Raw genomic sequence first — 130,498 nt, forward strand, 5'->3', positions numbered from 1 at the left:
CCCCCACCCCCACCACAGGAGTCAGCCCTGGGATGGGAGCAGGATGCCAGAGCGCTGGAGTTGCCCCTGCTGCTGGCTCAGGGCGCTCACCTAACCACCGGGGCCAACTGTGCAACACCAGGGACACCCAGCTGGCATTTCTGGCCTCAGCCTCCGAGGTCTGGTGTGTTTTACACTCGCAGTGTTCCTCAGTTAGGACTGGCACACTTCCAGGACTCAAGAGGCCGGTGGCTACGGGGTGGGACAGTGGGAACAGAGCAAAGAGGGGCCAGGACCCAGCCCTGGGCCGCTGGCACTGGAGTCCAGCAAAGGGAGCGAGGAAGAGTGGCCAGTGGTGCTCTCCAGATGGGTGTGTGGCTGTAACGATTTAAACCAGCGCCTCTCCGTCATCATCTGGGCAGTTTCGGTTTTTCCCGATGTGGGTGTTTGTACTGCACCAGGGTCAACACATGCACATACTTCTTCAGGGTGGTTCCGGGAGGCTGAACTGCTAGGTCCAATGCTGTGCGCACTTTACATTTGGGTACATGAGACAGCACTGCCCCCCAATGGCCTCACCAATCCCTTAACCCTTCCACAGTCATTAGGAGCTTGGCTACACACTGGCCCATCCTTGAGATGATAAACCTCGATAATTTTGTGCTGATCTGTTATCTCCTTGTCATTTAAACTGCCAAGTTTAATGTCTTATTAGTGGTTATTTGCCTTATTTTTTTGTCTTATTAGCGGTTATATGCATTTCTTTCTCTAAGGATGATTTGTTTATATTTTTAAACTATTTTGTTATCAAATTATCTTTTACCTTTCAATTTCTATAAAGGATTTTTATGTTCTATCTGTAATACCTACTAATCCTCTGTTAGATGTGCTGTGCTATCTCCCACAATGTATTGCTAGGTTTAGACTTGGTCAATGGTGTCTTCTGTTACACAGAAGTGTTTCCTTTTTATGAATTTCAGTCTTTGCTTTCTTGTTCTGAGGTCCGTGTCTTGTTAAAAAAGACAAGGCGGGGCGCCTGGGTGGCTCAGTCGGTTGAGCGTCCGACTTCAGCTCAGGTCATGATCTTGGGGTTCGTGGGTTCGAGCCCCACATCGGGCTCTGCGCTGACTGCTCAGAGCCTGGATCTTGCTTCAGATTCTATGTCTCCCTCTCTCTCTGCCCCTCCCATGCTTGCACTCTGTCTGTCTCCCCGAAATAAATGAACACTGTGGGAGATGTAGGAGAAAAACATTAAAGGAAGAGACTTCAAAAGGGAAAGGCTGGAGCAGGTGCAAGGCCTTAGGACACGTTTACACAGCGGCTGCAGCTTGGAAGTTCTTGAGCCATTAATTAGCATTGTCCAGGGCGGGATTCTCCTTCAGCCCAGCCCTGCCTGGAGTCAGAAAGAACAATTATCTAGAAATTCAACCTTGAAAAGCAAAACCATTAAGTTGATTACTACACTTGCTTAGCTGACTTTATGCACGTAGTCTTTAGCAATTTCCCTAATAAAAGAGGCTTCATTCTCAGTCGGGGCCTCCTTCTGAGGACCTTCACTAAACTCCATTTTGTTTGCAGACTCTTCTTTTGCGATCCTGGCCACATCCCTCCAACATCTGGCACAGCGGGCAGGGTACAGCTTGGCAAAGTCTTTGAGACTACTTTCAGTTTTATAGTCGAGAAGGACCAAAGCGGAGCGGTAGGACAGGTAAGTCCCGGCTTTGGGATAGTGAAGTATGGGAAACTCCCAGTCTCATGATCATGAAGCCTCCTCTAAATTACTTTGTACTTTATTACAAAGTTCAGGAGTAAAAGTAAAAAGGGGAACTTCTGATGAGCTCTGGTACCTGGTTAAAAAACTTTGCTATCGGTTTACCCCTTCTGGAAAAAAATCTTTTAAACCTTAAACAATGGAGATTGACTATGAAAACGCTTAGACACGCTCATCAAAATGGAGACATCATTTCCTTAAAAGTCTGGTCTTTATGCTCCTTAATTGAGATGGCTTTACAGACTTCACAGTCTGACTCAGAACAAGATGCAGGTTCACCTAAATTAAAAACTCATCAAGAAGGAGATGAGTCAGATTTTACATCCGATAGTTTTGAGGACCAGCCTCCTGCTGAGGGAATCAAGACTATAGCACCTGAGGAAAATGCTTTGCCAGAATGGCCTCTGCCACCACCCACAAATGATAATTTGGAGGCTACTGTCCCCCCTTATAATAAAGTATACCCTCCCCCTCCTTTACCTGAGGATACAAGAATTCCTACTCATATTAAACGAAAAACTGCCTGTCTGTCCAGTTACTTTCAATCCTTTTTCTAATAACCGGCCCCACATATTAGTTCCTTCCAAGGAGCACGAGGGCCCTATCATTACACCTCTGATGCGAGGGTTGATGAAGGCTAAAGAGGAAGGAGATTTAGAATTGATACAACCGGCATCGGAAATATTTCCGGTTACTCCGAACGCTTTCCCACCAAAATGCATAATATCCTAATGGAGGCTATAATGCTGAATATTCTCAGATCCCCATAAAAATCCTGACAGATCTTAAAATGGCTCGTGCCCAGTATGGCACTGACTCTCCTTATAGGCAGGCCTTACTTTCAGTGTTTGCTGACACCGAACGCTTGATCCCTAAAGATTGGGAAATGTTGGCTAGAACTGTTTTATCCTGTGCTGAATATTTACAATTTATGACTTGGTGGGAAGATCAAGCTAAGATTCAAGGGGAAGGAAACCTTCACGATAATATTCCTATCGACAAAGAACAACTTTTCGGGCAAGGAGAATATTCTCAACTAAGAGATCAATGTGGTATGAGCGATCAAGGGATACTACAACGTTGAAGTACAAAATTGTTGTAAGATGGCCCGGCCACGTATAGCCACTCCAGGCGAGGTTACCCCCTCATTTGTAGATGTTAAACAGGGAAATACTGAGCCTTATGCTGACTTTGTAGCAAGATTAAGAGATGTTTGGCTAAAACAATTCCTCAAGAGGGCCTAAGGGATTTGTTGCTTCCCATTGTGGCCTACGATAATGCTAATTCTGAATGCCAACAAGCTCTTCGTCCTGTAAGAGCAGCTGCTGGGTCCATAGCTGACTATGTGAACACATGTGCTGATATTGGTACCCCACTTTACAATATGAACCTCCTTGCCACCGCTATAAACGGGACAGGCCCTTTTAAACCTAGTATCAAATGCTTTGGTGGTGGAAAAATTGGCCCTATGAAAAAAGACTGTCGAAAAATGAAGGACAAATTTAAAAATGACAGGCATAATGATAATACCAGTACTAATAATCTACCCAAATCAATACCTCCCACTGCTTTATGCCCTCGTTGTAAAAAAGGATATCATCGGGCCAATCGGTGCCGTTCCAAATATCACAAAGATGGGCATCCTCTTCCATCTCCTGATACTGATCAAAATCAGGAAAACTTCTCCCCAGGCCTAGCTCAGGGCCCAACAAACAAAATGAGCCTTTATCAGCAATGTGTCTCAACATCGCACCCGACAGTTTGTGGCTTTAGTGGTAACTGCTGTACTTGGGATTGTAGCTATTACAGCTACAGCAGCAACAGCCGGTTTTGCACTGCATCAGACTGTACAAACCACCCACTTTGTACAAAACTGGCGTCAAGATTCAGAAAGGCTGTGAAACAGCCAACGGCTGATTGATAGCCGAAGAGAGCCAATTATCTCACTTGCAACAAGCTGTTCTTTTTCTAGATCAATTGATTAGTTTACAACAACAGGTAAATCTTCAAGGTGATTGGAACATAACCACCTTTTGTGTCACCCCCCACGTATATAATCAGTCTAAGATATCATGGGACCTGATGCGTCGACACCTTCTTACTCAAGGCAACACCTCTGCTGATACAGCTCATTTGCAAAAGTACATCTATGAAACATTCAAAAATAAACTTGAGATGATTTCTGGTGCTCCTTCTCTGAGATAACTAATCGAATCTTGGAATTGAATCCAACGCATTATATAAAACCCTTAAGCTTTTATGCGATTGGTATTTTTATATTAATCTTTGTCTTATTACTTTGCACATACCTAGTCTGGAGAAGAGGACAGCAAGGAAGCCGAGACTATGCCTCACGAGCCTCCCGTCTTTGCCCTCCAGCTTCACCAAAGGAAAGAAAAAGGGGGAGATGTGGGAAGTGCGGGAGAAAAGCATCAAAGGAAAGGGCTTCAAAAGTGAATGGCTGGAGAAGGTGCAAGGCCTTAGGACATGTTTACACAGCTGAACACGGCTGAGGCTCTGAGGCTGCCTAGAGACATTAACGTTGTCTAGCTGGATCCTCCTTCACACCTGACCCTTCCTAGTGTTATAGAAACCAATTAACTCGAAATTCAACCTTGAAGAGCAAAACCATTAAGTTGATTACTACACTTGCTTAGCTGACTTATGCAGTCTTTAGCAATTATCCTAATAAAAGAGGCTTCAGTCTGGAGCCCAGGCCTCATTCCAACTCCTGTATGAGAACCTTCACTTAATTGCATTTTGCTTGCGGACTCTTCTTTTGCGACTCCGGCCAGACTCCTTCCAACAAAACATTAAAAAAAAATTTTTTTAAGAGCGTTTCCCCAAAGCTTTATCAAAAGATGTTCACTGCATCATTACTTAGGATAGGAAAAGGAAAGGGGAGAGGGAGGGAGAGGGGGAGGGGAGGGGAGGGAAGAAAATTGCTACAAACAGCTTAAGTGTTCAGGAAAGGTACCAATTCAGTAGATTATGATACAGCTGTGAAGTAATCTACAAAGTAGTTTTTAAAAACTGTGTGCATAAAGTGTTTGTAACATTGCAAATGCTTGGAATAAGGTTAAATGAGAAATACCCTCAGTAAACTTGTATCTTAAGCAGGACCTAAATCACCTCGGCTAAGCCCTGGAGTGCAGGCCATTCCTACTGTTCTCTTCCATGGGTCCCTTATCCAGTGACCTTTCCAGCTGACCACAGCTGGGCTATGGGCAGAAAGCTGCCCAGGGAAAGCCAGTTTATCTACAGAATGGCCAGCAGGGAAGACAGTGATGAGAACTGAATCATGCAGAACTTTCCTTGGCGGAATTGAGGAGCAGAGAGAAAAGAGCAGTTGGACACAGGGGAGAGGTTGAAAGGGCGTTGAGTCCCCAATGCCATGAAGCGGTGCATCAGTTGTCTATCGTGGTATAACACACCATCCCCAAACTTGGTGTCTTAAAACAGCAATAAAAATTTACCTTGTTCACACACGAAAAAAAAATGTTTCCATCCAAAATTGGAAAAATGTTTTCTCACATTTCCTACTAATATTTTTCCTTTTCTTTTTTTTTTTTTTTTCATGTTTAGTGCTTTGTTCCTTCTGGAATTTATGCATGGTGTGAGGTAGGTGTCTAGTATCTGTCGGGTAGGTGATCGTTTTCCCACTGATCCGTAATGTTGACGGCACCCCGCTCGCACACTCTGTCATATTTCTCTTCTGTAAGGGAATGGCTTGGCTCTGGCCACCGTGCAGGTACACCCCTAGGCCACGAGGCCACGTGTGGAACCACAGCTAACCTGAGCCTGGCAGATAGACTTTGTGCTCCTCCGGAACTGAGGACGGATGAGTGAGGACCTGCTCAGAGGCCACTCCCCGCTCTCTTCTCCATCTGCCTGGGAGGTGGTCAGGAGGGTTTCCCCCAGTCTCTGGTTCTGAGACGTGAGGCTTTCTGCCCATGTCCCTCAGGTGTGGCTGCTGTCTAGCTAGCATGGCCCGCAGGGGAGATGCCATGACTTGAGGTGCAGACACCTGTTCCCTTTAGTTTGGATGTTGTCCTTTCTAGTGCACAGGACAAGAATGGGGAGTGGCATCTTGGGGTGCTTTTTTCTGTGCCAGTAACAAATTGTCTGAATGTAAAAGTGGCTCTGGGGACCCTGCCTGATGTGGCCTCAGCTCTGTCAGTCCGCCCACCTGGCGATCCGTCTGTGGTCTGTGGTCACAACATCCCGGCAGAGGAAGGGTTAAGTCTCTGGTGCTGGTTGCCCTTGGGCAGAGAGCAGCCCTTTGTCCTTACCTGATCTGTGTGTCTAGAACAGAAACAGTGTTGCGGTTTCCTACCCCTTGCAGGCATTTTGAATACTTCTTGAGAAACGAAGTGGGGAGTTGGCTAATTAATATATGATCCAAGCCAGGCACACCAGTGTGACCCTAGGACCCGCCCAAAAGAAACAATTGATAGAAGCCTACACTCCGACGTTTCTGGGACCTCAGGCTCCTGGCGCCCACTCCTCCCTGAGAGAGTACTCCCGGGTGGCCACTCCTCCCCGGCGCCCAATCCTCCCCTGAGAGAGTCCTCCCGGGCGCCCGCTCCTTCCCAGGAGAGTCCTCCCAGGAGCATACTCCTCCCCGAGAGAATCCTCCCTGGGAGAGTCCTCCCCGGCACCCACTCCTCCCTGGGAGAGTCCTCCCTGGCGCACTATCCTCCCCAAGAAAGTCCTCCCCGCGGGCAATCCTCCCGGAAGAGTCCTCCCAGGCGCCCGCTCCTCCCCGGTTTCCCTTTTGCTGCCCCCAGACCTCTATCCTCCCGTCTCACTCGCCCTAACACAGGTCATCATGCTCCCCGCACGAGGCTTTCCTGGCTGCTGTAACTTTAATCTCTCGACGTCCGGTAGGGCAAGTATCCCTTTGCCCTACATTTCACAGCCCTTTCAAATTGAGCACAAACCTTCGAATCTACTCATGCTACATCATAAAACAATGCGCTGAGTTTGTGGATCCGGGGACTCATTTTAGAGAGGAGACATCTCTGTCCCCAAGGGGAGGCTCCTCGTTCGGAAACACAGCGGGCTCCAGGTCCACTCTGTGCCCTTCAGGAGGTTGTTTTCCTCATCAGATCTCACCCATTTCCTGCTAGATTTATTGCAAAAGAAAAGCGATGTATTTATTAGAAGGGTAATTATTTCACTACTACCTGTTAAAGCGTGTGCTATGCACAAAGCACTGCTGTGTTCATTGTGCCATCTGGGGAAACGACCTGGGGACAGCAGGCAGGGCTGACATCATTGCCACTTTCAAATGAAGTCACTGAGGCTGGGGAGGTTGAGGGATGGGGTGCAAAGGGGCAGGACCTGCCCGCTTGTTCGCAGGCTCCTGCTGCTCTCTGTCACACGCACACGCACACAGACATGCACACACATTTCTCTTCCAAGCTCAACCGTAAGTTTGCTTAGAACCTGCTCTGGGCTCTCGGACTTTCTACAAACGCCAGGCCTTCTCCTGAGGGTCTCAGTCATGGGCTTTGTTCTGATTGGACGGCCTACCCCTGGAAGGCCTGCACTGATTGGCTGAGGCCTGGGTCACGTGGCCATCTGCAAGCCAATTGCTGAGGAAACACGGATGGACTTGTATTGATTGGCTGGGCGCCCACGTGTCACAGTGGAAGGGCTGGGGGGCGGTTCAGAGGGGGCTGGGGCGTGCTCAGCGTGGGTGGAGGGCTGAGAGGCAGTCAGAGGGGGACTCAGGGGGAGGAGTTGCTCCCTGGGGGTGGGGGGCTGGGGGACACGCTAATGGGGGTTCAGGGGAGGGGGTGCTCAACGGGGGGGGGGCGGGGAGAGCTTGTGGGAGCACTCAGAGGGTTGCTCAGGAAGGAGGCGAGCTGGGGGGCTCAAGGGTGCCCAGCGGGAGCAGGGAGGGTGGTTAGCAGTGGGGGCAGCGGGGGGGGGGGGGGGGGGGAGCCAAGAGCCAGGTCTGGTGAGGAGGGCTGGGCCTGGTAGTCAGGAGGGGCTCAGGGGGACTGTGGGACAGGGCTTGGAGTCTTGGTGCACCACCCAAAAGGGGGTTCTAGGAGTTCAGTGAGGGACTCACATGGGGCCTCTGGAGGGCTAAATGGAATGGGGCTTCAGTGGGGGCCGGGGCTAGAGGGTGGGGTTCAGGAGGGACTCAGCGGGGAGGTGGGCCGGGATAGGGTCTCAGGGGCCCCTCAGGAGGTTGGGGTCAGCATCAACCTCACCCCAGCTTTCAGATTCTACCTCATGACGTTTCCTTTGTGATGACTCCCATTCTGCTTTTTGCACTTGGGAGTCCTGCAGACCAGGCTGCTGTGGGGCCCACACTCCCCTCTTGCAGGGCTCCCCCTCCACCTCTCCTTATTACAGATTTTCTTCTACATTCCACACAGGGAGGCCTCACGGTGGTCAGGGCGCCATCCTCAGGAGGTCAAGCCCCCAGCCTAAATGGCCATGTGTCCAGCGTGGGCTACACACCCATTCCTGGCCCCTGAGCTGGGGAGGGGTGTCTCCAGGTACAAATAGAGCTCCTGGGAAGCCCCTGCAAGGGGGGCAGTTCTAAGGGCGCCTGTCCCCCTCCTGATACAGAGGGGGCACCTTTCACGTGAGTTAGTCTCCCACTTAGAAGAGTAAAAAGGAGGGGGACAGTGGGCTTGCATCTGCTGTCTCTCAAGTGCTACTGGCTCAAAATGGTCGTCAGTTGGCACATTTAGGAGTGACACACCCTGAAGGCCATAGGCGGCCTGATCACACCTGTGGCCCCTTCAGGGCTCCTTTCCTGTGTGGGCTGCAGAGGCTCACCTTACATGCACAGTGAAGACAGCCTGGACAAGGCGGTCCGGAGGCCAAGGCTGCTGCCTGGCCAGGATCATGCGCCTGGCTGGCTTTTATCCAGCTTCGTGGGGGTTCCACTGTGCAGCTAAACCGGGTAACTTATGGGAAGGTGGGTGGGCACCTGCCTGCCCAGCAGGAACTCAGGCCCTGGCCTCTTGCCATGGGCACATTGCTCCAGTTCTGTTTGCAGGGAGCTCTTCCTCTAGGGCCCAGTGCATGAGGGAGAGTCTGGACTTCAGAGAGCTTTACTCCCTGCAGGTGCTCAGGGACATCAGCACCCCTTCCCTGTATCTATCCCCGAGGTTTTAGATTTACAGAGCAGTACAAAGAATTCCTGGATACCTTCATCCTGACTCCTTAAATTTACCTTGTGTGCTTTACCCTTCATATATATATATATATATATATATATATATACACTAAACCTTTCAAGACTAAAGTGCAGACACGATGTCCCTTTACCCTAAGGACTTGTGTGTATTTCCCCCAAACCAAGAATTCTCTTACACAACCACAATGATCAAAATCAGGGAATTAAAACAGATATAATAGTATTCTCCAATCTAATGACCTCACTCAGATTTCAGCCTGGCAAATCTCTGCATCCTACAGTCTGCAGGATGCCTTGAACCCATGATAGTCACTCCTGTTTGTCATAAGTGATAACAATACACATAACCATCAAGGTTGTCACTCGTTAAACATCTGTGGCTAGAGTTTGGCATATAAACCTCGCCATTCCCAGCAACATACCTATGGAAAGGGATATGTTCCCAGTTTTACAAATGAAAACAAGAGAGAGACTCAGAGAGGTTAAGGGTTTGGTGGCAGAGCCGGGCTGAATCCAAGTTGGGTGACAGCTGGGGTTGACGCAGTGGAAGGTCGGCTTGCTTTTCAGTGAGACAGATGATGAGGTTGGGGGGCTTGGGAGCCAGGCTTCCTGGGGGGAGAGGGGCTGGGCTGTGTTTGTTGTGTGTTTAGTGTTGACATGTGCCTAGAGATTTCCTTAACCCAAGTCATTCTGTGTCTGCAAGGCGATAGTAACGTCTTCCTCTGTTTCGTGAGGATAGAACAAGGGAGTGCACGGAGAGCACTTGGTATGAGGCCAGCTGTGGGACACCTGCTGTTATGTGTCAAGTGAATACATGTAAGCCTGTGCCAACCAAAAACTGTCCTCCTGGTCCTTTTGAACAACTTTCAGCGTCAAAGAAAAGGGGAGCCAGGGTTTTCTTCAGAAACAGCTGTCACTGTGCCCCCTAGAGGACCACAGTGTCAGCACAGCATCTTGAGACTGTCGTGTGCCCGCATCAGCGGGTGACTGGCCTGGTGTTGGCCAATGTCTGTCCTTGGCATTTTGTACCCAGACGGGGGGATGGGGAAGAGCCCCTTCCACGATCTGCATAGGGAAGAGAGCCAGTGAGGAAGGTGCTGAGTGAGGGGCAGGTGGTGAGACCTTCCTTTAGACACAGAGACAGCCTTCTCCACTGCTTGCCAGGGCACATTTGCCAATGGCTGGAGACATTTGGGGTTGCCAAGTGATGGGTGGAGTGCTACCGATCTCTAGTGGGTCCGAGGCCTGACATGCTACCTACGCTGCACAGGATGGCCCCTGACACCTAGGAAAAGCCCCCAGCATCCAACCACAACATGAATACTGCTGAGCATGTGTAGAGTGATGCTGTCGCTTTGTCACAAGTGCCGTCTCTGTCCCATCATCTCAGACCCAGCTGCTTGTAGCGTAGCGATAATGTAAGTTTGCCATCAGCTTCCAAAGACCAAGGGCCTTTTAGGTGGCCTGCAAGATGCTGATTACAAAATACCATTTAATAAACAAGAAACTGGCCGATGTGGCACCCTCGTGGAACCGCGCCTCACCCATCCCCACCCATCCACAAAGCGTTATGTCGACAACTCAAGCAAAACGAGGTCTTCTAAGTCACTGCACCACACTGCTCCCTAAGCGTGGGGCGGATTTTCTGCTGTTTTGACGTTTCCTCTCTGTCAACGGTCTGCGGCCTATATCAGTGCCCAGACAGAGAGTGGGCAGGCCCGAGGAGCATGTAGCCCTGCAGGTTTGTGGTGACGGGTCCTGTGTGACCAGGGGCAGGAGGAAAACGTGGCAAGGACGTGTTCAGAACCAATCCTCTGAAATGAGAGGCGTGCCTTCACATCCCTGCAGGAGCCTCGAGAAGAAAAGTTTTCTGCCCTTCACTCGAAAGGAGGTTGGATTTACACACTGACAGGAAGGCAGTCCTCCCGTAAATCACAGTCCTTTCTAGGGTCCACAGAGCACTGGCTGCGGGTGCCGTTCCCAGGAGCTGCCCAGGAAGGCTCAGCACAGTCTGGGAGGGAGGGAGAGAGGGCCTGTGTATGGGAGGACTCAGGACACCCAGGACTGAAAGGCCAAGCTGGAGGGGGCACGACACTTCATGAGAGAAGGGGAGGCCCACGAGGGACAGGGCGGCCCGGGAGGGGACGGGGCACGCCCACAGGGAGGGGACGGGGCACGCCCACAGGGAGAGGGCAGGAAACCCCCACAGGGAGAGGGTGGCCCTACACACGCCGGAGGGGGCGGGGCAGAAGTTCTGCGCTTGCGCCTGGCCCGCACCGCCTGCCTGCACCCTCATCCCTCAGCCTTCGTGTTTCCGTCCGTGCTTATCTGCATCCGGGGCACGAAATCCCTCCGCCGGGACTGGGGCGGCGGCACCCGACCGGAACCGGAAGCGAACCCTGCGCCAGGCGGGGAAGCCGGCGTCGGACCCGTCAGCAGCCGGCGGCGGTCGTCGGGGGCGGCGGCCGCGCTGCTCGGTGCGAGCCGGTCCCGCGGCCGGGCGGGCGGTCCGAGGGCGCGGCGCCATGAAGCTGTACAGCCTCAGCGTCCTGTACAAAGGCGAGCCCAAGGCGGTGCTGCTCAAAGCCGCGTACGACGTGTCCTCCTTCAGCTTCTTCCAGAGGTCCAGGTGAGCGGCCCGGGCGGGGAGGCCAAGGGGGCGGGGTGGGGGGGGGCGGGGAGAGGGGTGGGGGAGGACGGGGGGGGGGAGGCCCGGAGGGCGGGGGTGGGCGGCTGGCCCCGGCCTCCTTGGGAGGAGCGCGACGATGGCCTCTTCCTCGGTCTGGGGACTGTGCCTTCGAGGAATCATCTTCGTTTCGCTGGATAAAAGACTTATGCTATTCTTGAACATTATTCCCGTACTCGCTGTTTTACGTATTCTTGTTGTTATAAAATTATCAGGGGCCTTGGAAAAAGTGCAGATTCCCAGGTTCACACCCAGACGTCCCGAACTAGAGGGTTGGGGCCCAGAGGTCTGTATTCCAACCTAGGCAGCTTGGGCGCCACACCTTGGGAGCCGCTTAGGCTATCTGATGGGCTTTCCCAGCGATTCCGTGGGAAGGTTATTGGTATAATCTGCGTACTCCGTTTTGCCAACGGAGTCACTGAGGCCACGAGAAACCAGCCAGGACTCACTGTGTGCTACTTCCAGTGGAGCCCTGTTGGGGCCAAAGGGTCTGTGCTGAGGATTTGGAAGGAAGCGTGGGATGTGTAGGCCTATAGGCTTCTCCTGTTTCTGGACGCTTTAGTAGCAGGAAACTGTGCTGAAGACACAGCAGACACTTGCGGCCCATCGTGGGCGGGCTGGGTGACTCAGGCACAGAAGGGGAAAGACCCTCCAGGGTCCGTGTCTGTGGCCACACGGTCCCCGGGGCTAGTGGACGCTGTTGTCTGGACTCAGAATTCAACAGTTCCTGTTCCTGATGAGAGGGCTTTGCTGGCAGAATCTAAAACCGTTTCTGTTGTTGTTTTGTAAAATGTTCGGCTTGTTTTGGGTCCTTAGTGAAGCACCTTCTTGATACTCCGTTTCCTTTACCGTGGTCTCCATTCTCTGCTTGTCTGTGATGTTCGGTGCCGGCTTCGCCAAGTGGTTCCTTTTCTTTCTCCCGGCCCTTGTCTACGGAGGGTCCTCAGAGATTTCAGTGTGGGACTGTGACCTCACTGGTGAGGGCTCCCGGACCGGTTTCTGGTGGCGAGCACAGCTGTGGCACTCTAGGCACATCCTCTTAAGGCAGTGGATGATCTAGCTTTTTCCCATCCTTCCTGCCTCACGATGACCAGACCCCAGGTTGTGAAACCTTCAGATGGTTCCCCTGTTTTTCTGCCTCTGTGTGCAGACTTTTGCGAGAGTGTAACTTCTCCTCTGTCTGGTGACAGTCCTGCTATGAGCTCTGTCTCTGGTTGGTTTTATTGCAAGGACTTCCTTGTTTGGAGACGTCTTTTCTGTGGGATTGTTTCCATCCTATCACTCTCTCAGGGTGATGGAGCAAGTGCTGCTGTGCGCCAGGCATGGTGCTGTGCACTCGTGTGACCATCATAGCGAATCTGGATTTCCTAGTTGAGGCACAGTGCCGCAGGTAACTTGCTTGGAGGTCACACATCTCGCACATGGTGGAGCTGGGGTCCCAGCCGAGGACGTCCACCGCAGGGTCGGAGATCCTCACGCCACATGGCCCCCTGCATGGCAGTCCCAGTCACAGGCTTCCTGTTGGCCCCTGTCCCTCTGGCTGCACTGTTGTCACCTGTGATTCTTCCATTCCGGCCACATCTCTCTGTCCGACGGCCCTGGTACAAATCATTTCCTGGTCTCGGCCAAGCCGTTGTCTCTGAGTAGCCTGGATGACGTACCTTGGATGAGCCAGCGCACCCTAGGCCGGGTTCTGTGCCCTCGGCTGCATCCACGGCGTGTGTGCATCCTGCCTCAGTGTCTGGCGTGTGCGGCAGCCCACCTGGTTGCGTGTCTGCTGCCTCCTGCTTCTCCCTGTGTCCGAGGGCCTCTGCTGACCACAGCGTCAGCATCCTGGAAGCCTGCAGTAGGTGCCCCAGAGGTCTGGAAGTGGGTTGTCTGGCGCGCTAGGAGCAGCAGGTGTGGTGTGAACGGTCGGGGCAATTAGTAACAAAACCACGTTTATCGCTTGTAGCCGAGGCCCGGAAGGCAACGAGTGAAGTCAAGAAACACTAGCTTCTTAGTGTCCAAGCTCGGAGGTCACCTTCCGTTGTGCCGGTGACAAGGTGACAGGAGTAGGTAATCTGTGTTATGTTTCTTAGTGTTCAGGAGTTCATGACCTTCACAAGTCAGCTGATCGTGGAGCGCTCGGCCAAGGGCAGCAGAGCTTCAGTCAAAGAACAAGGTAAGAGGACCGCCCCCTCCCTGGTGTGCACCCCATCACGCCTCAGGCAGCCCGTGGCTCTCTGCACACTGCCGGCCTGCCCCTCTTCCCTCCTCTTCCTTCTGCTTGCACACGATGCTGAGCCCACTGCTGCCATCTGAGCCGCCCAAGTCAGTGTGCCCCTGTAGCTCACACCTGCTTCAGGTGAGGGTCTGACTCTTGGAGCTGTACGCGGCCTTCCTGAATCCTTCTCTTTCCCTCCAGAGCTGGACACATCTCAAAAAAGGATTTGCAACCAGCCCTGTTGAGGTAATACCGTGTCCTGTGCTCCTTAGGTTTTGGAACAGGAATCCGAAAACTCATCCTGTTTTTCTCTCGGCCAGTATTTTTACTTGTTCACAATTCAGGTTTCCCATGAGAGTCTTCAGGCTTTTATCGTAGAGGCATATGTTGTACAGACCGATAAGGAAAGACAGACATGTCGTATAGACACATCACGTGAACCTCACTGGGCGGAGACGCCCGTTCGCACGGTGCTGCCCTGGTCTTGTGACCTGGAGGCCCGGTCACCGTCCTGGTGGTGCGTCTGTTCTGCATGAGATCCTGGTACCCTTCACGACGCAGGAGTGAAATTGGATCGTGAACATGGAAATAGTCTGGTTTCCTCAGGCCATGTCTGCCTTCCCAGGTTTCTTAGAGATGTTCCATCTGCACTGGTCCAGCGTCTCCAGTTCTGCGGATGCATGCATTTCGGTTCGCGTTTGAACCTTTCTTATATGGGAGTGCAGACAAAGCCTGGAGAGTGTCGGTGATGGTCCTGTCCCCCACCCCGCTCTCCTTTATCTCTGCCCTTTCTTGATTGCGGAGCTCACGATCTCTCCTTCTCCCCTTTCGTTGTTTTTGTTTGTTTGTGCCAGGGTCTGGTGCTTGAGCGTCTTAAGGACAAGAAGCTTCTTATTTGTCAGCTGTTGCCCTCACATCCCTTTTACTGCGGGGTGTGGTTAGCTGCATCGTCTTTGAATCCTTTGTAAAATGACAAAAATTCATATCCTAGTTAATGAATGTTTTGCAGAAGCTCTCGTACAGACTGTACCTTTGGATAACTTGATGGCTTTGGCACAGGAATCCATAGGCAGCTGGGACTCATGTTTTTGTAGATGGACCTTCTCTCCACTGTCCTTCCCTCTCCTCTCCCTCCCTTACGCCCTCCAGTCCAGCACAGAACACAACAGGCCAGGATTCCCGTAACGAGGAACCTGAGGCCCCGAGAGGTGATTTCCTGATTCGGGGACACTTTTATAGGAATGTTTAAATTTTTTTTATATTTATTTTTGAGAGAGAGCAAGAGAGCGCATGCACGAGTGTGGGAGGGGCAGAGAGAGAGGGAGACACAGGGTCCGAAGCAGGCTCCAGGCTCTGAGCTGTCAGCACAGAGCCCAACAGGGGGATTGAACCCACAAACCGCGAGATTATGACCTGAACTGAAGTCATATGCTTAACTGACTGAGCCACCCAGGTGCCTCTCTTTTTTTTTTTTTTTTTTTAAGTTTATTTATTTTAAGAGCAAGAGGGAGAGCAGGGGATAGGCAGAGGGAGACACAGAATCTGAAGCAGTCTCCAGGCTCTAAGCTGTCAGCACACAGCCGGACGTGGGGCTCAAACCCACAAGCTGTGAGATCATGACCTGAGCCGAAGTCTGACACTCAATTGACTGAGCACCCCAGGCAAGCGCATTGGGATTTTTTTTAAGAAATTGGAGGCTATTTGTCTCTTCCGGTGTCTCTTCAGCTTGGAAACAGAATGGAGCCTGAGACATGCAGTTCCCTGAGTTGCAGGCAGGCCTGATCTAGAGCTCAGGATGGAACTTAGAAACACACCTGGGACCGTGTTGCCTGGGATGTTTTCTGCTCCCCTGGCTTTGCACACTGGGCCCCTGGGCCTTGGCTCGTCCTAAAGCAGACATTGGGTCACACTGGTGGCAGAGCTCCGTTATGCACTGTTCGTGCAAGCTTCATTGATCCAGAAGGCAAGGGCTCAGCATTGTGATGCTTTGATGATCAGGGCTGAAAACGTCTAAGGGCCTCAAGTCACCACATGCGTGTCTGACTTCTCCTCAGAATATCTGTGCCACGTCTACGTGCGAAACGACAGCCTTGCAGGGGTGGTCATTGCTGACAGTGAATATCCGTCCCGGGTGGCCTTTACCTTGCTGGAGAAGGTGAGTTTGCAGTGTGGCTGGACTGGGCTCGGATCGACAAGTGGGGTCAGTGCCCCAGTTACAGGGGATGAAGTAGTGTGTCCCAAATCCACCCATTTTCAGCCGTTTTTTCTTGACCCTAAACCAAGAGACAGTCTGGCATCCCTTCCCAGTTCTTTCCCTGGCACTGATTTCTGCCTGTCATCCCTCCTGTGTCTGGGCTTATGTCCCCAAGTGCCACCTTGACTCACCCTGTCTGCCTCAGCATCACAGCCTACTCCTGGGATGGGCTCTAGGGCCAGCTCTGGCTGTGTTCTTGCCCCTCCCAGTCCTCTGGCCACTCTCTTCCTGCCTCTGCCCTCAGCAATGGTGATCGTGGCTCCTCTGAACCACACTGGACTCTGTGCCCTGCTCTGTGGCTGCCTCCCCTCCGTCAGGCTGTCCCTGCACACAGTGGGCCCTCCCACCTCCGTGCTTCTGCCCATGCTGCAGTGATGGGCGCTCCTTCCCCACATGGGTCCAGCATCTGTGTGTTCATCAGTCCTTTAAGCAACACTTACCGTAAACCCCTGTTTACGGGCTCTGGCCCCTAGCCTCCCACAGTACAGTGCACTTACAAGCCTGTGAAATCTGGTGGTCACTTAAATCGGAAGGATCCAGTTCCCTTTTGAAGAACTGTTTTGGAAAATGAGAGGGCCAGTACCTTTTCTTCTAGAATTTTATGGCTGCGTCAAAGCAGAAATCTTTAGTTTAAAATTCAGATGCTTTTATTCTCCAGATGAAGTTCATCTCAGGCTGGGTACAGTTTGTATTTAATTACCAGAATACTTATAATTCGAGCTTCAATGTGCCCCTGGCCACTAGCTGTCCTCCTCTTCCCTCCTCCCAGGCCTGCCAGCCTCTCTTGGGTGAGGCTGTCCATTGAAGCCCTGTAGCTGTGGCGGTGCTGATGCACTCTTCTGTCTTGCAGGTACTAGACGAATTCTCCAAGCAGGTGGACAGGATAGAGTGGCCAGTCGGATCCCCTGCTACAATTCACTACACGGCCCTAGATGGCCACCTCAGTCGATACCAGGTAGGGTGTCTAATCGCCCCGAGGAGAGGCCGTGTGGCACAGGAAGGCCGGCAGCCCTGATGGCCGTGGCTGTAGGTGACTCCAGGCAGCCTTGGTGTCGACATCCCTCTGAAACATCCAGGGGCCCACGTTAAGACCTGGAACCTGAGCCCCGCAGCAGGCTTCCATATCTGTGTCCTGTGTTTAAGCAGCCTGAGGGGTTTTAACTTGGGAAAGTGTTTCTAGCTCAGTTGGGTTGAGCTTTGTTTCCAAATGGTCCTGATGTTATTCTTGGCTCTTCCCCTAGAACCCCCGAGAAGCTGACCCCATGAGTAAGGTGCAGGCTGAGCTGGATGAGACCAAAATCATTCTGGTAAGCAGAGCGGGGGCCAGCATGTCCCAAAGCTGGGGGCAGAAAGCCTGGTGGCCACTGTGCACACCATCAAGGCTTGTTGGGAGTCCTAGTCCAAGCGCTTTCCTTTCTTTTTTTTTTTTTTCTCCTAATATTTATTTTTGAGAGGGGGAGAGAGAGAGACAGGTAGAGCACAAGTGGGGGAGGGGCAGAAAGAGAGGGAGACACAGCATCCGAAGCAGGATCCAGGCTCCGAGCTGTTAGCACGGAGCCTGATATGAGGCTCAAACCCACGAACCGCGAGATCATGACCTGAGCTGAAGTCTGACGCTTCACCAACTGAGCCTCCCAGGTGCCTCCCCAAGCTCTTTTCTGAAGGGGGTGTTTGCCCACCTCTCCCCGTGCGTCCAAGGCCTCGAAGCCAGACTGGCTTAGGCAAGGCCAGGCCTAGTCCTCCTGCCTGTTGTGAGGGGTCCATGTGGAGCACCAGTGTGGTCCCCCACCCCCCCCCCCCAGCGCTCCCCTCTGGCAGTTACTGGTTGTGATGGCCTGAGTTCTGTGGCTCTCCTTCCCTGTGCTGGTGCCTTCAGTACTTTGTCTCCAAGCCCAGCGGGTGCCTCCCTTACGGGGTGTGGGCTGTGGGGACAGCTGCTGGTGCTGACTAAAGACAGATGTAGGGTCGTCAGGCCCCAGCCAGGAGACCAGGAATTTGCATCCTGCCTGAGACCTCCTGGTTTATAACCTTAGCTTCAGCTTCTCCCGGCACTTTTTTTGTTTGTCTGTTTGTTTTTTTAAGCTTTGATCTGTCTTCGGCTCTTGAGGCATCTGTTTTCACTTCAAGTTTGGTCTTGTGGCCTCTGCCTCACACCTGGTCCCTCGCTTCCTGCCTGCCACCAGTCTGTCCAGCAGACGGTGACCATCGCTATGTCACCCCCTGCTCATAGCTCCTCAGTGGGTCTCAGGACAGCTGTGGGGCCACCTGTAGGCTCCCTGGCACGGCCCCACCATCTCATGGCCTTCCTTTCCTGCCTGGCACCCCTGCAGGTGCCCCTGTGCACAGGCCTCCAGGATGCCACCGCGTGGTCACTACTTGTTCGTGTGTCTCCTTGACTAGCATGTGAGCTGTCATGACTGGGGGCTTTTCCCTCGTCCTTATCTCTATACCCCTGACCCCAGTGCAGCGCCATGCTTAGGCCACCAATGCCCAGCGGCTCATGATCCCTGACTGAGTGGATGCAAAGCCCAGAAAAGGTACCCGGGGAAAACCCTGCCCAGACATAAAACTCCTGCCAACACCAGCTCAGCTTTCGTGCACACAGCTGTCCCCTGGGGCTGGACTCGGGTCTGGGCAGGACCCAAGTGTTCGGGACCACGCTTCAAGTAATGTGGTTCTGAGGCTCGGGAAGGAAAGCAAGACATGGCAGTCTTGAGGTGTGTGCATCCTGTACCGCCTGCTCCCCCACGGCTTCTAACCGAGCCCCGGCCCTATCCTGGCTACAAAAATCAGGTCTCTGGTCCTGCCATTCTTCCCTTCCGTGTCTTCATCTGGTTAACTTCCGTGGTGAGAACCTAAGCTGTTCAGCTGCACGTAGAGATGAAGCACATCGTTGCTTATTCTTGGGTCTGTGTGTTTCATGCTCGTGTGCCTGGGTTCCTGCCGCTCCTGTTGAAGAGGTCTCCGGGGGCCCTGTGGTCGCTCCAGCAATGGCCATCCGGGCTGGAAGCGAGCCGGCCACTTCCTGGTGGCCCCAGGGCAGGGGGCTCTTGTGAGGGCCTTGTTCCTTCACCCCGAGGTCAGGTCTGTGGGTGCGGCCGCTCCCTGAGTGCTCACACGTAAACACAGGTCCCTTCAGGAAGGTGAGGCACAGTCTGTCTGGTGGGAATACATGTGTGTGAGGGCGGGTGTAAGTGACTTCTGGAGCATGCTTGTCTCAGCCTGTGCTGTAGGCACCTTGTGGGACAGTCACTAGGTCCTGTTCCATCCGCAAGTCTGGGACACGGCTGACGCATGGTAGGGAGGAGCCCAAGGGAGACGCACTCCCCGTGGTTGAGCTTCAGGAGGGACTCACGTCCACCTGCTCTATGAACATCAGAGTGTTCTCTTCTCTGACCCTGCAGCACAACACCATGGAGTCTCTGCTGGAGCGGGGGGAGAAACTAGATGACCTGGTGTCCAAGTCTGAAGTGCTGGGGACACAGTCTAAAGCCTTCTATAAAACGGTGAGCACCGGCCCTGGCTCTGGGCACCCCTCCCTCGGGCTCTATACCGCATGAGCCTTCGGGACGTTCAGTGACACGTGGGGAGAGCACAGGAGGTGGCCGAGGCCTGGCAGCAGCGGCAGGCAGGCTCATCAGGCTCCGCAGGAGGGTGGGTCTGCTCAGCTCCTGGTCCCGCCACTCGCGGAGCATATCGGTGCTCAGTCTTCCCAAAGAGGCTCTTTTGCCTCCATTGTCTCCCTGCAACAGAGGTGCTTTGCTGTCTGGACGGCGGTGGGGCTGAGTTTACACATGGGCTTTCCTATGAGCTTGGGAGGGGCCTGGCCTGTGGAGTCTGGGGGCAAGAGAGGGGATCTATCCGGTCCTCTGAAGACATTCTCGGTACCATCTCCACACGTGTTGTCCGATAGCACCTGGGGACGCAGACTGGGCCAAAGTCAGACACTCAGGCTGCCTCACACGGCCTTGCTCTCCCTCCCCCTCACCAACGGAGGCCCGCCTCTCTGAGGTGCCCCCAGGTCCTCCAGCTGGCTCAGCAGTCAGATTCCTGGAGCCCCACGGGGCCCCCCCGCCGCGTGTGCCCTGGTGGGGCTGCTGGCGGCCTCCATCCTCTCCAGCTCCTGTTTGTTTCTTTTAAGGCCCGGAAGCAGAACTCATGCTGTGCAGTAATGTGACAGCAGCGCGCAGAGGCCCCTGGGCCAAACGCCAGTCATTCGCATCAGAACCACAGTCCCTGGAGAAGCAGAGCCACCACGGGAAGACTCTGCACCCCTGGAGCCCTTGGCAGGGACCGAGGGGTCGCAGAACGGCCTGGGGGTGGGGAACATTCAAATTTACATGCCTGGTGATTTTTGGAAAGATGGTTTGAGGCCCCCAGGGATGTATTACTGGGCCAGATGAAACCATAAACTCTTGAGTGACTCACACGGATGCTGACGGGCTCGTCTCTCACCCCTGGGAAGACCCATGGGCCCCTGACCTGGGCGAGGCCCCCAGCAGGTCGGAGCCAACCTTGTCGGGCCTTAGTCTGCCTTTGGGTTGTATCTGTGGCCGGATTGTTTTAACTCTGTAGTAAGCCGAGGGGAGGCCTGACTGCAGGGCTGGGGGCACAGACCTGGGGCTCGGATCTTGGGAAACCCACTGTGGGTGGGTGTGAGGGGTCGGGCAAGCAGGGTGTAGGCCAGTGCTTTGGGCCAAGGTCCACGGTGGGAGGTGACGGTCACCAGGCTTCACGGATTCTGGGGTACCTTTGCACTTCTGCTGAATTGACCTTTTGCTGAGGGCACTGCCTATCCATCACAATGCACGGAAATGCCTGTGGGGGCGCAGGGCATGGGGGGTCATCTGCCCTGAACTTCAGATGGGCTCTGACCACCAGGTCACAGCAGTATGTGTGGTCTCTTAACCCGTGTCCCTTTGCCTCGCTGGCAACAAGACTGTCCCAGCAACCACCTGGGGCCTGTGTGCCTTAGCAAGTGGCCTTTCCTGTGGCTGCTGTTCCTGGGCACCAACACCAGGTACCGGCCATCCGGAGCCTCCCAATGCCCCATGGGTGTGGTCTGAGCCAGCACCTCCCCAGCCTGACCCCCGCAGGAGCACTGCCTGAGAGCCCCCCCCATCCAGAGGCACAAGCCCCCGCTGTGAGACCTGCCAGCCCACTCAGGCCCTGCTGCCTCCCCCTGTCCTAAGTACTTCCAGAGGATGCCAGCTCACGATGCACCCTTGGGACCCACTCCCCACAAAGCCCTTCCTGGGGTGGTGTCAAACAAGATCCCGTCCCAGGGGGTCCTTCCCTGAGCTGGTTCTTGCCCTACCCAGGAGGTCCCACCCACTGCCCTGGCAGCAAGTGCCAGCCCCTGAGTTCCCTTGCTTGGGCTAGAAGGTGGGACTTCGTGGCTTCTTGACGACCCTGCCCTAATGGGTGTACCTGCCAGCTGCCCTTTTGGCTCTGGGCACTGCGTCAGCCTCTAACATAGCCTGCCCTGTGCAACCCTGAGCGAGGTGCCAACCCACCCGCTGACTGGTGCCCAGGGTGCTCTGACTTCCCCTTAAGGACAGCGTGGTGTCTGACACCTCCAGCTTTGGAGGTGGCTGAGGAGGAGGGGGTGGGGGTGGGTGGGGCCGGCTCACACCTGTGCAGGCGAAGAGCACTTGGCAAAGAGTGTATTTTATAGTAACTGCTGCCTAACTGTTCTGTTTGAAAGGTTCTTATCTGGATAAACTTGTCTTCTGAAATTCCACGATAGTCCTCTGCTTTGTTCAAGCCTCAGGGGCCCCTTTCCTCGGGAAGCCAGGTGCAGGGTCCTGGGGCAGTTCCTGTCCTTAACCCCCAGGCCTAAGCTGTAACTCCCTTCACCTAGACCTGTCTAGTAGGAGACAGGGGAGGGGGGCCTGGAGCAGAGGCTAGCCCTGCCGGGACTCCTGGATTAGGGGGACTGGCCTGGGGGGTTGCCCTGCAGCCACAGCCAGGGCCACACACGTGGAAAGTCCTCAGGAGCTGGAGGCGGGCTCTGCAGGCGTGGGGGGCGTCTGGTTCCTCCCTGGGCACTTGTGGGCCCAGGAGCCTCAAGTCTGGTCCCAGGTTAGGGAATGACCTCAGTGGCTGGTGGTTAGAGGGTCTGAGGATTGTGCAGCCTTGTTTCATTGGTGGCCCTGAGCCTTGCCTTCAATCTCACTTGTGATTGTGGAAATGAGAAGTGGCCTTGGGTTTTGGGGCTGGACTGAGGGCATCAGCTTCTGCTTGCAGGACCTGCTGGGTCACAGGGTCTCCCTGAGGCCCAAGGAGCCTTGACCAAAGCAGGTACCATTTAAAAGTGATGAACCTAAGACTGTCTCACTGACCTCGCTTTGTAGTTCCCTGCCCACCCCATACAGGGCGCCCAGCCTGCTGGTCCTGCTCCGCACCCCAGGGCTCAGGGTCCTCAGGGCTGGGCGGGGCCGTGTGAGTGCCCCCAGGGAGGCCTGGCCTGGAAAGCCTCCTCGGATTACAGCTGATAGGTGAGTGGAGCCCTAGATACCGAGTCGGGGACTGACTGCCGCTCGCTCCGGGGCCGTGTCCTAGATTCTCTGAGCCCCACTCTTGGAGCCTCTGTGTGTTCTCTGGCACAAACCTTCCTCCTGAGAACACCTGCCGGGCACCAGCAGCTGAAGTCAAGGGCCTCCTGTCCTAGTGGGCAGGTCTGGGGTAGCCAGAGGGGACCCCCTGGGGCGTCCTTCTTACCAGAAGACACACGAGTGGGGAATGTTTGGTTTCCAGAATTGTGAGGCCCACATTTCTGTCCCAGAAAAGCATGAGGCATACAGTACAGACAGGCATTGGCAGGGCCTGGAGACATGGTGTGGAGGGGGGACTGCCCACGTTCGTTTGAGGGTGCACGTGGGCTCCAGCAGGCTGCGCGGGGTCTGTCTGGGAGGGCAGAGGGCCAGGAGGCCTGCAGCAGAACCAGTGGAGCACAGACCACAGCAGCCCCAGCCTGCCTGAGCCCAAGCGCATGTGGCCACGCGCTGCTCAGGTGTCCTCAGGCCATGTGGCCATGTGGTCACGAATTCAGACAGCCCTGGGGCCATGTGGTCCTGCTGCCTTGTGCTCAATGCTTACTCAGCCAGCACGGGCCGAGGGCGGGCGTTCCTGGGGGAGGCCCCACGTGGCTTTGCATCCTCACACCACAGGGGAATGGTGGGCAGCTGGTGACGTGTCCCTCCTGAGTGACAGGCCGCGGTCACAGATGATGGGGTAGAGCCCGCCAAGAGGAGCGGGAGTCGGGGGAGGGCACAGGGAAAGGGAAGGAGGGCCCTGGGATAAAGCCCCCAGCTGCAAGTGAAGCCATTGGTCCTGTTTTTCTTTTATTTGCAGTTTCCCGAGACAGAACAAAATAATGATTTTTTTACACTTACAAGGCTCAGAAAGAAAAGACAATGAAACTCAGCAAAAGAGAGAAGAGGAAGGGCCGGCCGGCACTGCGGGCAGCCGGCCCTCCACAGAGCGGGCCGGCCGACGCCACCACACCTCGGACACCTAGCTAGAGGAGCAGGTGTGGCTTGCTCGAAAGGGGTCATGCAAAAGAACTATCCCCCAGAAAAAAATCCCCAAATTATCCCAGACAGGCAGCTCCGTGGAGATGACAGGTGAAGGGAGAAGGGAGGAGGCCCCCAGAGGGGAGGATGGCCGGGCCCCACGCTGTCCACGGCGAGCACTGCCGCTGCCTGAGGCCCAGGGAGCCCGGTGGATGTTTACCCTGTGTCCATGGGTGGGGACAGCTGTCCTGAGCACAGCCGTGGACGGGCAGGTGAGTGTCCATTCTGAGTGTCGCTCCCCACTCTGTGCCCCTCCCTTGGCTTGATTTGTGGGGGAAGATAAAGAAAACCCTTGTTGAAAATGTGAATTAAGGGGGTAGGTGTTGGGGCGCCAGGTCCTGCGTCTCTTCCATCACAGCCCCTGACCCGGCCAGCTGCCCCGGGACCCCGGTACTGCCACCTTACCACGCAGCCCGAGCCCGAGCTGCACCTCAGTGCCCACCAGCACGAGGGGCACCTCAAGATAGGCCCAGCCCGTGCTCTCCTCATCCCTGGGTCCCCATCACACACACAGCATCCTCCCTCAAGAGGCCTGGCCGGGGGTTCACCGTGCCCTGCCCCTTGGGCCCAGGGCGGCCCTCCCTCCCTCTCTCCCTCCCTCGGCTCCAGACCCAGACTCCAAAAGCACTGCCTGGAAACATCTGCCTGGACCAGTCTCGGCCTGGGAGCCCAGAGAGCCATGCACCTGCCTTCTGACCCCTCTCCCCTTCCTGCCTCTTGACCAAGTCCAGAGCCCCTCGTGGACGTGCCAGCAGGGGGAAGGTCGGCAGAGGAAGAGGTGACCCTGAATGGGAGGGAGGCCAGCCCAGGGGCTCCCCTCCCAACAGGGCTGCAGCCAACAGTGTCCTCTCCACAAGTCTGCCAGGCGTGAGGTCTGACATTAAGGGGTGCTTCCCCCCCACCAAACCTCCTTGGCCCTGGAGGAACCAGAACTGGAGCCTTGGGCCTGAGGGGGCTTCTTGGATGGCTTGTCGGGCGCCCGGGGGCCGGCCCGGCCTCTGCACTGCTCATCCATGCTGGGGGCATGAGAGGAAAGGAGGGGGACAGCCGTGCTCAGGTTCCCTGGGCCCCAGGTGGCCGACACTCCTGACAGCAGCCATGCACGGCAGGGAATGCAGACACCTGGGGAGGGGCGTCACCTAACACACACCGTTCCTCGGCCTGGCCCCTGTGGACACGTTCACTGCCCCATGGTCCCCAGGGGCCAGGAGCGGACAGACACATGGAGCGTGGGTGGGGGGGTGCCCGTCGGTCCGAAGCCCCACAAATGCCAGTGATTTTTACAGCTTTTTCCTTTTTTTTTTTTTCCCGTTTCATCCAACATCAATTGTTTCTGTGGTTGTTGTCGTCTTGTTGTTAAAAAGAAATCACATCCGGTCTTGGTTTTCTGCAGACACAGGCACCAGGGGAGGAACGAGGCAGACACAAACATGCGACAGGCAGGCCACCTTGGCGGCCGGGCTCCAAACACCGAGTCTGTCCCGCGACGCCGGCCGCGGCTCTGAAAGGGGGCGAGAGTGGGTGGTCAGCCCTGCCCCCGGGGGGGCATGCCCCCCCCCTCGCCCGCAAGGCCAACGCCAGGGACACCCACCTTCACTGCAGCGGGGCCACGGGCGCGCCCGAGCAGTGGAAGTGCACGTTCTGCCACTTGCCGTCACGGCGATGCCACACGCGTGTCTCCTCGGACTGGCTGGTGCGGGGCCGGCCCTGCCCGTCGATGTACTGCGTGAGGCGGATGTAGGCGATGCATGCAGCGTCCTCCCCGATGACGTGCACGTGCGGGTTCAGTATGGTCGTGTGGATGGGCTTGCTGTTCTTGGCGAGCACTATGGCAGGGGGCGGGGACGGGGGGGTGCCGCTGGGCTCGGCGCCCTGTGCGCCCCGCCCACCTCCCGTATCTGCCCCACCCGCATCCCTACCACAACGCCCCGCCCAAGGCCTTGTTTCCGCCCGCGCCCCGCCCACCGCCCATCTCCGCCCGTCTCCTGTATCTGCCCCGCCCACCGCTCGACCCCCTCGCTCACGGTTCTCGAAGTAGAATCTGTGGAAATCCATCCCTTCCACCAGATTGCCCAGGGCTTCAGGCTCGAACGAGGTCAGGCCTGGGTCACAGATTTTCCTGGGGGGCAGACCCAGGTGAGGAGGGGCCCCGGCCACGCCCCGCCCCTCCCTCTCGCCGCGGGGAAACCCACCCCCCCCCCCAGCCCAGACGCCCGGCTCACGCGTAGGCTTCGAAGTCCCCGCTGTTGACCGCTTCGATGAGCTGCTCCGTGATCTTGATGACCTCCTGCTTCCGCGCTGCGGGGACACAGCCGCCCAGTGACCGAGGGCCGCCCCAAGCAGCCCCGCTGCGGGCCTAGAGAAGGGCGTCTCCAGAGCCCACCTGCCTCTCCTCCCCGGAAGGGACCCAAATCCGTCCAGATCGGGCCACGCCCTCCGAGGCCCCCAGTGCCCTCCCCTCCCCCCCCCCACCCCCCCACCGTTTCCAAGTCCAGCTATGCTGTGTCACATACAGCATCTCCAGGCGACAGACGTACTCCCTCGGAGGGACCACGTGTCTGGAGGCCAAGGGGAAGCCAAGCCTGCCATAACCCACCCTGTGGTACCCCCCATTCCTGGGCCGCATCCGCTGGGCCCTCTGCAGCTGCGGCACTGGGTCCTGCGACCCGGCTCCTGCCACCTGGATGTGGCTCACCAGCCCTGCTCCAACCCGTCACATCTTTAGGAATGTCCACTAAAGGACGAGGCCAGGAAGACCTGGGGGCTGCAGGGTGAGGATTATGAGCAAAAGCCAGGGCATAGGGCCATGCGGGTCCAGTAGGGAAGTCGAGTCTGTGGGTCTCTTCCTGACGGCCCGCTGGCCTCCACCTGTTCCATCCTGGCCAAGGTGAGGGCCCCCCCCACTGTCCCCCCCACATTTCCCATCCAGCCAGCGCCCCCCATGCCAGAGCTCTGCCTGCTTGGCCTCTGGCCTGGCCCCCAGGGTCCCCTCCGTCTCTTTAACTACAACTTATTTTCATGCAAACTATTATAAACATATGGAAGAAGTGGACAATAATATAGCCGCACACCCTGCTGATTCAAACCAGCACAACTTTCAAGACAGCTGGGAAATAAAACCTTACAGGTATACTTGTGAGTGACTGTGTTTCCCTAAATTTTGTTCTTCACCCCCTTCCCCAGAGACCGCCTGTCCTGACGCAGGTGCTTAACACCCTCCATGCAGATACACACCGGAATACACACGCCGTGAGCACGTGTGCACAAACATCACGGTGCTCTCTTAAAGCAACAGCGTGCTGATGGTAAACCTCGGATGCAGCAAATGCACTGAAGGCCGGGCCCCCTCCCCACAGGCTCCCTCCCAGCTCTCTGCCCCTGGAGGGGGGCGTCTGTCTGCAGGTCTCTACTCTTCAGCGAGTAGTACCCCTGGGAACAGCACACGGGTGAGCTGACCTGCGGGCCAAGGTCCCAGCGCACAGACTGCAGGGTCTAGAAGGGTGAACGTGGTATCCTGAAGCATGTGCCCACAGCCCTGGAGTGAGACTGCCCATTCTCCCTGCCACCAGCACCCACAGATGCCCACCTGGAGGGTGGACGAGCTTAGGTGGGCCTTGAGTGCTGCACAGGTTCTGGACTGTGAAGACACGAGGACCTCCATGATACCTGAGGTGTTGGGTGCACGTGTGGGCTTGTGTGTCGTGAGAGGGAGGGCACGTGTGCACATACGTCACATATGTGCGTGTTCGCATGTATAGGTTCATACGTGTGCTGCCTTGCAAGTTTTTCCTACCTTGACAAACCTTCACTCCAGGCCCAGCTGACTTCTGCTAAGGTCCCATTTCCACCAAACTCTGTGCCTGGGGTCCAGGAAGGTGGGCTGCAGGCTCATTACCCTAAGGCCTCATGTCCACCCGTGTCCACCAGCAAAGCTCTGTCCTACACACGCCACTCCCTGTTCTCAGTCTTGGGCTCCCTGGGCAGGGCAACATCGGACATTCGGGGTCCCTCTGCATCACCTGGCTTCCCTCTACTTGGGCGTTTCTGCTGCAGGGATGCTATCCACCCTCCCAGGTTCCCGTCACCTTAATGGAGATGGCTTCCCACTGAGGCCCCAGAGCTGGGCACCCTCTGCCTGTGTGAGGATGGCGGCGCCTGCGTGTCCGGACACCCGACACCCGCTAGCCTCCCTCCCCCACAGAGAGCACCCCACAGAGCCCGCAGCCAACAGCCCTGCCGCTGGGGCTGAGCAACAGTTCCTCTGTCTCATTCCCAGGGCACTCTGATTTACAGTCACTCCATGCTACAGCAAGTCAACCTGATCTCCCACTTAACGAAAGAGTATTGGGTGTTTTTAAACAAACTATAATAAAAAAAATGAGAATCCACAACAGGGAAAGTATTAAGTAAACAGGAGAGAGTCGGGGCACGGCACAAATTGTGGAGCCTGGTGTATGGGAAACAGCTGCCAACCCATTCTGCAGACAGGGAAGGCGAGACTGCCGAGGGGCTGCTGCCCAGACCCAACCCTGGCCCGTGGTGCGTGCTGCATGAGGGGCTCCCCGGAGGAAAAGCCTCTGAGCAGAGCACAGTCTGACCGTCAGCAGGCGACTCTGGAGATGGGGCTGTGGTGTGTGGGCAAGGGTCTGGCTTGGGAGGGGTGCCAGAGGTGAACAGGAGCCCCACACTCCCTCTGGCTCTCCTCAGGCAAACTCGCAGGCCAGGGAGGCCAGGCTGCTGGCAGAGGGTCTGGGGGGGCCCCAGTGACTCCAGACTGGCCCTAATCCACGTACCCTGGCATCTGCAGAGGTACCAGGAGCGCCAGCCACACCAGGCAGGCAGCTGCACAGGATCAGCCTGGATTGGGTGTAATCCCTGATTATAGAGAACAGGGCCTGGGCCAGTGGGTACCGACCCCATTTACATAGGAACACAGCTGGCAGGCACATTCCAGGGAAGGAGGGGACCCAAGACCCACAGCGGGACGGCCCCTGTAGCCTAGGCCCTCGTGCTGGGAGAGGCAGACAGTGGTCCCAGAGTTGGAGATGCGGGCACCGCATCAGAACCTTGAGAGCCAGATCTCAGCCCACACAGTCCCTTCTTTGGGCCCATGTGACTCCCGTCCTTCACCTGCAGCCCACCCAATACTCAAAAGAGCCAGCGTGCTGAGGACAGGGGGAAGGGCACATCTAGGAGCTAGGAGCCTGGGGGCACCTGCCCTCAATCCCCCTAGCGCTCACCCCTCCCCCACCAGTCCTGCCACACCAGTGGCTGCAGGCCCCTGGCACCCCTCCCTTTGGCTCTGCTCCAGGCCCCTTCCTGTAGTCCCCACCTCTGTAGTTTAGTTCAAGACAGACCCCCAAGGTCAGCCTGCCGTGCTCAGACCCACAGCACGTCCTGTCCTCAGAGCCCCCAACCCGGTCTGCTGTGCAGACTCCGAAAGCAGGTGGGTTGGGGTACTGTGGCAGGCACCCCCACCCCTACCCTGTGTGCACCTCTCCACAAACCCAAGCCTCAGCTTCTGTGATCCAAGGCCGGGCAGGCCCAGGGAGTGCACAAATGGGGAGTTCTGACCCCTCCCCAGGCTCTGCTGCGCACCTACCACAGCCCTGCCCCCTCCCTCACAAGACCCCTGGCCAAGCAGGCCCGCAGAGACCTGCACCTGCCCTCGCCCCTCTGGCAAGTACAGAGAGCTCCCTAGGAGAGCCACTGCTGCCCAAAGGCTGCCCCTGTGCCCCCCGACACTGCTTTGCTTGGCTCCCCCTCCTCCCTACCCTGGCCCTCAGGCCTGGGCTGGGGGTGGGGGAGGTGGGGGGGTGGGATGGGTGGGGTGGGGGCACAGGATCTGCCAGCACTCACCCAGACACTCCCCAGCCATGCCCGGCCCCTGGCCCGCAGCCTCTCATCCGACAGCACCTCCCTGCATGTCAGTCCCTGGGCAGGTTGGGGGGGGCTGTGGCCCTGGGCTGTCATCCACCCCTGTAAGCGATCCTCACGGCAGTCGGCGGACGGGCTGGAACAGTCGGCCCCTCCCTTCCTGCCTGGGGGGGGCAGCCCAGTGCAAACCCCCCCCCCCAGCAACTGACACTGCGTCACACGGGCCACAGATCACAGGCGCGAGCCTCTAGTCCACCCCGACTGTTTCTGATTCTTTCCTTCACGACCGCCCATCTGCAACCACAAACTTGGTTTCTGAGGCCAAATGCCACCTTCATGGGGAACTCCCTGTGCCCCACTTTCTGCCCCCACAAGCTGGCTGCTCCCCAGAGTGAGGGGGCAGCACACCACAGCTGGGTGTCTTGACACCCCTGTGAGCCCCCAGTTGCAGCCAGGGGGCCACTCAAGGTGCTACTTACACGGGGTGGGCGGGGGGCCTGGGAGAGCCGAAGATGGGCAGGATGGGGGGCCCTGGACTTCCAGAGCCCCTGAGCCCCTCTTCACTGTGTTCAGGATGTCAGAGAGCCTGGGGGCTGGGGTGGAACAGACCAGACGTGAACAGGGAGCAGGTGGGGAGCATGCAGGACAGAAAACTATGGGCTAATGAGCCAAGCCAGAGAGAATAGGAGACAAAGTGGGACGTAGAGGGGGCATTGGGAACGTAGGGGGACAGAAGGGGGAATGTGGAGGAACACAGGGGGATGTCGAGGGATGTGAGGGGTACTGGGGGGTGTAGGGGGATGTGGGAGGACAAGGACGGACATGGGAGGACAGGGAGGGTGAAAGTGGACAGGGGGAGGCTCCAGTAATGCCTGGCAAATGCACCTGTCTGCCCATGGCAGGGCGGTTGCTGTGGGCAGAGGAGGGTGCCCTCCAGGGAGGACAGAGGAAGCAGCCCAGCGTGTGGAGAACCCAGTGGAGAACCCACGCGGGCAGGAAGCCCAGGCCTTTTCCTTCTCAGTCCACAAGCCTGTGAGCTGGAGGAGCTTCTGCAATAGCTCCTTGTCCCTAGACTCCCTGGGGCCCGCTGGGTGCTCAGGGCAGGGGGCGCCATGAGGTCACAGTGACTGGGAAGGTCAGGCAGGCGATCCAAGGAAGGCAGGAAGCACAGTGGGACCCCAGAGGGCCCTGCCCAGAGCTCAGGAGACCCTCTGGGGCTGGACCGCAGTGCGGGAGGGAGGAAGGCTGGGAGCTGCTGGCGGAGTTAGTGCCAGACGCCCAGACAGGCCCGGACAGTTAGCCTCCGGCAACCTGGCGGGGGCAGCCGAGGCCGTGCATGGTGGGTGCAGGGGCTGCTGAGCAGCAGGGACAGCAGGCCTGGGAACACTACTTACACAGAGTGGGCAGGGGGCCTTCAGCTTCCAGGGCCCCCGAGCCCCTCCTCGTGGAGCTCAGGATGTCAGGGACCCTGAGGGCTGGCGTGGACAGGAGGCAAAGCGTGAGGTGGGGCAGAGAAAGCAAGGCCCTGCTCTCTCCCGCCCTGGGACCGGTCTCAGCAGCAAGAAGCTGCTGGGCAGAGACCAGAGTGGGGCCTTAGCCCACATGGAGGGCCGGCTGAAGGGGCAGAGGCAGCCAGAGGGGACCCAGGAGGAGCACTGCTCCAGAGAGACAGGGCCTGCAGCAGGGGCCTCCTGATGCAGAGACAGCAGGGAGCTAACAGGAGGTGGAGATGAGTTGGGGGTGTGTTGTTTCTGAGCTCCCCGAGCCCCTCCTCGTGGAGCTGCTCCTCACTGTCAGGAACCCTGGGGACGGGGGCAGACCTGTCAGGAACCCTGGGGGCTGGGGCAGACCGGTGAGATGAAACTGGAGACAGGTGGGGACACACAGGAAAGAGAGGACAGGGAATGGGACGAGGACCCCGGTGGGGTCAGGCTGAAAAGGCCCAGACACAGCTCACAGCGGCCCCAACACCAGGTGGTGGGGTCCAGAGGCAGTGGGGAGGCAGGAGGCGGGGCTCCAGGAGTGCTGGGAGGTGTCCAGACCGATGACCTTCAGTGTGCGGGAGTCTGCCCTGTTTCCTGGGGCTGTGGGGGTCTGGGCTGGGAGGAGGCTGGCCAGGCCAGGCTCTGCCAGATCCTCCTGCAGGCTTGGGCCATCCAGGCCCCCACATGGCCAGACAGAACGGCAGGCCAGAGTGTCAGGGAGGCCTCCGTGCTGACGGTTTAGGCCTGTGTCTGTCTGTCTGGAGAAAACACACAAACAGCCACTCTCCCTTCATCCAAGGGCCTATGCTCCCCTCTGTTTTCGGGTGTCACTGCATCCCCCAAACTGATAGAATGGCCGGCCATCAGGCCCTGGGGCAGCCCTGAGGGGTGTGTGAGCATGTGGCTGAGAGGATTAGGTGGTCTGGCGTGGCTGGGACGCCACATCCCCTCCCTGGGGATGCTGACAAGGTGGAGAGCAGAAGAGGGGTGCCTGGGCACACAGGGAGGGCGCTCTGCCGCCCTCTGAGGCCCAGGCATGGTCACTGGCCTTGCACAGAGTGGAAGCCCAACCCACCCACACAAGTGGTGGAAATATCCAAAACCCAGAATAAGCCCCCTTGTTGGTTATCTACTTATCAACTACCAGCTAAGCAAGATCACAAATATAAGGGAATTTAACAGAAGTTGAGCAAATTCAGCTCTCAAGGTGTTCCCCACAGGAACCGGTCCTCCGCAGGGTGGGAGGCCCCTTGCTGGTCAGGGCGCCAGGGCCGGAGACTGCCCCGGGGCCGGCCCATCTGCCAGCACGCCCTGGTCAGGCTCCCGCCGACACACCAGCTCGCAGACGCCCCGCCCCCACGGCTCACCCACCAGCCACCTCGCGGGCGCCCCGCCCCCAATGGCCCACCCACCAGCCAGCGCCTCGCAGACGCTCCACCCCCTTGCCGGCGCCCCGCCCCCCTCGGCCCACCCACCAGCCCACGCCTCGCAGATGCCCCGCCCTTCGCAGACGTCCCGCCCCCCACGGCCCACCCACCAGCACAGCAGAATGTGTGCGACACTCGTACCTTTTGTGTCTTCGTCCTCTATGGTGGTGTGGGTGCTGTCCGACGACTCCTGGGGACACACAGGGACGCAGGAGGTCAGGACGTGGCCTCCACGGGCCCTGGAGGTGCCCTCCCAAGGCTGCGGGGCCCCAACCCAGAATCCCCAGGGGCAGGGCAGGAGCTTCGTGCCGGCCCCCAGGGGTCACCCATCCCCTGGGCTCAGGAAGACTGAGCCTTCTCCCGACAGCACACGCCTGGTAGAAAGACCCTGTGCTCAGGGTAGAAAGACTCTCTTTAATAAGCCAGGAAGATGGGCCCTTTAAAACTCCACAATACTGGTGAAGAAGAAAGGTACCCACAGCCTGTGCATTTTGGCAGACAGGGTGGGAAGCTGCCAGAAGGCCCTCAAGAGCCTTGGCCCGGCCCAGGCCGAATGGAGCTGCACCCACACCTCCTTCCCCAGGAGGGGGCCGCCTGCCCCTTAGGCCTCGACTGTCCAGCATCACTCCTCAGGTGGCCTTAGAGGGCAGCCGGGCAGCCCCACACCTGGGGGCTTGCCGCCCTTCAGATAAGAAACCAGGTGCTGTTCACCTGTTGCGCGGTTCCCAAGACGCTGGCTTGCTCCTCAGAAAGAACCATCTTAACGGAGTTCTGGAGGGCCCCCTCTGGCCCCCTGACTGAACACACTGCTCTGGGCCCTGCCCAGAAGTGGGGGGTCTGCAGCCTGGAGGACCAGACGGTTGTCTAGAGCCCCTTTGCAGGGAGAACAGGAGCCTCTCACCCCAGACACAGGGTCCAGGGACACCGGTCCACAGTGACAAGGCAGGAGTGCACCCAGGCCCTTCCCAGCACCTGGAGTCTGGCTTGGTCCCCCTGATCCCGGCCCACAGCCAGCGTGTGGGGGGGCCCTTTGGGGAACCCAGGCCTGGGTATGTGCATGTGGGGGTGAGGGGTGTGGTCCTAGAAACAGCTCAGCCACCCACGTCCCTCCCGCCACCCTAGAGCCAGCCCCTTCTCTGGCCCGGGCAGGCGAGGTGCCTATGCAGCAGAGATGATGTCAGAGCGGGAGCAGAGAGGAGGCAGGCTGCCTCAGCAGGAAGCACAGGGGGCACAGAGGTGAGCAATGGGGGAAGCCAGGGGCGTCTGAGCTACTCCCTCCCCCAACTGCCCCTTCTCCCCTGGGACCTGCGTCTGAGACCACCCTGCGCTCCTGGCCCCTGGCTGCCCGGCAGACAACATGAGACGTAGACCTTGCTCTGGGCCTTGGGCAGCCCCAGACTTGTGGGGCTCACTGTACACCTGCCCCCCTACTCTCAGCACAAGTGCCCCCCAGGGGTCACCGTCCCAGACATGCCCCCTGCTGGCCTGCCTCCTGCCCAAGCACAGGCTCCTAAGGGGGGGCGGGGTGCGGCAGTACCTTGATCCCGTCCACAGGGTTATGAATGACGGTGGTTTGAGGCTCCTACAGAAGAAGGAAGCAGAGGAAGGAAAGAGGGAAGTGAGCAGGGCAGGAGGGGGTAGGGGAGGAGGGCAGCGGAGCCAGGATGGCAGGAGGCGGAGCGGGCTGGGGAGGCCAGGGTGGGCCCAGAGGTGGGCAGAGAGCAAGCGTGTATGCCCACAGAGTGTGGGAGACAGCATGGGGGCCCCGGGCAGGAAAACAGGTCCTCCCCTCCCTTGGCTGCCCCGGCATGGTGGGGGCACGGTTTTGAGGATGTCATGGGGGTGGAGTGGCACATGGGATGGACAAGGTCTGAGACGGGGCTGGCTGTGTGGGACCCTCCCCTCCTGGACTGAGGCTGCCCCCACGTGTGAGATGGCCATCTGGCAAACCCAGCCTTCCTGTGGGCATGTGGGGCTGGCTCCCAGAGGTGGGCCTGTGGCCCATGGAAACACCACACGTGCTCTGAGAAAACTCAACCTGTGCGCCAGCAAGCCCCAACAGGCCACCATGAGCACACAGCTCCACCACAGCACCCCTGCTCCACCAGCTGGGGCGTCCCCTGGGCAGGATCCCCCAGGCAAGGGCCAGAGCCAGAACCCCCGGGCTTCTCCCTCCGGGCAGCCACAGGCCAGCACAGCCATGGACGTGCATCTCCCTGGCCGCTGGGGGACTTGTGGGCCATGGCCTCTGATGGGAAGGTACCCCGACTGGATCTCCACCAGGGAGACTGCCAAGGGCTCCTGTCTCCCTCAGATCACTGGGTGGGCTCCGAGGCCATGACCAGCCTCACCCATTCTTTCCCAAAGCCCCCAGGTCCTGGACGGCGCACCCATGCAGCACCTGGGAGGTGTCTTCCCGGCAGGCCACGCCCCTGCAGTGTCTGCCTGGGCACTCTGGATGGGCCTGCCGAGGGCGGAGGATCAGAAGTGCCCTCCACCCTGGGCCTCGCCTCACTGGCCGCCTGAAGGCCTCTCATTGCTGACTCAGAGTCCACCCAGGCGGGAGGCTGGGCCAGTCCCTGGCACCTGAGGGAGGCTCCCGAGCACAACCCCAGGACTGCCTGAAAGGGGCTCAGCCCTCATTTCACACCGAAGAGGCAAAGGGGGCTGGAGGACCAGGCGTCCACCAGAGACAGGGCAGGGCTGGACCCCACCTTCACCCCAGGCCTCTGGACAGGTGGCCACCACATGGCCGGGGTGCGAGAGGGCCGGAAGCAGGGGGCTGAGGGGCTCAGTACCAGGGCGGCTGGAGGGAGTGTCCCCTTAGGGCTGGTCACAGCTGCACTGTTTTTGGTGCTGTTCGTCTGGGGCTGTGGAGAGAGGGAGAGGAGGTTAGAGGGACAAGGGGAAACTGCCTAGCTTAGAGGGAGGCCCTGCAGGGCGGTGGGGTAGGGCCAAGCGGCAGGGTCAGGGCTCCCCCCAGGGCCTAGCGCACTCACCTTCACCGCGTCTGCTTTCTTGTTGAGTAAGCTCTTGGCTGCTGCATGAGGACAAAACAGGCAACATGAGCAAAGGGCCTGGGGCCAACACCACCCAGCCCTCAGTGTGAGGTGACCTCAGGGACCGGCCAGGCTCTGGGGGCCCCCAAGAGCAAGTGGGCAGGTGAGTGACCCAAGGTCCTGAGGCAGAGTGGCTTCTGTGGCCAGCAGGGACAAAGCAGGCCTGTGGGCCATCCTGGAGAGGCCCACCCAACACCCTCATCCCCAGGACAGGTTCCTTCCCCAGGCCATGCACCATGACCCTGCAGGACACAGAGATCCCCCCACCCACCAGGGCCCCACCCCAGGTAGGAACACAGGACAGGGCACCAGGGTGGGGTGGGGACATCTGTTTGCCCTTCTCTGTGTTCTTGGGCAGGGGTGGTGAGCTGTAACTGGCCACCCAAGCAGGGAGGGGCTCGTCCCAACCCCAGGGGCCTGCCTGCTCTCAGCCTCCTGGCCCCTTCTCAGCCAACAGGACTCAGGACCCTGGCTGTGCCCCCAGCCCCCGGCTGAGAGCACCCAAGGGGCTGCCTCATTCTTCGTGAACCAGTCCTGGCCTTGCTCTGGCAACATCGGCGCCAACATGGGCCTCTCCGTCCACGCCTGAGGGCCCTGGGCTCTGAGTGGGTTCAGCAGGATGATACCCTTGGGGGAGGGTCCCAGGATCCCACCACCTGTAGGATGCTGGGCAGGTGGCCTGTGTTACCCCACTTGACCCCACAGAGATTGGGGCAGACTAGCCCTCACCTCACTCTCTTCTGTGCGAGCCCACCCTGCCCACATCTGCGCTCTCCTGAGTGGTTAGTTTTGATGGTGGAACCTCGGAACACAGGAAGTCAACTTACCTCACAGGAAGGGAAAGGTGAGGACAGAGTAGTGAGGAAAAGAAAAAAAACAGGATTCGTATGGTCAGGTCAGGGTCCGGAGTGCGGCCCAGGACTCAGCCTGGTCCTGCCCACCCCACCCACGCTCCCCGAGGGCAGACGCCGGAGGGGTAAGGTCCAGGGTGGTCAAGACCCCCGCCCCCCTCCCCCCCAGCCAGCCCTGAAGCAGAGCCGCCAGCTCAGTGGGACCAGGGTGGTCCCCAGTGGGCCTGGCCCAGGACCCCTCGCTGCCAGGAATGTCCCCGGAGGAACACCCACTCGGGGCTGTGACATCAGACCCTGTGAACGCTTGGGCCCAGAGAAATGCAGTGGTTCTCAAAGTGGGGTCTCCACGCTAGCAGCATCAGAACCACCCAGGTCCACCCCAGACCTCTGGGGGAGGGGGGAGGTGGGTGTGGTATCCGTTCAGTTGTCATCTGTCGTGGAGGATCCTAACTCTGCTTCACTTTGAGAACCACCGTCAGGTCCCCAGTGCAGCAGCCAAGGGGGAATCCCAGGCCTTGGGCCACTGCCTGCTAACCACCTTCCTCTCTGCAGTCACCCATCGCTGCCCTCTGGGCTCTGGGCAGGGACACAGGTGACTGCTGGGCCAGGGGGCGCTGTGGGGCTGTTGGAGAGCCACCCTGGGTGCAGTGTCTGTTCCCGGCCCTCCCCCCACAACCATCCTTTCCTCCCCCAGGATCCAGGGAGCAGCATTGCACCACAGAGCCTGCCTCCTGGCCCAGCTCCGTGTCCGGTGGTCCTCATTCTGTGAGAGGTGTCTTGGGGTCCCAGTAAGTGAAGGGACAACAGGCCACCCCTTTCGTTGCCCCCCAGGCCTGCCTGCTCTGCGTCTCAGCCTCCCGATCCTGGGGAAGCTGGATCAGAACTGTGTCCTGATGCCCTGCCAGCCGAGACCCAAGAACGTCCCAGCACCAAAAATGCCACCTTCTCGGAGCCACTTCCTGCGGCAGGGATTGGGGAGGGGTGGGCCAGCCCTGCACACGGAGCCCTGGCTCCTGACCTAGCGATCAGCATGGCCCCCTTGACCCACACTGACCTCAGCAGTCCGCTCCCTTGGCCCCCCACCCCCACCCCGGCGTCCAGTGCGCAGGCAGAGCCCAACTCCTCTGAAGTGGGAGTCATGCGGGGACCCCTCCTCCTGGGCCCACCAGCTGGGGGCGGGTCTCCTCCAGGGGCCAGGAGAGGAAGGCCCCCAGCCCCTCTGAAGGCGCGCGCATCAAGGCAGGTGAGCAGGCAGGCAAGCTGACCCCGCACCCAAAGTTAAGCCGGGCCCTGCGGCACCCTGTGGGCTCGGCATCAGAGCGGTGCAGCCCAGGGCTGGCTCGGCGCCCTGAGGAGATGCGGTCGGCACTGCCCCCCACCACCACCCCCCCCCCCGCCCCGAAGCCAGGCCCTGGGTGGAGGCAGATGGAGACCCTGGGACAGACCTGGGTCTTACGAGGGTACTCCTCTCAGTCCCTGACTCAATCAAATCCCAGACTGTGCTACTCGACACGGCAACACCCATCCGGGGACTCAGACGGCTCCACCAGGGCCCGGGCTCCGGAAAGCCCGACAGCAGACACCAATCCTCTCACCCAGTTCCCATACCCTGCCCCCAGGAGCCACCTCTAACCAGCATCTGCGAGTGTGGGCGCAGCATGGACTGGAGCTATGCCCTCCCTGGAAGCAGCTCCTGGAAGAGTTCATGGCTCCACCCAGATTGGTTCCAGGTCCTCGTCAACCCCCGTTTACACTGGCACTCGAAAGCACAGGCTGTTCCATCTGTGCCACGGGGGCCTGAACTGGCGCCCCAGAGCCCTGATAGATACACAGAGACCTTCTGGCCCACCCACCGGGGGTCCTCAGGCCAGGCCACGGTTGCCCCCTCCTGCTCCCTTCTTGAGGAAGGCCAAGACACTCCCATGAGCCTCAGCGTCTGTCTCTACAAAGACCCCCAGGGCTCCTCTGGCCCAGGTGCTATGTCCCCCAGGGGGCCGCCCCCATGGAGGGGCAACAGCCTTGAAGCTGAGACCCCCCCAGCCCAGTGCCACTGGCTGAGCTGGGCTGACCTAGCAGGGGGGCCCTCAGCCCACAGGGCGGGCCCAGCCTCTGCCCCGTCTGCACACCAGTCACCCGGGACAGCCATGCTGGGCTCCGTCCTCATGCATTGACCGCACCCGGGACACAGCGGCCCTCGGCGCCCAGGGCACTGCACATGCACACGGCCTCATGCGGTGCACATCCACTGCTGGCAGGCGGGCTGCAGGCAAGGGCCCTCGGCAGAGAGCAGCCAGAGGTCTCACTCGCTGTGGCTGGACAGCAGCTCTTCCCCAGGAGCGCCTAGGTTCCCTGCTCCCCGCTCTCCTCCCCTCACCGGCTCTAGAAAGGCTCTGGACATTAAGCCAAAGACATCCTTCTGGGTAGGGCCTCGCCTGCTGGACAGGTCTGCTGCGCTCACAGGAGGGGCACGGACCCTCCTTCCCCAGGGCGGCCTTCCCCTGAGCATCCCATGGGGTGGTGGCTGGGAAGAGGGGCCCTCCAGCTGGGCAGGTGGGGCTGCACACCCGGCGGGGGGATCTTGAGGCAAGAGCTGGGGTGGACGGGGTGGGGGATGAGGCCTCCACCCCGCCCCAAGGCAAAGCACAAGGCAATGGCAGGACGCCAGGCCCCGCAGCTCCATCCGGGGAGTCCTAGGATCGGCCCTCAGCTGGCTCCGTGCACCCTAACCCTGCCCACCCCCGGTTCACGCTGCTCCAGCAGCAGGTCCTGGGGTCTGCCAGCCCTTGGGGCTCTGGCTAAGGTCACAGCTGGGTGGTCGGGGCTGGCCGGAGCGGGTGACAGGGCTCGCGTGGGGCAGGGTCTCTGCCTCAGTGCCTTTTTCCCTGGGGCCCCCCATTCAGGGTTCGGACCCAGCAGCAACCCTGAGGTTTCTTATGGGCAGTCAAGGTCACTGGGAACGGGGGTCTTGACAGACAAGTGGGGAGAGAGATCAGAGAGCAAAGGGCTCTGACCAGAGGGGTCTCCTGACCCCCAGACTCAGGGGCCAGGACCAAGATTCAATGAAATGAGTGTGGGCGGAGGCACGGCTTAGGGGTCACCTAGCCCGGCCCCTCCTTTAGCAGGTGGGGTCCGAGACCCTCCTTGTGGGACCTGTGCACAGCGGGAGCGGGGGCTCCCGGGGCCTCTGGGGTGGCCCTGGAGGCCCAGCCGGCAGCTGCGTGCAGCGAGGGGGCTGCGTGCCGACAGGCGGGACCCTGGTCAAGAACATCTACCTTGTTCCACCAGCCCCATGGTGGTGCCGGAGGCCGCGGTGGACATTGTGGCTGGAGCGGTGGTCTGTCTGCCCACTGTTAGCACCGGGTTAGAGACGAGGGAGGGGCGGACACAGACGGGGCGGGCAGGGGAAGGGAGGGGGAGAGACAAAGGAAGCAGAAGAAGATTAGAGTCCACGGTTGGGTGGCGAATGGCTCCAGAGTCCCGTTCACAGGAGAGTGGGAACAGGACCCAGACCAAGTGACAGTTGGAAAGCGTCTGCCTCCTTTCTCCTTAGAAAACCCCCGCGGGGGCTTCTCGCACCCACTGGGCGGGTGTGCGCACAGGACAGGTCCTATTAGTGTTGGTGTGACAGCATGCCCCCCCTTCCCTGCAGCAAAAGTAACAGGATAGGGTGCTGAATACAAACGGACAAGAACGGACCCCAGACGCTCCCGCACCCGACGACGCGGGCGACAGACAACCACAGGACAGCCAGAGGGTGACCTGCCCCTCAGGGAGACGCTGTGCCCAGCGGGCCTGCCGGGGCCCCTGGCCTTGGGGTCGCTGACAGACCCCCTAGAGCAGCCGCACGCTCCCAGCCCCACCCACCCTCAGTGCCCCAGGTGGGCGGCCGCCAGCATGTCCAAAGCTCAGCAGGGAGGTCCCGGGCTCTCCTCTCCCCTCCCACACACAGAACGGGTGCTCAGAGGGTCAGGACAACAACGAGGCCACAGAGGTGCCGACCAACACCCGGACAGACACACAGAGCTGTGGCCCAGGTGGCAGGCAGCTCAGACACTGGGGCGTCAGGCGAGGACACAGAGACCCAACACGCAGGGACGGGGCCGAGTGGGGGTGTCGCCCATGGAGCCCAGGCCTCGCTGCCCTCAGAGGACAGAAGGCCAGGCTGCTGAGCAGTGGAGGAGAAGGGCCATTGGGGTGAGAGGGGTGGGCCGTGGACCACAGGCCGTTGGTGAGCCTTCTCTTCGGGGCGAAGACTGTTCTCACCTGAGAAATTTCTCGTGGCCAGCATAGTGGTGAGGATGGCACCCTGGGGAGAGACATATAGCTGAGACCAGGAATCCCAGCCCCGACCTCAGGCTCTGGGTGCCCGGGCAGAATCAGGGTCACAGCCTTGTAGACACAAGACTACAAAAGTGCCAGCTGCATGGCCAGGCCTCCTTCTTGCAGAGCTGAGACAGCGGCTGCCCACTGACCACAGCCCTCCTGCCTGCAGTAGTGCTCCGGGGAGACCCACGAGGGGCTGGCCTCCCACAGGTCAGCCCCCTGCCACCTCCCCCCGACCCCCAGGCACCAGCTAGGGTGCTCTCCTCACCAAACCCACTAGGGTCTGCGGCTGGCTGCTGGCTCACATGAAAGCAAGCAGCAGAGACCAGGTGCACAGCATGTCCTAGGGGGCACGTGGCCCACGGGCAGACTCTGTGCACCTCCAGTGTCACTGTCATGTGGGGGCTGAGTCCACCTGGCACGTCTGGTCTGGGGTGGTGCTAAGGTCACTGGGACCCCTGTGCCTCCCCTTACCAAGCCAGCCAGGACCCCTCTGGCCTCTCTGAGCCTGGGGCTGCACCCCCGGGGGGGGGGTGGGGTCAGCAGGCAGGGGCCGGGGGGACTGGGCCGGGTCTCACCTTGAGCTTTCTTCGGGCATTGAACTTCTTCAGGCACTCCACAGTCTCCTGCCTGTGCATCATAGAGGCCACAGTGGAGCGTTGCTGTGGAAAGAGGGATGTTAGCTTTGCACCTGAGGCGACTCGAAATGGGGATCAGGGAGAGGGACAACAGGGCCGTGGCACCTACAGGGGCCAGCAGGAGACCATCCATCCCAGCTGCTGCCTGGCCCCAGTGCATCACCCCTTACAGCCTGCCTGCCCCCACCTCATCCTCACCCTGCTGGCACCCCAGACGGCTGTGTCCCCGACCCACTGCCCCCTGGCTTGTCCCTTGTCAGCCTCCACGCCCTGTTCCCTTACATGAGGGACGGGGCCTCTCTACCCCCAGAGCCCCGTCCTCCCAGAGACTGAGGCCTGTGCTGTGCCCAGCAGACCAGGGGGCCCGTCAGAGGTAAGGAGCGGGGTCAACGCGCTGGGGACACTTACGCAGACCCACGGGTGCTTCAGCGCCTCGTGTGCGGTAATGCGCTTGGCGGGGTTGATGGTCAGCATCTGGTTGATGAGGTTTTTGGCTTCAGGAGTGACCGTGTCCCACTCGGGGGATGGAAACTAGAAAGAAAGCAACACGTGGGAGAGCCTGAAGCCCCCACCCCAGGCAAAAGCCCGAATTCTCCGAGGTATCTCATCCAGGTCATGATTCTGGGGAGCAGGTGGTCCTGCCCATTCCCTGTCCCCCGCCCCGACAAGACGGGGTCCCAGCACTCACATCGTAGGCCCCCGCCTTGATCTGCTGGTACAGCTTGTGCTGGTCCTCGTCCCAGAAGGGCGGGTAGCCCACAAGCAGGATGTACAGGATCACCCCTGCGCAAAGCAGAGCGCCGGCCTCAGGCTGCCGCCTGGCCCTCAGCCCCTTACCATGGAGCCCTCGCCCTCTCCCAACCACCGCCCAGCCCCACCCAGCCCCCGCCCCCACGCAGCCCCGCCCTCAGCCCCTTCCCCTGCAGGCCCCAGCACCGCCCCCACCAGCAGGTAGCCCCGCCCCCAGCCCCTACACCTAACACCCGACCACGCAGCCCCGCCCCCAGCCCCTAGCCCCGCAGTCCCTTCCCCGCCCCCATATAGCCCCGCCCCCAGATCCTACCTCCAGCCCCCCAGCACCCAGCCCCTACCCCTACAGGCCCCCGACCTAGCCCCCAGCCCCCACGACCACGCAGCCCCGCCCCCAGCCCCCAACCACCACACAGCCCCGCCCCCAGACCCCCGCTGCCCCTACCCCCGACCCCACCACCACGAAGCCCCGCCCCCAGTGCCTACTCCCAGGCCCAAACCACCAAGTCCTTGCCCCCACCCCCTATCCCTGCAGTCCCCAGCCCCTGCCTTCGCCCCCGAAGCCCCTGCCCCCCAGCGCCCACCACCACGCAGTCCCACCCCCAGCCCCTTCCCCCACCCCAAAGCCCCCGCCCCACCCTCGAAGTCCCTGACCCCAGCCCCTACCCTCAGTCTCCACCCCCGCAGACCTCCAACCTCAGGCCCCCACTCACTAGGTCCCCCACCCCCGCAGCTTCCCGGAACCCCTCAGCCCCCACTGGTGCCTCACCCCCAGCCCCCCACTAGGCAGCCCCACCCCCACCCCACACTCCCCAGACCCCACAACCCCTACCTGAGCCCCGCACCCAGCAGAGCCCATCCCTGTGCCCTTGGAACACAAGTGCAGTGACACGCCAGTCAGGGCACACTGCTCTCCCCACCAGGGGACAGGGGGTCAGAGGCCCAGCTCCTGCACTTAACAGCTGCGGTGTCCTTGGCCTTGGCTGCGATGGGGACCCTGCCCAGAGCCAGTGAGCCACATGAGGGCACTGGGGTCCTCAAGTGCCCCCCCCACCCCTGAAGTGTCACCTCAGGTGCTCAGCTCTGCAGGGGATCCTCAGGCAGCCCTGCCAGAGTGGCCTGCACAGCCCCCTACCCCTCCAGCACCCTGCCATCCTTGCACTCAGGCCTCTCACTGGGGAGGTGGGCTTCTGTGAGTGGGGAGGGGCCCCCTGGCTGGGGGCAGCCCAGGGGCGGGTCTGGCACAGCCCAAGTGGCATAGGCCCATGACTTCCTCCCCGAGGCCCCACCCACACACACGGAGGCCTCACCGCACGCCCAGATGTCCACCGGCTTGCCATATGCTTCCTTGCGCAGGACCTCTGGGGACAGGTAGCCTGGCGTGCCAGCGAACCCTGCAGACAAGGAGGAGAAGTGTGAGGGCTGAGGTGGCAGCTGACCCCCACCCCACCTCCACCCCCACCCCAGCCCACCAGGACACTCACCAAACCACGCCTGCTGGTCCCCCTGCACCTCGATGGCCAGGCCGAAGTCCGCCAGCTTCACTGCAGCCCCTTTGCACTTGCTGGCCAGGAGCAGGTTCTCAGGCTGCAGGGAAGGCGACGAGCCAGTGGGCGTGTGGTTACACCCGGGGCGTCACGGAGGGAGCGGTTTGCAGGCTGCCCTGTGGGGGCCACCCCGGGCGTGGCTGACACCCTGTGACCTTCCCGGGGACAGAGGGGAGTGGGCTCACACCCAGGGAGACGACTGTACTAAAGGCACCCTACAAGTCCTAGCAGGCAGCATCCCCACCCCATGCCCCCACCTGGGCGCTGAGACACGGTGGGGGGCTGCCTGAGGATGGTGACCCCAGAGGGCACGGAGGAGGACCACGGGCCCCATAGCCCGGGCACCTCGGAACATCAGCCCACCAAGTCCCTCTGGCTTGGCTGTCCCACTCCCCGCCTGCCTGGCCTCAAGGAGCAGCAGCCTTGCTCAAGCTGAAATGACATTCGTCCCCATCCCACAAGAGTACCAAGGGGGCTGCCGTCCTTGACTGGGGACATGTGGCCCGAGGGCCCAACAGGGTCCCTGTACACTGAGTCCTGTACACAGGGCCCCTCCCATCCTGGCCCGGCCACCTCCCGCGGTGGTAGCCTCTGGACTTCCCCATCGGTGACCAGGCCAGGGGCTCCTGGGGCCCTCAGCCCCCTCACCAGGCCACCCTCCCAAAAGGCAGGCCCACTGAGACCACACTGCCATTTCAGGGTAAACACCACCCACCCAACTGTGTCAACTCTGCTTGTAACCCTGACGTGTTAGATCGTGGTAAGAGGCCCTTGGAACCCATGAAGGATGCTGCCCTGTGGCAGGAACCAGGGACCCTCTGGGCTCCATCCCTACAGAAGACACATGACAGGGACATGTGGCCCTGCCCACCCAGCACAGCCTGGAGGCCCCTGAACACCTTCATTTTGCCCACGTGAGCCGGGTAGGAGACCCCCCCCCCACCTCCTCCTGCACCCACATGAAGCAGTCTGAAAGAGCAGGGGCACAGCTGTGGCCGGCCAGGGGGGTTGACCTGAATTCCACAGATCAGAGAGAACAAAACCGCACTCCCGAGAAGCAAGACTTAAGTGAGCTTGGTCTCAGGGAAGGGCTGGGGATCCTGGGAAAAGAGGGGATGCAGCAGAGCCCCGCCCCCTGCAGCCCCTGTGCGCTCTCCTCCCTCCCTTCTCCCCGCCTTGGCTGAGAGCAAACCCACCATGGCAGGGCCTCTGGGGCTCTGTCCCAGTCAGGAGACCAGGAGGCAGGGCCCTCTCCAGAGGAGGGCACTCAGCCCTTCACACGTGGCGGGAGGCTGAAGGGTGCTGTTTGCCCCCAGGGTCACAGCTGGGCTGTGGGGAGCATTACCGTGGCCCCAAAGATAGCTATGAATCATGAACAAGGTGGGGATGCATGCCTCCAAGGGATGCTGCTTCCCACAAAATATGGTGACAGAGGGGAGACTCATGACAAGGCAGGCCAGCAGCGCAGGCACAGAGGGCCACAGGACCATGTGGGACATGCAGAGAGGGGGTCCTGAGCCTGCTCCTGGCGGGACCTCGTCCCCAGAGCAGCGCCGCAAAGATCACACACACACACACACACACACACACACACACCTGGTAGCCCAAGGAAGGTGTGACCCCGTTCAGTGTGAGCACACATCCCATGGGAAGGCTGGTCTCAAAGGCCACCTGGGGACTCTCTGCAGGAATGACAGGCCCACTCCCACCCCCACCCCAGAGAAAAAGCCAACAGGAACACAGCTTGGACAGACTAGGAGGCAGGGGAGGGGGAGGGGGAGGAGGAGGGCTGCTGTTCCTCCTGAATCCATGCTGTGCCCTGCAGGTGACAAACCAGTTTGCCTAGAGCTGAGCCTGGGGCAGCAGAGACTTGCAGCCTGGGCTGGACATTGGCAGAGAGCAGGGAGGCCGGCCCCTCACCCCCTGCTCCCTTGGCATCAGCCCTACCTGTGTGCCCCACGCCAGGTCTGAGCCTCACCTGGAGCCCAGAAAGAAACACCCCAAGTAGACATAGGCTGATTTTTGACACCTGCCCTCTCTCAATCCTGGAGCCTGGAGGGGTCTGGAGGGACGTGTGCAGACACACGCATGCATGCACACATACACACACCTTTGTGCTCACACATGCATGCACACACACACACCTTCATGCACACACACCTCACACATGCATACGCACACACGCCTTCACGCACACACACATGCCTTCATGCACACACATGCATGACACACACACTTCACACATACCTTCATGCACACACACGTATGCACGCACATGCATGACACACCTTCAGGCACACACCTCACACTCATGCACACACACACCTTCATGCACACACACCATCACACGGACACGCATGCACACACATGTGTGCAAACACACGTACATGTGAGCACACGTTTCTCCTGCCTTTGTGCACACATACTCACATACCCACACAAGTACACACATGCACACCTGCACATGTTCTCACACACATCTGCTCATGCACACACATACGTGCACATGTCCCCACACACACATCATTTCCTGGCATGCTCACTGCTCCTCCGGGGTCTCCTTTTGCAAGACATGCAGGTACAGACAACAGACACCTGGCACAGAGCAGGGTGGGGGACTCACCTTGAGGTCCCTGTGGACGACCCCCATTTGGTGGCAATGGAGAACCGCCTCCAGGATCTGCTGGATGCAGTGACTGTGGCAAACAGCAGGGTAATTAGTGAGAGTGGCCTGAGGGGTGGGCAGGTGTGCATGGCACTGGGGTGGGGTCCCCTGCCTGGCCGGCTCACAGGGAAGCAGGGAATCGAGATGTTGCCTGCCATATAAGAGAGGAGACGCCAGCCAGAAGGGGGCCTCTGGGGCTCCTGCCTCACCCCCACAGGTCGGCACAAGGCATGGCCAGGCCCCCTTCACCCCTCGCCCTGCCTTCTCCTCTGACCAGGCTCACGGAAGGGACACTCAGAGGAAACATCCCTGTTCTGGGGGCACCTCCCCAGGCGCAGGCCAACCGAGCCTGACCCTGAGCCAGTGGCCCCTGAGAGGGAGGCCAGGGCTGAGCCCACACCCTGTCGGGCAGGCTTGCAGGGGGAGAGGAGGAGAGGGCCTCACTCTGTCCCGGGCGGTGCCAACACTGCGGCCAGTTGTTCAGGTGTTGGAGCAGGTGCTGTTCCAACAGCCCTGAACATCCACACGGCTGCTGGTGGCTCAACTCCGTAGCAGCCTGGGGGGGACGGAAGCTCTCCTGGCACAGAGGCAGCCCCAGCTCTGCCCGGAACCCCGAGCCAGGGAGCAGTCTGGGAGGACTGGCTGGAGGGAGAGGTCAGGGCTGTTCTCAGGCACCTTGGACACCTGTGCGTCAGCAACACCGCTGCACACCAGCCCCAGGGGACCCTGCCCCCCTGCCTCTGTGCACACAGCGCCTTGAGACCTGGGCCTGCCTGCTACCCCCAGATAGCCCCAGGTGTCCGGACAGTTTCCAGCTGCCCCCAGAGCCAGGCACAGGCCACCGGGAGCCTACCGCCCAGGGTCTCAGTCACAGCCCCTCTGGGTGGGGGTGAGTGAGGGATGCAGATTGCCTCAGAACGCCTCCTGCCACGGCTGGACCCTGACTGAGGGTCAGCTGGAAGGGTCAGCTCTGTTTTCCTGACAGCAAACTCAGAGACGGGGCAAGGGACCAGATCTGCTCTTCAAATAGCTCTGGCCACCTCTGGAAACCATCCGCCAGCTGCATAAAAAAGGAAACTTGGGTGTCCTCCTTGCAGAAGCCAGGCCCTTGGACCCCCGATGGTGACAGGTTCCTGAGCTTTGTGGGGGTCAGAAGAAGCCGGGGCCAAAGCTGTGGGCCACAGCCCCCCTCCCATGTCCTGACTCTCCTGCCCTTGTGTCCTGGGGCCTCTTGTCCCTATGTCCTGATACTCCTGTCCCCGTGGCCTGGCCTAACTCACTCCCAGAAACTGCCTCCTTGTTCTTGTGACTCACAAAGCCCTCATCTGCCTGGAGCAGTCCCCTGTGACCCTCATCCCTGTCCTGGTGGCACCAGGCCCACATCCAGCCACCACCAGACCCTGTTACTGCAGCCATGGGCTCAGCCCCCATGGGCTGACCTCCCACTGCAAGCTCATCCAGGAGACCTAATCTGCTGGCCAGAGCTTGGCCATGAGGTCTGGGAAGCTCTCCTGGGCCCCTCTTCTGAGGTTAAGGCACGCCACCAGCACTTGCCACTGAGGCCACCTAGCCAGGGCCCAGGCAGGGGAGGACTCTGCCAGCCTCCAGAGACCTGCCACCCGGAACGTGTGTGCACGGCGCTCGGCCGCAGGCCCCCAGACTCCCACATGCTGCAGCACCCACTCGGGGTGAGGGAGGCCCCTGCTAGACTGGCCCCATCCTGTGCTGCTGCAGCTCGGCCTTGGCTGTGCGTCTGTGTGCCCAGCTGTGTGCCCTGCCCTCCCCCAGTGCCCCAGCTGAACTTACAGCCCACAGCAGGTGTTTCCTGGGCCCCTGGCTGCTCCTGCAAGCCCTGGGTGACCTGGCTTCAAGCTCAGACCTCTGGGATCACTGCTTGTCTCGCTTGGGGTCTGGCCCATCTTCCACTTTCACCCTCGAGACCCTTCCTGGATCTGACCCTGGACAACACCCTATGGACTCCCCCATGCTGGTCACCCCCCTGCAGCCACACGGCGGCTGCGTCCTCTGTGTGAGTGTCTCTGCACTAAACTGTGGCCTCTGTGACAGTAGAGGCGTGGCCCTTTCCTCTGCACTGTGTCCCTCGCCCCATCCAGCAGAAGACATTCCGAAAACATCTGTTGGAACCACGGGTCCATCTGCCATAGGACAGATGGATGATGTTGGCTCGGAGGGGGTAGGCTCACCCCCTGCCCTCCTCCTCATCCCCTCTTGGGGATGCAGGGCCCAAACCGTCGCCAGAGATGTGAGACCACAGCGCCTGAGCTGGCACAGTGTTTGTGTCCCCCCAGGACCATCACGGGTCTGACTTGGCCATGTGGCTGAAATCAAGGCCTACAACTCAGGACAGACCCTGCTCCAGGGGCTTCATGGCCACCCTGATGGAGAAATGGAAGGGCAGGGGTCCTGGGTGCTCAGGAACCAGCTGGCTAAGCACACCGCGTCCCCGAGAGAAAGCTGTGTGGGGCCTCCCCGCCCGTGCGGCCGTGCCAGCCAGTGTCCAGGACCAACGTGGGAGCTGCCTCCACGGCCTGCAGACACCCGTTCTGGGCAACCCTGCCCTCTCAGGGTTTCCGGGGACCACACACCGGCCACCTCACCACTCCCAGCTGAGACCATGGCCGTGGCGGACATGAGGTCACCTGGCCAGTCACGAGGTCCTGTCTGCCTCCTGCCTCGGCTCACATTGTACCATCTTCCTCAGAGGGCTTTTCTGTGGTCAGAGCTGTTCTCAAGTGCATTCCAGATGCTGGCGGAGTCCTGGCCGCTATATTCTCAGGGTCCGGGCTCTGAGATCACCCCAGCTGTGCCCTTGCCACGCCCCTCCCCCTTGGGAGCCAGAGTCCCAGGGGCTCTCATACATCTCCCAGGAGCCACACAGCTTTTTAGGGTTTTAAAAGCAGGGTTCTAAATGTTCTGAACTTTGCTCTCCCTGCTCTGAAGAGACCCTTCAGTCCCCCACAAACCACCAAGTCAAGATCTGACTTCCTCCCCGAGACCAGTCTCTGGCCTTCTGGATTAGCAACTCCTCCCGGGCTCCCGCCTCCTGCAGAGACTGGACACATTACAAGCCCCCGGGGACGCTGGGCTGTGAGCAGCTCGGCCCTGGAGGCCCCCGGAAGGGCTGCCAGTTAACTTGCTCGGGGCCAGAGCTCCATGCCCACCCCATGCGGCTGGCGTCTTGGGTCCCCGGCCCCTTTCGGTGGCGGGTCCCCCGAGAAAGGCAGTCGACACCGCCGCCCTCCCAGGACGGGAGCTTGCCTCAATCACGTCTGCCACAGTTCCTGACGATGCCCACGGGTGGCCACCACGTGGACGTCCACGCCAGACTCTGCCAGGCCCTCCTGCCCGAAAACAAAGCAGCAGCACAAAGGTCAGGCGCGGGACACCCCAGGTCAGTGCAGGGCCGGTGCTCCCAGGAGAAGAGGCAGCTGAAGGCGTGTGGATTTTATCAGTGGGGCCAGCCGGAGGCACTCCCCAAGTGTCCCCTGCCCCCCTCGTCCCCTCATCATAGTTGGGCTATGAGCAAGGCAGGCTTTGTGAGAGACACCTGGGCACCTGTGGGTGGGGTCTCTTCTGGGCCGGTTCCAAGGGGCCCCGACACAGCGGAGCCCTCCACAACAGCATCCCCAAGAACACCTGCCCTCCGATGGGGCAGGAGAGGTCCACAGGAGTTGAGGGGTGGGGCTGATGGCTGGAGGAGGTGTTGGAGACGAGGCCAAGAGGCAGGCAGAAGGGGCAGGTAGGTAAGGGAGGAGGTCTGAGGCCACAGGTGTTGGGGGGCCTGAGGTATGGGGTATGGGGAGTGCAACCTGGGGTATGGAGTGTGGGGCCTGAGGTGTGGGGTATATACTGGGATGTGGGGTGTGGGGCATGGGGTCAGGGCCTGGGGTATATGCTGGGATGTGGGGTGTGGGGCCTGGGGTGGGGGTCCTGGGGTGTATGCATAAAGTGTGGGGCGTGGGATGTGTGCACAGGGCATGTGCATGTGCATGGGGTGGAGACATGGGTGGGCACAGGGCACGGGAGGAGGGCACAGTGGGCAGGCTAGAGGGATCCAGGGGCCCCGAGCCAAGATATGGCTGCAGGCCATATCACCCCTCGGCCACGACTGTCCACTGCGGAATGCAGGCGGGGCCAGGCCCCAGGCAGTAGTGGGTGCTGAGGCCAGTGAAGGCATACGACCTCCCTGGGAAAGCCAGGCGGCACTGGAGGCAGAACTGGAAGGCAGTCCTCCTTGACCTTGCGCTGCCCCGGGGGGTGGGGGGGTGAGACCTGGTCTGGGGACAGCCTGCTGGGACCCTTCTGTCCTGGCCCCAGAGCCCCTCCCGCCCTGGCAGATGCCAGGACAATTGGGCCAGCAGGCAGACACCCACACTTGGGAATTTCCTGCCCGAGCTGCTCTGAGGACAGGAGCACGGCTCCACTTCCTGCTTTTCTCGAAAGAGGGAAACGAGGGCTGCGTCTTCCTGCTCCTGAAGGGGATGGGCAACTCCCAGGCCCCCGGGCTCCTCAAGGAGCCTCCAGAAAGTGGCCTGTGCCCTGCCCTCTGCCCCTGGGCAGTCTGGCCGGAGGGGAAGCCCAGCCCAACTCTGGCTGTGACTGTGCCAGACCACCTGCCTGCAGCCCCTGGGGTTTTGGGGGGACCCGCTCGCACCTTCTCACCAAGCCCGGGCAAGGTCGCCCATGGGTGCACAAGCAAGTCACAAAAAGCTACTTTTAAAAATAACATTCATTTTCTTGAATAGAAAAGTAATACATGTTCATCAAAGAAATTTTTAGGAACAGACAACACAAAAAATAAAAAATAAAAAATAAAAATCATCCATAGTTAAGTCCACGGCCTGGAGATGGGCACCGTCCCCCTTTATCTCTGTCAAGTGAGTGTCTCCTGACCCTGGCAAGCAGGGTGGGCGAGTGGCAGGGGAGCAGCCTCAGCACTCTTCAAGCTGAGATGCACAGTCAGGGTTCAGGGGGCATGCGGCCACCAGCATGGGCCACAGCAGGTCACAAGGGGGGTGGGGGGGGTGGCGCAGCCTTGCAGGGAGGAGGGCCCTGCGGTCCCCAGCCACGTGCCCAGATCACGGGGCCCCTCACCTGCTGTGCAGGCTGACCCCAGCAGGAAGGGCTGCCAGGGGCTACACGGAGGCTTCACGGGGAAGGAGCCAAAGTCCTTCCGTCCCTCCACACGGGGCCCTGGCTTGCTGCCTACCGCCCCTCGAAGGAGAGCCTGCAGATGTGTCCCGGAGGCTCGATCCTCCCCTGCTTCCCTTCCTGTCTGCGCCCCGGGGAGGACGGCACAGAAAGGGCTTCCTGCCTTGTCTTTGGAGAAGCGTTTGGAAACTGCCCAGCTCCTGGAGGAAGGCCTGCTGGGTGCCAGCCGTGGGCCACGGGCAGGGAGGGCATCCCGGGGAGGCCAGGAGGGGCCACCATCACACGCTGCCGTCCACTCTCTCCCTTCCAGCCACCCAGGGAAAGCACCCACTCTGTGGGCCCGCTCCTACCCCAGGAGATCTGGACTCCAGCCACGCCTCTGCTCTGCGGGAGGACACACCGACTGCCCCCTGCTCTTGGAACCTGCTCAGCCCGCCTGGTGAGGCAGGGCTGGCAAGAGAAGAGGGTAGGGGGAGTGAGGGCTGCACACTCACCTGGCATCCGCCTCGCTGTAGTACTCTCTGGCCACGATGTCCTCGAAGAGCTCCCCACCTGTCACCCTGCAGGCAGAGCACACACAGGTCAGTCTGGAGACCCACTCACCCTCATCACTTCCATCGCTGTCACAGCCACTGATGTCAACTCCTCTGGCTTGTCCTCCTCCTCCCCCTCCACCTCCACCTTGTCCTCTTCCTCCTCCTTCCCCCTCCTCCTCCTTCACCTCATCCTCCTTCTCTTCCTCCCCCCTCCTCCTCCCCCTGCCCACTCATCCTCTTCCTCCTCCTCCCCCTCCTCCTCCTCTTCCATCTCCTCACTATCCCCCTCCCCCACACTCCCCTCCATCCTCCTCCTCCTCCTGCCCGTCCCCCACTTCCTCCTTCTCGTCCTTCTCCTCTTCCTCCCTCCTAGGAGGATTCCACTATCACCACTTCCACCTTCACCCTATTGTCACCTAGGACTGACAGCTTACCGAGTCCTTATACGTGGCAGGATTTGACATTCGCAGCCCTGCTCCAGGACACAGCACAATCATGCTCAGAAAACCGAGTCTCAGATATCTAAGTGATGCTCGCATAGCGGGCAGCACAGGAGTTTGAGCCAGGCCTCTGCAATATTCCCTGGGCTTTGTGACTCTAATTCCAGGCCTGAAGAGATCTGGCTCGTTCCTCACGTCCCCCAGAACCAGAGATGTGTCTCTTCACAGAGCAAGGGGCCAGAAGAGACTGTGTGTGGACCTGGCCTCCCTGGTGGGTGAGACCACAAGGTGTTCAAAGTCTGTCTAGGAAGAGAGTGGGATTTCTGCCCACACAGCCACTGTCTGCATTTCCCTGCTCAGCGACTGTCCCTCAGGCCCTACCATTGGGATGAATACCCAGACAGCAGCCACTGCCTGCAGGGCCTCTGGGAACCCAGAAAGATGCCAGACAACCTGGGGTCTCTTGGGCTGGAAAACATGGTGTGGGCAGAAAGGTAACGACAATGGGGTGAGGGACACACACACAGGGAGCAGGGAGGAGCCATCCCTGGGTTCGCCCGAGCCCCTCACCCGGCTCAGCAGGCTCTGAGTCCCTCAAAGGACTCTGCCCAGGCTTCCCACCCTCTGCAGCCACACCGGCCCTGGGGGCTGTGGGCTCTCCATCCGCATTTCTGCTCTCATCGGGGCTCGTCATTGTGCCCAGTGCTCAGGGCTGTGGCCTGTGGCAGGGGCACTGCTGGAGGGGTGACCCTGTCATGGCTGGGCTCTCCTTTAACAGTGGAGAAAAATGAAAACAGGACATGCTGGGTGTTAGCATGCCCCCACTCCAGCTAGACGCCTGCCTCGAGAGCCCACTGGCCACTCCAACGACTCCGGGAGTGGGAGCATTTAGGGTCCCACTCTGCCACCAGGAGAGCCTGAGACTCAGAACCGGTGACCACCTAAGGGAGGCAGAACCCCGAGAACCCAGGAGAAGCGACCTTGTTATCTCTCCACACACACGGCTCACAGGTCAGGCTCTGCTGACCCAGAGTCTAAACACAGAGCAAAGGCAAGAAAGCCACCAGGTACCAGCCAGGACCCAGCAGGAACACAAGGAGCCACCCTAGGGAGCCTCACCCAGGGCTGGGGACAGGCCCTCTGAGTCCCTGTGTCCACTGGAGCCTATCTGTGCTGATGGGCACCTGGGGCCACGTGTTCCAGGGCCACAGGGCAGGGAGCTGGTGGCTGGGGGGGGGGGGGGGGGGGAGGGGTGGCGTCTCACGCTGTCCAGAAAGGACCTGATCCAGAGGCCGGCATCCCCTCCTGTCCTCCCTTTCTGCAGCTGGATAATGTGGCTGATTCTGAGCTGTCCCCAAGGCCTTGGTGACATTCCCAGGGTGGGAGTGGGGAGACCTGTCAACTCCTGAATCCGTACGGCCTCCAAACTTGGGGCCTCCTGAAGGTGATGCCGACACAGGCTCGAAGTGCTTCCCCAATTCTGGCACCACGGACCTGTCGAGGGTCTGCGGTGTGATGGGGGGGTTGTGGTGGGTGCTGGCAGGGCCTGCCCCTATTCTTCCCTGCTCCCGCCCCGCCGGCCCCAGAAACAGCTGCCTGAGGCCCAGGGGCATCCTGGGTGCCCCAGAGCAGGGGCTTCAGCAGGGTCAGGAACCACTGCAGGCTTGCAGACCACAGAGGTCTGTGGGGCAGGCATGTGGGGCCCAGGCCCTTCCCCTACCCCATCCCCCTACAAACACCAGCCAAGTGCTTCTTGCTGGCCTCCCGTCGTGTGGGCCAAGAGATAAGAACCTCTAACATGTGCATGTGCATGCACACACATGCAGTTACATACACACGCACATGCACACACATGGATGCCGTGCCCTATTCTCTCTCTCCTTATCTGCTCCTGAATCACACCCACCCACCCGTCTGCCACCAGGGCCTGGGCAAGGCCACCCCCCAGCCCCATGGCCTCTACATTCCCTGCAAAAGAGGCAGGTGAAGCCGGCTGGGTCTGGGGCACACCGGGGTGACAGCAAGCCTGCCCCCTCTGCAGGGGTCACAGGACAGACTTCTGGGACACAGCCTCAGCCTGGCAGTGGCAGCTGTGTCCCCAGCCAGTGCTGGCCACCGGGGGGCACTGAGAGGTAACCAAGCCCCTGCAGGGACAGGAGGACCCAGAGGAGGCTGAGAGCTCTCAGGCCCATCTGTCCTTTGAGGGAGGAGCAGCTCTCTGTGTGGAGGCACCCTGGCCATGCGGCGGTCCAGAGGCCACTAGGGGCCGCCCACAGCCTATGGCCCCTGCCCACCCAGGGCCCTGGTCCCCAGACACAATGACTCACAGACGCTAAATATAGCTGCACGGTGGGAGCTGTCAGGGATGAGGATGAGCTCACCGCTCCTAAATGCAGCAGGAAGCGAGAGGCAGCCAGAGCCCCAGAAGCCTCCCCTCTCGACCACTGGGCACGCACACACGTGCACACATGGGCTCACGGCTGCTGCACGCCCCAAGGAGGACCCAGCAGGCAGACGCCCCCTTGCGGGACCCAATGGTGCAAACAGGAGGCAGGGATGCTGGCGGGAAGGGAGGGGCCCGGGGGTCGGGGCCTGTCCTCCAGGGGCTGGGGAGGCCTCGGATCCCACCCCAGGAGCAGCCGTGGGGTGCCCCCCCCCGCCCCCAGCTGGCACTTACAGATCAAAGACCAGGTAGTGGAACCCCTCTTCAGAGATGCTGTCGTGGAGACGCACTGTTGGGGCAGAAGAGGCCATGAGGGGCTCACCCAGCCTGGGACCCGCCCTTGCCACTGAGCCCCCCTCCACACCTGCCCAGACCCACCTCCCTCATGGAGGAAGCCCACCCGTCCTGACAAGGGCCTGGATTCCCCACAGCCTGAGGCTGGGGCGCCCCCAGGTGGGCAGGCTACAGGGCAGAGCCCAAGGGCATCCACGGGGCCACTAGGTGTCTGCTGCCCCCTTTCCCCTGCCAGAGGGAGACTGAGGCCCCTCTCAGCAACCCCCCACTCCTGCCTAGAGTGCACACAGTAGCAGAAGGGGTGGGGCCACAGGGTGGAGGCTCCCTGGACCGGGCCCTGGAAAGGAGCCATTCACAGGGGAGGTGCACAGTGGGGCCCCATCGCCAGCCTCTCGGGACAAGCTTGGGGAGCCCCGCCAGGCATCACTGGCCAAAGCTCAGGCCCCGGATTCAGGCCTACCCCTCCTGCCTGGTCTGCCCCGTGTGCTCCCGGCCCGAGTGCTCCCGAGCCCGGGGTGTGCTGGCCAGAGGGCCCACTAGCGTTTGACGGGCGAGCCAGAGAGTGGACAGCAAGTTAGTGCTTCTCGGCCCAGGCGTCAACCACTCTGTCCTCTCTGTCCAGCTGGAGCTGCACAAGCACTGAACAGCACACATTTCTGGGAATGGCTCATTGTGGACACGGCCCCTCACATGCCAGCTTCTGCCTCTGTGCTCCGGGAGCCTGCCTCGTGCAGACGCCACTCTCGGTGGGTGCGCCAGCCTGGGAGATGCTGCACAGAGAAGTTCAACTACCAGCTGGGAGACACACAGCTCCCGAGAGGTACACACAGCTCCCAGCAGTACAGGGACTGGGGCGTGGAACCCCGGGAGCTGCTCTCCTCTCCTGGCAGGGCAGGCCAGTGGTGCTCAAAGAGTGGGCGGGGCGCCTGGGTGGCGCAGTCGGTTAAGCGTCCGACTTCAGCCAGGTCATGATCTCGCGGTTCGTGAGTTCGAGCCCCGCGTCAGGCTCTGGGCTGATGGCTCGGAGCCTGGAGCCTGTTTCCGATTCTGTGTCTCCCTCTCTCTCTGCCCCTCCCCTGTTCATGCTCTGTCTCTCTCTGTCCCAAAAATAAATAAACGTTGAAAAAAAAAATTAAAAAAAAAAAAATAATAAAATTAAAAAAAAAAAGAGTGGGGCACAGCACCTTCCCCCAGGTCGCAGCCCCTCCCTCACGCCCCTGCTGCTGCCCTAGTTCCTGACAGCCTGCAGGCCTCCTCTCTCCTTGGTTCCAATCCTCCCAGGGCCTGGCTAGGCCGTGTCTCTGTGCCAGGAAGCCCGAGCCGGCCGCGGCGGTGCTGACAGGGGCCAAAGCCCAGCACCAAGAGTGGACTCCGGCCCAAGCAGTCAGGGTGTCCAGGCCCTGGGGAGGGGACCACACGCTGGCTCGGGGAGGGGGGGGGGCGCGGCTGCCCTCCATTTCAGGCTCTGTGTCTCCGCTCGAGGTCCAGCATCCAGCCTTCTCCCCTCCGTCCTCACCATACTCATGAAGCCAGGTCCTCCAGGGCCCATGGCCTCCGCCTGCTGCCTGGGCTCAGTCACCCTTCCCAGGGACTACGGGGAGGCCTCGGGCCTCCACTACGGGGAGGTCCCTGCTGACCTCCCTCCCGCCCACACAGCAGCCCAGGACCCACTCCACCAGCCTGCCCTGCTTCTCCGCAACACACAGCAGAGCACCCTCCTCCCCAGACTCACTGCACCCTCCTCCCCAGACCCTCCTGTGAAAAAGGCGGGGTGAACAAGAGCTCACCTATTCCTGGCGTGGACTCAGCAAGGGGCCTCCTGAGCAGCCGCCTCTGCCCCCCACCACCCCCACTAAGCTCCAAGCGGAGAGAGAGGCCTGGGGGCCCCTGAAGGCAGCGCCCACTGAGGGACATTCCTGGGGTCCTTCTTGTCCTTCCCTGGGGGGGGGCAGGGGTCCATAAAGCTGGGTGCTGCCCCCCAGTGCCGCTGAGAGGGGGGTCCCGCCTCCTTGCCCGGGAGACACTGGAGGGGCTCCGTGTGGAGTGCAGACTGTGTGCACATGGACACTCTTTTTTTAAAAACATTTTTAATGTGCAAAAATATTTTAATGGTTTAGAAAAATCAGACTGACTTGTGACAGAACTAAGTAAAGAGAGAACCGTCACTGAATCCTCTTAAAAACAGCAGGTAAACAACACTGAGCAGGGTGCACGGCGACAAGAAAGTCGACGGCATCTAGAAACTGTGCTTGGACATGGAGGGCCGGGGGGATGCACCCAGGATGCTCCCCTCGCTGGGGCCCGGCACCTCCAGACCAGGGGACTCTCAGGGGGTCCCGCCACCCTCCCAGGCAGGCTCTGGACCCCCTCCCTAGACCCCTGTGCTGTCTGAGGTGGGAAGGCCCAGCCCAGATGTGTAACATCATGAGCTGCGGGCCCCAGGATTCGGACCCTGGAAACCTATCTCCTCCCCCCTGTCCAGGCAGGGAGCCCCCACAGCGCACTGTCCTCCATGGCCCCCACCTGCCCAGATTAGGGGTGAACCACCCAGCAAAGGAACTCAGTTCTAACCCCAGAAACCAGGCCCGAGGAGAGAGGGTCAATGTGCAGAGGGGAGGCTCTCTCCCTTCAGCCTTCCCCCAGCCTCCCCAAAGCCCCCAGCTCCACAAAGAAGGGCCTCAACACTGCACCTGCTCTCCACCTGACTCATCCCAGGGCCTGCTGGGCACTCCCCACTTTACAGATGGGGAAATTGAGGCTCCTTCCCTCTCCTTCCCTCCCCTGTCCTCCCCACACCCTGGACACGACTGCTCCCTGAGTAAGCGGGCACAGGAAGGGGAGCCCCTCTCAGAGCCCCTGCCCTGCACCTGGCTTCCTCTCCCAGGGGCCAGGGGCACTTCTGTCTAGGGTGGGGCTGGGCAGACCCAGGCCAGGGAGCAAGGTGCTCCCCTCACCTCCCCCTGGAAGTCTGTCCCACTACCCCTCAGAGGGCCTCTCCCCAGTCTCAGCCATGCATCTACCTATTCTGGAATGTTCCATCTGCACCCCAGTGTCAGCCCTCCATCAGCCTGTTCTGGAATGTTCCAGATGAACCTGTCTCAGCCTTAACTCCCTGTGTTCTGGAATGTTCCCACGGCAGCCAGTCTCACCCTGTGTCTGTTCTGGAATGTTCCCTCTGCACGCATCTCAGCCCGGCCTCCCCAGTTTCTGGAATGTTCTAGCTTAACCTGTCCTGTCTCAGCCCGGCCTCCCCCATGTTCTGGAATGTTCCCTCTGCACCATGGGCTCAGCTCTGACTCCTCCATGTTCTGGAATGTTCCCTCTGCACAGTTCTGCCCTGTGTTCTGGAATAAAGCTGCTACGAGGACTTCCGGGACTGATCAGGAACAACATGGGGCATCTAGGCAGGGCAGGGCGACATCTTGTGAAGTGTCTCAGAACACCAAACGGAAGAACACCTGGGTCTTCCCTTCTTAAGAGGGGATTCGTGGAAATTGCTCAGAGTGGCGACCTGCCCTCAGCTGGTGCTCAGAGGATGCAGGGGAGGCGCTGGCAAGGAAGGGGTGTGGGTAGAGTTGGCAGGGTGGTGCTATCTACCAGGAGAACGAGGACAGAGGGAGAGAAGTGCCTGGCATCTGGCCCAGGTACACAGAGGACAACAGCTGGGGTGGTGGGAGATTGGGCTGAAGCCCACCACTCGCCCAAACATCCCCTACCCTCTGTCAGTGAGGACTGGGCTGGGGTCCCTGTGGACGCCTGCGTCACAATCACTTGACAGGCTGGTGAAAGTCCCCATTCCTGGGCCGCCCCAGGCCTGAGTCAGGCTTCCTCGTGGCGGGGCGGGACCCTGCATGCCAGTGGGTCCAACACACTCACCTTGAGAATCTGGAAGTAAAAGCACACGGGCCCAGGCCCAGGGCTGCAGGAGCCCACGGGCACAGGGGCACAGGGGCTGCCCGGGAAGTGGGGGGATTTGCCTCCCCACCCCTCCCACTGGTCCGGGCCGGCTGGAGAGACCCAACACCCTGCAGAGCCACAACCAGTGGTGGAGGGCCCCCAGGACCAGCCCTAAGGCCTGGCGAGGCTTCTTGGGGCCTCTTGGGCCTCCACAAGGCTGAGGGCCTGGTCTGGGGATGGTTCCCAAACTGGCTGCCCCTCACTACCTGCTGTTCTTACAGAGTCCTGGGCCCCGTCCTGGAACAACTGAACCAGAATCATGGCAGGAGGGGCCCAGGACTCCACCCTGACAAGCTCCCAGGTGTCCCTGAGGTGGCACACCCAGAGTCCCCTCCGTGCCTCCTGGCTGTATCCCAGAGGGAGCTCCAACTCCCTAAAGGGCCAGACTTGGGAAAGGACAGGCAGGTGCACACACATCCCTGCTCCACAGAGCAGCAAGCAGAGGCCACACTCGAGCCACGCTGGTGAGGGAGTGGTGGTCGAGTGGCCGGCTGACTCCAGGGTCTGTGGCCCCTACAGCCATACCACTCACGGGGGACGTGATCTGGGCTTGCAGGGCAAAGGGCATCCGTTCCCCCAGGCTCCCGGGGCTCTGCACCCCTGCCGGGATCAACGCCCCAGGTCACAGCACCAGAGACCGGCAGGGGTCGGCAGCGGTTCTCCAGAACCAGACCTTGGACCTCGGGCCAGGACTGCGCCTGCTATGGTCTCAGAGATGTTTGGCTTCCCAATGTTTTTCTTTTTAATCAGGCTGCCTTGTGGCTCTCCTGAAGCCACAGAATGTTCTCACCAGAATCACACACAACTCAGGGTTACAGAGCGAGGGGAGGGGACCTGTCCACGCAGAGCTCCTGCAAGGGGCTGCCCCGAACCCCCAGAATCTGACGTTTCCAGGGGCCTCAGGGTAGGACACGTCTATAGAGAAGGAAAAGGGGACCTTCTGGTGACTCTGCAAGTCCGATCGTTGGGGGAGGAAGGCTGCTGGCTGGAGGAGCAGAGAGGGGGGTCCCGGCCCCTCAGGGGGCTGCTCACCAATGTTGGAATGCTTCAGAAGGCGGCAGATTCGAGCCTCTCTCTCCAGCTTCTGGTGATCTGGGGACAGAAAGCAACATGGTATATAACCTTGTGCCCCAGCAGCCTATGCCCGGCACTGCAGAGACGGCCGGGTGCCGGACACACTCTCGGCGGCGAGGACATGCCACCGCCTTCTGCCCGCAGAGCTGACGTGTCAGGTTGTGCCCCTGTCCCCGCAGGGGTCCTGTGGCAGCGCTGGGGCAGGAAGAGGCTGCCAGGTGTTTCCAGCTCGAGGCTGTGGGCGGAGGCGGGAGCCCCAGATGGTTCAGGAAGAGAAGCACGGAACTGAGGGCACCAATTTCATCCTTCACTTGTTTGTCCTAATTCCAAACTCTGCGGAGCCTCCACTAAAGTCCAGTGTGCTCTTCAGCGGCGGCCGTGGGGCTGGCAGGGCGACACTGTCCACCGTTGGGGTCAGCGTGGGCCTCGGCAGGATTTCGGGGACCATCTGGGGCTGCACAGATCCCCAGAACACAGGCCCGGGACTGTGATGGCCAAGGTGTGTTGACGCTGCCATGGCAGCTGAGTCCAGGCCCAGGGGGAGCTCGCCATGGGCAAGAAGCAGCCAGAACGAGCCCCTGGGAGCTCTCCCTGCCCACCCCCCCAACTCACAGCCAGGGCTTCAATTCCAGAGGCTGCCCCTCTAAGGACTAGGCAGTTCATCAGAAATGTTCTATTTCAGGGCGCCTGGGATTCAGTCCATTGAGCATCTGACTCTTGGTTTCGGCTCAGGTCACAATCCCAGGGTGGTGTGATCAAACTATGAGTCAGGCTCCACACTGAACGTGGAGCCTGCTTAAGATTCTCTCTCTCTCTCTCTCTGCCCCTCTCCCTCAATTGTGCGTGCTCTCTCTCTAAAATAAAAATAAAGTTAAAAATAAAAATATAAAAGGGCGCCTGGGCGGCTCAGTCGGTTAAGCATCTGACTTCGGCTCAGGTCAGGATCTCGCGGTTCATGGGTTCGAGTCCCACATCGTGCTCTGTGCTGACAGCTTGGAGCCTGGGGCCTGCTTCGGATTCTGTGTCTCCCCCTCTCTCTGCCCCTCCCCTGCCTGCGCCCTGTCTCCCTCTCAAAAATAAACATTAAAAAAATAAAAATAAAATAAAATAGAAAAGAAATGTTCTATTTCAGACAGACGTTACCAGAAAAAATTTTAAAGTTAATGGAGATTTCAATAGCAAAATACTGGAAAAACCCATGTTTCCATTGTCTAGAGAATGCAGCATTAATGTTGCTACAGTCATACAACACACATCAACATGTGCACACCACCCCAACACCAGGCTGAGTGAAAAAGCCACTTATAAAAGAAGACCCACAATGCACTTTTATTCACCGAGGTCAACATGCACAGGTCACTGGGCACACATGCGTGGCCTAACCGTCAAGAAAGGCAAGGGATTTCCAAGTTCAGGATGGTAGCTGTCTCAGTGTGGGACATGACTGGGGAGGGGGGCCGGGGGGACCAGGGGTCCTGACCCCCCACTCCAGCCCTGTACATGCTGAGCCCCTCAGAGCAAGAGTCTGGGGAGCACACGACCATGCCAGACAACTGCCTGATTCACCAGGACTCCAGGCAGCACCCGCCTGCAGGGCGCAGTTAACGGGCTAAGTACACAGGGTCCTTGGAGGCAGGAAGGCCACTGTGCAGGCCTCCTCAGACCTGCCAGGCCCCGGGCCATGCGACAGTGGGGAGCCGGGAGGGGCAGGACAGTCCTGAATGCGGACACACCTGCAAACACGCAAGTGTCTTTCCTGAGCGGGACGGTCATGCCCGCAGACAGACACCTCTGGCAACAACTCAGGTCCAGCCGGCCCTCCCCTCTCCCAGCACTCAAGCCTCCAGAGATGCTAACACCGTCCTGCCCTGCCCACCCGGCACCCACCTGCCCGGCCGGGCGCCCAGCCCTGGGACGACGCTGGAGGAACCACAGGGACAGACCCTGCCCCCCACTCCCTCCCTCATGTCCACACCCAGTGAGCCCTGGCGGGAGCTGAGCACCTACCCACAGACAGCGGGCACTGGAAGCAGTCCAGGCATCACCACTGGGGGGATGAATCAAACATGCTTGTAACAGAACACACGCAGCATGGATTCCACTCCCCAGTCTGTGTGCGGCTCAAAATGAGGCAGCGATAACAGAACTGGGGCTGGGGCTCCCTGGACCTGAGGCCCACCTCTGGAGGGCAGCGGGGAAGGGGCTGTGGCCACAGCCAGGAGCTTGCTCCCCCTCAGGCCAGTGGGAGGGCTGACGGGGGCTAGGGGGGCATCATAGCTTTGTGTTGTCTTTCATAGGGTTTTCTTTTTCTTTTTCTTTTTTTTCATTTTGTTTTTTTACATTTATTTATTTTTGAGAGACAGAGAGACAGAGCACAAGTGAAGAGGGGCAGAGAGAGAAGGAGACAGAATCCAAAACAGGCTACAGGCAGGCTCTGAGCTGTCAGCAGAGAGCCCGACGCGGGGCTCGAACTCACAAACCGTGAGATCATGACCTGAGCCGAAGTTGGACGCTCAACTAACTGAGCCACCCAGGTGCCTCTCTTTTTCTTTTTTTTAAGTGTATTTTATTTTGAGAAAAACAGAGCATGAGCGAGGGAGGGGGACACAGTGAGGGAGAAAGAGTCCCAAGCCGGCTCCACACTGTCAGCAGAGCCTGACATAGGGCTTGAACTCATGAATGTGAGATCACGACCTGAGCCCAAACCAAGAGTTGGACGCTTAACTGACTGTGCCCCTAGATGCCCCTATAGGATTTTCTCTTGTTACTATGCTGAACATTTTTCAAACCTAGAGAAAAGCTGCAAACAGTGAAGTCCTCAGAAAATGCACATTTGTATAATTGGTCCTTCCGTGTGCACACGCTTACTTTTTCTGAGGGTTTGACAGAAGCCACATTAGGCATCCTTTTACCAGGGGACACAAGATGTGCACTGTGTATGTGTAAGAGCAAGAACGTCGTGCTGCATAATCTCGGCGCACGCACCCCGTGCACACCCCATGCAGCAGGTCGAACGCCGGTGCAGACCTCGGATCTAACCTACAGTCCACATCCTGGTTTTGCCAACTGTCCCAGTAATGTTTGAGATAACCTCACCTCCCAAATGTGGATGCAGCTCAGAAGCCAGTCCACGTGTGGGTGGGCCAGAGCAAAGCTCGGGGCAGAGAGAGCTCGGGAGGGTTAGGGTGGTGGGAGCTGGGGCAGTTCCCTCTGGAAAAAAATGCCAGATTTGGGTCAGACATAAAAATCAGGAGGAAAATGCAGGTGGGAACCCACCTGTGGGAAGTAGGTAACTCAGAGGCTGCATTTCATTACTGAAAGCTGTCTCCAAGGGCAAAGCTCCATCCACGAGACGGACTGGCTCCCGGGCGCATCTGGGCAGATAAATTATTTGTGTGGCCAGGAGAGGAAGCTTGCCTGCCCGGGCCCACATGCCAGCAGTCCACCCCATGGCCACAGCAGGTGTCCGACCCTCCTGGCTGGCCCCCTTCAGGATCAGGTCAGCAACACGGGGCCAGGAGAGGCCTGATGCCACGCCAGTGACAACACGCGATGCAGGAGAGCCCCAGTGAGCATGCCACATCCAGTCAGTAACAGCACGGCCCCCCAGGAGGCAGAATTACGGGCTTATAGTCTCCCCGACGTCGACAACGATCTTGTTACTTTCATAATTAGGCAAAATATTGTTTTTATAAAAGGGTTTGATCCTGTTTCCAACGGGCACAAAGCCACTAATGCAATGAGGGCACATCGTGAAAACCGGCCATGGAGACACCCACCCTGAAGTGAATGGACCGTCCAGGACAGGCAGGCAGCCGTGGGAGAAAAGCCAACCCCCTAACCCTGCCCACGGCCCTTGATTTCTTCCCACAATGTTGGGAAAGTTGTTTCTTACCTTCCAGATGAATGTCCTAAACCCCATCTTGGACATGGGGACGTGAGTCAAATTTAAGCCAGTCAGGTTCACCAGAAGCCCAGCCCGGCTCTAAACCGTCAGCTAGAGCCTTGAAGGACACCTGCAGGCCATCCCTCCTGCAGGCAGCAGGGTGTAGGATGGGCCAGCCACCCTGAACCAGCCCTGAGATGCCCTGCCCAGGGCCCTGCCCCCCTCCTGACCATGCTCACCGCAGGGACTTCCTGGCCGGGCAGACAGCAAGCTACCCCAGGAGGGGCTCACTAGGCACCGGCCAGGGCTGTGGGGCCTGCAGCATCTGAGTGACCAGGCCAGCCTTGAGACCAGGCACAAAGCTCGACAGGGTCCCCCCAGGGCTGTGGCCAGGTGTCCTGAGTGTCCAGGGCACCCGGAGTTGCCCTGAGGCCTAGCACCTGCTGCTTGGAGCCCCACTGCCTCGGCCACAGAGGTTAACATTTTGTTATGGAATGACGGCGCATGTCACAGAACAAACACAGTACCCATTGTGCAGCTTGTGGGTTGAAAGAACCCCAGGAATCCGCCCCACTGACACCCCACGCATCCGGCCCATGGAGTCAGTCTTCCATGTCAGACTCGCCTGAATCAACCCCATGCATGCACCTCCAGGAACTGCACTTTGAGGTCATGTTCCAGGGGAGGGTCTGGGGGTGACTTCTAAACAGGATGGGGACAGAAGGGGGGGCATAGAGTGAGGGAATAGGCCAAGCTCCCCCAGCTTCTGGGAACCCCAGTCCCTCTGCCCTTTTCCCACCTGAGGACCCAAGGCCAGCTCTGACTGCATCCTGGGGACACACCCAGCTCCCGGGTCACAGGGAGCAGGTGCAGCAGTGCCATGAGCCCTGGGGACAGAGGAGGCCCTGATGCCGCGTGCGAGAGTCTCGAGGGGGACCCCACACCAGAGGGAGGTTCTGGAGGAATGTGCGTTCATGGGGCAAGATGCGATTCTCACAGCTTCTGACGCGGAACCCTGCAGGGGACTCCTGGGCTCAGCCATCTCACCTTGTAACCGCTCGCACGTCCTACACGGAGACAAGCCCAAGTGCGTGCGGGCCAGTCCTGGAGCGTTTGCTCCCGTGAGGAGGGCACTGGGCTGCGATGGCAGAGGAGGAGCACCCCAGCGATGAAGCACAGCGTTCCTTCACGTCCACGGGAGAGCGAGTCACACAGAGCAAAGCCAAACTGACACACTGACTGGGCAGTCGTCCCCTGCTGCCGGCTGCCCAAAATCCAACGATACGGATGCCAGCCCCCTGGCTGATTCCACCGCGCCCTGTGTGCCAGGCCCGTGCTGCCCCTGTGGTGCCCCCAAGCTGGGGGGCTGGGGGCCAGGAAGGGGGGGGCTGCAGCGGAGCCCTGCACACCCCACGCGGGGACAGCAGATCCCAGACCCCAGCAGCCCCCGGGAGCGAGGAAGAGGCAGGGGCTGCTCAGGGCAGTCACTGGGCCCTGCCGGGGACCCACCACCATGAGGGAGATGGACAGGGGCCCCAGGGGCAAGAAGAGACAGGCGCCTGCCACACAGCCACACTCGGGCACTGCCTGCGCCACATACACGACGGGCCTTCACCGTTTCACAACAGCACCCCGAGGAATGGCAATGGGGGACTGAAGCCAGCTCCCCACCCACCACACGGCCCTGGCCATGGCACACACCAAGGACCCCAAGTGGGGACTCCCCATGACAGGGTCCCCCAGGAGGGATCTCCCCAGGTGGGGTCTTCTCCCCCAGGCAGGGGTCCCCCCAAGGTGGGGGCACCCCAAGCTGAGTCAGGAGGCTGAGGGTAGTGGGAGGGTGCTCCCATAGTGGGAGAGGACATTCGTGGGCCCCGCAGTGTGAGCGGCAGTCAGGGTCCAGGAAACAGGTGCACAGAGACACTCAGTGTCCCCAAGGCCAGGACTCGACTCCAGGCTGGGGGCTCCTCAAGGCCCCCTCAGGGACGCAGCCCCCCAGCCCTGACACCATCCACCATACTTCCCACCCCCGCCCCATCCCCACCTGCTCCCTGGCTGTGGGTGACTCAGAGCAGAGATGGGGGCGCAAGGAGAAGGAGGACAGGAGGGACGTGGGTGGGCGCCTGGCCCCTCGCCAGCTGCCAGGAGCAGCAGCAGAGCTGTGGCGGGCAGAAGGACACCCTCGAGGCAGTGGAGCGGGTGGAGGAGGGATGGAGGGGGAAACGGGCCCACCTGGCGGGAGGAGCTGCCAGCAGCCTCCCCAGGCTTGGCCCGGGACGGATGAGGCCACCACTTGGGAAGTAGGGAACAGCTGCCAGTCGTACTGGATGGAACATGAAATCCCACAGGGAAAGTCTACACAGCCCGGCAGGCAGCGGGGGCTCGGAGGGCGGCTGCTGGACCCCCAAGGACTCCTGGGACAGGACAGGCAGGCTGTGTTCACTAGGGAGCCCCGCCAGCACAGGGGTCCATTGGCCTCCTTGGCCCCCCTCCCCCCGCCTGGAGGATGGCCTGGGGACACAGGGACAGCAGGGCCAGGAGGCTGGGACACGTCTGGCTGAGGTCATAGGCCACGGCAGCTGCTGCCCAGGATGCCCCACCAAATCCAGCAGCTCCTGGACAGAGCTTGTGGGGATCTGTGTCAAGGTCAGGCCCCTGCCTCAGGGTCACCATCCACTTCTGCATGGACACAGGAAGGTCCACCGAGGTCCCAGGAAAGGAAAATGGCCCGCCCTTGGGCTGTAGAGTGTGGGAGTGTGTGTGTGGTCTGGCCCCAGAGGGAGACACGGAACAGTGCTGGGTGGGGCACACATAGGGGTGGGCAAAGTCACGGGGCTGCCTTGTTGGCTGGGGGCCATGCACCAGCCAGAGACAGAGCCCCCGGGAGGATGCTGGGTGCTGACTACCTCAGGTGACTTGGGGGGAGCCACAGCCTTTGGTGGGGGGAGCAGCTCCCTGGTCGCACCCTGCACCCAGCCTGGGACTCCGCAGGGCCTGGGGCTGCTCAGTCTTCTGCTCCCTCCAGGGCAAACCAGCAATGAACCCAGACCAGTATCACCAAGCTGGGGGACTGCCTGTGTGCCAGCCTCTGGTGGCCACGGGGATGCTGGACCTGGGGCCCTGAACCAGGCCAGGCCTCGCTCTGAGCCCGTTTCCTACGTGTGAAAAGGGTGGGGAGGTCCCAAGAGAGGCCTCGACAGAGAGGAGACCCCAGCCCACAGCCCCCACTTCCACCCCTCCCCCATCGTGCCCTGCAGAGCTGGGCACCTGGGCTGTTTTTCCCACTTCCCTCCTCCCGCCCCACCAAAGGAGACATCCTGGCAGGTGTCCCCGTTCTCCTAGCCGGTGGCTTCTGTTCTTGGGAGGCAGGAAGAATGTGTGCCCCAGGGGACTGGCTGCACTAGGCCCTGGGATACCTTTGGGAGGCTCCTCCCCTTCACTGCCACCCATCTCCACACCTGTACTATCACACCGCAACAGGGAGCTTTCTAGAACCTCAGGAGGCCCACAGATACCCACATCACACATCACTCTGCACACAGGCCAAACAGTGTTCCAAACATCAACCCTGGAACTCTCGTGTCCTAAGTTCTCAAGGTCGCGCGCACCGCGGCCAGGGAAACTGGGCCGGCAACCCAGTGGCTCTGAGCCTCTGTCCTGGGCATTCACACCTCCAGAGTCCCTGGGAGGGCTGGGTGGCCTGGGGAAGGATGTGTCATGGAAGATGGGTGAGTTCTGAGCACCTGCTGACACTGGTGTCTCCGACCTCGGCCTCGTCCCGGGAACAACATCCCATCGGCTATCGGGAGGACACTGCTTTCCAGGATTCAAAGTCGGGGCTTCCACAGCTTGGGCCTGCTGATGGGACTCATGGGGCTGGGACACATGAACAAGGCAGCCAAACCCAAGAGGCCTCGCAGGGTCCTGCTGGTCCCCCCCAGATTAGCACCTGCTGTCTGCTCTGCACAGACCCCTGACTCTGCCGGGGGCTTCCCACAAGGTAGGGCTGCTACAGTTGCCCCAACTTTCAGATGGGGTGTGGAGCACAGGGAGGCTGGGGGTCCAGCTGGGCTGCACGGGGTGGGGGGCTGGAGCCTGAGCCCGAGTGGGGGCAGCAGCAGCGGAGGGCCCCCCACCTCGTGGTGTTTCTCGTGATGGTGCTGCCACCATGGCCGGGTGCCGGCAGAGTGACAGAGATGAAGAAAGCTCCCATCGCAGACTTCTGTGCGTGTTTTGTTTTAAAACGGCAACTGGGCACCCAGCAATTAGTATGCCAACATCAGGCAGCTGCCCCACCCCGCCAGGGCGTCCACGCCATCCTGCAGCTGCCACGGGGACAAAGACAAGCCACCGGGCCCCACCCACACGGCAGCACTAAGGCCTCTGAGCTGTTTGCAGGCCACGTGGGTCCGTGTGGCAGCTGGGCCCCCAGAGCCTACCCTCCCTGCCTTCGGCTGGCCCCCCGCTGCACAGAGGCCTTCCTCACTCCTTCCTCAGGCTGGGGGCCACCACCCAACAGGAGCTGCAGCCCAGCTGTGCAGCAAGGCCAGAAACTGAGGCCCCAATGTCCAGTGTCACCTAGCTGTGGGCTTCCTGCCCCCTCTGGTCCCAGGTGAGGTCCCCCCGCCCCACGGCCACTGCCCCAGGCAGGCCAGGCACGGTGCCCTCCTACCCTCTGCCAGAGAGTAATTATTCACTTAGAAGTTGACCATGTCCCACAGCGGGGACCGGGGACACCCCGTCTCCTGTCACTGCGAAGCCTGCCTCCCACAGCCCAGGCCGCTCACACTGTTCCCAAGTGTGCCCCACGCGCCCGGGTGACATGCAATGTCCCCCCTGGGCTCTGAGCCGCTGTAATATAGGCTGCCGTCTGCCTGACCATCCAGGGTCAGCGTCCTGTTTGCTTATGCCCATGACCCTTGGGCAGGGCCCCCACCCTCACCAGTAGTGACTTTCCTTGGAATCCTCAGTTTCAGTGACCGTGAAATGGGTCACTGTCAACTTCCAGAACAGTAGGGCATGGTGACATAGGAGCTCCCCAGTGACCACCTCCTTTCCTGCTCCCTTCCACAGCCTGGGGGACCGCAGGTGCTATTGGGCAGGGTCTCATCACAGCCCACCCCCAACAGCACCTGTGATGCTTCCTGGGCACCACCCCGGGGACGTGCTCTCGACAGTGAACAGAGGCCTAGTGCCTTCCACACTTGGGCATGGCCCCAGACGCTGCACAGCTTGCCCGCCACTGTCCTGCTCAAAGGCGAGGCCCAGACTCTGCAAGGCCTCTGAGACCCGCTGAGCTGGAGGGTTGGGGCCAGAAGGCTGCGGCCACACTGGCCAGAAAAGGCCTTTCTGACCCTGCACCCACCTCCAGGGGGCTCTTGGTGTATGCGGGGTGGGCAGGATGGCGGTGAGGACCCCTTCAGATTTGGGGAGCGGCAGACAGGCCTACAGCCCCTCCCTATAACCCCGGCCAGCCTCCTCACCCTCTCCCAACCCTCCACAACCCAAGGTGGGTGAGCCCTGCGACTGCCTGACACCACTCAGGCCTCAGGTCAGCAGGTCCCAAAGCCCCTGGGATGGACTCAGCTTTCACAAAGGCAGCCATACCCCAGAATCATGAACCCCAGAACGAGCAGGAGGGCCAGGCTCTCCACCTCATCACCTGCGAGGCCCCAAGAATGGGCCAGGGTGTCCAAAAGGACCCCCACTGGCACAGCCTGGCCTCTACACCTTGTCTGCTCCTGCCCTGGACCCTTCTCCCTCCTTCCCGCCCCCATTTTTCCAAAACTCTGACTTCACCTACTCAGTTGATGAATTAATCACAAAGACCTATTCTTTCAACAGCTCTGTTTAGTATTGCCTGATGAATCAGAGAATGTCCAGTTAAATTTGAATCTCAGATAACCAACAAGAATTTTTTAGCACAAGTACGTCCCAAATTCAGATAAACAACAAATAATTTCCTAGTGCAAGCCCCATTCAGTTTGGGCTGAGTTTGTATTCAGTTTTTCATGGTCTATTTGAAATTCAAATTTACCTGCTAAATCTGGCAACCCCGCCTGTCCCCTCTCTTCCTCTGACTGGGGAATGAGGGTCCCCTGGCCCCAGGTCCTCTTGCTACTCCCCCCTCACTTGCACAGGGGGCCCCCAATTCCGCATTAACCCAAGTCCCTGCAACAGAACTTCAGGAGATGGGGCTGTGGAGGGGGAAGGCCCAGAGGAGAGCTCCTCCTTCCCACCCACCCTCCAAATCCCTGGGGCGACCCTCTACAGCTCAGGGTCCCTGGGGAATCCCCACGTGAGGGCAGAATTGGCTAAAAGTTGGTTGGGAGTCTGGGACATACTTACTCTAAAAAAAATCACTGTGTATCTGCAATTGAGACCTGCTTAGACTGTGAGACCCGAGCTCAGCCCCTGGCCGGGGAGGAGCCTGCGGACCCGGGCTGAGTGGAGCGGAGGGGGTGCCCGAGGGAGTGCTGGGTCAAGAGGCCTGAGCTGAGGGAGGAGGCGAGAAAGCTGTTCCCGGAGCTGGGGAGGGGAGGGGAGAGGACAGGGTAGCAGAAGGGAAGGGAGGGGTAGAGCCTGACAGAGGGTGGTTTGAAAGGAGGGAGGGGAGGCCTGGACGAGGGGAGGGGAGGAAAAGGGAGGGAGGAGAGGGTAAGGGAGCTTGGGTAGGGAAAGGGAGGGAGGGGCTCCGGCCGCGCATGCTCAGTGGCCCCTGCAATGCGGCGCCCGCGCCCGCGTCCTGCGTTAACCCAGTTCCACCGAGTCTCGCCGCCTGTGGGTCAGGGGGCCCGGCGGACCAGGAAAGGCTAAGGCAGGAAAGCCACGTTTCCGCGCCGCCCCCCGCTGTGCAGAGTGGCCCTGCGCCAGTCAGGTTTCCTGGGGGGGGGGGGGGGGAGCGGGGCTCAGCTCTTCCCCCATCACACCTTCCCGCAGGGGTGCCCCCAAGGCACAGAGGCCACACGGGCCCTAGGGAGAAGGTAGTCCCAGGGGACCCAGGCAGGGAGCTGGGGGTGAGCGGGGCATCAGCTTGGGGATGGGAGCCCCAGAGGTGAGCCCTGATCACCTAGGTCCCCTCACCTGTGAGGTCAGCCCCCCCGCCATGAGGTGAACCCCACCTGTAAGTCCCACCTGTTAGCTCCTCCCCTGAAGTCGGCCCCACCTGTGACGCCAGCCCCCACCTGTGAGGTCAACCATCAGCCCTCCCAGCTGGGTGAAATCTGAAGCTGCCACTGCCCCAGGCTCTGCTCATCACAACTGTGTGTTACTGAGCAAGTCTCTGCTTCTATGGGACTTGGTTTCCTCATCTGTGGAACGGGGCGCCCACCCCCGACCTCAGGGGATGTGGAAGGTCACTGCCGAGCCACGTGAAGACTCACTACTGGGGCGCCTGGGTGGCTCAGTCGGTTGAGCGTCCGACTTCGGCTCAGGTCATGATCTCGCAGTCCGTGAGTTCGAGCCCCGCGTCGGGCTCTGCTGACTGCTCAGAGCCTGGAGCCTGTTTCGGATTCTGTGTCTCCCTCTCTCTCTGACCCTCCCCCGTTCATGCTCTGTCTCTCTCTGTCTCAAAAATAAATAAACGTTAAAAAAATAAATAAATAAATAAAATGTTTAAAAAAAAAAAAAAAAGACTCACTACTGCTGAAGGTCAGGGAGTAACAGCTGCCTGGGCCCCAGTCCTCGCAGGGTCGTTCCTCCCCCACGTGGAGCCCCTGCCCGGGGTCACTGCTGGACACCTGCTCCAGGGGGGCTCAGGGCTCAGGCCCACGTGGTGCTGGCAGTGAGTTGGGGGGAGGGCCCACAAGACAGGTTTTGAGGCTTGTGTGCCCCATGATCTCACCCCAGCCAATTTACTTCCCTCTAACTGCTTTTGTTAACCGTCCTGTAACTGCGGGCTCAGCGCGTTCGGACCCTCCAAAATCACCTACGTAACTTGGGTCTTTGGCACCAGCTGGGTGTCATGCCCAGCGACCCGGCGAATCTGGGCATTGTCAGTTCTCGCACAGGGGCCGCTTCTGTGCCCAGGGCCTGCGCTCCTCCTGGCCGCTGCGTGTGGCCGGCTGCTTTGCTATCATCAGGAGCCTCGGAGGACCGGGGCTGCTCCAGCGGGAGATGGAGCCCCCCCACACTGCACTGCACTTGAGCAACAGCGGAAGGAAGGTGGGGGGCGAGGCCTCTGGGTCCAGTCTCTCCCCCCTTCCTCTCCGCCATGGGCCCCCCGCCCTGTCCCTTCCTCCCACAAGGACAACAGCTGGGCACACATTTCTGCTGTGGTCTTCCTAGCAATGGAGCTGTCCACCTAGCAGGGTGGGGGCCCTGGCTCAGGACATTTTCTGTGACCTTGTGACCCTGGGGGGCACAACCACAGAGTGACAGCCAGGCCTTGCCCTGCCCCCACCTCCTGACCACCCTTGGGTTTGCCTCAGAAACACACTGCAACTCGGACGTCCCAAAGGCTCAGGTGTTCTGCAAGTCTGGACTGACCAGGGGCCTCCCGTGCAGACCCAACACGTCAGCAAATGCCCTAGACAACCCCCACCCCAGTCCCCACCCAGCCTCACACCCAGGGGACTACCTGCCCCCAGCATAGACTGTACATGTGCCTCTTCAAATTCGCCTACCGAAAGCACATGTTCCTTCCACCAGAAGCCTTTCTGGAGTGCTCACCACCCGCCAGGCCCTGGTAGGGACACAGTACTGAACGAAGTCCCTGCCCACAGGGCCTGGAAGTCTTGTGGGAAAGACAGCTGTAGCATAAAAAGCAGGGTACCTGGGTCCCAGACTCCACTGGAGAAAATGTCATCAACAAGAATTAAGCAGATAGAAGTTCAGGAAAAGCATTTCCAGAGAGAACACACATGCAAAGGCCCAGGGGTGCCTGGAAACACTGAAAGCAGCCAAGGGCTGGAAGAAAGCTCTGGGGAGGGAGGGAGAAGACAGGGCCAGATGGCAGTGTCAGGCCAGGTGAGAACTTCAGGCTTTCTGGAAGCTGGCCCCAGGAGCTTCATGGAGGCAGCAGAGAGGTGCAGGGAATAAACCAGCCACAAGTGCCCTCCAGGAGTGGGGAAATGCCCACAGGCTTGGGGGTTTCCAGGGCAGCTTTGTGGGGCCCTGGGGCCTGCAGGCTGGGTGGGCAGACCTCTGACCCGGAGCGGGGCTAGGCAGAGAGGGGAGGCCTGTGCCCACAAGCTCCTTCCAAGTACCTTACATCCAGCCAGGAGCAAGCACACACCGGTTTCATCCCTGTTTTATGGCTGGGGAAACTGAGTTATAGGGTGGGCATGTGCTTCCAAGCCCAAGCCCATCACTGCCCCACACAGGGCGCAGACCCTGTCCCCTCACCCCTCCCACTGCCCCTCAGCTAGGAAAGCCAGGAGGGGCTGGGGAGGATCCGAGGGTGCCGAGACCCTGGTACCCGGGAGGCAGCCACTTGTCTGCAGACTCCTTTTGTGCCAGAAGAATGTGCTGAACACCATGTGCAAAGTGACAGGCCGTCTGGGACGTGCTGTGAGGTGGGGGTGTGGGGCTACAGATGGAGCTGAGAGCTGACAAATGCTGAAGTTGGGGGATCATTCTGTCACTCTCTCTAGATTTGGGGAACGTTTGAAATTTTCCATAATAAAGAGTTAAACAGGAAAAAAAATTGACCAAGACCTCCACGGTACCGGGCGACACAGAGTAACAAGGCCCCCCTTCCTGCCGGAGAGTGGTTGTGAGGGAAGACAGGACGGGTGAAGGCCAGCCGCTCCGATTCCCGACAGCCCTGTCTCCCGCTGCCCGTCCCCAGCAGCGCCCAGCGAGGACACCGGCCCGGCGCAGGGCACCAGCACCAGGCCAGTGCTCGGCTCCATGGCCGCACCGGACATAGAGGCAGAAAAGCATCTGTCGGTCAGGAAGGGGCCAGCAGGCTCGCTGCAGCAGGGGCAGAAGAATGAGCAGTGGTGCTTCCCCAACACATGCTGGATTTCAGGGTTCTGCCGGTCCTGACCCTCTCTGCGTGTAGAGCACTTTGCAGGTATAAACCGTGGGTGGGGCGCTTAGGGAGCTCAGTAGGTAAGTGTAGACCAGCTCAGGTCATGATTTCCTGGCTCGTAAGTTCAAGCCCCACATCGGGCTCTGTGATGACAGCTCAGAGCCTGGAGCCTGCTTCGAGTTCTGTGTCTCCCTCTCTGTCTGCCCCTCCTCACTCATGCATGCGCTCTTTTGCTCTCTCAAAAATAAAATACATTAAAAAACAAACACACAAACCAGGGAGTGTGAAGGTACTTTAGAGGAGCTGTGTGATTCCATAGAAATATACCCACGTGCTTTTCTGCTTGAGCCTCACAAACTCCTATTCATCCCTCGAGACCCTCCCCTGTGCTTGCACCCAACACAGGCAGTTGTAGTGGCTTCTGTGGATGTGTCTGCTCAGGGCCAGGCACGTGGAAGGGGCTGAGTAAACCTGATGGATGAGTGAGGGTCTCCCTCACTAGTCTGGGGGACATCTGAGGGTGGGCTCTCTCCTCCCATCGTGAGCTAGAACAAGCCTGTGTTCCGCCTTAGAGACTCCACACGTGCAGACATATCCCCCAAAACATAGTTAAAGCCGGCACCCCACCAGCACCCCCACCCAGCGTCGGGGAACACAGGAGTAACCGCGTTCAGGAGGCACTCGCAGTGCTGTCTTTAGCATTACCATTACCGCCATGGTCCAAACATGGGGGCTGAGCTGTGCAAGCACGCACGCCCCAGGGCTGCCCTGGCCCCCAGGCCTCATGGAGTCACCCCCTCCGGGCCCCCTCGCCACGGCCAGGCCCACAGGAGGCAGTCCCCCAAGCAGCTCCCCAAGGGGCCTCACCATCAAAGGATGGTCGGGACCTTTAGTTTCTGGATCTGCCCAGAGCTTCCCCACGCGGTGCTCAGACCCCAAAACAGGCAGCAAACACGGAGGACGTGGGACTGACCCCGGCTGGGTGCCCCAGGCCCCGCACCATGAGCGGGGACAGGAGTGCCCACCCCTGGAAACTCTCGGGCCCGAAGGCCTGGTACACAGCACAGCAAGTACACAACGTCTACACGCAGCTCAAAATATGGCACTAGGTCACCCGCTCGCCCCACTGGACTGTCCACCGCAGAGCCCACGGACTGAGGCAGCTCTCAGCCCCAGTTCCAGTAGGGACTCAGGCCAGCACTGAGTACACTCAGTGCCCCTCTGGTCAGAGAAGGAGCCTGTGTCTGGACACTAACTGGAGGTCCCCTGGGAGGCCAGAGAGCACCCCAGGGGCCTCACTTGACTCTCTCTCCACCCAGGTGTCACCCAGCCTCCATCTGTCTGGCCCTGGGGTCAGAGGACCCAGGGGACCCCCATGCTGCCACCTCAACAAAGGTCCTTCGGGGGTCCTGCCCAGATCCCAGCCCCTTGCTCCCTCTGGGGCTATCTTTGAGTCACCTGCCCGTGTGCTACTCCACGACTTGGACCTCAAAAGAGCAGGATTCTGTGTGCCCACAACGGGCCGCCACCCAGCAAGGGCTTGGGGTGTGCAGCATGGATGGGATGAGGCCACGTGCCCGGGGCCAGCTGCAACCCAGCACCACTCCCCGCTGCAGGCCCAGAGCACAGCCCTGCCCAGTGCAGGCGGACGGCCCCCTAGTGCAGACGACCTGGAGGGATCGTGCTGGCAGCCGGGTCACTACAATCTTCAGGCCACCGAGGGCTCCCACCTCCAGCCCTCCCTGAGCCCCCAGACCAGGGTCAAGGTGGGATCCGGCGTGAGGGTACAGGTCCCTCTCTCTGCCCTCCCGGGCGGGAGGCACCACTTCATCCGGCCGAGTTCTGTGCCTGCGTGGGCCCGGCCCATGCCAGTACAGCCCACGCCTACACGGCCCACGCCTACCTCTGGCTGACAGCTTCTTGGTGTTGATGATCTTTGCTGCGTACTCATGACCAGTGCAGAGCTTGACACAGCGCCGGACCACAGAGAAAGCCCCCCTGCAGAGAAAACGGGGGACACAGGCAGGAGAGATGATTAATCTCCCTGTGAGCACCCTGCACCCAAACCACAAAGCCCTGCCTGGGCAGACGTCCATTTGAGGAAGAGACACCAAATGGGTCTGCCCTCTTTCCTTGGCGCCAACCTGACAGGGACCCTTTCCCTGGCCTGGGGGACACCCCGGTGTCCTTCAGGGTCAGCTGCGCTGAGGGCCTGCCTGGGGCCTCCTAGCATGCGCCCTCAGGCCCTTGGCACCAGACCGGGGGGCCCAGTGAGTCCTCCCCAGAGCAACCAACTGGCCCCACTCCAGGCAGTACAGCCGGCACGGGACTCATCAAAGGTTTCAGAGAGAGGGAGAAGCATCGTGTCACTGAGCCGCACGGCCGGAGGACAGGGCCCCTCCCTGGTCCTCCACCTCCACCAGGCCTGTTACACAGAGCAGGAGGGGGCCCAGCGTCACGGCCGAGAGCCAGAAACCTGAGAGAGCCGGTTACCACTGCGATGCCATCTTGAGAGGCCTGAGGACCAGCCACAGACACTGCCCCTGAGAGGAGGCGGGTCTGCCAGAGAGCAGACAGCCGGCCTGAGTCCCGTTAGAAGGTCCAGTTTTTAAGAATGCTAGACCAGGCCCATGAGCCGGGGCCAAGGAGCCGGAACAGGAAACGACCCGGGCGGTGTCTCAGGCCAGGTGGGTGGCCACTGGGGATGGGCGGGCGCACCCCTCCGCTGTCCTCCCCACAAGGCCCGTCAGGCATGGGACCCCCAGGCCTATGCAGCCAGATAAATCCACAGCCACCAAGCCCCTGGTTCTGGGTGATGCCAAGGCAGTGTCTTTTTTTTTTTTTTTTTTAATTTTTTTTTTCAACATTTATTTATTTTTGGGACAGAGAAAGACAGAGCATGAACAGGGGAGGGGCAGAGAGAGAGGGAGACACAGAATTGGAAACAGGCTCCAGGCTCTGAGCCATCAGCCCAGAGCCTGACGCGGGGCTCGAACTCACCGACCGCGAGATCGTGACCTGGCTGAAGTCGGACGCTTAACCGACTGCGCCACCCAGGCGCCCCCAAGGCAGTGTCTTAACGAGAGAACGCTCTTGCTACACAACAGTCCCCGCATCTATGGCTTCCTTCCGGCAGCTGCAGTTACCCACGGTGGGCCAGAGGCAAATACTCCTCCCAACACATGGTCAGGTCAGCAGCTGCCTCATGCTGTGTCACAGGCCTGTGACAGTCACCTCCGTCACCGCCTCACCGGGCTTTTCACCCCATTGGGCCGGCGCGGAAAGGGCGCGTGTGGTGTCCACACGGCTTTCTCACAACGTGTTGTCACACCAGCCTCCCTTCACCATCCTTGCTGTGTCCCTCCCCGAAGCTGACTCAGAAGTACAGCAAAATCACAGACGTGCGCTCAGGACAGACACTGTGTCCACAGGGCTCAGAACTACACACGATTTCAGGCGTCCTCTGGGAGTCTCGCAACCTACCCCCGCTGACGAGGGAGGACTTCTGTGACGCTTCTTAAGACAAAACTTCCTTAGAACGTACTACTGGTTTCCTCGGAAAAAACTAAATAGTAGGACACGAACCCTAACCGAACGTTTTCTTCACCACCCAGACTGTCATAAGCAATGGTGGCACTTAGGGCCACGTGTCTGCTTTTTCAATGTCCGCCCAAGAACCGGGCAGTGGCTGCCCTGGGGGGCAGGCAGGTTGGGGGACACGCACTATTCACCCCACACTCTCTGCCCCTGTGATTTTCCTCGCTACATAAGAAAAAATATAAGGAAAGGATGATTATTTTGACCCACAAAGGAGAATAACCGCCAACTTCCTGCCGCCCTAGCTTCGAATTCTACTCTGGGCTTCCTGGCCACACCGCATCACCCTCTCTGAGCCTCAGTTTCCCCATCCACGGAAGGAGTGAGAAAAACTCCCGGGGCTGCCTGAGGGGTGAGAGAGGCATTGTGTGGCCACCTGCCTGAGACTGCCCTGGGCTGGTGCTCACCAGCCTCGCCCCCTGCTGGCGCCTGCACCAGCCTCCTGCTCGGAGCGATAGCATGGCGTCTGTGGACCCGGGCTGCCATCGGCTTGCCCGGACAGGGGCTATGCATGCCTCTGTGGACAGTCAGAATTTCCTGTGCCAGAATGGGACCTCACAGCGCAGGCCTACCCCCAGCCGGAAGTTGCCAACAGCCAGATGGCACGTTTATGGCAAGCCTGTGGCAGGGCGGGCGCCCGGGGAGGCCCCCAAGGACAGAGAAGGGCTCATCCTGGGAGCAGGGCCGGACCCATCAGGCCCTTCCCCCAACTGCTGCCCAGACAGGGTAAGCACAGGAATGAACAACAGGGAACCAGCAATCCTCCCGGCATTCGGCAGAGTGTGCATGAACAAAAGGACACAGAGCCAGCGCCCAGGGCTCTGGACAGTCAGCTATGCAGACCTGCCCGAGACTGCCCTCCACCCCACGTCCTGGGGGCCTGCGTCCCTCCCATGCCAGACGGTGCTTTTCCTTCCCAGAAGCTCTACACCTGGGACAGTGAGGGCCTGTTGTGAGGCCGAGGGCAGGTGGGCAGTGGACAGACGCCGGACATGGAGGAAATGAAGAGGGCAGCAGACATAGTGCTTGCAGCAGGCACTCAATAATCGAGCTCACGGGGAGCTCATTAGACACAGGCCTTTTCATCCTGATGTCCTGCCTGCCAGGTGTGAGGAGGGCACCTCCTGAAGCCCCTCTGCAGGGGTCCTGTTGCCCAGACTAGAGGAAAGTTCTAGAAAGAGCTGCCCCCATCCCTCTCTGCCATTGGTCATCTGCACCCCAATGCCCATCAAAACCCATTGCAGGATGAGTGGCTGAGCCTGGGGCTTTGGCCCCAAAGGTAGATGCTGTGGAAATTGGCGGGAGAGGTGGCGGCAGTCCCCAGGCACGGAGGGAGAAGCTGGCAAAAGCAGGGCACGCCCAGGGGGCCGGTGTGGCCGCAGGTGACCACCGCTCCTCGGGCTTCTGGTTATTGTGGACCTCCAACCTCTCCACCTCACGCTAAGCATTGGCCCCTTCACCCTCAGCTGTCCCTGCAGAACCGCCTGAAACCGCTCCTCCCACATGAGCCACCTTCCCTCCCTGCCCCTCTGCCTCCCCTGTCCCCAGCGGCTCTGCCAGTGGGTCCCAGGTGTTGAGCTGTCGCCAGGAGTCCCCCAGAACCACCAGTACGGAGAAGCATGTAGCATGTGCCATTTGGGCCACCTGCTGTAGGCCCCAACATCCAGCTGAGGCCCGCAGCCTCCTCCCTGGGGACTCCTAGCAACATCCCACCAGAAGAGATGGCGCTGACAAAGGTAGGGTTCGTGTGCGCTGAGCTCTCAGGATGGCCCCGCGGTAACCCGGATTTTTCGTGAGCCTTGGAACCAGCAAGGACGCTAAGCACGTTTCCTTTTCTAATTAGCCTCGCGTGATTTTCAAAAGCCCCATAACAGGGCTTGCTGCCCTGGGCCTCATGATCTGAACGCTTTATTCCACTCACTTTAAAAAGTGAGTTCAACAGCAGCCGCCAGGCCTGTTATGCGGCAACCTGGAGGTTCAGAGCCAGTCCCCCACCAGGCCCTCCTCACAGGCCCTACCCTCCTGGCTTCTCCCCACAAGCGGCACTGGCAGCAGCAGCCTGCCACGGGGGTCCCGGGGCCACTGGACGGGCAGCACGGGGCGGACCTCACCTGGATGCGGTGCAGGACCCGCGGCCCCAGGACCGCCAGGTCTGTGCCTCTTCGGGATTAAAAGGCACGTCCCGTCCTGTGCTGTACTGGGTGCGGTGGGAGGTCTGCCGGCCCCCTCACGGTTTGATCAGGGGCCCCACGGCCTCAGCCCCTCAGAAGACGCCCCCCATCCCTCCCCAGATGCCCCCGGCCCGGTCTCTCCCTGTCGTTCTGGGGGCCGCCCCTTCCGCTCCATCCGCACAGCCAAGCGCATTCGGCCCCGGGGCAGACCGCGGGGGGCACAACAGCAGGGTGGGGTGCAAAGCTCGCGTGTGGCCGCGCGGTCTCCACCGCCGGTCTCCCTACTGTCCCCACCACACGCCCGCCCCAAATGCCACCGTGAAACCTCCCGCCGACGCCGCACCTGCAGGGAGGAACTTGCCCCTCCCAGCCCTGCCCGCCTGGCACACCAGCTCAGCTCGCACCCCGCCCCTGCCAGCCCCGCCCGCCTCCCCCCTGCCCCCTTCACCCCTAGGGTCCTTGCATCCCTGCCCCCTCCGGCCTCGCCCGGTCAACCTCGCCCCGTCCCTCCGCCCCGGCCCCGCCCCTGGAGGTCCTGCCCCCTTCCGTCCCGCCCCTGCATCCCCTGCCCCCTCCGACCCCGCCCCTCCACGCCAGCCCCGCCCGCTAGCCCTGCACACCAGCTTAGCTTGCATCCCGCCCCTTGCCGGCCCCGCCCGTGTCGTCCCCTCCACCTCTCCCGCCCCTGCATCCCCTGCCCCCTCCAACCCTGCCCCATCAACCTCGCCCCGCCCCTCCGCCTAGGCCCCGCCCGCCACGACCCTGACGGTCCTGCCCCCTTCCGTCCCGCCCCTTTCGTCCCCTCCGGCCCCGCCCCATCAGCCTCGCCCCGTCCCTCCCGCCTCTGCATCTCCGCCCCCAGATCCCGCCCCGTCAACCTCGCCCCGCCCCTCCGCCCTGGCCCCGCCCACCAGCCCTGCACACCAGCTTAGCTCGCACCCCGCCCCTGCCAGCCCCGCCCGCGTCGTCCCCTCCACCCCTCCAGCCCCTGCATCCCCGCCCCCTCTGGCCCTGCCCCATCAACCTGGCCCCGCCCCTCCCGCCCCTGCATCTCCGCCCCCGGGCCCCGCCCCGTCTACCTCGCCCCGCCCCCGCCAGCTTCGCACACCAATTCAGCTCGCACCCCGCCCCTGACGGCCCCGCCCCTGACGGCCCCGCCCCTGCCAACCCTCCCTCCCCTGTCAACCTCGTCCCCACCCCTATCGGCTCCATCCGCCCCGCCCCTCACCTCTGCCGGGATCACCCACCCCTTCTGTGGACCCCCCCCCCCGCCCACTTTCTGGGCGGACACTGCGGGGCCGCGGCAGCCCCTCTCTGCTCCCCGCTTCCCGGGCCACTCCCTGTCCTCGTCCGGTCCCGCACGAGGCTCATTTGCGGGGCTCAGTGGTGGACAGGTGTCCCCGGGGCCTTCCCGGCAGCGAGTTTAGCCACGACCCATGTCCCCGTCCTTGGAGGGGCCGCCGCACCCCGGGAGAGTCTCACAGTTTAGAGCCGAGAAAAGCCAATAGCGGCGGAAGCACTTGGCTGGTCCTGCAGCTTCGGTTGCCATCGCACGTTAATAAATGGGTGTTCTGGAACCTTCCTGAGGCTGTCCCAGTCCATCCTGCGCGGCCCGGCCTGCCCCAGGCAGGCTCTGCTCGGGGGCGTCGGGGCCACAGCTGGGCCCACCGACACAAGTCGGGGAGGCCTTCACCCCTTCATTCCCGTTCACCTCCATGATCAGCAGCTATTTAATTCGTGTGTTCTCTCAACGCTCTGTCCCACCTTTGAGTGACATGAGCTCTTGGGGATGAAGGAACAGAGGTCCCCTGATATTTTCAGTCTCCACTGAAGCAGTTGGGTGGCAAACAGTAGCTTCTACATGAAACAGACGACTGGGATTGTGGTTTTTATGTATTTTCCTGCCAATAATAATAATGAAATATGATCCATGCTCATGGGAAAAATGGAGGCAACAAGATGTTAGAGACCAAGCAAACCGCCTCAACTTAGAGGCCAGGAGGGTATGTAAGCCTCCCTGCCTGCCCGCCTCCCCGCCAGCCTCCCCTCCGGCCTCCCTGGCCCTGGGGTTGGAGCAGTGAGGAGATGGTGCTGGCCCCCGACAGGACTTGGGCAAGCGTGTGTCCTGCTGGCCTGGGGTCCTGCTGCGGGAGTGATGTCCAGGGCCGGGCCCATGAAGGCTGCCCACCCCCCAGCGTCAGGCTGGCTCTCAGGGCCCTGGGGACTGCGTTCCTCTCCTGTCCAGGGAGGAAACAGGGAAGCAGGCCTGAATAAGCCTGGCTGCAGACCAGTGTGGACAGCATCTCACTCTATTTATGAACACCCATGCCCCCGCGGCCTCTACGGCACCCACACCAGCCACGTGTGTGAGCGCCTGGGTGGTGTACCGCCTTCCGTGTTGACCTTCACTGCACACACCATCCCCACTCTCTGACCTAGATCATGACTCCTCTGAGCAGAGAACAGTCCTTCCATGGAGACAGCGCCTCCTCGACTGGCAGGCATCTGGGACGTTTCTAATGTCCTTCCTCATAAATGGGCTGCTGTGGACACCTTGGTTATCCGCGGAGAGTTTCTTTCCAAAGGCACAACAGCTGGGTGAGTCACAACCCACAACGACACAAGTTCTCGCCATGGTCCCAGTGTCCAACCCTGGCGTTTCCCAGGCCCTCGGAATCCCAGCTGCTCCCAGCCCCGAACTCTGAGCCCAGGTAAGATGCTAAAGCTATGCCTCGTCCCTACCGTGCTAGTGTCCTGGAGCCGCCTTAAAAAAGCACCACAGGTTGGTGGCTTAAACAACAGAAATGTATTGTCTCCAAAGGCCAGAAGTCCAAGATCAAGGTGCTGGTTCCTCCTGAGGCCTCTCCCCAGCTACCGGGAGTTTGCTGGGGACCCGGTGCTCCCTGGTTTGTAGAAGCATCACCCTGATCTCTGCCTTCATGGTCACGTGACATTCTCCCTCTGTCCAAATTTCCCTTTTTAGAAGACACAGTCATATTAGATGAGGGGTCGTCCTACACCAGGGTGCCTTCATCTTAACTAATCACATCTGCAACCACCCTATTTCCAAACAAGGGCATTTTCTGAGATACTGAGGTTAGCATTCCAACATACAAATCCTGAGGACACACAATTAATCCAACACACACACATGCTGGCCCTTGACTCTACCTTATGGAGTCTGCCACTGGGTGCACCGGGCAAACGTTTCCCAAATTATGTCCCTCAAATATTAGCTCCACAGGATGTTAACACATGGTAGGTACTAGGGGGGCTCTGTGGGCAAATAGGTTTGGGAACCAGTATGTTAAACAGTGTTTTCCTTCCTCCCTCCCTCCTTTCTTTCTTTTTTATTGCAGGACTTCTCAGGGCCTTAGTATGGTCATAATCTGTACTGTGAATTTCCAACTCAGGAGTATGAGACGCAGCCTTTCCCTGACTTATTTCACCACAGAATCTTTATTCAAAAAGTCTCATGAAGGCCAGGACTGGGGGCAGAGGAACTTCTAGTCTAAGGCCTCCATACTGACCCCTTTCTGAAACCCTGTGTGGCCCACTGAAGTCCAGCAACAGACGTCTTCTGAACGAGTCCATCCACAAAGAAAGAAATGGCAGGGACATGGCAGAAATGCCCCCCGCCAGCCAGCCGACGCCCCCAGCCCACCTGCGGACACATACCCAAACACGCTTCACTTGGGAGTCTTGTGGGCACATCTCCAAGTCAGAACCCTGCAGGGCCCCCTGACCACGTGTGCTGCACGCCCTGACAAGATCTAGCTGTAAGTAAGCACAATGGTAACTAGTCAGCGGAACTTTCTACAGTCACATCAAGTTCGCACAGTTCTACACAGATGATGAGAGCCTGGCCTTGGCACGTGTCCATACTGCTTGATTTAAGTCCCATGGCTCACACGGCCACCCTCAGCACTGCCCAGACCCACCACCCCTCCCCACCACAGCTGGGACCCCTTGGGTCCCAGTCGTACAGGCTGCAGACATCCTTGAGGAGTTTCCTGAAGGGCTCAGGCAGCAAAGCTGACAGGAACAAGAGGGTGAGCACCAGCCCAGGGATGCAAGGAGGTCTGAAGTGGGAGGAACACCCTGGGATTATTTAATGGGGCAGAATTACTCTGGGAAGATGAACAAGTTCTGGAGACGGACGGTGGTGGTTATGCGATGCTGTGAATGGACTTAGTGCCGCTGAGCTGTACATTTAAATGGTTACATGGTACACTTTATATATATTTTACTACAGTGAAAAAAACAAGGGGAGAACACTAAGCCACGCCCATGCTAAACCACAAAGGCAGGAGTAGCCATGTTAATTTCATGCAGAGCAGGTTTGAGCAGGACAGTTACCAGGATAAAGAGGAGCATCACACAATGATAAGAGGGTCACTTCTCTAAGAACGCATAACAAGCCTTAATGTGTATACGCCCAAAGAGAGTGAGCCAAACCACGTGAGACAAACACTGAATGAACTGCAGGGAGAAGTCGATGAATCCACGATTATGGCTGGAGACTTCAACACCCTCTATCAGAAGTAGACAGACCCAGGAGCACCTGGGTGGTTCAGTCCGTTGAGCATCTGACTTTGGCTCAGATCATGAACCCATAGCTCATGGGTTCAAGCCCCATGTCAGGCTCTATGCTGACAGTTCAGGGTCTGGAGACTGCTTCAGATTCTGTGTCTCCCTCTCTCTCTGCCCCTCTCCCCACTCAGGCTCTGTCTGTCCCTCTCAAATAAATAAATAAGCATTAAAAAAAAATAGGTAGTAGACAGACCCAGCAGGCAGAAAACCAGGAAGGCCATAGCTGAACTCATCGGCACCATCACTAGACTGGATCTAAGAAGGCTCTATAGACGACTTCACACAGCAACAGCAGAACACACATGCTTCTCAAGCCCCCGTGAACATTCATCAAGACAGACCACATTCTAGGCCACCAAACACACCTTAACAAATTGATAAGAACAGAATCATACTAAGAATGCTCTAAGATCACAGTGGAATTTAACTAGAAACACAGAAAGATAGCTGGAAAACTCGACAAACACATGGAGATTAAACAACACTTCCAAAACTAACAAGGGTCAAAGCAGAAATATCAATAAAAAATATTAAATATTTTTACTAAATGAAAAATGAAAGAAAACTTAACAAAATTTGTGGAACACAGTAAAAGCAGTGCTTAATGGAAATTAATGTCATTGAATGCATATATTAGAAAAGACTACTTAAAATAAATAATCTAAGCTTCCACCTTAGGAAACTAGAAAAAGAAGACCAAGTTAAATCCAAAGTAAATAGAAGATATAATAAAAGAGCAGAAATCAATGACATTGAAAACAGGAAATAGAGAAAATCAATGAAACTAAAACCTGATTCTTTGAAAAGATCAAATCGAAAAGCCTTTAGCCAGGATAAGAAAAGAGAGAGAGAGTACACATTACTAATATCAGGAATGAAAAAGGAGCCACCACTACTGACCCCACAGAAATTAAAAGGATAGTAAAGGAATACTAGGCCCACAAACTTGGTAACATAGATGAAATGGACCAATTCCTTGAAGGACATAGTCTGTCAAAACTCACACAAGAAGAAACAATCTCAATAGGCTTGTATATGTCACAGAAATTGAATCAATAATTAATAACCTTTCCAAACAGAAGGCACCAAGCTCAGGTGGGTTCACTGGTGAATTCTACCAAACACTTACGCAAGAAGTTATACCAATTCTTTACAATCTAGGAGGGGGGGGAGGGGAGGGAAAGAAAAGAAAGAAAAGAAAAGAAAAGAAAAGAAAAGAAAAGAAAAGAAAAGAAAAGAAAAGAAAAAGAAGCAGAGGGAATATTTCTTAACTCATTCTGTGAAGCCATCATTACCCAAACCAAAAACATTACAAGAAAAGAGAACTACAGACCAATAACTCTCATGAATACAGATGCAAAAATCCTCAACAAAATATTAGCAAATAGAATCCAACAATGTATGAACAGAATTAAACACCATGGCCAAGAAGCATTTATCCCAAGTATGAACAGTTGACTGGCTCAGTATTTGAAAACCAACTAACATAATCCACCACATCAACTGATTTAAAAGGAAAAAATCACATGATCATATCAATAGATGCAGAAAAAGCACTTGACAAAATACATCCCCATTCACAATAAAAACTCAGCAAACTAGGAACAGAGGGGAACTATCTCAGCTTGATAAACACTGTATTAGTTCAAAATGTCACACAGTCTGGGTGGCTTGAACAACAGGAATTTATTTTCTCACAGTTCTGGAGGCTGGAGGTCCAAGATCAAGGTCCAGCAGGGTTCGGTTTCTTACGTGAGCTCTGTTCTCTTGACTTGCAAGTGGCTACCATCTCACTGTGTGCTGACATGGCCTCTCTTCAGTAGGTGCACATGGAGAGAGAGCAAGTGAACTCTCTGGTGTCTCTTCTTATAAAGACACTAATTCTATTAGATTAGGGACACACTCTTATGACCTCAAGTAACTTTAATTGCCTCCGAAAGATTGAAATACAGTCACATTGGAGGTTAGGGCTTCAACTTATGAATTTGGAGGAGCAGGGCACAGTTTAGTCCATAGAAAGCACCTACAAAAAACCTACAAATAACCTCAGACTTTTGGAGAGAAAGTAGATACTTTTCCTGTAAGATCAGGTACAAGGCAAAGATGTCCCTTTTTATCACTCCTTTTTAACATCATACTGGGAATCCTAGCTAGTACAATAAGACGAGAAATGGAAATAAAATGTGTACAAACTGAGAAGAAAGAAATAAAACGGTCTTTTTTTTTTTTTTTTTTTTTTTTTTTTTTTTGCAGATGATATGATTGTCTATGGAAGAAGGCCCCCCACATGGACAAGAAAAACCGTCCTGGAATTAACAATTATAGAAAAGTTGCAGGAAACAAGATTAATGTACAAAAGTTAATTGTTTCCCTACATACCAGCAATGAGCAAGTAGAATTTGAGATTTAAAACACCATACCATTTACATTACTACCAAAAAATATACTTGGGTATAAATGTAACAAAATATGTATAAGATCTATAGGAGAAAAATCAAAACTTTCATGAATGAAATCAAACCAAATGACAGGGATAACCAATGTCCATGGATAGGAAGACTCAATACCATCAGGATGTCAGTTCTTCCCAACTTGACCTACAGATTCAATGTAATTCTTATCAAAATCCCAAAAAGAATCAAACCTGATACTAAAGTTTATAGGGAGGCAAAAGACCCAGAGTGGCCAACACAAGATCAGAGGAGAACAAAGTCCAAGGCTGACACTACCTGACTTCAAGACTCGCTACGAGGTTGCAGGAATCAAGAGAGTGTGTTTTGGTGAAAGAATACATAATGCATCAACGGAATGGAATAGAGAGCCCAGAAATAGCGCACACAAATACAGCTGATTCTTGACAAAGGAGGAAAGGCAAGTCAATGGAGAAAAGACCGTCTTTTCTTTTTTTTTTTTAATTTTTTTAACGTTTATTTATTTTAGAGACAGAGCATGAAGGGGGGGAGGGTCAGAGAGAGGGAGACACAGAATCCGAAACAGGCTCCAGGCTCTGAGCTGTCAGCACAGAGCCCGACGCGGGGCTCGAACTCACGGACCGCGAGATCATGACCTGAGCTGAAGTAGGACGTTCAGTCGACTGAGCCACCCAGGCGCCCCAAGACCATCTTTTCAACAAAAGGTTCTTCTATAGTCTGAATGTTTGTGTTGCCCAAATTCACATGTTGAAATCTTAACTCCCAAGGTGATGGTACTAGGAGGAGGGGCCTTTGGGGGAGTGATTCGGTTATGAGGGTAGAGCCCACATGAGTGGGACCAGTGTCTTAGAAAAGAGACCCCAGAGAGACCTCTCCACACCTTCCACAGGTGAGAACACGGGGAGGGCACCTGTGTAGGAAGAAGGCTCTCAGCAGACACTAAATTTGCAAGCACCATGACCTCGGACTTCCAGCCCCTAGGACTGTAAGGAATAACTTTTCATAAGCCCCCAGGTCACAGCAGCTTGAACAGACTAAGGACTGGAACACACACACACATATGAATCTAGAATAGACTTTACACTTTTCACAAATATTAACTCAAAATGGATCATAGACCTAGATGTAAAAGGCAAAATGACAAAAGTCCTAGAATATATCATAGGAGAAAATCTAGGTGACCTTGGGCTTGTCAATGACTTTCTCAGATTCATCACCAAAAGCATTTCCAAGAAAGAAACAACCAACCAAACAGGGTTGGTTAGGATCAGAGCCTCCTGCCCTATGGAAGTGAGGGAGATATCAGATGGGCCAGAGACGAGAGGAGGAAACACATCGGGTGCAGACTTCTATTCCAAATACACAAGGGATTCTCTTCTTTCTTTTTACTGTTTGTTTATTTTTGAGAGAAACAGAGAAAGAAAGAAATTGAGAGGTGGAGAGGCAGAGAGAGGGAGACAGAATCTGAAGCAGGCTCCAGGCTCCACGCTGTCAGCACAGAGCCCAAACCCATGAACCGTGAGCTCACGACCTGAGCCGAAGTCAGCCGCTTAACCAACTGAGCCCCCCAGGTGCCCCCCAGGGAATTTTTTTAAGTTTCTTTCTTCCTTCCTTCCTTTCCTTCCCTTCTTTCCCTTCCTTCCTTTTCTTCCTTCCTCCCTTCCTTCCTTCCTTCCCTTCCTTCCTTCCCTTCTTTCTTTTCCTTTCCTTCCTTCCTCCCTTCCTTCCTTCCTTCCTTCCTTCCTTCCTTCCTTCCTTTCGTAATCTCTACATCCAACATAGGGCTTGAACTCACAACCCCAAGATCAAGAGCCGCGTGCTTTTTTGACTGAGCCAGCTGGCTGCCGCGAAAAATATGCAAAGAATTCTTAACATGCAACAATAAGCAAACAAACAATCCAATTGAAAAATAGGCCAAAGGCAGGAGCAGACACCTTGTCAAAGAAGACAGAAGACAGAAGTCAGCATGTGGACAGATGCCCCACAAACATGTGTCGTCAGGGAAACGCAAATTAAAACGACAAGATTGCACTTCATGTGGATCAGATAGCCCAAGATCCAGGACCCCAACGATGACACCCAATGCTGGATGCCAACCAGCAGGAACCTCGCACGCTGCTGGCAGGCACACAGCCTGGTGCTGGCACCTGGGGGACAGTTTGATGGTTCCTCACAAACTAAACACACTCTTCCCATGGGACCCAGCCCTTGAGCTGCTTGGTATTTTCCCAAAGGACTGAATGCTACGTCCACACAAAGACCTGCCTGTAGATGTTTAAAGCAGCCTTATTCACAGTTAGCAGAACGTGCAAGCAACCAGGACGGCCTTCAGCAGGTGGACACGATGCACTGTGGTCCCTCCAGACAGGAACGCTATCCAGCACCGACAAGAAATGAGCTTATGAGCCATGGAGACCTGGAGGAACCTGAAATGCGTATCAGGGAGTGAAAGAAGGCTCCACGTGCGAGCCTCCATACCGTGTGATTCACCAAGAAGGCATTCCGGAAAAGGCAAAGTTATACAAACGGTAAAATAATCAGTGGTCACCCGGGACTCGGGGGGCTCGGGGAGAGCAGAGGGCCTGACGTGCAGTCACGACGCTGTGGAACTGTACTGTGACCCCACTCCTGCGCCATCCTATACACCTGCACAGAAGCAAACGCCCCAGAAGCCGCAGACGGTAGTAGTGACGTAGCAATACTGGTCACCACCTGTAACAAGGAACGTGACCTGGGGCCACAGAGGAGGTGGGGTAAGGGGCCCACCTCCCATCCACGTTTCCTGTAAACCTAAAACTGCTCTAAAAAGTACAGTCCTGAGGCGCCTGGACCGCTCGGTCAGTTAAGTGTCCGACTTTGGCTCAGGTCATGATCTCGGGGTTCGTGGGTTCGAGCCCTGTGTCAGGCTCCGTGCTGACAGCTCAGAGCCTGGAGCCTGCTTTGGATTCTGTGTCTCCCTCTCTCTCTCTGCCCTTCCCCTGCTCACACTGTGTCTCTCTGTGTGTCTCTCTGTCTCTCTCTCAAAACTAAATAAACATTAAAAAAATATTTTAAAAAGTACAGTCCACTGATTTTTTAAGGAGAAAGAGAAAACAAACTATCTTTATGACACGGGGTCAGGGAGGGATTCTCCAACCACATGCAGAAAAGCTTATGCCACTGACCAATTAGCCTCATGTCGGAGCCTCAAAACCCCAGCCTGGCCAGGGACCCCCACAACACGAGGAGGCAGGGTGCTATGCAGGTGTCACAGACTCCCTGGTGCAGGCAGCACCCTGGGCCCCCCCACATGTGCACTGCCCTCCACAGTTCTGGGCTCCCAGGACCCTGCACTGGGTGGGGCTGGCTGGGGATGCGGAATGCATTGTTTAGGTCACGGCACCGAGAGGCAGGGGCCAGCGCAGACCCCTACCCGTCCTGCACACCCACCTCTCAGGTGCCCTTTGCAGGCTCAAGAAGGATGGGGGAGGAGGTGGGCTTGGATGTGCTGGGGGATGGAGCCAGAGAAGCTGAGTCCTGGGACCAGAGCCTAGTAGGGCAGCCCCGTGACCAGCACACAGGAGGGGCCCTGAGCCGCCCGGGGTCTCTCAGGGTCTGGCTCACCCCAGCTGAATCTCTGGAACTTTACGAGATGGCTGAGGTCGCACTGGTGTCTCTACATGCCGGCCACACAGCAGGCGTATGAACACCACAGGGATGGACCACACTGTCACCTGCCCCACCTGGCCCCAGTGAGCGCTTGCCAGGCAGCCTGCAGCGGGACCACAGGAGCGGCGGGGCCCCCTCCGCACACCCCAAGTGCCACCACCCGACCCCGTCATGGACGGCCGAGAGCAGGGGCTGTGGCCTCTGTCCACCTGCGCGGAGCCTGGGGACTGGCGGGGGCCCAGCCGGGAGAACCGTTGGTGTACCCGAAGCCCGAGTGGGACTCGAGTGAGGTAACACCAGCTCTCGTGTGATGGTGTCCGTGCCTCCACGGGCTGCAGGGGCCGCCGGCCCCTTCCCTGTGCTGCCTGCCTCCGCCCTCGCTCACCATCCGTGGGACTGGAGCCGTTTTCTGCGGGAGCTGCTTCTGTTTGAGGGCAGCACCCCCTCGCCACACAGGGCTCTGTGTCCCCACCTGGGGAGCAGGGTCACACACTTGGGAGACAAGTTTTGTTCTGTCCCCTAAAGTGAACTCGGACGCTTCAAGGACGTGCCTGTGTCTCCCCTCCCCGCTCCCTGGACCCAGACTGCGGGACTCCAGCCACCCCGGAAGCCGGTCATTGGCTGGAGCCACCCGGCAGCGACACTGGGACAGGACAGGAAAGCCCAGCCAGGCCTGGGGACACCCGCACCCCTCCCCACATCTGCTCTGTGAGGACCAGGGAGGGCGGGAGACTGCGGACAAGGGGGTCCTGCCTGTGTGCCGAGGGTGAGCCCAGCCGTCCTTGGGGAGCACCAGTGACCACTGGGCCTGAGAACAGCCTGCACACACTGGCTGCCGGACCCCCGCTCCCCAGTTGAGTGCAGCAGGTGCCGGGCAAACCCCTCATGGTCACAGTCTGAGGGCTGCTCGTCCTGAGTCACCGACACTGAGGACCACAGACGTTTCTGGAACCTACACTCTTCCTGTTTCCCGCTAGGAGACGCCGACTTGGAGAGAGGGCCCTGGCCCGACAGGGACACGCACCCTACCCTTGCTCCCGCCACACACGTGCCCCGGACAAAGCCGGTGGCACCCCTGGGCCCCCACTTTCCCCGAGGCTCGGGCAGACGGCACAAGCCATTTCACCGACGACTGGAAACACTTCCATGTTTTAAAGCAGGAACATATCACGGGAAGGAAGTAAATACCAAGTCACTCATGAAGCTCTCAGAACAGAGTGGCTGTGGAGGCGCGACCTGGCTTGGGTCTTGGCGGGGCTCACCTGGGGGACTGTGGGAGCTGTCCATGGCCTCTCCAAATGGGTTCTCAGGGGGTAGTTTGAGGCAGGGTGCGTGGGAGCCCCAAAAGGCCCTCCCCCTCAGAAGCCGGGTACAAAAGGAAAACTGCAGTGGGGTGTGTCTACCAGGCCCCCCGGCCAGAGTGCGTCCACCATCTCTGCCCTCCACAGGCCCCGAGGGAGCAGGTGCAGGTGGCCACCCTGCCCGGGCAGGTCGCTTCCTCAGCCCAGGGGGTTCCCGGCACTGCCTGCCTCACCGCAGACACAGTTCTCCAGCGTCACCTCTGTGCCAGGCGCTGTCCCGCAGAAGCAGCCACCAGGCCCGGCCGAGGAAGGAGGGTCTCACCCAGGAGCCGCTCAGTCCTCTCTGGAGCAGGAGGTTCAGACAAGGAGCTGCTCATGCCTGCCTGGCTGCAGGCCTGGGGCCTGGGTCAGCCTGCCCACCTCTCAGAGGGCACTCCCAGCCCTGGCCCACCCTGGTTGTGCCCCCACCTCCCTCCTGCACGCCCAGGGGCTGCCCCAGAGCACGCCTGAGCTCAGCTCGGTGCACCCACACCTGCCCCCACTCCTCCCTGGACAGACGTCTGTGTCAATGCCCCGTCAAGTGTGACCGAGGACAGATGCAAAAACCCACTTGGACAAAACAGGACGGCTAGATTCACACACAGCCACCGTGGTATCTCCCCACAAGACGGCACCTGGGACCTTCTTCTGGCCGGGGCTCCACAGAGCGACCTTCAAAGGCAGCTCTTCAAAGCCACAGCCACCCAGCGACCTAGCGCAGGCAGTTGGGGACAGGGACAGAACAGAGTCAGACCGGCAAGCCTGGTCTGCAGTTACTGCCGGGGCAGCTCATAGGGCAGCCGTCGGAGGAGGGGCAGGAGGTCAGGGAGGCGGGGTCTCAGCTGCCTTGGGGCATGCACGGCCTGCCGTGCATCACACACACATCAGCATACGTCACACACCACACACGCTTCCCACACGCTTCCTACACGCTTTTCACACACACATCACATGTACACCATATGCACAGAATCCATCACACGTACATCACATGTACATGCACCATATACACATCATACCCCTACACACACACATCACATGTACATCCGGACAGCAGAGCACTGTCAGCCTTGACAGGGGAGGAAGCCGTGTGCACAAACAAGGGGTGAAGGTAATGTGGAGAGAGAGTGTGTGTGTGTGCACGAATGTGTGAGCATTGTCAGCCTTGACAGGAAAGGATGCTCTGACGCTGGAGAATTTGATGCCGAGTGGAAGGAGCCAGACACATAAGGACACGCGCGCTGGAGGGGTCCACTTACATGGGGTCCGGAGAGGGGTCCAGTGCACAGAGACAGAGAGGACACGGGGTTGGTGTCTAATGGGGACAGAGCCTCCTTGTGGATGGAAAAGGTCCAGGGATGGACGGTGGTGGTGGCCGCACACAGCGTGGATGTGCTCACTGCCACTGGAGCGCGAAGGTGGTGAGGTGGGGGCCCTGTGTCGCATGCAGGTCCCCACGCACCTGGCGGGAACGCGGCCGAATCTCTGGGAAATCATTAAGAACAGAGAGAACCTGGTGCTCGTAATGCTCTCATCAACACCAGGTTTTGAAGAAGGGTCTGTGCAGTAACCTGGGCCTCTGCACACAAACATCTGGAGACAGAGCTCCACGAGGGTCCAGGGTGGCAGACTCCTCCCTGGGAGAGCACGCCCCGCTGGCCCCTCCTTGGTGTGGGCAGATGAGGGGCCAGTCACGCTGCAGCGGGGCGTCCCGGAGGCCCCCTCCCTGGTGCTGAGCTGTCCCCCCACAGCCCCCGCGGAAATGCTGGGGTCACCAGAGGCCTCCGGAGGGCACATGGGGGACCCCGGGGACGGCCCGGCCTGGGATGAGTGGCCACGTGGCTGGCTCCCCTCAGTCTGCTGCCACAACCAGGGGTCTGACATGACCCTTCCACACCCCACCCTCCCCACCCCTGTGGAGCTCTGTACCCCCTTCACTGTGCAAAGCCTGGGCTCGGCCCTGTCCCTGCTCTGGGCCCAGGACCCCTGGCGGCAGAGCCTGGAGCTGGGCAGGGGGCCTCATGCAGACCTCACCCCCATGGGGACTGAGGCTGAAGGCCCCCTGTACCCCGAGATGGAACAGCACAGAAGACGCAGACGTCCTGCCGCTCAGCACAGAGGCAGGAGCCCCGTGGCCAGCCCTCCACACTCCCTGCTCCCTTCTGAGGGGTGCTGAGGACCAGGGGTGGGGTGCAGAAGGCGGGGGGCCCTTCCAGGGCAGGGCGGGAGAGGGAGGAGAAGGGACACAGGAAGAATCTGGGCCCCGGGCCCCAAGCCGATCAGCCACACCGGCAAGAGCCTGGCCTCTAAGGGAGGTGCAGGAGAGGCCCCGCTGGGTGGGAAAGAGGTGAGCACAGACAGGGCACCCCTCATGACACCTGCACTCTGTCAGGGCACCCCAGCCGAGGCCCTGCTCCTGGAGGGCTGGGGTTTCCTGGACCCTCCGTGCCCAGGCAGGCAGGGGTCACACCCATCCCAGAGGTGCCTGCGGGGACGGGGGCGGGGGGAGAAGGGAGGAAGGCAGGGCGCAGAGGGAGAGGAGCGGGGGTGGGGGGAGGAGCAGGAGGGGGAAAAGGCAGAGAGAAAGGAGAGAACCCACTGAGGACTGACTCAGGTGGCAGATGTTCAGGAATAATAGGACCTGGGGGCTCGGCTCCCCGTCCGTCTGGCTCCAGCCCTCCCGTCACCACCAACCCTGCTGACAGCCTGTCCCCCTCTGCCGCCCACGCCTGTCAGCCTCCCTGCTACCAGGGGAGCCTTCCAGAACCAGGCGCATGGGCCTTGTCCCCCGTCATGCTGCCACTGTCTGCTGAACCCGCCATGGACCAGCACCAGCTGGGCTCCGTCTCAGAGACAGAGGAAGAGGCAGGTCTTGCATTCTGGCCTCTGCCCCTCCCAGCCTCCATCCGGGCCTCCACCCTCTGCTGCCTCCACAGGCGCCCTGGCGGGGGAGCGAGCGGGCAGGCCACGGCCCTGCCTCTGGCATCACAGCGACAGTGCCAGGGAGCCGCCAGCCAGAGCCACTCTCACTGCTAATCTTACTTCTCAGCGATTCGAGTGTTGAGAGCCAGATGCTAGACTTTTCTTTTTCTACATCGGTTTTATTTATTTTTAAACATCTTTATTGAGATATAATTCATGTACCAAACAATTCACCCACTTAAATTGTGTAATTCAATGGCTGTTACTATATTCACAGAGGCGTCCGTCCGTCACCGCAGTCTATAGGTTACAACAGCGTCAGCGGCCGCCCCCCCCACCGCCCCCCCCAGGCCCGGGCTCTGCCCTCTGTGCCCACAGAGCTGCCAGCTCTGGAAGCTTCAGGTAAAGGGGCGTGCGTTCTCAGCATTCGCCCAGGTAGGACCGTGTGTCAGCAGTTATGAGAACTCTTCTGTTTTTACTTCTGAATGATATCCCAGCATGTGGATAGGACACGTGTTCCTTACACATTCTGAGGGACATCTGGGCTGCTCCCACGTTTTGGCTCTTAGGGACACTGTTGCTGTGAGCAAGGTTCCATGTGGACCTGCACTTCCCTGGCTCTTGGGCACATTTCCGGGAATGGGACATTTTGAGGACCTGTTTTCCATAGTAACTGCACTATTTTGCATTCCCACCGGCCGTGAATGAGGGTCCTGACCCCGCATCCTGGCTGGTGCATGTTCTTACCAGCCTCTGTGGGCCTAGCCATCCCAGGGGAGCGAGGTGGTACCACCGTGTTTCCCAAATGACTATCTTTGCGTGCATTTCTTTGGAGAAATGTCTACTCAGGTCCTTCCCCACTTTTTGACTGGTTTGTCTGTCTGCCTTCTTACTGCTTGGTAGTGTGTTCCTGGACTATGCTACATACGAACTCATCATCTGATGAGTTCTCCCATTCCGTCCTGTCCCTTTCCTAACAGGGTCCTCTGAAGCACAAAACGTTCTCATGCTGATTAACAACAATTACCTATTTTTCTTCCATTGCTTGTGCTTTAAGCATCATATCTAAGAAACCATTGCCAAACTCCAGGTCACGAAGATTTACTCCTGTGTTTTCTTCCAAGAATTTTATGGGTTTGGCTCCTACGATTAGGTCTATGATCCATTTTGAGATGATGGTGTCACAGTTTTAGGTAGGGCTCCACCTTCACATTTTTTTGCACGTGGATACCCAACTGTCCGTTTGCTGGACAGTTTCCCCACTGAAATGTCTTGTTGCCCTTGTCAAAATCTAATGACCACAGATGCGTAAGTTTATCCCAGAATCTCAGTCCTATTCCATGGATCTATGTGTTTGTCCTTATGCCAGTACCCACACCATCTTGGTTGCCGTGGCTGTATAATTAGGAGTTTTTTAGGTAATCTCTACCCCCAACGTGAGGCTCAAACTCATATCCTCGAGACCAAGGGCCACTCACTGCACCAACTGAGCCAGCCAGGTGCCTCTAGTTCTAAAATCAGCAAGTGTGAGTCCTCCCATATCATTCTTCCTGTTCAAGATTGTTCTGGCTCTTTCTGGGTCTCTCCTTGCATTTTTCTATGAATTTTAGGAGGATTAGCTTGTCGATTTTTTTTTTAAGGCAGCTGGAGGGCGCCTGGGTGGTTCGGTCAGTTAAGCATCAGACTCTTGATCTCAGCTCAGGTCATGATCTCACAGTTCATGGGATTGAGACCCACGTGTCAAGCTCTGTGCTGAGTGTGGAGCCTGCTTAGGATTCTCTCTCTCCCTCTCTCTGCCCCTCCCCTGCATGCTCTCTCTGTCCTCCTCTCTCTCTCAAAATAAATAAATAAACTTTAATAAATAAATACATAAGTAAAGGCAGCGGGAACCGGGACAGGTGTCACAGGGAATCTGTCAGTCAACTTGCAGCATCCCACCACCTTATCAATATTCAGTCTTGTAGTTCACGAACATGAGATGTCTTTCCATTTAGTGGGTCTTCTCAAATTTCTTCAAACAGTGGTTGTGATTTTCAGCGTCCAAGTTCCTGCACTCCTTTTATCGATTTATCACTAGGTATTTTGTCCTTTTATATAATATCGTGAAGGGAATTTTCCCAACTCCTAATTTTATTTTGAGACCAAACACTGCTAGTGTAATAAAATATGGATTTTGTATCTTGATCTTGCAACTTTGCTGAACGCAAAGGGACTCTCCCAGGACTTCCTTGGGCAATTCTGTACGCACAAGATCACGTCATCTGCAAACAAAGACACGTTTACCTATTCCTTTCCAATATGGGTGCATTTTATTTCTTTTTCTTGCCTAACTCTCCTGGCTAGAACCTCCCGTGGCATGTTTAATAGAGGTGGAGAGAGCAGACATCCTTGTCTTGCTCCTGACCTGAGCTTGACCTTGGGACAAAGCACTCAGTCTTTTGCCATTAAATATGACAGCTGTGGAATTTTCATAGATGCCCTTTATCAAGTTGAGGACATTCCCGTCTATTCCTAGTTTGTGGACTGTTTTTAACAGGAAAGAATATTAGATTTTGTTGGATACTTCTCTGCATCTACTGAGATGGTCATATAATTTCTTTGTTTATTCTATTAATATGGTGTATTGTGACCGAATTTTGTATGTTGAACCAACCTTCCATCATCCAGGAATAAACTTTCCTCATTCATAAGGCATAACCTTCGTCTATGCTGCTGGATTCATTTTGCCAGTCTTTGGTCAAGGATGTTGGATCTACATCCACACTGGTCCATGATTCTCTTTCTTGTGGGGTCTTTGTCTGGTTTTGGTATCAGAGTATTACAGGCTTCATAGAATGAGTTGGAAAGAATTCCCTCCTCTTCTGTTTTTTGAATGAATTTGTAAAGGACTGCTATTAGTCCTTATTTAAATGTCTAACAGAATGCCTTCGTGGGACATTTCAGAATTTCTCACCTATTAATGAGTCTCTGTCATTTTCAGTTGAGTCAATTTCAGTTGCTGTGTCTCTCTAAGAATCTGTCCATTCCTTCTAGGTTATACAACCTGGTACCCAGTTGTTCATGGACTTCCTAGCATCTTTTTATTTCTGTAGGGTCCATTGTATTGTCCCCTTTTTCATTCCTGATTTTATTTATTTATTATACTTTAAAACATTTATTTTTTAAAAAATTTTTAAATGTTTATTTTTGAGAGAGAGAGAGAGAGGGAGGGAGATAGAGAGTGAGTGGGGAGGGGCAGAGAGAGAGAGGGGGAGAGAGAGAATCTGAAGCAGGCTCTGAGCTGTTGGCACAGAGCCCAACTCAGGGCTCAAACCCACGAACCGTGAGATCGTGACCTGAGCTGAAGTGGGATGCTTAACCAACTGAGCCACCCAGGCACCCCTCATTCCTGATTTTAGCAATGAGTCTCCTCTCCTGACTGGCGCTCCTGAGTCTCTGTAATTACCCCCAGGGCACATGTACTGGTCACCTTCCACCCTGTCATGTCATGTGTCTGTAACTTGCCTCCCCCACCAACAGCTCCACAGCAGCAAGCGCCCTCTGCTCACTATTGCCGCCCCAGCGCCAAGCGAGCACCTGGTGAACAGACACGTGTGCGGGCACACTTCCTGAATGAATGAGTCAGAGGAAGGGCAACAGAAACCAGGAGAACTACAAGATAAGTAAGTGAATGAGCTTGAAGCTCTAGACCAGCACTGCTCTCATGGCGGTCTCTGCCTACAAGAACCCGTAAGAACCCAAGACGTGGCTGGCCCAAACTGAGGCGTGCTGTAATGTAAAGTCCACGACAGATTGCAAATGCATAATATTTCTAAAAATGTAAGATACTTCACAATAACGCCTGAATTGCTTATATGTTGAAGTAATGCTTTGGACACACTGAATTAAACGCATCTATCGTTAAACTTCCTTGCACCTGTTTAAGTACTCAGGGACATTTTTAATTACACACATGACTTATACCTGTGGCTCCAATAGTTTGTTTCTTCTAGAGCGTGCTGCTCTAGACAGACAGGACCAGGAGTAACATGGCTGAGTGTACAGAGAACAGAAGGCCAACTCCACACCCACAGTCATAGAGCCAAGGGAGTGAGGAAGGGCCTGGGCCCGGCCTCAGGTCTGTGTCTGTGCTGCCCACCCGACGGCGCTGGGACCTTGTCCCCCTCATGTCTGCGTCAGCTGGGCTGGGGTGTGGCCCCCAACATGCACCCGAGCCGGGAACCACCACTCTGGTCTCTCTTCAGCAGGCGCACCCTTAACTAGACCAGCGCTCTTTCCCCAGAAAGCGCTGGCCAGATGGCCTGGCTCAAACCAGCGACGCTGAGGACCAGGCTGCACCTCAACACACAAGAACAAGAGCCACACGAAGAACTTTATCAAGACGTGGAAAGAACACAGCAAAGCTGTGGCATCAGCTCTGTGGCAAGCACCTCAGAGACGCCTGCCCTGTGGCCGCACCTCGCCAGGTAACGAGACAGGCGGCCACTCGAGCCAGGTGTCTGTGCGTTGCTGAGGCCAGCGGCCCCTCCTGCCTCCACTCGCCTGGGAAGGAGCCGCAGCCTTCGAGGCTGTTCTTCTGGGTGCCTACTGTGTGCCGGGCACAGCTCTCGGTCCTGGAATATGGTCCCGGATGACACAGAGGCAGGGGTGCCCCTCAGCTTCTTTCTGGAAACGGGCACCAGCCTGGACGGGCTGGACCCCGGGGAGGGCGTTACATCGGAAGACATGGGCCCTTCCGGCAGGACAGTAACGCTGGCGCCTCCTTCCGCCGTCCACGCCCCCGTATGACCACGTGGTTACATTTCCTCCACAAAATTCTCTTCCATCTTCGCCCAGCTATTGCCAATCTGTTCCAGAATTCAACAAAAGCCTGTATCTGCCTTCACAAAGAACCCGAGCCTTAGTTACGTCAGGACCCTCATGTCCACGCAGAAAGAATCACGTCCAGGAGCCGCAGCCACTGACCAGGCCAGCAACCCTCCAAACTAGGAGGCGAAAGGCCCCGGGGTTTGGCAGCGAGTAATGCCACTCTGACATGTTTTTATTTTAAGTAGATTCAGATTTTTATAGGAATAAAATATACATTTCTATGTAATATGCCAATATGATAATTTTCGGAAAACCAAGTTGATACATAATGTATTTTTATGTTTCGACACTAACAAAGTGACACGCAGCTGTGAAAGATGCTTTAAAAATCAGATTCCATTTTTGTGGGAGAGAAAGAGGGAATTCAATTTTGTGAACATGTATTTGAAATCTCCAGAAAGGCCACATCTCTTGCCTTGAGCCCAGGAGGTGGCCTCGGAGAGCAGAGGGGGGCACGGGACGTGTCCAAGGAGCAGACAGCCTGCTCATGTCACCTCCGCCTGGACTGTCCTGTTTGGCACCTGTTAAATTCCGGGGGGACAACAAGGACTCTCAGGGAACAGGGCCTTTTTAGGCAGAAGAAGACATATGTGTCTCTCCCGTAGGCGCTTGGGCGATTCTTCAAGTAACAAGAGGAGAGGAATCTGTTCTTGGGTTCTTTTTGAAGAGTAGGTGACCCTCGTTCTGATTCATGCACAATGACCGTGCCCTCCCCCCTACCCTGCTAAGCTTGGGAGCCCCGATTTCAAACACAGCGCCCTCTCATCCCTCCGTCATGCCCGTCAGGAAACCGCACCCTCCATGTTCAGGGCACTGCCAGCCCCGAGCTGGAGGGAAACAGTGACTCGGGTCAGCATAAGGTGTGAGGGGCAAACAGAATGCAGAATCACATCTACGGTGATGCCATCTGTGTTTTAAAATCAGATATACGTGCGACACGTGTATGCGTACACACATGTAGACACGTGCACAGCCCAGGCTCCTGGGGGCACGGAGGAAAGCGGGGGTAAAAGAGTCACTTCTCCTGCACACACTCATGTATTTATTCTCTTCATAAGACGATACTGCCTTTGCAGTTTGTTTGATTAAGAAAATAAAATTTCAAGCCCTGCTGGTCCCAAACGGGGGCAGAGTATCGGGTGCTGTGGGACCAAAGGAAACAGTGGCTTTTCATAAAGGAGCCAGGGGGCACTGCTTGTGCTGGAAGAACAGCCTGCTGAGGATGGGCAGCATCCTGAAAAGCCGAGGGTCAGAGTAGACCACAAGCGGCCCTGAGTCAGCCGGTGGAAAGAACCGATCAGGGTCACGAGCTTCCACGGGGAGCAGAAGGTGGCCCACTGCCTGGATCCCCACCCGGGCCCTTGCGGCCTCCGTCCACCTCGGCTGTGATGGGGAAAGGTCGCCGCACCCACCCCTCGCACGGAGCTGGCTGATGTCACAAGCACCACTTCGCCACTGGGCCTGTCACCAGGAGAGAAAGTGCAGGTAGCGAGCGCGTGGTGTATTCTTAGCTCCCAGCAAAGTAGGTTATGGTATAAAAATACCGTTCAATAGTAACCAAACGAGCGTCACCTTCATGTGCGTCTTGCAGCAACCTCAGCGTGTGTGACTTCTTTCCTAAACACCCTCCACTAAGGGTGAGACTCCAGCTCCGGGCCCAGTTCACTCACCCCTCCCTCAAACGTACAGTGGCCAGGCCTGGTACTGAAGGGGCCTGGGGCCCAACTGTAGCCTGAGGGGGGGGGGGGTGCTGCCCATGTGTGGGGGTCTGGGCTGGGCAGCAGGGGAGGAGGCTCATAAGCAAAGGCACTGAGGCTGGAAACGCTCACCGGAAGGCGTGAGAGAGCAGACATGTCGTTCCTCCTCCAGGGAGCCCACCCGGCTTCAGAGCTCAGGAGACTCAGCCATCCGTTTGCTCTGAACGTCCTGTCTAGCCACGTACCTGCTAGCGGGTCACTTGCTGGTTGAGAGTGTGCAGAGGAAGGCCCGCTGGTGGGGGGCGGGGGAGTGCACACCCCAGGACAGGGGCTGCTCTCCACTGCATGGGGTCAAGGACACACCAAGGTTGGCTCTGGGCCTAGCAGAGTTCAGGGGGTGCTGGGAGGAGTGGGGAGCCCTGGCCTGGAGACCGGGCCTTCCTCACCGCTGGGACCAGCCGCCCATCCTCCCTGAGCCATGTTTCTGTGTCTGTAAAATGGGGCGGGAGGGCAGCTTCCCACTCAACTCGAATCGGGGACATGCACTTGGGAGGTGGCTACAAAGGGGCCACCCTACCCCACCAGGTAGTGGCCACCCTACCCCTCCAGGGTCTGGAGCGTCCAGACCCTGAAACCAAAACCTCACGGCAGCTACTTCTACTTTTTTGGAGAGATCGCTCGTATTTTAAAGAAGGTGACCCCCCCGCAAAGTGGCAGATTTGGGAGCCCGAACACAAAATACCTCTTCCTACCCAACCACCCGTCAAACAGCTAAGATCTGCCAGTGACAAGCGACAGCATGCCAGGAGGGGCTAGACGCACAGGGGGATGTGGAGAGTGTGGCCGGGACAGATCCTACAGAAGCCCTCCCACCAGCAAACTTGCCGCGGGACTGGACAGAGAGGCCACCGGGAGCCACGCAGGCCTCCGTGCAGAGGGTAGTGGTTATGACATGCCTCCTGCCAGCAGCCATGGCCGGTCAACGCATCAGTGCGACAGGTGCCAGCAGGCCCAAGAGGAGTGAAAACACGTGTCAGAACTGTTGCGGTTGAGTTAAAACACACCAGACAATACTATGTGTTAGTCGTGGGCCTTATACCTGAGTGTAAAGGAGTGAGAAAGTTGGGAAGGATAAAATCCAGATACGTGACTATGGTTGGAGAACAAATCCCACTTCGTTTGTTTTCTACCTTTATTGAGACGTAATCAACACACAACCTCGAGTGAGTATACGGATCTGGTGCCCAAGTGTGTATCAGGGCATGACCCCTGCGTTAGGCTAACACAGCCGTCACCTCACGCGGTTACCATGTGTAGATTTTCGAAGATCTCCCGTCACACCAGCGACCTGGTGGTTACCTAGAATTGCAGTGCCTTTCCGTGAGATCTGCAGAACTCACTTGCGGTTACGGAACACGCACTCGTAACGTTTTCGATTCTCGGTGGAAGACGCACAGGCGCTCGCTTTATTACTCCTGGAATTTTTCTCAATTTTTAAAATCTACACAACATAATAAAACTAACACTGCATCGTTGCCAAGGGCTTGGAGACCCTGCTGTGTGCCTGCCTGGGGCCCCCGGCTCAAGGGGGCTCTTAACCCAGGACTCAGGAGCCCTGGCCCAGTGTGGCCACCCTGCCCAGCAAGGCAGGTCAGAGCCCCAGAAAACAGCTTGTCTTGGTCCTCAGATCCCCAGGTCCCCAGGGAAGGATCCTGAGCACAGCCGGGGAGAAGGGCAGACAGGGAAGGGGCCGGAGCAGGGAGGGGAGCGGCGGTGGCCACGTCACCGGGCAGCTGTGGGCCTGTGGCCCGGTCCTTCCCGGGCAGAGAGCTCAGCGTCGTCCGGTGCCAGGGGCTGCGGCTTTAAATAAACTTGGATGCATCCACCTGAGGCCGGGAAGCAGCACCAACTGTGCCCTGGGTAGGCGCTGTCAACAACCGGCCAACATGGCCGCCTGGACCCCAGCCCCCCTGCCCCCTGCAGCCACCCCTGCACCTGCTTGGCCTCCCTTACCCAGGATGCCCCAGCAGGGCTGTGACAGGCCCTCACCGGGCCCGGTGCCTAAGGCGCTCCACGAAGGAATGCTGGGCCAGACTGAAACCCTCCCAGCCCCAGAGGGTCGGCCCAAGGTCCTGGGGTACATTCCCTTCTCCTCCCAGGCACCTGCCCCCCACCCCACGACTGGGGTGCTTCACCCACTCACTCTCCAGCCCCCTGGCTACACACCACGGCAGCCACGTGGCTCCTTTCTGGAAGCTGCTCCAGGTGGGGTGGGGGGGCTGGCCTCCACTGTGAGGTCCCCTCTTGGCCCCTGCCCAGGGCAGCCCAGAGACCTCCATTCCCCGTGTGGACGTGGGCGGCAGTGCCCAGGATAATCCGTGGCTGCCGGAACTGCAAGCCTGGAGTTGAGGGGGGCCAACCTCCACAATGCCAGACCCTCAGAAGCCACAGAAAAGTGCAGGGGTAGGCAGAGCCAGCTTCGGTTTGAGGAGAGGGGCCCAGGGGCACTTGGTTCAGGGTCCATGTGCTCTAGGGCCAGCACAGAAACAACGAGAAAGTCCCCCAGAAAGGACAGCTTCCTCCCACTGCCCCCCTCTTCCTGGGAAAACAAGCCCTCTGAAGACCCACTAGCCTCCTGCCTCGGCCCAGCTTCTTCCAGGCCCGTGTTCAGGGCCTCAGGACTGCATACGGTGGGTGTGCTGGACCCTCCCTGGCCCTCTGCCTCTGCTCCGCTCTCCAGGTCCACCAGCCCCAGGGGCTGGGCACCCAAACAGCACCCACAGGACAGAAAGGAGTTTCTGGGCCTTCAGGGCATGGCCTTGCCCCCCAGGGCCAGGCCAGGGGTTTCCTGGCCTGGGGTTTCCTCCACCCAGCTGACCAGCCCTCAGGCCTGACCCGCAACCTCCCCCACATGCAGGGAGCACCGGATAATCAGCACAGCCCCACTCTCTTCCCAGATCAGCACCCACAATCATCAACCATCGACACCCCTCACCAACACAAGCACCATTAGGAACCCTTTTCAGAGAAGGATCTGCCTTTGGATGTGTAAGAGGAAACCTCGCCAGCGCCCCCACCACGCGGGAGGGCGGGAGAACGACGGAGGAAGATGGGGCTCTGGCCGCGCGCGGGGCTGGAGCCTAGGGATTCAGGAGTTCCGGAGCCGGCCCAAGGAGGCCGGCTGCAGCCACCCTGATTCACCCCGGGCGGAGAGCAGCCCCTGGGGCACCCCAGCTAGAGTCCAGGGGCACCCCACCTAGAGTCCAGGGGCCACCTGTTCCCCAGGGGTGAGGCCCCACCTGAACCGAGCCTTCGAAGCCCCTCCCCATTTTACCCACCCCACCCCCGCACGCGTGTCAATAACTCTCCAAAATACACCCTCCGCCTACTTCGATGACCCTGAAACCAGGGGGCCCGTCAGGCTCCCCACCGCACCCCCTCATCTCCACCCCAGGGATCCGCCAAGCTCCCCAACCTCAGCCCCTCGGCTCCCCTGCCTCCTCCTTCCAGAAGAATCTGGGGGAAAATCCTCCAGAGCCGCGACTCCACGGGGGCCCCACGGCAGAGGCCGTTCCCACGCGGCCCGGAGCGCAGCGGGCACCCCCCGCGCGGATGGAGCCACGCGGAGGAGCAGACGCCGAGCCGGTCTCGCCGCCCCCGCGCCCGGCCGCCGGGTGGGGGGTGGGGACAGCGCGGCCCGCGTCGGGAGCGACCCTCAGGCCAGGGCCGCCCCCTCCCCCGCGCTCCAGGCCCCGCGGCCGCCCCCGCGCGCCGCTCCTCTCTGACCTCCTGCCGCCAAATGCGTCACGTCTGCCCGGCGCTCCGGGGACACCTGCTGCCGCCCCCGCGGCGCCGAGCCCCGCGCCCCGAGCGCCGGCCTCCGGCCGGGCGGCCGCGCCGAACAGGGCCGGGCGGAGCTGCGCGCGCCGAGGTCCGGCAGCCTGGCCCGGGGCCCGGGGGGTCGGGGCCGCGCGGGGCCGAGCGCCTCGGGCCCCTAGCCGGGAGGAGCCGGGGCGCGCGGGGCCGCAGTGCGCCCAGAGCCGGCGGCGAGGAGGGTCCGGGGGTCCGGGGGTCCCTGCCCGGCCCGCGCGCGCCGCGGCTCTTACTTGCCAATATCCTCGTAGAGCTGGTACTCGTCGGTGAAGCGGGTACAGGTCACCGTAGTGGCCATGGCGGCGACAGACGGGCTCGGCGTGCGCTGTGCTGCGCTCGGGCGGCGGCGACTCCGGCTCCCGCTCGCGGGCACGGCGGCGACTCGGGCGCGGGCGCGGGCGACACCTCGGCTCGCGGCGCCGGGCGGGGGCCGGGCTGGGCTGCGCCGGGCGGCGAGCGCACGCGAGATTTGCGCGCTCCGTCCCCGCCAGGAGCGCGCCGCACACCTACGCGCGGGGAGCGCGGGCGCGGCTGTCACCGCCGCCGCCGCCGCCGCCGCGCCCGCCGCCCCTGCACGCGCCCTGCACGCGTCCTGCACCCGCACGGCTCCCGCGCCCTGAACACGCACCCGCACCGCTCCCCTGCACCCGCACCACTCCCCTGCACCCGCACCCGCACCGCTCCCCGAACCCGCATGGCTCCCCTGCACCCGCACCCGCACCACTCCCCTGAACCCGCATGGCTCTCGCACAGCTCTCCTGCACCTGCACCCACACCGCTCCCCTGCACATGCACCCGCACTACTCCCCTGCATCCGCACCGCTCCCCAGCACATGCACCCGCACCACTCCCCTGCACCTGCACCACTCCCCTGCAGCCGCACCCACGCCGTCGCCCTGCACATGCTGGGCCCGCACCCAAGTCCGTGCACGCGCACACACAGGCATCACAGGCCACCCAAGCCAATTTCTCTGTTCCCTGCGGAGATCCCCCCTTGAACACACACAGGAGACTGCACACAATGGACCCTGTCCTCTCTCTCTCCCCCGAGTGCCCACCTCACCCCGGACCGCCAGAGGGAATTCAGACGCACCTGGATGGACGGGGGACACGTATGTCAGCCTCCACAGGGCTCGCTCCTTGCACACCCAGGAGGAGATATTACGGGAACCCTCCTGTCCTGTCTGCACCGCTCGTGCACTGCACAGTCGTGCACCCCCACCCGCAGCCCCCACATCCCAGCTGGGCAGAGCTGCCCAGGGGACTTTGCACACCAAGCAGGGTGGGGGATGAGACAGTGCCTGCCTGTTTCCCGTGGCCCCAGGCCCCTCTCCTTCACTCCCCGAGGACTGGATGCAGGGGTGTCCCAGCGCAGGAGCTGAGGCGGAGGGCCGGGGAGTCACGGGAGCAGGGCTGCAAGGGCAGTAAGTCAGGAGGCCTGAGAGTTCACAGCTCTGTGTCCAGTTAGGGGGACACATTCTCCCCTCTCAGGACTAGTCCACCTGCCTGCCCCCTTCCCTGGCCTAGAAGAGGGTCCATCCTGAACATGACCCTGGAACAGAGGAGAAGGAGGGAGCAGGAGGGAGGGGCAGCAGAGGCCGGGCTGACCCCATTTCCACAAACCAGCCTCCCCTAGGGTCACACCCAGCCTGCCTTCTGGAACCAGGCTCCAGGGCCAGCGGAGGACCCACCTGGCTGTGGCACCCACCCTCTAGTGAGGGGACAGAGGCGGGGTCTGGCCTGGGCAGGCCCTGAGGACAGAAGTTTCCAGCAGCTAGCTCTCGATGTAGGTCAGGCAGCTGTCCTGATCTGAGCTACTTATGGTACCATGGGCTCCCCAGGCAGAGGCTGTGGGCCTGTCCTGCTCGTCTCTGTCACCCTGGTCTGTGGCTGCCCCAAAGCCACAATGTTTCCTGAGTGGAAGATCGAATGAAAGCGTTCTGGGGTGGGGGCAGCCGGGCCCTGGCAAATGGCTGTGAGGTGGATGAGCAGACTGGCAGCCAGTCCCTGTCCTGGGGAGGTTTCTAGACTTAACTGGCACCCAGGAGACGGCCAGAGGCCAAGGAATACTCCGGCAAGTGCCCGGCTTAGAGCAAGGGACCCTGTGGGGAGGGTGGTCTGGCCTTGACCTTAGCGATGCCGGGCAAGAGGGGAGACCACTGGCATGCCTGCAGCTGCCACCAGCACATGCTGGGCGCCTAAGGGGCAGCTGCCCCCTCTCCTGGGCTTGCTTGTCCTGCGGGCACATGCTGAGCCGGGTCGCATCCTTCTGGACTCTGGAAGGAGAAGGAGGCAGTCCCACACAATAGAATACAATTAGCAAAACAAACAAAACAAAAGTGCACCCCTCTCTCCAGGCTGCAGGCAGACCCTTTGTGCTGCCAAGGTCACACATGCTCCTGGCAGCACGCCAGGACAAAGTGGCATTAAAATCATGATGACAGCTAACATGGATTTGTTCACAGGTTTTATATGTGCTATCTCACCAAATTCTCAAACAATCCCGGGAGGCACATACTATTATTATCCCTGTTTTACTACAAGGGACGGTGGAGAGACAGAGGTAAAGTAACTTAGCCAAAGTCACACAGCCAACGAGGGACTGGGACTCACCCCCCACTACCCTGCCAACCTTCTCTTGTCTTTTGTTTTCACACACATGCGCGCACACACACAGACACACGTGTGCAGGATACAAACACACACACGTGCGCACACACACATGCACATGCACACGCACATGCACACTTCCTGCAGCCCCAGGCAAGGGCACAGCAGCATTCTGGGCTGTCTGTTTTGAGGTGCCTTTTGCTGGTTGAGGACCAAGTTTCCACAGAAGTTAGGGTCACTAAAGGGTATGATTTAAGGCCCCTCCTCTACCCCTGTTAGCAACCGGGGTCCCCCAGGCAGCCCCTCGCCTGGGTTGGAAGGTTCAAGGCATGATGTGGAGCGACTTGGAGGAGGGCAGGAAGGACAGGAAGGGCAGGCTAATGAGGGCGCTGCAGGGGGGATGACTGCTCTCCACCTCCAGACTCAGAGAGCTCCTCCCCAGCAGAGTAGAAAGCTGGAAGGGAGAAGGGCTGTGAGCCATGACCCCTTCTGGAGTCCCAGGCCCCAAAAGCCCTCTCATTTGGCTCTGGCCTCCCAACCCTCCTCCAGGAAGGGCCCTCTTCAACCCGCACCCCTGCATCATCTCTGCCTCCCACCTTATCCTCTCTCACTGGCTTTCGTCAGCGAGGAGGGCTCTCCCTCCCAGGTGGCAGCTGGGGCGGGTGTGGGGAATATCAGTTCTGGGAGGTTATTGTTAGGACAGTCACCATGGCAACAAGCATCACATCTGCAGAGCCAAAAGTGCTGCACATGGGGCTCATTCTCCCAAGGAGAGACACAGCCTTCCCTGTCCTCCTCACCTCCAGGGGCTGATGTCACTGCCACCACCTTTCCCAGGCCCAGCCATCTGCCTGGAAGAGTAGGCTATGGTTTCCCAGAGGAAGCCACTAATCCATCAATCTCCAATCACCTAGTCCTTGACATGGCAGCCAGTGCAAGACACTGTGGCAGGCATGTGGAAGGTGATGGTGATGATGGTGGTGATGGTGATGATGATGGTGGTGGTGATGGTGGTGGTGATGATGGTGGTGGTGGTGGTGATGGTGATGGTGATAATGGTGATGATGGTGGTAGTGATGTTGATGGTGATGATGGTGAAGAGTGATGATGATGATAGTGATGGTGGTGATGATGGTGGTGATGACAGTGATGATGGTGATGATGATGGTGATAATGGTGATAATGGTGATGATTATGTTGGTGGTGATGGTGGTGATGATGATGGTGGTGATGATGGTGATGATGATGGTGGTGATGGTGATGATGATGGTGATGATGATGATGGTAGTAATAATGGTGATGATTATGTTGGTGATGATGATGGTGATGATGGTGGTGGTGATGGTGATGATGATGATGGTGGTGATGATGGTGATGATGATGGTGATGATGGTGATAATGGTGATGATTATGTTGGTGGTGATGGTGATGATGGTGGTGATGATGGTGGTGATGGTGATGATGGTGATGGTGATGGTGATGGTGATGATGATGATGGTGGTAATAATGGTGATGATTATGTTGGTGATGGTGGTAATGGTGATGATTATGTTGGTGATGATGATGGTGATGATGGTGGTGGTGATGATGGTAGTGGTGATGATGGTGGTGATGATGATGATGGTGGTAATAATGGTGATGATTATGTTGGTGATGATGATGGTGATGATGGTGGTGGTGATGGTGATGATGATGGTGGTGATGATGATGATGGTGGTAATAATGGTGATGATTATGTTGGTGATGATGATGGTGATGATGGTGGTGGTGATGGTGATGATGATGGTGGTGATGATGATGATGGTGGTAATAATGGTGATGATTATGTTGGTGATGATGATGGTGATGATGGTGGTGGTGATGGTGATGATGATGGTGGTGATGATGGTGATGATGATGGTGATGATGGTGATAATGGTGATGATTATGTTGGTGATGATGATGGTGGTAATAATGGTGATGATTATGTTGTGATGATGATGGTGATGATGGTGGTGGTGATGGTGGTGGTGATGATGATGATGGTGGTGATGATGGTGATGATGGTGATAATGGTGATGATTATGTTGGTGGTGATGGTGGTGATGATGATGGTGGTGATGATGGTGGTGATGATGATGGTGGTGACGGTGATGATGATAGTGATGGTGGTGATGATGGTGGTGGTGATGACGGTGGTGATGGTGATGATGGTGGTGATGGTGATGATGGTGATGATAGTGGTAACGGTGGTAATGGTGGTGATGGTGGTGATGATGACGGTGATTATGATGATGGTGATGATGGTGGTGGTGGTGGTGATGGTGGTGATGATGAAGGCCATAGCTACAATTTACAATGTACCCACTACATGCTAGAAACTTCTATAGTTTCAACACCCATCACTTCATATAAACCTCATAGCAACCTGGCAAGCTATGGGTTATCATTGACCTCCTTTTACAGATAAGGAAACTGAGGCACAGAAGGACTCAGGTGACACAGCTAATCTGTGGCAAAACCAATATTGTTGCCCAGACCGCCTAACTTTATAGCTGGCACCTTTAAGCACTACACTCTGCTCATGGGTGACTGTGGGCTTGTTCATGTGGCTACTGTGTGCCAATTCTGTGCTTGGCTCTGCCCAAGCACTGGGTCACCCCAAGGAATGAGGTAGACAAGGTTGCTGTCTTTGCAGGGCTTACGCCCAAGACCAACAAGAAACAAAGAAGAAATGTGGCATATAAGTAAATTCAAAACAAAGTGATTTGCTAGACTGTGACAGAGCTGCAAATTCAGAGTGTGCGCCCAGGGAGGGCCTCTCTGAGGAGGTAAGGTTTCAGCTCAGATCTGAGTGACAGAAGGAATGAGGGGAAAGGGCACTGCAGGCAGAAGCAGCGGCCGTGCAAAGGCCCTGTGGCTGGAAGCAGCTGGTGTGTTCCAGGAATGAAGGTGAAGAAGAGGGGCCGCAAAGGTCCCCACCCCCTGCCGTCTGTCCATCTGCATCTTCTGCCCGGCACCTGAGTCCTGCAAAGGAGCGCAAGCCGTCTACGTGACTCACAAGCAAAGAGACAAAGCTAGCCGGTAAGTGGGCAGCTCACATGGGCAGTCTCCTTGGGCCTGAACAAAGGTTCCGCCCAGGGACACAGGAGCACAGACCCTCCAGACTCCTTTCTCACTAGGCACCCAAGCATGAGGTGGGGAGCACCATCTGGCTGAAAGACACCACACAGCCCGGGCACAAGTCATCAGGGAGCACGCTGAGCACACACCTAGAAGGCTCCCACTGAGCACATTTCCAGGCCAGGGCTTGGCCTTGTTCCTGCCACATCCCCAGCACCCCGCTGAGGCCTCTGGCTGCCTGGGCCCCCTCCCCGGCCCCCAGCAACTGGCACCTCCTGCCCAATTTCCTCCTGGGCAGCGTCACTGCCAGCCTCAGATATGCCTTGGGCCCTGGGCCCCAGAAGGCCAGGCATCTTCCCAACCCAGTGCCCCTGACCCAATGTTGGGCTTGCACAGTATCCCCATTGACCAGGCCTGCTCAGGCCAACGGGACCAGGCGACATGACACCAGTGCCCTAAATGGCCAGGAGGGGTCAGGGAGTCACTCCTGGCCACTGTTCCCTCACCGTGAACACCAGGGACGCGTTGTGGGAACTGCCTCCGGGCGTGAGTCAGGCCCCTCCTGTACCCACCTGCCCACCATCTTACCCTCAGGCCCAGAGGGCATGAGCCAGAGGCCTGGGGTTCCTGGCATGAACCCCACGTGGCATGACCCACGTGGATCAGCCTGGGGCTTGTGTGGCACAGACATCCACTCCCCTCTCCCTGAGCAGGCAGCCATTCTGGTGCTGGTGGCTGCTGGCCTCCATGGAGCCCCTGGGGGACCCAGGCTGCCCCCCAGCTCTCTGCTGTAGTGCTCTGACATGGAGATCCGGCCATCACGTCTGGATAGCCAAACGGAGGACAGACAGTGGACTCATCAGCTTTGTCCAGAGTCTAATCACGTGACTTCATTCAGCCACAAAGGATGCTGGGAAAAAGTCTTGACCCAGCTGAGCATCTGTCCTTGAAGAAGAGGGGGGCTGTGTGTTGGGGACCAGGGGTGCCCCAACTGCCTGGCCACATGCCCGCCCAGAGGACATCAGTGCTGCAGACGGAATAGGGCCATGGCACAGCTGGCTGGGCCTGGACCCGGACTTGGAGCCTCCTCCGCTTAGGGTTTACTAAGAGTGACGGATGCCATGCACGAATGTGACCTGGCAGCCATTTCGGAGAAGTGTTCACCAGTTTCTTCGAAAACAAAACATGGGAAGGAGGGGAAAGTGGGTGATGGGCATTGAGGAGGGCACCTGTTGGGATGAGCACTGGGCATTGTATGGAAACCAATTTGACAATAAATTTCATAATAAAAAAAATAAAACAAAGCAAATACATTCGCTTGGACCCACTAATTCCTCTCTTCGGGATTTACCCAGAAGAAACAAAAAACATATGTCAGGAAAAAACCCAAAATTTGTATAAAAATGCTACAGCAGCTCCCCCGGGAGCAGCCGCACTGTAAACGCCATAAACGTATGAGAAAGAGCAGCTCGGGTGAGGCGTGGGGACCACGTCTGAGCAGAAGCGGCTGGACAGAGAACACATCACTCCAGAGTGGAGCCACGGCTGTTGAAACCACAAAGTGGCTGTGCCAGCAGAGGCTCCGCGTGGCCCGAGGGAGTGTCCTGGGATGGTGGATGTGCTCTGGGTTTTCGCAGTGGACACGGCTGTCACAAACCTAGCAATGGCACACTTAAAATGGGTGCCTCCGTCCGTCAGTGTAACTTGCACGTCAGTTGCATCGGTGTCACTGGTGCTGGTGTCCCGTTCGGGGACATGAGGGGACAAAGTAAATCCCACGGAATCCTAGAGAGGCAGGCTTCAGTGACAACAGTGCATTACAGTAAAAAAGAAATAACTGAAGGAAGCCGAGGAAACCCACCCTGCAGAAAATTAAAACGTCAGACGATGGAAACCACCAAACACCCGCACGACGGGACCCACGGGAAGCCGCAACACTCCGCACGAGACAACACGCAGCCCCAGAGGAGACAGGCCAGTTCGACCTCCCGGAAAACAAAAAATAACAAAATAACCCCAAGAAAGGTAAAGGGAACATGTACTAAAGACCAGATAGAAATTAGTGAAATGAAAAGCAACCCAGAGCAGAGGTAATCAGCAATACCAAAAGCTAGATCTTTGGGGGAAAGAAAGGTTTTAAGATTTTATTTTATTTGTTTAATGTTTATTTATTCTTTGAGAGAGAGCGCATGCACACAAGTGGGGGAGGGGCAGAGAGAGAGGGAGACACAGAATTTGAGGCAGGCTCCAGGCTCTAAGCTGTCAGCACAGAGCCCGACGCGGGGCTCAAACCCATGGGCTGTGAGATCATGACCTGAGCTGAAGTTGGGCGTTCAACTGACTGAGCCCCCCAGGGGCTTTATTAAAAATAAAAGATTTTATTTTTTTAAGCAATCTCTACACCCATTGTAGGTGTAGAACTCACAGCCCCGAGATCAAGAGTCCTCATTCCTCTAACTGAGCCAGCCAGGAGCCACTGGAAAAAAATTTGTGTGAACAGCAAAAATACATCTTTGACAAGTCTGGTCAATAACAAAAAATAAGCCCCAAAAGGAGGTAGAAAAAGGGGGACAGAAGCGAAATAAAGAGATTATAAAAGAGCACCGGGCACAGCATGTTACCAATAAATGGAAAAACATAGTTGAAATGGAAATTTTTCTAGGAAAATATAAAATTACACATACTGACTCAAAAAAAGTGAAATGCCATAAAAGAAACGTAAAGGCTGTGAACTCTGCACAATAAGAATGCTTTCACTTATTATATTTTTCAAAAGTGAAGAGTGTCCACGAGGGAGCACGAGCGAGCAAAGCCAGCAGCCCTGATGAGGGAGCGACCCAAGCCAGGCCCGCGAGCCCCTCTGTCCAGGTGCCCCGGGACTTCTTCCTGACATCGAGGGCACTTCTCCTCGGCGTTCATCAGTGTTACTTACGCCCACGAACCTGGGAGAACCCCCATTCCTGCCCCCACGCCCTCTGTCCAACTGTAGGGCAACTGACCACAGCAAGGGGGTCCCCGCAGCCCAGGGTGGGGGACATGCCAGGAAGTGAGCGGGGTTTTGTAGGATGTGCTGGCTGAGTCCTGGGTGCCCGTGGGGGCTCAGTTATTCAGGGTTTCAGAGGAAAGAAGGATTTGTAATAAAGACATGCACAGAGGTGCTATTTATAACCAAGAAAACTGGAAACAACCCAAATCGCCCCCGCAGGGACTGGCCTGGCAGATACACAGAGGAGGGGGAAGGAGATGCCACGTGACTCATGGGGAGGGGGAGCTCAGTGGCGACAAGAGCCTGGTGCGTGGGGAGAGCCAAATATAATGCAGTTTGCACACAGCGACCATAATTATGGGACACTGCAGGCATGGGCTCATTTACAGGTGTCAGGCCAAGGCCGCGGGAAATCAGGGAGCAACCCCAGGGTAGCCCTCCTGCGGGTGGGGCCTCTGCGAACGAGGGCTCCAAGAGGTGAGCCAACAGCAGGAAGGGGGTGTGAGGGGCCAGCTGTCTGCCGAGGGCTCCCCAGCCCTTGCCAGGCCTGCGGGACGTTTGTACAGAGCCACCTGCCCAGGGCTCCGAACAATGGACACAGACTTTAAGATCACAGGCCTTTGCCCAGAGATGCGATGCTCACCTCTGAGCTCACCGCCTCCTTCAGGGGAAATGCGGGTGCTGGGCCCCCAGGAGCAGGAGGGGAGGTGACACTTCAAACCCCCTGTGAAGTATCACTCCCCCCACCCTGTCCTGCTTGAATTATCCTTCCTCTGAGATGCTCCACATGCTCTGACTGTCTCCACTCAGGGGCCTCCCGGGCTTCTGGATGCTCATCCATCAGTGGGTGGAGGGAGGTGCAGGGGGACCCCGGGCCTGGCCCTGCCCTGGCCGCGGCCCCTGCCCCACCTGCACCACACCCCCCACCTGGCAGGCGACAGCACTCAGGGCTCCCACACAGCACAGTCACAAGAGGAGGGCTCCCTGAGGGAGGTGACTACCAAGTCCCTCTCCACATGGCTGGAGGGCAGGACCTCAGCCGGGGTGTCCACAGATGGGCCTGTGGGCCTGGGCCCTCACGACAAAGCTGGTCTAGTTGTGGTCACCCTGGGTCAGCCACCCTCACACGATCACGGCTCCTGGGCCTGGTGGACAGCAGCAGCACACCGCCCTCCCCCTGACCCCGGCCACCACCGATCAGGCCTTTATCATTGCAACCAGGTGACTGACCTTTGCGGGACCCAGGGTCTCCCCTTCCCCAACCCTCCCCTGCCCCTGAGAGAAACGGGAGTCACACCCCAAAAACTGCATATCTCCCCTCCTTCACAGTGTTGACATTAATGATGCTAGTAACAGCTACCATCGTTGGCAGGGGCTAGAAGGGTCCATTTGGAAGGGCACCTTGGAATCAGGGCTTGGACGCCACACAGGTGAGTATGGGCTGCAGGGCTGCATGGGGGTGGCAGGAGGTTTATGGTGGAGACACCAGGTTCGCTCAGGGATGTGGAGGGACAGGAACCGTCAGAGAAGGGGGTGGAAGCCACAGCCTAGTGAATGTTGCCAGAACAGGAGGAAAACCAAGCGGTGGGTCTCCGGGGAAGCCGGCCCGGAGGGGAGGCCTGAGAAGGGGCAGGCAGAGGGTCAGGGAACAGGACAGACGCCACCCCGAGAGCCAAGGCTTGAGGCAGCTCTGGGCAGGGAGGTGTCACTGGGTGGGGGGCCAGTGGCTGGGGAGCAGGGGGACGGGGGGGGGGGGGGACGCAGCCCTTTCTCCTCTGGGAAGAAGCTGATTGGTGATTTCCATTTGTGGAAATTATGGATTCGCTGGTAGCCGCCCAGCCCTCCCACCATAACCTGGGCAGGATGTACGACACCTGCTCCCAGGCCTGAACACCAGACGGTGCCAGGCTGGAGGACCCGAGGGAGGGACAGCTTACAGCAGCTGGGCTTGACAGTGCACAGAGCGCCGGGCGCAGAGGTCGCATGGACCCGATGAGGCAGAGACCAGACTTGGGGCCGTGGAAGGGAAGCAGTGGGTATGTGTGGGGCAGGACACTGGGGAAGAAGAACTTAGGGATGGTCCCCAAACCACACGTGGGGATCCACGAGTCCTCAGGTGTCCATACACAGCACGGAACTGGGTTGTGCCAAATTACAGGGCCCGGGAAACACCTCAGATTTTCTGGGATCTGCAATAACAAAGCACAAAGTCAAGCCTGAACAAGTTCAAGGTCATCAGCCAGTGGCTGAACTACCTACAAAAGCAAGTCAACATTCTTCAGAAGAAGTTAACAGAATCTTGCGTTTCACAACATATTAGCCGCCATGTCCACGTTTCAATTATTATTTTTTTAATGTTTATTTATTTTTGTGACTGAGAGAGACAGAGTGTGAGCAGGGAGGGGCACAGAGAGAGGGAAACACAGAATCTGAAGCAGGCTCCAGGCTCCGAGCTGTCAGCACAGAGCCCAATGTGGGGCTTGAACCCGTGAACTGAGAGATCATGACCTGAGCTGAAATCAGACCCTTAACTGACTGAGCTACCCATGTGCCCCCTTTTTTTTATTTTTTATTTTTTAAATCAATTGCACCGTTCAACTAAAATTAACCACTACGGGGACACCTGGGTGGCTCAGTCAGTTGAACATCTGACTTTGGCTCAGGTCATGACCTCATAGTTCGTGAGTTCAAGCCCCACATTGGGCTCGCTGCTGTCAGTACGGAGCCTGCTTCAGATCTTCTGTCCCTGTCTCTCTACCCCCTTCCCCACTTCTGCTCACTCTCTCAAAAAGAAATAAATCTAAAAAATAAATAGGGGCACCTGGGTGGCTCAGTTGGTTGAGCGTCCAACTTCAGCTCAGGTCATGATCTCACAGCTTGTGGGTTCGGGAGCCACATTGGACTCTGTGCCGACAGCTCGGAGCCTGAAGCCTGCTTCGGATTCCGTGTCTCCCTCTCTCTCTGTCCCTCCCCCGCTCATGCTCTGTCTCTGTCTCTCTCAAGAATAAATAAAACATTAAAAAAACATTTTAAATAAATAAATAAATAAATAAATAAATAAAATTAATCACTAGGTATACAAAGAAATAGGAAGATGTGATCCCCAGGCAAGACAGAAGAAGTCTACAGGAACTGAGACACTGACCCCCAGTGACCCGCATGCTGGCCTTAGCTGACTCAAAGGCGGCTATATAAACATGCTCACAGAGCTGAAGAAGCTATGGTCTCACTCAGTGCATTGATGGGAAATGCCAGCCCCCAAACAGATTAACAGACATGACCTGATATGCAGATTAAGAAGTGCACAGGCTGAGTGGACCCTCAGAGACCTTGCGGAACAACGTCACAGGGTCCTCTAGGAGTCCCCAGAGGAAGGGTGTGAAACTGAGGCCGAATAAATATTTGAAGACACAGTGGCCAAAAAACCTTCCCAAATTTAGTGGAGAATCTGAATTTACACATCAAATAATCTGCACCAACCCTGATTAAGATAAATATGGAGGGAACAACAGACACAAAGTTCCGAAAACCAAAGAAAATTCTGGAAGCTGCCAGAGAGAAAAGACATATCACTCACGGGAGCGGTAAGACTTATGACTTGTCGCCAGAAACAGCAAAGCCAGATGACGGTGAAATGGAACCACCGAAGTGCCCCTTAAATTCTCAGCCAGCAAAAATGTCCCGAAAAAAACAAGGTTGACATAAAGACATTCCTATAAGTGAAACTAAGAGAATCTGCTGGTGGGACAGCAGCAACACAGCCCAGGCTACGGCCGAGCCCTGGCTGCGGGAAGGGCTGAGGGTAGACGAGCAGGCAGGGGTGAGGCACAGGCACCATCACCAGAAGCAGGACGGAGCCACATCGTGGCATCACCCCTGCGTCCCTGGGAGGAAACACGGGGAAGGAAACCAGGGCTCATGCGCTGGGTGGCTGGCCTCCACCGCTCACGCCCTGCTGGTGGGGCAGTGGGGTGCTGGGCTGAATGCTGAGCCAGAGGACATTATTCAGGCCACAGCAAACCTGGCCTGGGGTCAGCGGAGCAGAAGGCGATACTGGAGCGAGACCGATGCCTGACGTTCACAGCTGAGCCACGTTTACACAGGAGAGGACCCTTGTTCCGCATGAGGGCATGAAGGAGTAATGAGGCATCGTGCCCACGGCCCACTGTCAGATGCGTCAGAAAAGTATGAACCCACGGAGAGAAAGACGTGTAAGGGAAGCGCAGTCGCGTGCTAACTTCTGGGGCTTCGGCGGGAGAGTCAGGAGCTCTTTCTGCTGTTGCAACTTTTCTATGAATTTGAGATTATTTCAAAATAAGACATGTGATTTTTTACATGTTTATCTATTTATTTGGGGGGGCAGAGAGACAGAGGGAGAGAGAGAATCCCAGTCCACGCAGCACTTGATCCCACCAACTGTGAGATCGTGACCTGAGCTGAAATCAAGAGTCGGAGCCCTCCAGGTGCCCCCAAAACAAGACATTTAAACATTTTTTTCAATGTTTATTTATTTTTGAGAGACAGAGAGTGAGTAGGGAAGGGGCAGAGAGGGAGACACAGAATCCCAAGCAGGCTCCAGGCTATGAGCTGATAGCACCCAGCTCGACACTGGGCTCGAACCCACAACTGTGAGATCATGACCCGAGCCCAATTCGGATGCCCAACCGACTGAGCCACCCAGGTGCACTTTAAAAAGCAGCAGCTTCCGGGGCGCCTGGGTGGCGCAGTCGGTTGAGCGTCCGACTTCAGCCAGGTCACGATCTCATGGTCCGTGAGTTCGAGCCCCGCGTCAGGCTCTGGGCTGATGGCTCGGAGCCTGGAGCCTGTTTCCGATTCTGTGTCTCCCTCTCTCTCTGCCCCTCCCCCGTTCATGCTCTGTCTCTCTCTGTCCCAAAAATAAATAAAAAACGTTGAAAAAAAATTAAAAAAAAAAAAGCAGCAGCTTCCTTGGGGCAAGAAGGAAGAAGAGAGAAAGCCCACAGGAGGGTCGTTCTTTTTCCTGAGAGCTAACGTCTGTACAGACAGGTGCCCGGGTCACCCACCCTCCTCCGCCCGCACAGCCCAGCGTGGCCTGTTCACGGGGCAGACAGTTGGGGCTACATTCGGTCTGGTGTCTGGCTTTTCCTCCTCAATGCTGTGTCCACGATACTCGAGGGTTCTGTTGTGCCACTAGTCTTCTGGCCCCGTCCTGCTCCCATCTCGGGGAGCACCGTGTGCATTTCTGCCGGCGAGTACCTAGCGGCGGGATTTCAGGGTGGCCAGGTATGCATTCGCCACCCCCTTTCGCAGATGCGGCAGAAACCTCCCAAAGCGGCGATACTGGGTCTCATTCCCACTGCACGGTGAGAGGGTCTTGGGGGGTCCACGCTGGCGCTGAGGGAGGGCCAGCCATGCAGCCAGCGGCCTCAGCCTTCGCCTTCCCGTAACTCGGGAGTGACCACCTGCTCGTGGACCATCTGGGCCTTTTTGTGACATGAAGCTCGTGTCTTTCCCCCAATTTTCTCCCGGTTGTTTGTCGTTTTCTTATTGATTTGGACAAATTCTTCACACATCCTGGATCAGAGTCCTTTATCACGTGTGTGCTGCAAATATTTCTTCCCGCTCCGTGGTTCACCTTTTCACCTGCTTGCACATTATTAATAGTCTTTTGGAATACAGTTCCTAATTTCGGTGGGACTGAATTCACCAGTGTCTTCCTCACTGGCCCTGTGCTGTGGTATTCGACGTGAGGGGCTGCTGTCTGCCCACAGATCACAAAGATGCTCCCTTACGTTTTTTCCTACAGTTTTATTGTTTGTGCCTTCTATTCTATGACCCTGATGAATTAGGCGCATGTGCATGTGTGCACGCGTGCGTGTGCGTGCATGCGTGTGTATGTAGTACTGAGTAGGCCTCAAGAACTCTTCTCCACACACAGATTTAATTTGCCCTGCAATAATTTTGCACAAGATACTTCGTCCCCCAATTTATAAGCAAGTGTTAATTTTTCCCCACGTGTGTGGGCCTGAATCTGGATTCTGTTCCATTGGTCTGTTGTCTATCCTTGACCAAGCACCAAGGCCACCTTGGACAGTTACTGTGACTTTGCTGTGTGATGCCTGTCAGGACCCATCCCTCAGCTGGGCTGCCCTCCTCCCTCCTCGTCCTGCAATTCATTGTATCTGTTCTCTGTCCTTCACGGTATCAGGTAGATCCTAGAATCAGCTTGTCATGTACACACACACACACACACACACACACACACACACACACACGGTTGTTCTGGGGGAGCAGTGTGCATGAAATTAGCTCAGGCTGTAGAGAATTAAAAGTGTTTCCTTATTGCGTCTTCCAACCCACAAGCACGGTACACACCCTTCCATTTATTTAGGTGAGCTTCAGTTTACTTTGATAAAGTTCATGATTTCCTGTGTGGACGTTTGTCTTTGTTAGATTTATTACTGGGTACTTGATTTTTTTTTTTTTTGGTATTTGATTTTTTTTAAATATTACTATAAATAATTCCTTTTTAAATTTACTTATTTATTTTGAGAGAGACACAGAGAGAGCCTGCGACCAGGGGAGAGGTAGAGAGGGAGAGAGAGGAAGAGAATCCCAATCAGGCTCCGCACTGTCAGCACAGAGCTTGACGTGGAGCTTGAACCCACAAACCATGAGAACATGACCTGAGCCGAAATCAAAAGCTGGACGTTTAAGTAACTGAGCCATCCAGCCGCTCCAACTATAAATAATTCTTAACGTTTATTTATTTTTGAGAGAGACAGAGACAGAGAGAGCGCAAGCCGGGGAGAGGCAGAGAAACAGTGAGACAGAATCAGGAGCAGGCTCCAAGCTCCACGCTGTCAGCATGGAGCCCGATGCAGGGCTTGAACCCACGAACTGAGAGATCATGACCTGAGCCGAAATCAAGACTGAGCCCTCCAGGTGCCCCTGATTGTTACTCTTTTGAAGTTCCTGCTGGTCACCCTAGCTCTCTAAGACAATCTTTGTGCTCTGCCTGGAGGGGTTCATGGAGGTTCTTGAATCAGTGGACTGACAACACTCAGTTGTCTTTAAAATTCTCAGCCATTATGTCCTCCAACATTTCTTCTGCTCCAGGAAGAAATCTTTCTTTTCTGGTTTCTTTCTGGGACCTCAGAACTTCTCAACACGTCCCACAGACCTTTGTATTTTCTCTCTCTCTCCCGTCTCCGTGCATCAGCCTTGAGATTTCCTCCAATCCCATCTTAAAACCACTCATTGTATTCTAAACATAAATCATTGTGTTTTCAGCTCTAGAATGTGTTTTGTCTCTAGTGAAATTCCTCATCGTACTATTTTCTTTAAAATAGTAAAGATGTGGGGCGCCTGGGTGGCTCAGTCGGTTAAGCGGCCGACTGTGGCTCAGGTCATGATCTCACGGTCTGTGAGTTCGAGCCCCGCGCCGGGCTCTGTGCTGACAGCTCGGAGCCTGGAGCCTGTTTCAGATTCTGTGTCTCCCTCTCTCTGACCCTCCCCTGTTCATGCTCTGTCTCTCCCTGTCTCAAAAATAAATAAAAACGTTGGGGCGCCTGGGTGGCGCAGTCGGTTAAGCGTCCGACTTCAGCCAGGTCACGATCTCGCGGTCCGTGAGTTCGAGCCCCGCGTCAGGCTCTGGGCTGATGGCTCGGAGCCTGGAGCCTGTTTCTGATTCTGTGTCTCCCTCTCTCTCTGCCCCTCCCCCGTTCATGCTCTGTCTCTCTCTGTCCCAAAAATAAATAAACGTTGGAAAAAAAAAATTTAAAAAAAAAAAAATAAATAAATAAATAAAAACGTTAAAAAAATTTTTTAAATAATAAGATAAAATAGTAAAGATGTGCCTGGGTGGCTCAGTCGGTTGAGCTTCCGACTTTGGCTCAGCTGATGATCTCACGGTCTGTGAGTTCGAGCCCCATGTTGGGCTCTGTGCTGACAGCTCGGAGCCTGGAGCCTGCTTCGGATTCTGTGTCTCCCTCTCTCTCTGTCCCTCCCCTGGCTAATGCTCTGTTTCTCTCTCTTAAAATAAACATTAAATTTTTTTAATAAAATAAAATATTAATAGTAGTTACTTTATAGTCTGATAACTCCAGTATCTGTGTCATCTGAGAATCCACCCCCTGTTTTCTCTTGGTGCATCTAGTAATTCATAATTGAAAGTTGGATATTGTCCATGAGAAATTACAGAGACTTTCTCCAGAGGGTCCACTCCGTCCATCAGGCGCAGCCAGGTGTGGGCAGACTCCCTCAATCACGACCATCCCTGGGGTGTAGCTGTCCCTGGATCCCAGCTCAGATCCTGAACTCCCATTTTTGTCTCTTCATAACCATGCAGTTGGTGAAAACACCACTCAGCTTTTCACCAACTATCTTATTAGCTTCTTAGCCTCGTCGCACGTATTTGATATGCAGGCAAAGGCTTCGGGGGAAAGGTGTGAGTTTGGGGCATCCAGCCTCTTGAGTTCTGGCCATTTCAGCCTTATAATTAATTCTCTCTCCTCCTCCATGAACTTGCTGAGGCTCTGCTGGCTCCTTTACCTGTTAGCAGTGACAGCCCAGGCTCAGCTTCCTGCCTCTCTTCCAAGTCAAGAATCAGTAAACATCTGAGGGGTAGGTAGATGGTGTGTGAAAAGTCTGCTCACCTCCCTCTGATTCTCTTTTCTCTGGAGACATGGCTCCTCAACAAAAAAATTTTAATGTTTATTTTTGAGAGAGAGAGAGAGAACCAGCAGGGGAGGGGCAGAGAGAGAGGGGGACAGAGGATCCAAAGCAGGCTCCGAGCTGTCAGCACAGAGCTCAGTGCGGGGCTCAAACTCACAAACCGTGAGATCGTGACCTGAGCCACCCAGGCGCCCCTCATCTAGATTTTCTAGTTGTTCTCTGTTGAGGCAGTGATCTGCCCAACTACTCCACCATAACTACAAGTGGAAACTCAAGGAAGGCTCATTTCATAGATGGCACAAAATCAGATGTCTGTCTAGAGTAAAAATAATAAAAATAATGATGACAGCTCCGCTTATGGTTTCTTTACTATGTAACAGACTTTGTGCTAAGTGCTTACATGTGCAGTTTGATTTTTGCAGCTACCTCATGAAAAAGGTAATGTCTGTTCCCATTTTACAGATGTGGAAACTGAGGTTAGAGAGGTAAATTAATCAGTACAGGGCATCTGTCTGTTCCCAGGATCCAAATACACAGAAAAAGAATTTAGAAGTTTTTTTTTTTTATTGTGATAAAGCAATATGTAACATAAAGCTTGCCGTTTCAACCACTTTTAGGTGTACAATTCGGTGGCACTAAGTACTTTCACAGTGTCATGTAACCACCACCATCTATTTCCACAACATTTCTATTGTCCCAAACAGAAACTCATCACCCCCTACCCTCCAGCCCCTAGGGACCTCTAACCTACTTTGTTCCTATGGACCTGTCTGTTCCAGATACTTCAGACTCGTGGAACCACACATTTGTCCTTTTGTGTCTGGCCTATTTCCCTCAGCATAATGTTTTCAAAGTTCATCCATGACATAGCAGGTGTCAGAGACATATCCCTTTTTATGGCTGAGCAATGTTCCATGCACGTCCACACTACCTTTTCTTTTTTTTTTTTTTTTTAATTTTTTTTTTCAACGTTTATTTATTTTTGGGACAGAGAGAGACAGAGCATGAACGGGGGAGGGGCAGAGAGAGAGGGAGACACAGAATCGGAAACAGGCTCCAGGCTCCGAGCCATCAGCCCAGAGCCTGACGCGGGGCTCGAACTCACGGACCGCGAGATCGTGACCTGGCTGAAGTCGGACGCTTAACCGACTGCGCCACCCAGGCGCCCCCACACTACCTTTTCTTTATCCCCTCATCAGGTGATGGGCACTTCAGTTATTTCCACCTTTTGGCTGCTGTGAACGACCGTGAGTGGCCATCAGCTGGAGACCCTGTTTTCAGTTCATCTGGATACATACCTAGAAGTGAAATTGCTGCATCATAGGGTAGCTTGGTGTCTAACTTCTAGAGGAGCCACGACACTATTTTCCACGGCAACCGTCCTGCTTCACATCCCCACGAGCAATACATCCCTGATTTCTCCACATCTTTGCCAACACTTGGTATTTCCCTTTCTTCCTTCTTTTAAATACAGCCATCCTGGGTGTGTGACGTGTATCATATTGTGGTTTTCACATCTTTCTATTCACTGATGGTACTGAGGACTTTTTCATGCTCTTATCGAACATTTGTGTACCTACTTTAAAGAAATATCTATCGGGGCACCTGGGTGGCTCAGTGGGTTAAGAGTCCAACTTCGGCTCATGTCAGGATCTCACGGTTCGTGGGTTCGAGCCCCACATAGGGCTCTGTGCTGACAGCTCAGAGCCTGGAGCCTGCTTTGGTTTCTGTGTCTCCCTCTTTCTCTGCCCCTCCCCCACTTGTGCTCTCTCGCTCTCTCTCTCTCTCTCTCTCTCAAAAATAAACATTAAAAAAAAAACTCTATTGAAGCCCCTTGCCAATATTTTAGTTGGATTGTTTATCTTTTTATTATTGAATTGTAGGACTTCATTCTCCATTCTGGATACTAAACCCTTACTTTTTTCCATTCTATATGTTGTATTTTCACCTTCTTGATAATGCCTTTTTGATGCACAAGAATTTAATTTTAATAAAGTCTAGTTTGTCTAGATTTTTCTTTTCTTGCTTGTGCTTTTGCTGCCATATTTAAGAAGCCATTGTCAAATCCAAAGTTATGAAGATTTATGTTTTGTTTTAGGAGTTTCATGGCTTAACTCTTACATATAGGTTGTTGATCCATTTTGAGTGAACTTCTGTGTGTGGTGTGAGGTAGGGGTCCAACTTAATCCTATGAAACAGGTGGATCCACAGGGGCAGAAAGTAGATTAGTGGTTGACTAGGCCCACAGGTCTGCGGGGGTGATAGGAAGTGACTGCTGATGGGTGTGAGGTTTTGGGGGGTGAAGAAAATATTCTAAACTTAGACAGTGGTGATGGTTGCATAACTCTGAATACATTAAAAATACTGAACTGTACCCTTTCAAATGGTGCATTTTATGCTATGTGAATTATACCTCAATAAGGCTATTATTAAAACAAACAAACACAACAGCTGGTGGCCCGTAGGAGGGGACAGGCCCGGCTGCCCTCCCATGGCCCCTGTGGCTGCCGGCCAGGCTCCTGCACCAAACATGCGGCCCAGGCCAGGTTCTTCCTCCTCCTCGGGGCCACATGTTAGGTAATAAAGGGTCTCTTTCATGAATTTTCCTCCCACTTTGGCCCCAAGCCCAAATGCTGCTGTCAGCCAGTTTTTCTGGCAAATCAGTCCCAAGCGTGAAAGAGGTCACAGGCAGCAGCCTTGTGCCCCCCTCTCTCCCTGGGGGGTGGGGGGGTGGGGGGGTGTTGGGGGCGCCAAGCACCGGAGTTGCTGGATTCCCAGATGAGGCAGAGGCCTGGCTTAGCCCAGGTCCCCTCTGTGGAAGGAGGGGCTGGGACTTGGTCTGTCCCCTGCCATGACAGCTGGCAGGTATCTGGGTGTGTTCCCGCTGGTGGTGGGCATGGGCTGGCATGCTGACCAGTCCACCTGGGGTTCCAACGGGGACTTGAACATATAGATTTGTGGGAGGCTTCTCAGGAGCCCAGATTTGCACTGGTCGACCGGATGAGGTGTCTCTGGGGGTGCTTTTGTGGGCGGGGGGTGGTTAAGTTCTCTCTGTGCAGAGCACAGCATGGCCCCTAGACATCAGAGGCCACAGACAACCCGCTGCCTTCCTGCATTCAGAGGGGCGGTGGCTTGGGCAGGAGTCCGCATCCTCCCACAGCACTGTTAGCAGGGCCCCGGAAGGGTGGCCTTGGTGGCCTTCCCAGGAAGAGGACGTGGACAACAAGGGCTGAAAAGGAGGAGAAAACAGGCATCGGGTGAAGAGTGGTGGAGAGACCACATACTGCCCCTGGCACACGCTGGCCCCCTGGGTGTGGCAGAGGCCCTCCCCACCAGGCCCCGAGGGCACAAAGCCCTCCCAGCCCCAGGCACAGGACCCAGGCTGCCCCGTGTCCTTCATCTCACGCACCTGCAGCTCTCCATCTGTCCATCTGGATTCAGCAACAGTGCGGCTGCTGCAGACCGGCCTTGGATTTACCTGCAGTCACTAAGATGCCCCCACGTGCTGCAGCCAGGTCAGCAGTTCCCGGCCTTTCCACTCGCAGCCCACGAGCATCTCAACCTCAGGGCCCCCCACCCACTCCCAACCCCCTCGTCTGCCTCCCCAGGGCTCCCGGCCCACGGTGCTACCCCTCAGTGCACTTTCCCCGCTCATGTCCACCCTGCCTCAGGGGTCAGGCCCTGTGCAGAGGCCACAGTGACCAGGTGAGGGCAGGGGTGTTTCATCCCAGAAGGTCCCCTCAGTGGGGTCCCCCTGCCCCCTGCCCACCTACCCAGGCCCTGGCCCCTCCAGAGTCTGGGTATGATATGTGCCCCTGTCCGTCTGTCTGGCGGGATAATAACCAGGATGTCCCCACGAAAGGTGATGTGCACAGCACCTGTGTCCCTGCGCCCCCTCCAAGGCCTGCGCCTGGCTCCCAGGAAAAGCCATGCAGCCAAACTCAGCACAAAATGGCAGCTCTGGGGTTGAACTCTACCTAGCAACAAGATCAGCAGCTGATGTTGCAAACTTATTTTTATCTCCGGGATGAACGGCTAAAAACCACAGCCTCCTCCCGTACCACCTGGGGACCCGCCCCCCAGACCCCGCTCCACCCTCCCTTCTCACTTGCCGGGGGGTCTCTGAGCCCCAAAATGGGGGGTGGGTCCTCAGAGCCTCCCGAGTGTCAGCCCCAGGTCCCCGCCCTGCTCGCCTCCGCATCCCAGTGTCTCTGCACTTCCCATCCCGTGTCACCGCAGCCCTGACACTTTGTCCTCCGTGGGGAAGGGATTGCGGGCCCGGGGCCTGCTCTGCACAGGATGCTCTGGACCACGTCCGCACTCCACTGCCGCCCTTCTTGCCACCTTCACAATGATGCGAGCCTGCCTGCAGCCTAAAGCCTCCTTGTAGGAGCCGTCCTGGTTCCTGCTTCTCTAGAGAAGATACTGGGAGCTTCTAGTTCTAGAAGAGGGCGGGGCACTCTCCAGCTCCTCCTCCCTGGATGCAATCCAACAGACATCACAAAGACCCTGAGATGGAAAAGAGACAGCAGATGAGCCAGGGGCCTCAGGACTGGAGAACCGGGTGCCATGTGTTGCTGGGTCCCCCACATAACCCAGGCTGGGCACAGCGGCCTGCACCTGGAGCTGCCATCCAGCGTCCACAAAACAGACAGAGGACAGGAGAGCTGCTCTCGGGGGGGGGGGTGGGGGGCAGGGGGCAGCATCCCAGAGCCCTGTATCCCCGGTGCTGAGTGAAGCCAGGCCCAGCAGCACTCTGAAAAGCAAACACCAGGACCACGGCCCATGAAAAGAGGCCAGAACCTTCGCAGAGGCGAGGAAGGGGGACTGCTTTGCTAAAATAGGAGACTGAAACCAGGTCAAGACTGTCCTCACTAGCAGCCAAAATATCCAGGATACAAGAGAAAATCCTGCATCACCCCAGAGCCAGGAGAGCACAGTTTGAGTGAGGAAAGACAACCCACTGATGCCAAGGCCAAGATAAATCAGACACTGGGGTTACCACACGAGGTTCTAAAGCAGTCACCACAAAAATGCTTCAACAAGCAAGTATAAATTCTCTGGAAACAAATAAAGAAATAGAACATCTCAGCAAAGAAGTTTTTTTGTCTTGTTTTGTTTTGTTAGAGACTGGGAGAGAGAGAGAGAGAGAGAGAGAGAGAGAGAGAGAGAGAGAGAGAGAATCCCAAGCAGGCTCCACGCTCATTGCAGAGCCCAGTGCGGCACTCGATCCCATAACCCGGGGGTCATGACTGGAGCTAAAATCAAGAGTCAGAGGCTCAACCAACTGAGCCATCCAGGCGCCCTACAGTAAAAACGCTGTATGTTTCTTCCTTATAAATTAAAAAAAAAATGTTCTATAAAAAATTAATAGAACTGAAAAATGCATTAACCAAGTTAAATAACTTGCCAGATGGACGCAATAGCAGAGTAGAGATGAGAGAAGACAGAACCAGCAAACTTGAAGGCCAGACCAACACGGTTTACTCATCCTGAACAACACAGAGAAAGCAGACTGAAAAATAAGGTGAACAGAGCCTCGGAGACTTGTGAACAATAACACGAGACCCACTTTCATGTCATCAGAGTCCAGAGGACAGGGAGACAAAATTGGGGGGGGGGCAGAAAAAAAATTAAAGAAATAACATCGGAAAATGTCCCAATTTTAACAAAAGACATAAACCTACAGATTCAAGAAGCTGAATAAATCTCAACAGGAAAAGCCTAAAAAGATCCAGACCCAGATGCATTATAATTAAACTTCTGAAAACTGGGGGCACCTGGGGGGCTCAATCAGTTGAGCATCTGACTTCAGCTCAGGTCACGATCTCGCGGTTCGTGGGTTCGAGCCCCTCGTCGGGCTTTGTGCTGATGGCTTGGAGCCTGGAGCCTGCTTCGGATTCTGTGTCTCCCTCTCTCTCTGCCCCTCCCCCACAGTGTGCATGCTCTCTCTCTCTCACTCTCTCTTTCTCAGAAATAAATAAATAAAAATAAATAAAAATAATAACCTTCTGAAAACTGATGACAAAGAAGAGCATCTTAAACCCCGCCAGACAGAGATGACAAGTTCTGGCAGAGAAGCAGCATTCAAATGGTGGCGGCCTTCTCACCTGCAGCCACAGTGGTCAGGAGCGTGTGGCCCGGCATTCCTTGAGTGTTGAAAGAACAGAACGTCAACTGCACACTCCACCATCAGTGAAAGTGTCCCTGTGGAGTGCAAGGGAAAGAGAGAGACCCCCAGATGAAGAAAAACTGAGTGAATTTGTTGTCGTCAGACCTTTCTTCAGACAACGTCTCATGGAAGGTCCACAGACAAGTCTTCACGGGAAGAACGATGGAAAGGGTGGAAGTGGAGGCAGACAATAGACTCCTTCGTTCCATGAATATTTGTAATCATGTCTTATGAAGCAAAAGTTTTCTCACCATCTGATGTGCCTCAATGTCGATGAAACGCTTTAAAGTTTTGGAGGATAAAGGGACGTTAACGGAAGTAAGGTTTGTACACTCACTCAAAATGACGGCAGTCCTATATGTCTATGGGAATGCCTACGCAATCCCTAAAAAACTATACAAGGCGACATATATTTAAAAACATGACAGATACTCTGGAAGGGAATTGTAAAAAAGGCTCAAGAAATCTGCAGGCCAAGAAACACTAAACAGAAGAATGAGATGCGGAGAAAACAAACAGGAGGCAAATAATAAAGTGGCAGAGTCTTTATTCACTTAGCACTAATTACCTTAAACGCACGTGGTCTAAATACACCAATTAAAGGACAGGTTGGCAGAATGAATAAAAACACGACCCAACTATAGCTGCCTCTGAGGAACTCACTTCAAAACAGGCCAACAGTAAAAGGCTGGGGAAAGATACATCATATAAATATTAATCAAAAATATTATTTATATCAATACAGCAGAAGTGGCTGCCTTATGTTGAGGTAAAGTAGACGTGAGAGCAAAGAAAATTGCCAGAAACAAGGACAGAGCCGATCTACCCAACAGCCACAACGGTCCTGAATGCGTGTGCACCAAACAACAGAGCTTTTGAATCCATGAAGCAAATCCAGGAGGGTGGAAAGGAGTTGACAAATCCAGTTAAAATTGGGGACTTTCAGAAACTGACACCACTACAAAATCAAGAATGCACCATGATATGGCAGAACTGAACACCATCAACCATCAGGATCGAATGATCTATGGGACACTCTCTCCACCCAGCAGCAGAATACACATGCCTCTCACGTGCCCACTGACACTCACTGACATAGACCATATCCTGGGCCTGAAAACAAACCTTGAGAAATTTAAAAGAATTGGGGTGCCTGGGTAGCTCAGTAGGTTAAGTGTCCAGCTCTTGATTTTGGCTCAGGTCATTATCTCAGGTTCAGGAGATCTAGCCCCACATCTGGCTCCCCACTGGGCATGGAGGCTGCTTGTGATTCTCTCTCTTTCTCTCTCTCTCTCTCTCTCTCTCTCTCTCTCTCTCTCTCTCTCTCTCTCCCCCTCCTCCCTCCCTCACATTCATGCTTTCTCTCTTAAAAAGAAAAAAAGAAATGAAATCACACAGAGTATGCCCTCAGACAATAATAGAATTAAAGTGACACCAATTAGAGAAAGACAACAGAAAAATCTCCAAACACTTGCTTGCCAACTTAACAACACATTTCTGAAAGAGGAAATCTCAAAATTAAGATAAGTAGAAATGAATGAAAAAAAAAAACAAAACCCAAAAAGTGAAAGCTGCTGGGTGCAGCTAATGCAGTGCTGACGGAGACATTTATAGCATTATGCTTACATCAGAAAAGATCTTAAGCCAATTACCTAAGTTCCCACCTCAAGAAACTGGAAAAAGAGCAAAACAAGCTCAAAGAAGGCAGAAGGAAGAAATACAAAGATGGAAGGAATCGATGAAATAGAAAACACAGAAACTATAGAGAAAATTAATGAAACAAAAAGCTAA

General features: G+C 57.4%; 2 protein-coding genes across 3 annotated transcripts; one reads left to right on the forward strand and one right to left on the reverse strand.

Moving 5' to 3' along the window:
• The first annotated feature begins 11,304 nt into the window (after positions 1-11,304).
• Positions 11,305-20,493, forward strand: YKT6 (YKT6 v-SNARE homolog). 2 transcript variants are annotated; one of them, XM_047096400.1, is made up of 7 exons: positions 11,324-11,547; positions 13,686-13,768; positions 15,865-15,965; positions 16,915-17,019; positions 17,306-17,371; positions 19,469-19,570; positions 20,206-20,493. In XM_047096400.1, exons 1-7 carry the CDS (start codon positions 11,444-11,446, stop codon positions 20,239-20,241), a joined length of 597 nt encoding a protein of 198 aa, XP_046952356.1. In that variant the 5' UTR covers positions 11,324-11,443; the 3' UTR covers positions 20,242-20,493. The 2 variants fall into 2 exon arrangements, with proteins under 2 accessions (XP_046952357.1, XP_046952356.1); XM_047096401.1 differs by lacking the exon at positions 16,915-17,019 and having other exon boundaries at positions 11,305-11,547.
• Positions 20,494-23,470: 2,977 nt separating this feature from the next.
• On the reverse strand, positions 23,471-105,480 carry CAMK2B (calcium/calmodulin dependent protein kinase II beta). The gene is made up of 21 exons (XM_047097017.1): positions 105,416-105,480; positions 75,944-76,038; positions 60,137-60,196; positions 55,088-55,142; positions 51,929-51,994; positions 46,221-46,293; positions 43,535-43,637; positions 43,361-43,444; positions 41,989-42,083; positions 41,709-41,831; positions 41,241-41,324; positions 40,603-40,645; positions 39,612-39,686; positions 35,429-35,466; positions 35,228-35,299; positions 33,967-34,011; positions 32,571-32,619; positions 25,864-25,939; positions 25,666-25,760; positions 25,233-25,467; positions 23,471-25,142 (listed from the first exon to the last, which is right to left on the reverse strand). Exons 1-20 carry the CDS (start codon positions 105,478-105,480, stop codon positions 25,235-25,237), a joined length of 1,629 nt encoding a protein of 542 aa, XP_046952973.1. The 3' UTR covers positions 23,471-25,142; positions 25,233-25,234.
• Between the last annotated feature and the right edge of the window lie 25,018 nt (positions 105,481-130,498).

Source organism: Lynx rufus, unplaced genomic scaffold (genome assembly GCF_022079265.1).
Source record: "Lynx rufus isolate CCGP_SWC_20201006 ecotype Redwood Valley unplaced genomic scaffold, mLynRuf1.p SCAF_4, whole genome shotgun sequence".
NCBI classification, from domain to species: Eukaryota; Metazoa; Chordata; class Mammalia; order Carnivora; family Felidae; genus Lynx; species Lynx rufus.

What these genes read in the sequence shown, in the direction of transcription:
- YKT6 (XM_047096400.1), top strand. Translation starts at nt 11,444, where the DNA reads ATGAAGCTGTACAGCCTCAGCGTCCTGTACAAAGGCGAGCCCAAGGCG. An exon ending in AGCTTCAGTCAAAGAACAAG is followed by an intron (nt 13,769 to 15,864) that starts GTAAGAGGACCG and finishes ACTTCTCCTCAG; the next exon opens with AATATCTGTGCCACGTCTAC. An exon ending in ATGAGACCAAAATCATTCTG is followed by an intron (nt 17,372 to 19,468) that starts GTAAGCAGAGCG and finishes CTGACCCTGCAG; the next exon opens with CACAACACCATGGAGTCTCT.
- CAMK2B (XM_047097017.1), bottom strand. Translation starts at nt 105,480, where the DNA reads ATGGCCACTACGGTGACCTGTACCCGCTTCACCGACGAGTACCAGCTC. An exon ending in CACTCCCTCCAGCCGCCCTG is followed by an intron (nt 34,012 to 35,227) that starts GTACTGAGCCCC and finishes CTTCTTCTGTAG; the next exon opens with GAGCCTCAAACCACCGTCAT. An exon ending in GGGGACTTCGAAGCCTACGC is followed by an intron (nt 25,761 to 25,863) that starts GTGAGCCGGGCG and finishes TCTGCCCCCCAG; the next exon opens with GAAAATCTGTGACCCAGGCC.